This window comes from Clytia hemisphaerica, unplaced genomic scaffold (genome assembly GCF_902728285.1).
Source record: "Clytia hemisphaerica strain Z4C2 unplaced genomic scaffold, Clytia hemisphaerica genome assembly, whole genome shotgun sequence".
In the NCBI taxonomy this organism is placed as follows: domain Eukaryota; kingdom Metazoa; phylum Cnidaria; class Hydrozoa; order Leptothecata; family Clytiidae; genus Clytia; species Clytia hemisphaerica.
This window is the reverse complement of record NW_027104602.1, coordinates 370259-501738: the sequence shown is the minus strand read 5'-3', so window position 1 is coordinate 501738 and position 131480 is coordinate 370259. Positions and strand designations below refer to the sequence as shown.

Sequence of the window (131480 nt, the reverse complement as noted above, 5' to 3'; positions counted from 1 at the left end):
ATTTTTGCAAAAAAAAAACTCATGTTTATTTTTAAGAATCACTATTAATAAGCATACATCAATGTTTTTAGTCAAATTACTCAATTTTTTTATGAGATAGATGTTTTTTTTGCTCATGAGGGCTTACTTTTGAAGAATATGTGTGTTTTGACACGAAATTTTGGTTGCTTGGCGTGTTTTCTATAGAAAAACTGGCCAAATTTGATATTTTTTTATAAGCACATTATCAATTACTTAGTTATTAGCTTTTCTCGAGAGTGGCTCTTTCATTCTTTATGATTTTTTTGCACAATTTTTGCATAATTATATACCCTCGAATGTGACGGAGCCCGATTTTCGAAAAAAAATGTTTTTGGGCAAATTTGGGCCAAAAAACGGCTAAAAAAAGGTTTTTTGGAATTTGTGAAATATTGGATCAAAGTTTTTTTCAGATTTTTTGCATGGAAATAGGTAAAAGATGACTCAAGCAGATTTTTGTAAAAAAAGATTTTTTTAGCTCAAAAAACGTATGTTTATCTATAATAAGGATACATCAATGTTCTTAGCCAAATTACTCAATTTTTTGATGAGATAGATGTTTTTTTTGCTCACGAAGTCTTGAATATGAAAGAATATTTCAGGGGCATGAAATTTTGGTTTCTAAACGTTTTTTTGATAAGAAACAAACGACTAATTTTAATAGATCGTCACAATTTGTGTTCTGAATGATTGTTGAACGGTCATGCTCACGTAGACATCGGCTGCGTTTAGACCAGCCTGGCATTTGTAATTGCTTGCAGTATTCTTTTGAATTTCTATTGTTCCGTGCAATTGTTCGGTTTGTCAAATGCCTAATGATGCCAGCGTGTTGGCATTTCGTTGGCATTTGAAATGCCATTTTGAGCAAAGGAATCCCCGGGTGCTTTTTCACTACGCTAGATAGATAAGTGGTTCTCATCAACGGTCCTTTTCATAAATTTCTAAGGCTTGTAAAAAATATACAATGAAGATTCGTGCTTAACATCAGATTTTGATCGCTTCATATCAGCATTCCAGATTTAACATCGAAAATTGGTCATTAAACCTTTTGTTCTCCAAGAGAGGGGTAGACCTCTCTTGGCTTAATGACCAATTAAGCGAAAAAGGCAGCATAAATAAATTGGTTTCCATAAAAGGCTGCGTTTAGACCAGCCTGGCATTTGTAATTGCTTGCAGTATTCTTTTGAATTCTATTGTTCCGCGCAATTGTTTGGTTTGTCAAATGCCTAATGATGCCAGCGTGTTGGCATTTCGTTGGCATTTGAAATGCCATTTTGCCCCTTTTCTGGCATTTCAAATCAAACAAAGGAACCAAAACAAAGAGAAAAAATGACATTTTTGATTTTTTAAAGTATTTGCACGTTTTTTATTCAGTTCTTTCTATAGATTGTAAAATTTGCAAGATTTGCCATTGCCTAGCCCTACGGCAAAAAGTTTCAGTCTTAATGACTGCAGTTTTTGAGAAATTCCATGTTTTTCATTGTTTGATCTGTCAAAGTTGAACTTGAGGGAATCACCTTTTCAGTAATGACTCTAAAAAGACGAATCCTTAAATGCCATGACAGAAAATACAATGGAAACGCTATTAAAATCGAATCCCTCATGAGCAAATGCCAAATTACAAATGCCAGTTGGTCTAAACGCAGCCAGAGTTGAAGAGCAAACTTTCATCTGTATTGATTTGATACAAAAGACGAGGAATCTTGTCACAGAAAATGTTCAGTAGAAGGCTGTAATTCTAAATCCCTTGATATGCGAGTTGATGATTTCTAATAAAATTTTCCTCAAATTCAAAGGGTTGTAAACGCTTTGACAACTGTTTTGGGAGTCAGTAATGCTTTCCCATCAATTTTCTTTGTTTCAGCTAATCGATTTTCGCCAGACAGTCTCGTGAAAAACCACATCTTCGATATTTGTTTCAAAGACTCCATAGTGAATCACAGATTCTTAGATATGATTGGGTAGAGGAACTCTTGACTTCAAATGTATCTGCCAATAGTTTGAAATATTTGTTCAGATTCCTTGACACAATAGTAATTTTTCATTGAAAGATTGGCGAAAAATCAGGTGACACAACTGAAATTGACGATGACTTTCTTTTTGCATACGGTAAATGGTTGCTGGCGCTAGTAAAAGATTCTGTTGATGATGATTCTAGTTTTGAGTGGCTACTCAAATTCCTATACATGGATTTGACAAGTCGAATTCGGAAAGTTGGATCAATGGAAGGATTTTTAGATCTTGAAAATACTAAAATGGTCATTGAAATCGTATTTGATTATGCGAAAGGTATTTTTAGCAATACTACAATACGTTTTTTGTTTTACGTAACGATAACCGATAATGCACTTCCACGATATAGACTCGACCTCCAATACACTCCTTCTCACAGACCTACTGGGACCCCTTCTTGCTGGAAAAATTGACTAAAATATCCTCCCCGGTGGAAAATTATCTTCAAATTTTTGACCCACTGAAAATAATCAAATGAACCATGAACCAATTCTCACTGGACAATATTATGCAACTCCAATAAATTTTCTGACTTGAAAACAAAAGAATCGAAATCCTCAGCCATAAAAGATATGGGAATACCAATCCCCGTCGTGTTTCAGTCCGTTATTTCTATCTCCACTTGCTGAAAAAGTCCAATCGGGTTTGCGAAGGGGATGTTCTAATCAAACTGAAAAGATTGCGGTGGATTACAAACTTACTAATCTACCAAAATTTGACGTGTTTATAATAAATTCCACCCTTTTTAATCTTTTGACAAGAAAATCAACGCTCTAAAGAGCGGCACATCTAAAATCTAGAAAATTTGACTAGTGCCACTGCATTAGTTTAGAAAACTTCCTAACCCTACCTTTCTATGTTATTTTGTTTCCGTTTTTGAAGATGGAATGAAGAGCAAAGTATTGCAAGAAATCTTTAACTTTCTATGTAGTGGACTTGAAACGAACGTGAAAAGAAATATTCTACTTAGTGTTCATTTACCGAATATCACTGCTATGGGTACGTACGTTCACATATATTCAAAGTACTTTAAAAAAATGAAAATATCGGTCTTAGATGGTCGATCCGGTAGAATTTCTAAAGGTGCTTGACACACTTATTAAACGCCTTTTTCTTCTATTTTAACGGATAGAGGTGTTGAAAAATGAAGGGGTTCTACTTTAGGCCTACAAACTTTCGTGAGCACAAACTTTCGTGATTTTCGCGAATTTTGGCCCTTTTCGCGAAAGTAAATTTATTTAAAAATTCTAGGAAGGGCCATTCGCGAAAGTTTATGCTCGCGAAAAATGCTTGACAAAATAAAAAATCTGGAAAACTTCAAACTTTGAATAAAATGTAACATTTATGGCACTTTTTAGCCTGCTAAAAGACTAATAAGTCGAAGGACAAGCCAATCCAAGAAATATTTGTCCCTCTAAGTCATTTTTTTTTCATGTTAAAATTCTCATCTTTACGGATTCGCGAAAGTATATGTCAAATTTGCGAAAGTAAATGTCGTAAATTTCGCGATTTTTCGTCTTCGCGAAAGTTTGTACGCCTAAAGTATTCCTTTCTCTTCCCTTATGAAATTGTAAGGAAAATTCTACTTTCGAATTTTATATGTTTTGGTTTCAAAGATGGAGAGCTAACTTGTCTTCTATTGCAATATGGAGCGCTTTCGTTTTCTTCCAAACATCAGAAAAATCTTCTTAAATCGAGCTTATCACTTATCAAATCGGTACATAGTTTATTTGAAACTGAGGATACAATCAGGTAGGTATTCATTCACATTTATAAAAATATTGTGTCTGAATAGATTCTAGTCTCGTGGTCATTGAATTATAGCTTCTACGTGAAAAAAAAGAACCTTACCACTAACAACAGCAATATGAATATCATCTAAAGCTTGCGTTTAAGCAGTACGGCTGTACGGCAGAAATTAGCCGATAGTATAGCTTCATTTTTCGGATAGATAAAAAACGTTTTAGATGCAAACTCACTCTATATTATTTTCATTCTATTTTAGGAAGGAAAACGATGTCATCAAGACACGGATCGAGTCATTATCAGTGTTGTTTTACAAACCTTCGATCAACTCATCATGAATGTTATTTCGAAGGATAAAGGGCAATACCTCGAGGCACCATAACTCGCTGAAGTTAATGAGATGATGGGACGATGTCTTGGCTTCAGATGTGCACCAGAAGAATTAACCAAATGCAAATTCCATAGTATTTACTTCAGAGCCAGTGGCGGATCTAAGGGGAGCTCAAGATTTATGCCGGAGAATGTTTCTTTATTAATACTTCTTTTAAGACTTTCTGTCATAATTTTATTTTAGAATTATATCATTTCTTTAGATATATCAAGTTGCAAGAACTCCTAAACGATCTAATGAAAAAGTTCATATCCAAAGATTTGACTGTATCACTGGATAAAAAAGAAATATCATATCAATCTGACCAGGATTTGAAAGAACTTCTCAACCAACGTCATCAAATCTTCCAAGACCATATCGACAATGTACCGTGGAATGTTGAGAAACGAAAGAATCTAATTGAAAAATATAGTATAATAACTCGTTTTGGGATACGGAAAATCACCATGAGCTAGAAGTATCAACGAATGGTGAGTTAAACTTGGAAGAGAATCTAAATCAATCGTTGCTATCATGTTATACTGAATATGTGGAGATATTGAATTCGCTGGATATTGCATCAATCGTTGTGGATGATGAAACAGTCAAATGTAGCGACATCTTTTCGGACGAATTGTCATTGGTGAATCTGAAAGGACGACGCTCTATTGTGGTAAGGGGCGACCTTCAACTTTACTCTGCTTTATTGTCTGTACCAGTAACTTTAGAATTTGGTTGGACACATTTTTAGGAGAGATGTCATCCACGAAATAAAGTCACTGCGAATTCTTAGAATTTCGCAGTTGAGCCGTTCAATCCGTGTAATACAGGCTTCCCAGCTGGCACACAACGTTGTTTCAACGTCTATCTAACGTTATATGGACGTTGTGAACGTTAGAAAAACGTTGAAACAACGTTGTGTGCCAGCTGGGTTTGGTCATAGTTTTATGTTTGTTTTTTCGCCAAGAGGAGACTGGATCTAGTGGCCTGGATTTGCTACAAACTCAAGCAAAGCCACAAAATCAAGTCTTCCAAATTACACTGGGCCACTTATCAGCGCCATCCAGTCTATCAAAAAGCTATAAGTGGCCTCCGGGTTACACTTACCCTTGATCCTTCTCTTGATTGCTAAGCATCAAGTAGAGAGACATCAAGTACCATTTTTGTAATAAGTACGAAGTCTTTGGTATGACCTCGCTGAGGTTTGAACACACGACCTCGTGCACTGCATGCACTACGGTCGCTGATTGTAACGCGATAATATCAATTTGTATAAACATGCTGAATTAGTCGTCTAGGATATGTTTGACTACAGTTGAGTCGAACCTCTGAAATTTGATGTCGTTATATCTCTTTCACTCATTCATGTAACACACTTTTTTCCGACCAATAGACTATCGACAAACAGATTAACGGTATGCGGCGAAACCTATTGGACAAGAAATTCGCTCTTCAAATGCAAGAGGAGAAAATCGAAGAAGACCTGCAGACAATGGCGAGTAAACCAAAAACGAAGCAACTTTTTCAAATCAAATTACAAACCTCTTTCTTGGATTGCTCCAAATGCTGTGGAGCGAACATTATTGGATGTTATTCGCCCGCTGGTGGTGAACATTGTGAACGACCTCTTGAAATAGGTAAGTTTGTTTGATAGATTTTATAGTTACGTTCATGAATGAGCTTGTCGTCTCAGCGACGCTTTACATATATACCATTATTGTTGGTTGACACCAAATTGGGCTGAAGTATAAACGAAACACTTTTGGACTTTTCATACAAAAGGACGACATTTACGAAATCTATTCTCTTAATCAAGACTTATGCAGGGCCGGCGAATCGGTTTTAAAAGTGAGGGGGCTAAATGATTATAATGACTAAGGAGGCCGACGGGACGGAAAATTTTTGAAATTATGGTACTCTACATTGGCTTAGAAGTGATCTAAATTTAATTTTTATGAAGTTATTGGAATGAAAAAATCAAAGAAATTAAAACGACGCTCTTGAGTCGACACAAACTCTCTACCAACTTCATCTAAATAAAGTTTATCCATTAGATTTTTATGGATATGGAGCAACGAAAGATTGTTAAACCGTTTTGGCTTCATTGTTGTACGTATCCAAGTCTTTTTTCTCTCACCCTCTCTTTTTCTCTCTCACTCTTTTTTTTTGCAAAAAAGTGGGGGGGCTATAGCCCCCCCCTAGCCCCACTAGCCCCCCCGGTTTCGCCGGCCCTGTTATGTCACCAACCCTTATATTGACCAGGCGGATTTTTTGGTTGGGTAAAATCTCAGTTTTAAATAAGTTTACTTTTACACTGAAATAAATTCATTGGATCAGATTTAGGTTCATTCAGTGTTCCTTCAATTTTTTGCAGGATTTCGAAATGACAGTGGATTTATCAGTATTTTACCATAAAGATGTTGAAATAGAGAATTGTGAATTCTTATTGACCAATCAAGGATTGTTATTGTACAAAGCTTATTCTTCTGGCCATCCCTACGACACATTAGAGGTAAAGTAACACCCCTGTCTCACAGCCCCGGTGGAACTTTTTTCTCATCAGGGATAAATTCTATTGAAATCCCAATAGGGGGATAGAAATTCTATTGTTCCAGGTTAAAAAATTCAGTGGGGATGGGTTTGAAGTGCAATTTTTAAACACTGAATTTCGAATAGGGATGAAATGAAAGTCAATCTCGCAGTAGAGCTAAAGTTCCAGGGTATTTTCCCACCGGGGACGAAATTTTTGCCAAATTTTCCAGTGGGTCTGTGACACAGGGTTGTAAAGTAATATGTTTCTCCATGATGTTTAGGGGTTTTTAGGCTGGATTTCGCTTCCATTTAAATAAACGTCTTTTCCTATAAGAACAATTGGCCAAAACCTAAGCATAGATTGAGAACAATTTGGATTTCAAATATGACTAAGAAATTTTTTCAAGTCTAAGCTAACAATTTAACATAATAACATATTGTAAGAACATTTTAATCTTACAGATAAAAACGGATTTTTCTTTCAGTTTATTGCGTTTTAACAAATTTTTATTCACGTGTTCCTAAACGTCTTTTAAAATTGTTTCAAAAATGACCCTAACCTTGAAAAGAATATTCACAGAAAATTTAAATTTATTTTTTGAGTTGTGTTAATAGGGAGGGGAAGTTTGACGTGTAAAGATTGGAATTTTTCCCATGAATCTTTAATTTGTTAGAGCTGACGATGATACATGGGTATCGAAATATATTGTCATAAATAAAATAAAATGATACCACATCGATAAAATGTTTTTACCGACCAGACCTGAAAAAAATTGTGTGTGCAATTTTCCGTAACTGGAAAAAAGTTGAGAGATACATTTTGATTGTCAATTATACGACCATTGTAGTTCTCAACTTCAGTTGAGCTACAATCTGACAATGTCTGTCTGTCTGTCTGTGTGTGTGTGTGTGTGTCTGTCTGTCACAAAAACTTTAGGGCAGCCTGGAGACTTCAAAAATGCTTGGATTTGGCTGAGATTTGGCACACTTGTTCCTTGGGTGAATATCTGGGGGTATTTTTTTCATTTTTTGAAAATTTTGATTTTTGAGGCCTGGGGACGAGTTTTTCGCCAAAACAAGGCTAAAACTTTGGGGCAGCCTGGAGACTTCAAAAATGGTCATATTTAGCTGAAATTTGGCACACTTGTTCCTTGGGTAAATATCTGGGGGTGTTTTTTTCATTTTTTGAAAATTTTGATTTTTGGGGCCTGGGGACGAGTTTTTCGCCAAAACGAGGCTAAAACTTTGGGGCAGCCTGGAGACTTCAAAAATAGTCATATTTAGCTGAAATTTGGCACACTTGTTCCTTGGGTGAATATCTGGGGGTGTTTTTTTCATTTTTCAAAAATCTTGATTTTTGGGGCCTGGGGACAAGTTTTTCATCAAAACGAGGCTAAAACTTTGGGGCAGCCTGGAAACTTCAAAAATTGTCGTATTTAGCTGAAATTTGGCACACTTCTTCCTTGGGTAAATATCTGGAAGTGTTTTTTTTCATTTTTCAAAAATCTTGATTTTTGGGGCCTGGTGACGAGTTTTCCGCCAAAACGAGGCTAAAACTTTAGAGCAGAGCCTACAGGCCTCAAAAATGGTTGGATTTGGCTGAAATTTGGCACACTTGTTCCTTGGGTGAATATCTGGGGGTCTACAATTGGGCCTATGAATAATTTGAAGCCACTGAAGTTGAGCCCAGTGCGTTGCGCACGTTCGACTATTGCAATAGCCCGGGACCACTTAAAGCTTTTTTTATAGACTGGATGTCGCGATCAAGTGACCCGGTAATCTGGTAGTATATGGTAATATGCTTTTGTTTAGGCGGTTAACAGTTCGGCAGATTTTAGTTGTTTTGGAGGGTAAAAATAGGATAAAGCTATGTTTTTATTTGAGAATAAGGTATTGAAAATCTATTATTGATTCGTTTCTCATTCTTAATTATATTTTTCAACTCTAAGTAGCTTTTTTGTTAATTGGATTTTTAATATTTTCTTACAAAATGGCGACATCATCAAATGCTTCTAGTCTACTTCACTTGACTCAGCGTCATAAAAAATTATCAAAAAGCAAAGTTCAGCGAGATGAAGACTCCAGTCTATACTTGCAATAATAGTTTTTTATTGCCATTGACTTAAGTTGTGTTTACACTGCAGCCTTAATTCAATGTCATAGTTAATGATGGTTAATGACAGTTAATGATAGTTAATCTTTTTTCGGAGTTACATAAAATATACTGTCTTTACCTTACAGTAAAGACCTTATCCAACTGCGGTCATAAATCAAAAGAATACAAAGAGGACTGTAATATGTAATAGTTATCGCATGACTTCGAGTGCAATACGAGAAATATTTTATGAGTTCCGGGATTTTTCCGTAATATTTGTCTTTGGTAAATCTCGGTAAAATCTCGGAACGAGTAAAATATCGAGTTTTGCACGAGAAGTCATGTGATAACTCATTTACTGTCGACTCAAAAAATTGCCCTGATAAATTTCTTTTTGTTTTCGTTTTCAAACTACTTCCGCCTTTTTCTGCTGTAGTTTCGAATGTTTTTGTTCGGCTTCTTTCAAATATTTGGCATAGAAAAAACTCCAGGCGACCAAGATTTGAAGATATCGAAGATATCGGAAACAAGGGTATCGATTTATTAGAGAAGTACGAGAGAAAGGACTTCTTTTACCAAAACATTAAAGTACGAAGTCTCTCCTTTATGTTTACTTTATCTCTATTGTTGTTTTTTTACTTTTGTTTTTCCCTTGGTTTTAAGCAAGAAGCAGAATGCTTCAACCCCCACAATATTTTCAAGATCCATAGTGTGCAGAGGGGTCTGAACCCCCCCAATTTTTATTTCACCCCCCTTATATGTATTTTCACCCTATCTTAAAAAAATTTCGAACCCGCGCTATTTACAGCAGCAGTCCACCAGTTACTCAAAACCAAAAATATTGAAATTTTTTATCCCCCTATTTTTACTTGACCCCCTCCCCCAAATCTCAAACACCCCATTTTATTCGGAAAATCTACTATCCCTCCCATAAAGCAATTTTGGAAAAGTAAAAAAAGTAAAAAAGGGGGTTCACACTATGGCATCTTTCCAAGAGTTTCCGAAAGATTTTCTGTAAGTGCTATTTACATAATGATTTCCTGATGCATAAAATCGTTTTGTGTCTCTATTCATTACAATCAATTTAATACTCTCGTTTTTCACCTTTTTTAAAATATTTTTTTTTAAATTGACTTTAATCAAAAAGTAATACACCAAATTTTAAGTTAGGCTTTCCTCTGAATGATTCTTTGAAAAACCTCTTTTTTACTGCCTACAATATCAAATGAAAGAGGGTAAGTTACAGCCCTTTCTTGAATCGCAAGTCAGATTTGCAAATGACGCAATACATAATTATGATTATACTTTCTAATGAGCTTCAAGAGAACAAAGAGGTTTAATATAGATTAATTACAAAGAAACAAAAGCCTGCATTTCATATAAACGTACAGCCCTTTTTACAAATCTTTCATTATAATTCGTTTAAGTGTAGATCTTACAGTCAATGATGGCGCAGACAGGAGTTGCTTTCAGCTACAAGCAATGGCTCAAAAAACGTCAAATAACTACCAAATTATTCTACTTTATTGGGCTTATCCTTGGAATTGAGTATTCATTTACATTTGCAACTTTGCTTGTTTACTTAAAAGATTTCCTTCAAGTCAAAAACAATTTGAATATCTTTTATAGTTGCATTTCTGGAATATACATCCTGTCTATGATTATATCATCAGTTTTCGTTGGAAAGATATTTGACAGAACTCGGCGAACGCGTCTCATATTCAGTTTCATCTTAGCGCTGGTGACAATTGGCAATGTCCTGTATACGATACCGATTTCCCCTTATTTGTTATTATTTGGAAGATTACTGTCCGGTTTAGGGGATTGTCTTCGAGCAATCATTGTGGCTGAAGTAGCCCGCTCTTTCGCACCGGACGAAGTCGTCTCACAAATATCCGCTGTGTCTTGTACATATGTTGTGGGATTTACTCTTGGACCATGTATAAATTCTGCTTTTGTTAGAGCAGATTTTTGGTTTTTGGGTGTGCATGTAGAATACTCAAACGGAGCTAGCTTAGTGACCTGCTTTCTTTACATGATTGCCTTCTTTTTATCATTGTTTTTTGTCAGTGATTTATCGAGAGAATTTGACTTAAAAGAAGCTTTAAAAAGTTTTTCAGCAGAAGAATTGGAAGAAGCTTCGTTGGATTCAGAGCAAAAACTCATCACCAATGAACGTTTTGAATCAGATCATGAAGAGTCAACTCCTATGATCGAGAATAAGTCATCATTTAAAACCGGTAACGAAATGGAAACCATGTTTGTCTTACGAAAATTCTTCACCAACCTTGATACAATTTTGATTCTGGTGATGTCTTTTACAACCATGTTCTGTGTAGTTGTTTATGACTTATGGGTACCTCTGGCATGCATCGAACTCTTAAATTGGACAAACTTGGATATAAATCTTATTTATCTGACAAATGGAACCATAAGCTTGTTATTTCTCCTCGTAGGCATTTTCAAACCACCCAAAACTGATAAGATGATTTACTTAGGTTATGCTGCTTTTCCATCAATCATGATTATATTCGGAGCATTCTTTTTCTTTAAGTTTGACACTTGGCATATAATATGGTTGGATGCCTTTTTATGGCTTGTTACATGTCTCTGTTTAAGCATTATTATTACAGCAGAGGAACTGTTTCTGATCACCACCCTGGCTAAAATGGTACCATCTCAAGCTCAATCCATTTCAGAAGGAATACGTCTAGCATCTACGCGCCTTGGAAGCGCCCTAGGTCTATTTACCGCCACCTTCACCTTTCAACACTTGAATTATTTTTGTCCATTAGTATTTTTTATATGTATTTTATTAATTTTGCTTTTGATCATTAGAAGAAGGCAGTTTTATGAGCCTGTACCAATATTTTAATTGAAACACTTTAAGTAGGGTATTCTTACATTTGCTGTTTTTCTTGAAGGAGATATTCTAATTCTTGGCCATGGAAAGTCGCATGACCTTCGCAACCGCGCACTCACGAAAAGTCTAACATTTTGAAATGGGGAAAATAAAACAACTACAAGCTAGATTTTGCAGGCAGAACCGGCAACCGTGTGGCACGAAACATAGCGATTAGCATTAGCGATTTTCAATTGCTTTTTTATACCTTTTAATTAACAATTCTGTGAAAGCAGTGAACTGTTATCAGATAGAATAATATCTCACTTTGGCTACTTCATCATCTATTCAAATTCACTTTGTTAAAAGTGATTATTGGTCGTAAAAACAGTTTCTCAAAATTTGATGCGTGGATAGAAATCTCTTTATAAGGGTATGTTTGCACGTTATTTTTTTTCAGTTTCGAAATTTTTAGTTTTGGAAAACGATTGATATTTACAAATCTATTTTAGCTTACATACAATCTGGAATTTTAGGAGCTGAAATTTAGTGATTCCATCGATTTTAACTCCTAAAATTAAAAAATCAATTTTAGTCTATACGGAAAGAATAACTAATTCAGGTGAAAACTTGACACCCAAATTTCTTTTATTAGAAGTGCGTTTTCAAATAGTTTTCAACACTGGTGAATCTATAAAATGAGCCGATTTCAAATATGTAATTCTTATTTGCATTGAGGGGACCGAAGTGCCCGAAATTTCCAGTTAAAAATAGCCAAATTACGTGCATAATTTTTTAAGAATTCAAAAGAATCCAATCAAGCATGAGAAAATATGCAATTGAAATACGATAAGAACAAAGAGATGACATTATCATTGCACACGTGCAATTGAATTCCCATTGCAACTAAGGGACCCCTTACAGACACGCTTCATTTTGAGGAAAAAAGCATGAATTCATTATATCTGATAATAATTCTATGGTTTGAGTTTTCTGGAAACCTTATTTATTAAGCGGTGCAGTTTTTCTGATAGTGGATTGTTTTTATAAAGAAAACTTTTTCAATAGTGTTGATAGTTTCTCCCGATAGATATGCTCTCATTACATATTTTTTATTTTGCCTAGTTATGCCTTATGTGTTTCATTGTTTCAATGTTCATTGATTAGTTTTGATAACCAGGTAGGTCCATAAAAGCATCACTTGTTTTGATTATTTTCAGTTAGGACAAAAAATCAAAGTATAATTGTCCACTGGGACAATATTTTAGCCGATTTTCCCAGTGGGTCTGTGAGAAGGGGGTGTAATTATCTTTCGTATAATATCAAACATGTAGTGTTCTATGTTCTATAATCCGTATAATAATTAAATTGTATAATTTACATAATTGTAGATATTATTTTTGTAAATATTAGTTTTAGATTATTTTCAATATTATAATCGGATATTTTTGCAAGTTATTTAGCAATACGTATATCATAAAGTCTAACAACCTAAAAGTTATTCGAGTTATAGATGTGGGAGTTAACTCCACCTCAACCCTTTTTACTGTCCGTCCCCACAGACATTAATTCCAGAGAAAACTAAAAAACTGTGATAGCACACGGTGTAAAGAAAGCTCAAGATGTGACTGGTATAACAAGTTTCCAAAAAGTGTTTGTGATTGATGCTTACTTTGGTACGACTCTTTTGCTTTAGCCAATCACTGGGACTCGAAGAGTCCACAAAGGCTCTTATTCTAGTCTTCATCAAAATTCATTTCAATTGGAAAAGTCTAGAACCCCCCGGGGGGGGGGGTGGTACTTAGGCAAAAATGGATGATGGGTATGTGCGAACGGTAAGAAAAAATTTGTCGGTTTTCGGAGGTCCCGTCCACACATACCCCTCATTCGCCAACCCTAGTACCCCCTCCCGGGGTCTAGAAACAGCCACCGACAAAAAAAGTGAAAAAATTTAGCCAAAATATCGTCCCCGGTGGAGAATTATCCTCCAATTTTTGTACCCATTGGTGAAAATCATCAAACAAACCAATCCTAATCCCACTAAACTTGAAAACAAAAGAATTCAAATCCCCAACCACAAAACAATATTGGAATATCGACCCTTATCGGTGTTTCTGTCCGATATTTTCACCCCCACTACTGTAAGAAGAGGGTTTATCTTAATTCAAGAGCAGCCGGCGGAGAGATTAAAAAAAAAAATGTGTTCTCATCTTCTCATCACCACATGTGTTACGCCCTGTCAATTTTTTATACAAATGATGTGTTCTGATTTCTATAGGAAACCTTTATCGCACTTCTTGTCTCCCTAAACTTATCATTAGCGAGTTTATGTATGTTTGTTTTTCTGCGACGGAGACGGTAAGGTTCTAACTTGACTAGTTCCAGACCAGCTGAGGACGACGGTAAATCAGCACTTTTACCGTCCTCGGTTTTACGGGTCAGAATTGCAGGTTATTCCAAATCGCTTCAGATACTCTACCGTCCTCTAAAATGCAAATACATAAACTCGCTATTACTTTATGCATATGGTTTATCTAGGAAAAACAGTTTGCCAAGATAAAAAATAAACATCAATTTTCTCTTGATTATTCCCCTGGTCTCCTTAAAAGATGTGGTCTGAAGCTTTTTAAGGGCTACCTAGACAAAAAAGAACACGTTCGATGACCTTCATTATACCCCTGTCTCGTCAGAACACATCGTTATTTCTAGCTGATTAATTTTCGAAAAACTGATCAGAACAGATCAAAATTTCTAGCTGAAATATGCTCTCAGAACACATCGGAAAAAAAGATCACCTCGCCGGCTGCCCACAGGGAGGGGGTACTAGGGTTGCGAGCTGCGACTTTCGACCTTTGGACCCTTACCGGGACTAAAAAGGAGAAAACAAAAGAAAATTTTGGGAATTTTACGACCCTTGTTACTCACGGTAACAAATTTGACGGGCCGGCTGCTTTCGTTAATTTCTCGGTAGAAGGTTTTCGCAAAAGAGAACGGATCAACATTTTTTGTAAATTTCCTTAGAACAGATCCACACATCTCCAGCTGGAGTAGCCTACAGAACAGATACTATTTTGAAAGACTGAATTAGATGCTTTCTTTCCTAAATTTGATGCGCGGAGTAATCAGAATCTGTTCGGAGATGCGAAAAGCGCGGGAAATAAGGAATGAGCTGACTCAGCGAAAAAAAATAATGATAATGGTAGATGGAACTGTGTGCCCACGCGAAATTTTGTCATTTCAGTTATACAGAATTCCAGTGTGTTTGTTTTATGACGTGTTTTATGAACCAGGTTGGTTAATGATTGCCTTTCCTGTACCTTTTCAGGTATTTGTTTTCTCCAGAGCTGTCTAAGCTTTCTTTAATTCAATTTCTCTTCTATTATTTTAAACTACAGTATTTTAACTAGCAGTATTGTATAAACAGTGTGTCACAAACAGCCATATAAATAAAACTCAACATTCTCACAAAAGTTGTCTTTTTGATTTCCCAAACATTCGTCTCAAGCGTTCCCTTCCACAATAATTTATGTAATTGCAATTGCGGTTAGTCCACAGTCGGCTTCAACATATACACGTGTTTTTATTTACGTGACCGAAGTGCCTACTAAAACAATCCGGGGGTAAATAGCGAAGCAACACAGCAGATTATTCGTAAGTATCTTTTGGCATTGACAATCAAATACAATATATTATACTATATTTCCTTAATGCAAAAATCAAAAATTCATTTTTCATTCGCGAAAAATAAAAATAAAAGAATAATGAATTAGTATTACATACTAAGACGCCCCCGTCTTTTACTCTCATTTAATTTCCAATCTCGGCACGTGCAAAACGCCCGTCCGCCCAATATCCACCCAATCAGCTTAAATTCACTTTAATTGTCCTTTGACATTCAAAAAATAGTATTTAAAAGTTATGAATTTATAATGATTACAAAAAACAAAAAGTTTGATACTTCATTAGTGAAATATTCAATAAATTCCTGGTTTCAATTTTCAGTGGGCGTTCTTCTAGGGCTTCGTTTATCGCGCAAATTTTGCGTCACACAAACTTTCTCGGCCGCTCGTAATAATTATACATTGCCAAATTTGGTTATCCATTGTCAAGTCAGGATCGATGGTGACGTCACCTAAGCATAAAAAAGAAAGGATTTCGTCAGTTTTATGCATATATTAATTTGCGAGATATTCTATTCGCCGCGCGAGCGCACTTTTCGTAGACTAGTCGGAGTACTTTCTTTTACTCGCGGGATTGATGGTAACTTTTCATCTTCGTTATTTTTAAAATGAAGCACAACCGAAAAAAAACGAAACTTCAGAAAGTTGCGTATTTCCAGTGAGTAAACGACTCTGACAATTAACAAAATTGATGATGATGATTTTTTTTCGGTCAGGCCAATGTCTCGTATTGGGGGTTCTAGTCTTGAGCCCAAAGCCTACGCAGGATTGCAGCGTTTGGGTAAACGAGACAAAACTCTAAAAAAGCTGGTGTTTTGACGCGCTTCCGTGCTCTCGAAATATCGCGGTTTGAGACGCACTGATAAAAGGGGCCGTCGACAAACGACTTTCTTTTTTTTAACGGCCTGAGGCCGTTAAGGTTCAGACTCCCTCCCCCCCTACGTCTTAGCGGCCAAGAAAATTCTTCAAAAGTAAATACTTTCACTGGTCCATGGCCGCCATGTTCTTTCGATTCGTAATCCTCAAAGTTCTTCTTTTCGCACGGAAAAAACATGTCGTTTTGAGCCGTGACCTTTCAATTTTGAAACTCCAAGCCCCGCAGCAAGTCAGGGCGGGATGGGTGGAGCAAAGAGTCAACTGAGGCGGAGGGAAAAATTGCCGACTTTTGTCACGTGACCAGTCACATGTTTCTACTTTTTGGACCGATGAAACTTGTAAGTGAGACTTTCCTTTTTTTTTAAACTTTTTTAATGGCATTGCAGTGACCCCCTCCCACCCCTTACGGCCAGAAGCCGTTAAAAAAAAGGAAAATCGTTTGTCGACGGCCCCTAAGGGTTGCTGCGACACGTACGACCCTGCCGATGCACCGGACACGCAAGTTGTCCGGTGCGTATTGTCCGGTGTTAAGATCGAATACTTTTCAACATCGGACAATACGCGCACCGGACATCTAAATGTCCGGTGCGGACGCATTTGTACAAGGTCAGCGTGATCATATTTGCGCAAATAAAATGAAAATAAAATTCTCTTTTTGCTGGGATTAAGACTTAGTTACGTTAGACCGTGGAACTCATGCGACACTTTTAAATATTTTGACTTCACATGGTCAACTTGAACTAGGGTTTTCCATAAAAATTCAGTTTAACTGTCGAAAACAGTATCCCCTTCCACTGGCACTGGCCTCGGTTATTCCATTCGATTTCTATTTCGACATTTTATTTCCGAAATTTTATCTCCGTTGTTTAGAAGAAGCATGAGATTTATACCTAAAAAAAATTAAGAAAAACATTAACATTTATTGTGAAAGAGCCAAAATTTAGGCGGGGGTGTTTAGTAAACGTTACCACTTTCCCCAACCTCCCTTCTAAGGCGCTAATTTATAACACCGGACACAATGAGACGGAAACAAATTAACAACGCCGGACGCAATGTCCGGTGTTAATTGACCATATACTTGACTCACACCAGACAAACACCGGACATAATGTCCGGTGCAATCAAAGAATACTTTTCGACACCCGACATCGACACCGGACTGTCCGGTGCATCGGCAGGGTCATCGACACGTACGTTTGGTTTGGGAACGCGAAATACGAACGCGAACTACCCATGTCTAAACTTTTCAATATATCTCCAGAACTAACAGATTTTTTGAAATTCTGTAAAAAGGTCCAAGTTCCTGAATAGTTTTACTATTATGTTCTGTGAAAAAATCATAACCATCAGTAAATACTCGTTCATCTATTTAAGATTGAAGACAAAAGTTTGCGAAGAAAAATAAACCTTGAGCACAAAAAATGCTTTTTTAAATACTTTTTTCCACCGAAAAAACAAATAACTTTTATAGACTTACCTTCCCCAAACATTGAAGAAGCCTCTACTAATTAAAGTAAATGAGAATGAGATAAAGATAAGATAAAACCTTAAAATCAACCAGACTTGCCATCTTGTTTTAGAGTGAGAATTCCAGAGAATTCCATTCGGTTCCAGTTCCCCGGTCTTTTTTTCATCCAATCAGATCGCGCGATTTCACTTTCGCTTTCTCTAGTCCAATAAGACTGCGGGATTTGAGTCTCTATTAAAAAACCCGCGCCGAGTAAAATAGAAATACAGGGGGTCACACTATTGGCTACAGGAACTGAAAGCAAGCAATTAAGGCCAATATTTTTGGTTTTTCTAAAGGACAAAATGTGTAGGAAGCTTTACTGAAGGAGGGATAAGGCTGGGACTATCTATTTAAAAGATATGGACAAAAAAGGCACTTTTTTGGGTGATAATTAAGATTTTACTTAGAAACTTTAATTCTCTTACCCCCGTCTCGGCCCCCTCTGATATGAGCAAGGGAACCATATTGGCCACCCCTACTGAAAATTTCAGATAAAAAAAAACAAGGATTTAATTCCTGTAACAACTCGAAGAAAATTGGAAAAAGCTGGTTTTTGACTGTTTCTGATCCTAAAGTGCTATTTTTTGGTAAAAGCTATGCAATTTATGTTTGGATTTCTAGAAAGCTTACCCATTCATTGTCAATATATTTTTTATTTGAAAGTAATCTCTTCATAGAATAAAAAGATATAGTCAAATCTTGTAGGGTCATTTTTCAAAATTTTTTTGCCAAATTCGATTTTCGCATTTCGGGCTCAGACCCCTGGAAAAGTTCGTCAATACCCATGTATGGTTTAAAAATGGAATAGCTCATTGTATAAGGGTTGCAAAGCAATCCAGACTCCACCTCAATTCGCAAGTTGCTAGCAAAATAAGAGCCACTTTGATAAAACCCCAAAAGCAGAGACAGGGGTCTAAAGCCTTATAATACCCCAAACACACTGGCGGCATAACACCCACCGTCCCGCCGTGCAACACTCTTTCTTCCCTTCTAGTTCTTTTAATGTAAATGGTGCCTTAAAAAATCGAACGTTCGAACATTTTTATTCGAATCGAATAGTCTGTCGAAATCATCAAAAGTAAACAAAAGCAAAAATCTACAAAGATGGCTTGTTGTTGGTTCTTGGCCAGTTTTGAATTGCTTTCTTGACGAATTCGACAAATTTGATTACCTCCGTACCTCTTTATCATTGAATATCCACTTGGTTTTGCAAGGTAAGTTTAGTTCACTTAAAAGAACACTCCTCCCACCCGTGCGACCTCGGTTAGTGTAAAACGCAGGTCACAGGTCACAGGTCACGGGTCACATGTCACAGGTCACAGGTCACAGGTCAGTGTTGACAGGTCAGCTTCAAGTACTGTAAACTAAAACACAAAGAAAATGAAAGAAAATGTTTGAAAAACAGTTGTTAATATCAAAAATATAATTCCACAGGTATTTTATTGATCTAGAACTATTTTAAAGCCAAAAATCCATCCACATGCTTACCACATGCTTTCGCGTTTTATGCCGTGTATAACACAGACCTGTAATACTTGTATTATATATTAACCTATATCACACATGTAATAAAAATTATCTTTTTAATGTTATATGCATGTTACGTATGTTATATATAAAGAATACGTATTAAAAAACATTGATCTCACCTTTGGCTTTAAACGGTCCCCTAACAGGAAAATAGCTATTTCACAATCACTATGTCATTCATGTCTCATTTTATCTCATGCATCACCTTGGGTACACTCATTTCGTTTTATAAGCATACAGTAAATTTCGGCTGAAGCTCACTATGCTTAAAGTAAAGCTCAATTTTGAGCCTCGACTATGCTTAACCCTATGCTTGGTAAAAAAATTATGAAGCTGGGGTAAAAAATTTCGCGCATTTTCCCCTATCTTTAATCTTGAGAGAAATGAAGACATTCTATTGTTTTCGAATGTTGTTGTTATTATAAGTTGTGTTATTTATAAGAGATTTTACGATAGATAAGAGATTTTTACACGCTGACTTCACTGTGAAATTCGTTATAGGCGATGTAGTCCGTACCATTAACAGCATCGTCGGTGTGAAACAAGGTGATATTTTGGGACCGCTATTGTTTACCTTTTACATTACCGCAATGATTGAAACCTGGAAGTTATCCTGTGGTATACCGTTTTGCATATTTCGGAGTAAGAGTGATTTTGTAATGACCGGTCGTAGAACAACCACGAAAGGAGAAGATTTCGAGCTTCCAGACTCGGAATATGCAGACGATACGGCTTTGTTATTTGAGAGTCGAGATCATATCCAACAGGGAGCTACTTCAATAACCGTCCACTTTGATCGTTTCGGAATGGAAATTCATACCGGTGCAATAAATCCCAAGTCAGACTCCAAAACGGAGATATTGTTCTGTGCAAAACCGATATTCATGTATGACAACCCTGAAACCCTTGATAATGTCGACTTATCTGATGTAATTATTGATGAAAAGCGTTATTTGCCCATTGTTGACGAGTTTTGTTACCTTGGTAGTATAGTTACCAACGATTGTACCGATGAAAAGGATGTGGATACCCGTATTGCCAAAGCAAGTGGTGCTTTTGGAATGTTGAGAAAATGTTTGTTTGCATCATCTGATATTACCAATAAGGCCAAAGGATCAATATTTCGTTCGTTAATCTTACCAATTCTTCTTTATGGTAGTGAATGTTGGTGCATGACGGAATCTTTATTGAGAAAGATTCGTAGCTTTTACCATGGTTGTATACGTAGTATGTGCCGAGTAAATCGAAAGCACACATTTCTACATAGAATCTCAACTGATGAGCTTCTTGAACGTGTTGGGCTTGAATCTATCGAAACGTATATTTATAGACAGCAATTGAGGTGGATTGGTCACGTGAGTAGGATGGACTGGGATCGTCTTCCTCGGAAAATGCTTTCCTCATGGGTAGTATCGAAACGACCCAGGGGATGTCCTAAGATGACGTATGGTCGTTCAATTCGAAAATGTATGTCTAAATGTGGTATAAATGTTGATAATTGGTTTGTTATGGCTGGAAATCGTTTGGAATGGAATGCAATGATTAGAAATTTGTCTATATAATTTTTTTTTTTTTTTTCTAGTTAGATTACCCTTTTTTTTTTCTACTTTAGTATGTTTCATTTTTCATCTTAGTTATATACTTTTTGTGGTCACTTTAGCTTTAGGAGGTGCTGTGATCCTCACCTTTTGGTGAGGCCTATCCCCTTGCATGGGAAGGCATCTGTCTGTCTGTCTGTATTTATAAGAGATTAAGCAAAAATAAAATCACCAATTTTGTTTGTAATTCTCTTCTTCATTCTTCTGTTATTTTCTGAAGTTTTGGAAATTATGATTCTAAAAATTTCTTTGGATGAGCCTCAAGGTATGCTTAGCATATGCTTAATTTTTCTGGAAATTTGAGCTTCAGTATGCTTATAAACGTTATGCTTATAAAACGAAATGAGTGTATGATAACAAGAATTGATGAAAATAGCACCAAAGGGATTATATTTTATAAATGTTTCAATATTTTTATCCACTGCTTTGTATTTTTGATAAAATGACGTCACTATTTTCATATCTCTAAAACAGCTCTGTTGGAGTATTTATTGTTTTCAAAACCGGTTTGTGTAATTTACGATGCGCGATCCAACGATTCACGATGCACGATGCACGATCCATGCATATATTATGTTAATTATTCTAATTATGCATTTACAGGTTTTAGTAATCACATAATTTTAATTCCTTCTTTTGTATTTCTGGAAAACCAATGTAAAGTATGCGTGTATATATTTTAACCTCGACAATCAAATCAAATCACAACATAAACTTTTTTGCCCATGCTTTGAATTGAATGTCTTGTAACCTTTTTGCTTTCTTTATTTAAAAAAAAACGTTTCTCCGATTAAACCAACCAAATGCATTGGATTGAGACAGGGTTATAAACAAAAATTTACAATGTTGTGGTAAAGTAAGAAAGACGTTTTTTAATGAAGAGCGCGTGTATGAACTCACCTTTTTTGAGAAAGATCAAATGAATTAACTTGATCATCAAACAAAGAAAAAGATGAAATAAATAAAAGCACCAGTTGCAATTCAGTTTGTGAAAGGCTTTTATAAGAACATGCCAAAAGTAATAATGTAGCCAATGATTCCTTATTTACCTTATTCACTGTTCTTAAAATAATAATGAACGTACAAAAATGAGTTTGTGTTTTAATAGATTTTTCGCGCCAAAACCTATCTATGACGTCAAGGCTTTTTCTTTCATTTTAACATTTTTTTTCTCTCGCTATCAATTTTTGTTTTTTTTCTACACAGAAGATATAAGTTATTTTATGATAAATTATTTCCCCTTCTTTTTTTAATTTTTTTTCGTTATTGTTATATGATGTTTGTAGCTAGCATTATGAAAACTTATTCGTGCATAATTAGAATAATTAACATAATATATGCATGGATCGTGCATCGCGCATCGTGAATCGTTGGATCGCGCATCGTAAATTACACAAACCGTTTCAAAACCTGTCAATATATATCCACTTGCAGCGTCAGCATTCTATTTATGCATGAAAAATATTTTGATGTTAATTGGTGGACAAAACCTCATACTTTGAGATAACGTCTTTATTTACATAATTTAAGTTTCATTTGTTGTTAATATTTCGGGTTGATAATTTGTCGTTTAAGTCTTCTAAATAACATATTTTGATATTATATTTCCATTACATATAATATTTTCAGGAACTTATGTTATGAGTTGTATGTTACGAGTGCGTTACAGTTTTCCGGTCTGTAATTTGTATGACCTGTGACCCGTGACCTGTGACCTATGTTTTACACTAACCGGTGCGACCTGCAAAAAAACTTCTCATTTATTGACCTTATTTGATACTTGATAGTTATTTTTTAAAAGTCAAGGAATGATGAAGATCTTTTCTGTCGCCTTTCAAACTAATTTTTTCCATTTAACAGCAAAATAAACATTTAAAACCGAAGAACTAACTGTTTAGATGCGTGCCATTTGATCAACTTCAGATTCTAAGTCAGTGTTTCGGCATTTTTTGCAGTCCTAGCTACCAAACCGAGAAAATTTTCGTGGCTTTTAGCCAAACCCTTCAAGGTCATTTTGACAGAACCATCGGTTTGTAGATGTGATTTATATAGCAAATTTTCGCTTGGGATAGAAGTTAAAGGTACGTGCACACAATGTAGCAAAACTGCTTCGCTAATAAATTCGCTTTGCAATAAGAGACACTCTGACAGACAGGCTAGCTCTTAAAGCTCTAAAACAGCATCTGATAACATGAAAACCAGAATATGATTCTTCAATGGGAATCAAAACTATAAAGTGCACTTACAAACATCAATTTGACAGATCTAACAAAATTAATAACCGCACTGTCATCATTGACAATAAAACAAACGATTTTCTGTCAAGAGCCTTGTAAACATTCAAACAACTTCCATCAAAATGATCTATCACAGCTCAGTCTACCATTTTTAGCTCGGTCCGAGGATTGAGCCGAGAACGCTTGCAGAACGCCTGCGACTTCAATCTGTCAATCATTTTCTCAAGCGAAGAGTATGCGAAGCGATTCTAGCTTTACGATAGTGCCACGAATCATCAGTGGATAGTATTCAATTATCATTATCCCTTTATTTTCATTCTAGAACTTTTGCAAAAAAAGGAAAAATAGAAAAGTTGTATTTTTTACTGCTCTATTCACATACTGAATTTGAAAAATCTTCTATGTGGCGTTTTTTTGCAAACTTCAAAAAACTGATTTTTGTCCCGCCTTTGCAGGATTTTGGCTTAAGTGAAACTTTTTCGGCCATCCGCCAAAATAAATTCTGGCCAAAATTTCTTCCTTTAAGGTATTACTATGTGACCACTAAGCAAAGAAAAACAGTTTCAATCTTTCTATCAATTTCAGCTGATAAAAAGAGTTTCGGAATTAGAGGAGGGGTGTTGGCATTAGACCAAGTTACGGTAAGGACAGGAAACTTATGCTTATTATAATATGGCTGCTTTTTTAATTGAAAGAATTGCAATGTTTACTGAACTTCTACTTTAATGGGATTTCAGTCCCAATGGAAATTTGGAAGCGCCTAATCTGCAAAATTAAGAACTTGCGAAAATTTGAAATCTTTCTTTGATCCGTGAAAATTTTAAATTTCTAATGTAGTTTTTTCGTCTCGCAAATCAGACTACTCAAACCTCGCTTTCAAGGAAATCTCTTTGTTATTTTTCGAATTTTCGCACACTACCATATCAAAACTTTGAGAGAAGTTCTGTTTGCTACCCCGATTTTGTAAAATTTGGAATCACTTTAGAAAAATCAGATTTTTAAATCCTCATCCGCAAAATTAAGTCCCCACAAAAAATTTTAAATTTTGTGGATAGGTCCATCCGCGAAATTTAATCCCCGTGAATGTTTATCCCATGCATTAAACTAGTTTGATTGATGAACGTTTGATAAGAATTATACCAAGAATTTCATTCAAGGTTTGTTTTGATTATTTTACAGATCTGGTGTCAACTTAAAAGGAGGTGTGTCGATATTAGATGATTCTACGGTAGTGGTTCTTCGGTTTTAAATATTCATTTTGCTGTTAAATGCAAAAAATTTGGTTTGAGCAGTGCCAGAAAGGATCTTCATTATTCCTTGACTTTTAAAACCAAGTTTCAAATAAGGTCAATGAATGAGAGGTTTTTGCAAGTCGCACTAGCAGGAGGAGTGCTCTTTTAGTGAACTAAACTTACCTTGCGAAACCGGAGGTAATCAAATTTGTCGAATTTGTCAAGAAAACAAATCAAAATTGGCCAAAGAAGCAACAAGCCATCTTTGTAAATTTTAGTTTTTGTTTTTTTGTTATATTTCGATTTCAACAGACAATTCGAATGAAAATGGTCGATTGTTCGACAACTGTCGTTCAAATTTTTAAAGGCACCATTTAAATTAGAAGAACTAGAAGGAAAGAAAGAGCTTTGCTCGGGGCAGTAGGTGTTGGTTTCTCCGTCGTGGTTTGTGTGGTGTGTTTGGGGTATTATAAGGCTTATGACCCTGTCTCTTTAGGGGTATTCAGAGTGTCTCTTATTTTGCTAGCAACTTGCGAATTAAGGTGGGAGTCTGAATCGCTTCGCAACCCTTATACAATACGACTAGTTTAGGCTTATGCAAATAAATGGAAAATAGGAAATAAGTCGATTCCTCTCTTCCAATACCTTATGTGCTTTGAGGAAAACTAAAAACATTGCCAGTATAGCCCTAACTCTTGCTGCACGCAAGCACTTAAGTGAAAGTCGTGCAAAAGCAGGGCAAAAATCAGTTTTTTGAAGTTTGCAAAAAAAAAAACACCACATAGAAGATCTTTCAAATTCAGAACTTACCTAGCTGCGGCAGGTTTGAAATTTTGTTTGCTGAATCTCAATGGTGGTCAAAATAAATGTTGGGGGGGGGTGCAATGCAAATCTAAGGGGGAAAGTGTCTGCAATTTTCCTGTGTGACCTAATACTCTGCAATTTTCCTGTCACCATTGTAACAATTACACAAGAGAAGTGACACAAAGGCACGTAATCAAGTTTTTAACCTTCTTAAAGACAAAAAACAATAACAAACCAATCCGGAAACAAAACTAGATCAATAAAAATGAACAAACTACCATCTTCAACAGTGAAATTGATTTCTTCCAGTCAAGTCATCAAAAGTGTGTGGAATGTTGTTAAGGAGCTTGTGGAAAATTCACTAGATGCTGGCAGTGATTGTATTGATGTTAGATTGGTAAGTCTTTCAGTCAGTTTCAGTTCTCTTTAATGTAATTGTAGATTTTTTTATTATTTGATGTCAGTTGAAGTTATTATTTACAGAAGTTGGTTCAAGTGAACTGTCATACCATACATAAAACAGAATTTTCATTTCAGATTTGCCATTCAATTTTGCATTATACTAATAGATTTTTAACATCTTTGTTTTTTTTTTCATTTATCACTACAGAAGTAACATAAATGAAGAAAAATAAAGTCAAATAATCCAAGGCATCTGTCTTTTTCATGTTTTGTACTAATAATTGCTGGTCTCCTGAGGTGACCCTTCAAGCAAACCTAAATCCCCAAAGAAAAAAATGGCCAAATCATCCTTTTTTATCAGAATGTTGATGATGTTTTGATGTATTGATGATGAAATTGACTTTAATTTCATCCCCACTCGAAATTCAATGTTTAAAAATTGCAATTGCTATCCCAATAGGAGTTTTTATCCCCACTGAGGAAAAACGTACCATCGGGGCTGTGAAACAGGGGTGTAATGATTGTGACAATGATTATGTTTCAGGAGCAAAGTGGTTTGCAGAAAATCGAGGTCAATGACAATGGTCCTGGAATACCAAAAGAACAAATTGAACATCTTTGCAAGCCATATTTCACATCAAAGCTTTCCAGCTTCGAAGATTTAGAAACACTTCAAACATGTGGTTTTCGTGGGGAAGCTCTACATTCTATTTGTACAATTGCTAGAATTTCTGTAATAACAAAAACTGCATTGGATGATGTAGCAACATTGTTTGAATTTGATTCAAATGGTTCTGTTGTAGAATCTAAACCGACCCATCATGGGAATGGTACGACAATAATTGTTAAAGATCTGTTCAAAGATTTACCAGTAAGGAAACAAAATCTTAAATCTACCAAAGCACAAAAAGATGAAGTCAAAAGAATTGAAGATCTACTAATGGGATTTAGTTTGGCATATTCCAATCTGAGAATCACCTTAACTAACGATAAAAAAGAAATTTGGCGTAAGAATAGGACTGCTAGTCCCTCCTTTTCAATAAGGGAGATATTCAAATCGAGAGTCGCCAATGCTCTTGAGGAAATACTAATCGAGGACAGCGAATTTCAAATTCATGGTTTTGTCCCAAAGAAAGATTGCGATGTCCAAGTTGTTAGCAGATCAACAGGTGACAGAATTTTTCTGTCAGTGAACAAAAGACCTGTTGCAATCAGCTCTCTTAAAAAGGTATAAAATCATTGTATTAATCGGTCCTGGTGTACAAAAAGAGCTTAGTTTTTTTAAATAAGATAACAATTTTTTGTATCATTATAGTGAAACTCCCTTCCAACTTTTCATGAAAAGCTTTATGGGGGGATAGGAGTCTTTCTGATTAAAAAGGGGGGCTTTTTAGAGGGGATCCAATAAAGATAGGGCCGGTTAACAGAATTTTGGCAAAATCATATGTGATATTGGTTAAAGAATTTGGTATTTGTTAACAAAAATGTCAATTTTAAATAGCATTCTTTCCCTGTGGTGCCACCCAGAAACTACAGAAATTTTAACGCTTTTAGCGTATTTAAACGACTGTAAATAATGCAGGTTTGTGATATTTTAAAATTAGACGGGGGGGGGGGGGGGGTTCAAAATAAATGAGGGGAGGTGTTTTATACCCAACTGCATGATCAATTGAGCAATAACCAAATATCTCTTTTTGGTTTACATATATATTTTGGGGATCAAGCCCTCTATAAAACATAATAGAAACATAACACTAACACTGCACACCATGATCATATTTTTATTTGAAATGAAACAATAATATTTAGTTCCATAGTATGCATGGTATTCATTTTAACACATTCACTTTTCAGACTTTGAAAGAGAATTTCGTGTTGAGCAACCCTGGAGTCAATAAATATCCTTTTGCAGTATTAGAAATCACCTTGGATCCGAAACTGATTGATGTGAACTTGGAAGCTGACAAAACACGAGTTGACATTATCAACATTGTGAGTTGAAAGCTTTAAATTTCAAATTGGCCTAGTTCAAGGTTTGGTATTTTATGAGCTTAAAATAATGAAATAAGATTGAAGTTTTTTTTCATTAATTTTCTAAAACCCTCTTCCCTTTTCCCTGCTTTGCTTGAGCTGGCTTGAGAGATATATTCAAAAATGGTCATTCTTTTGTCATCAGGTTTTCTAAAACCAAGAAAATGTTTTCTTTCATTCAGGAAAAGATCACAGCTGCACTGAGTAATAAACTTCAATTGCTTTATGATACTTATAAACCTATGTAAGTCTAATAAATTTATGGTTTCAAAAACATTCACAAAAAGTTTTAGATTTTCATCATCCAATCATATCATATCATTTTTTAAATCGTTGTTATCACTACTGATGAAAATTTAGAAACCTGATAAACCTGGTTTGAAGTCACTAGTGCCAACAGAGGTTATGATACAAATAAAGATTGTTTTTCTCATCTATTTATCGATCCCTGATTGTTCTATGACTGAAGGTAGAGAGTCTATCACCTTATTTCCCTAGCCTAACACCCTGCCTGGAAATGCTTGGGATTCGTACACAGTCTATTGCAGTTCAAGTCTGTGATCGAAACCCTTCACACTACCAATCAGCAGAATGTTAGTGAGACACAGTGATAGCCATTGTTCTCTCTTATAACTATACCCTTTTCTTACCAGGAGTTCTGAAGTGAATATCGAGACAGAAAAGCCTGAGTCCCAATCATCTGGTCCCAAGCTTCCATCCGTGGATATCTTTATAAACGAGTCTCAGGATACAGAATGTCAAGTAAGGGCAATCTTAACAGACGAGGCTCCGGCTCAACAATCCTCTCTACAACCAGACTTTGTTGTGGAAAACCAGCAGAACACTACACCAAACATAACAGATGAAGTCATAAGTATTGTAAATGATCCTGTAGCCAATGAAAAATGGAGGAAAGGGAATTTCGAAATTTCACCTGTAAGACTATTTACAATTTGATTTCAACTCATCTTACAGTGTTTTTAACAATTCTTTATTTTTTAACACAGAAAAACCTCATAATTTAAGATCAGCCCTAACTGTCTTTCTGGCTGAATCTCAATAAGGGCCTCGTGTAACCTTTAAAATAGTCAGTGATGTTTAGATTACTTTTGATACCGTTTTTGTTATATAGCCGGTGACTTTACTGACTGGGCCACCTCGTACTCCAGGAGAGGGAACATCAAAGAACAACACAGCTCCTGAAAAAGTTAACACTAACTTCAAGAGCAAAGAATCTAGGAAACGTCGCTCTGTAAGTGGGTAAAGGCCACATTTTTGGTACACCTGTCCCTTTCGTTACGCTTTTGACTTCTACTCATATCTTGAAAACTAGCATTAAACTTGCAAAACTTCCAATTGATTATTGATCTGGGGTAGAAAGTGCCCTTACAATCAGAGTTTGGCCAGCAATAGGACATTCTTTCCTCTTACAGACCCTGCAGAAGTCTAAATTTCACATTTTTCTACTTTTTTCACTGTTGCTCAGGTTTTGCATTTTTCTAAAAAGCATGTTTTGCGACTCTAATCTTGTCCCTTCCGTTACGCAAATTCATTTTCAAGAAAATCTTTGTCAAATAGCTATAGTTTATGTTGAACTCTCACAAGTTACCCTTGGGATTACTCCAAATTCAATTTGCAAACCATTATCCTCTATTTTTGACATGTTTTTTCATTGACAGTCCTTCCCATTGGAAATGTGCCTTGGTTTTGTCCCTTCCGTTACGCAAACATTAAATTGAACAGCATCTCAAGTCTTCGACTTAAAAACTTTTCCTTTTGGTTGACTACTACCCTCATTAGACTTCTTACTTGCAGGTACATTTAAACTTTATATTAACAATGTGGTGGGAGTTATCTCCTTGGAAAATTTGATGTCCCTTCCGTTACGCCTTTTTTAAAAGGGAGTGTTACAGGGACTTGGATGTTCATTATAGTGTTTCTTTCTTCAAAGCCAAGATATCTGAATTTATTGCATTGTTGAAAGACCTATTGTAGACTGTTCTCACATTTGCTACACTACAATGACTTCTTTTTATCTCTTAACCCTTAGGCTCCATAGGACGCGTCCTGAAACAGACAAAATACCAAGTCCTAAAGATGGAGTCCCATCTCCCTAGGACTTTATTTAAAGGGAAAGAAACCAAATGTTTTTGAAAGAGTATATAATTACCTTTCCAATGGTACCAAAACGAGTGTCTGAATCAAAAGCTACAAGCTTTTACGCCATTTTGAAATTTCAAATTTCAAAAAAAATCATTGAAATTTTTCAAAATTTTCAAAACTACTGCGCGCTCAAAGGGTTAACCAAAAAATTTTTGATTTTTTTTGAAGACTCCAAACTGCTCAAAATACCTGAAAATGACAATTAGGAGTTATTCGAAGTTGTTTTGACCATAAAAAATCTTTCCCAGGGGTCTCATTAACCCTTAGGCTCCATAGGACGTGTTTTCGCGTCCTGAAACAGTCAAAATACCAAGTCCCAAAGCTTGGGTCCCATCTCCCTAGGACTTTATTTAAAGGGAAATAAACCCAATGCTTTTTGAAAGAGTATATAATTACCTTTCCAATGGTTGGTACCAAAACGAGTGTCTGAATTAAAAGCTACAAGCTTTTACGCCATTTTGAAGTTTCAAATTTCAAAAAAAAATCATTGAAATTTTTCAACATTTTCAAAACTACTGCGCGCTCAAAGGGTTAACCAAAAATTTTTGATTTTTTTTGAAGACTCCAAACTGCTCAAAATGCCTGAAAATGATAATTAGGAATTATTCGAAGTTGTTTTGACCATGACAAATTTTACCAGGGGTCTCATTAACCCTTAGGCTCCATAGGACGCGTTTTCGCGTCTTCTTTTTTGAATGCTCAATATAAAATTTTAAAGAAAAACTGAAATGCAAGTCACATTTTCGGTTTCTGGGGTCACCTACAATGGGTCAATGATTATCATCATAGAGGTATATACACATCCAAATAAATAGGTTTTAAGCAATTTTGAGGATGAAATTTTTTTAGCGTAACGGAAGGGACAGGTGTACCAAAAATGTGGCCTTTACCCAATGTATTTTCATCACATAATTCACCTGAATAATTCTAATAAGTCCTTCTCAGAAACTTTGAGTGGAAAAATTAGTCAACATTTTACTTGATTTTCCAGTCTCTCCGACTTTCCTGTAGTAAAGTAATCTTTTTTCAGTCTTTCCAGACAAAGATTTTAGAAAAAAATATTAAACTTATCATAATATTTCATTTTGTATTTTCATTTTAGTCTGGTACAAATGACGAGGCCTTCACTAAGCTGGAAAAGGTAATTTTTTTGTCTTTGAGGCCAGAATTTTTTCCTTAAAAATTGTCAATAAACCCTAATAGATATTACAGTATCTTCATAATGGGAGCGTGTTTATATCCAACGTTCTTCTAAAATTATTGGTGCGGTGGTTAATGGGCTTTTCCAGAAAAAACCGTATATCCCCTGTTGAAAAAGTTCATCCCTCTGTGGCTGGAAATGCTTAACCTCCTGGAATTCCAGGCAATTTCAGGTTTAAACCCCTCTGGAATTCTGAATTTTAGTAGAATTTAAAAAGCTACCCCCATGGAATTCCAGTTATTTTTGTCAGATTTTTGTATCTCCCTATGGAATTCCGCCACATATCAAACCTTACCCCCTTGGAACGGAAATGGAATATACGTTCTTTTGCTCGGAAAAACCCAATTGTATCTTTTTTTAATTATGCAGTTTTTCAAATCTCCTGAGCAACGCAAACGAAGATACAGACAACGCAAGTCGGAAACTGTTGAAGTATCAGTCAAAAAAATGAAAGAATCTTTCAATGAAAAGCCAATGATATCGTAAGAAACTAATAAGTTTTCAATTATCAGTGCTATAAACACTCCATTATTTGACCGTGCACTTCTCTTTGGTGTAGAGATTTGCAGGTTTTTGGAAAATTTAAAATCAAAGAAAATATTTCACCCTTTTGGGTTTTCTTTGTCAATCTTGTCTTTCTTTTCACTTTATCCTGTAAAAGTATTCATTGTTCATTTATGTTTATAGAAAGTCTTCTTTCAAGATCATTGGAAACATAAAAGAAACTAGTATTTGGGTTGTCCAGCACTCCAAAAAGATGTATGCTTTGGATAAACAAAGGTTTGACAGTATAATAAAACATTGTTTCATCCCTCTTCTCCTAACTCGTGACTATTGATATGAATTCTTTGAAATTATTATACCAAGCTTTAAATACCATCTACCTGTACTGTTTAATTGTCTTGTTTTATTTGCCTATTCCATTAATATAATGATAAATAGTTTATCATTCATCTTTAGATTGAGTGAATTGATGATATACAACAAGCTGATAGACAAACATCAACTCGCACCCAAACCCCTTGACAGACCAATCCGACTTGATCAACAGTGAGATATTGTTCCAATTAAAGTGAATTTCTTTTTGCCTCGTCTACTCCTCTCAGATCCTTTAAAGCAAGGCAGCTTTTTTTCATTTTTGTCATGTTCATTCTCCTTATATTGAATAAATTCTTCGGTCACTTACAAGTTCGAGAAAGACGATGTAGCTGTAATGTAAAATGACGTTTTAAGGAATAAAAGTCGATTTCATTATGTCCTTTAACCCATGCTTTAAAAGAACTGATAAATGATCACTCCACATGATATTTTTCAACGTAGTTTTTGTAGGATGCTTGGACGAACGCAGTTTGATCATCTTTGTGGATTACCTGCTGAACCGATCCAAACGTCACCCGGAAGGTTCTTATTTCCTAATATTCTCTGGAGGTGTTAGAATTTACGAGGGATTAAAGATTTCCCGTATGATTATCTCGATCTCAGTAAAAGTATTTTCATGCGAAACTCATTAATAAGTGTATTTCATACAAAACTAAGAGTTCATAGATCAGTTACAAAAATTGAAGGGGTTTTTGTGAGGTTTTTGAATGCCTTTAGTGTTTTGGAGCTGGTTATAAGCCAATTTAAGCTACAGAGATAAGACTTTGCAGTCGGTAAGTTATATCATTTCTCAAAAATTTGCAGAAAACTAGAATTTTTGTTGTTAACCTGCCTTTGAGATATTAAAAGTCAAAGTGGTGGCAATTTTTGTGGTTAACCATAAATGTGGTACACTTAAAAAGGCTAATATTATAGGAAATTTTGGGCGATTGACCTTTCCTTGTTCCACAGAAGAAGTTTGAATTTTTGAAATTGACTACAAAATTTCACAGTTTACATTTTTTACTGATAACTAAAATTTAATGGTTCACCACAAATATTGCCAATTTATCATTTTTTTTTGCATCATTCTAATTGTTATGAGGTAAGTGAGCCATATCTCAAATATCAACACCATAACCACATTTTTGACCAAGTTATTATCAAAAGTCTATTTTTGGCCTTTTTTTATCAACCCCACATTATTTTTGTAACTGATCCTGACTGATCCATACAAAACTCCTCTGGAAATGATTTTATTTTATCTTTTTAGGTTTATTCAGCACAATTCGATCAAAGGAAATGGATTCCTGATAAAAAAATCTTCTAGTAAGCTCATTCCTTTTTATTTGAAATAAAGAAGGGAGTAATATAGATTAGTTCTGGAATTATCACCAGTAGGCTTGTAAGCCACGATCATTTCTTAAGCAAAGCGCCTGAAAACTCCTAACAATTTAAACAATTCAGCGCGAAATCCTTTAAATTTAAAAGCTTCTTATAAACATGTTTATTATCATATATTTTGACATATGCTTTCAACCTGACATGCACAAATTTTTGTTTAATTCCTTTCAACAGAACAACATCTCGGTCAGAGTCTTGTCCAAGAAAACCTTACTGATCTCTACGATGATATTACTTGTAAGTAAAATTAGCAACACAATCTTATCCAACGAGTTTCTGGTAATTGCCCATTATAACCAACCCATTGAACAGTATTTGTATGGGCGATATCACCCTTAGATCTTTGTAACAAGCAAAAGACAACTTAAAAAAGTGTCGAAAAATGCGAAAGGAGAGCTTTTTTAGGGGAATTTCTTGCTTTCCAGCAAATGATTCATTGGTATGCACACATATGACAGACCAAATACCAAACTATGGTATCGAAGACTTGATCGAAATTATTAGTGAGTAAACGCAAAATTTTTCCTTTAAATTTTTCTTTAACTGGCAATTGCTTCAGACGATTGATTTACCATTACGCGGAAATTAGGCTTATAGCTTTTACCAGTTTTAATTCGCTGAGCAGGCATCACGATATTAAACTTGAAAATTCCTTCGTGAAACTGTGAGGGTGATATAGTCAACAGATGAGTTATTTTAAATGGAATATTTTGAAAGTCGTTGGTGTTAAGTTTAAAATTAAATTATATAAGTGACATGTACTTTTTTCCTTTGTTAAATTTAAATAATACTGTCACTTCTCTAATCCGAACCTCTACAGTTTGAATTCCATAGTTCGATAAACTTCATCTTCATGATCACATAATCTGGTTCTCATAATAAACATTAGTCAATCAGTCTTCTTCTTTGATCGCCTCTAACACTGTTTGAGTCGGCTTCGAGTTTGTTCTTGACGCTGAGACTGACGGTGGTGTGATTTTTCGATTCTGACTGGTCGAACATGTTCTATTCGAGCCGTAATCCCAATCTCCTGAACCACCTCTTAAGCATTTTCCAACTGTCTTTTTGACTTCTCTATGGAAAGCTACAAACAAAATTTGATCAACAATAGCATTCGATAGCGCTGAAATTTCTGCTAGCTGCGAAAAGAGTTTTCTGCCATCAGGTTGGTAGAGATCAGTCAGCGATAGAATATTATGAACGAGGAACGGTAGCCATAGCAACAAGTATGACGCAACAATCGTGACGCATGTTTTGGTTGCTTTAAGGGAATGTTTTTGCTTTTTCAATGTCTCGACATCCGATGCTTTGTACAAGCTTCGTATATTTTCTTGATGTCGCTTAGCAACTAGCAGAACGCTTGCATTTGTAAAAATCAGAACCATATATGTCACCAACAACAAAATGGTAGTTAGTGAGGTGAAAAATCGCTGGCTAATCTGGAATCGAGCGACTGATAGAATCGTGGAATCAAAGATGGCGACCAAAACCCATGAACACGTGATTACTCCTATCACGTGACTGCTACGAAGGTGCTGATAGGTCATCGGTGAGTGAATTTGGACATAGCGATCCATAGTTGCCAAAAGCATACCGAGAAACAGACCCAGTAAGAATCCATTGTTGACTATAGGTGTTATGTTACCATAAGTGTGTTGTGTGACAATAATTGTAATAGCCATCCAGAAATGAGCCACTTGCATGTTCATGAATAGCTTAGTAGAATGTCTCTTCAAGCATTTCTTATTCTTCACCAAGAAGAGAAAGAGAGATGTGATGAGAATCATAGCTATGAGAGCTTGTGTTTGGTACGCGATCGACACCACTTCGTGTTGTATGCGTAGAGATGTTTCATTGAGGCTGTTTTCTGAGCCACGTAACGGACGCGTTAGGACGAGGCTTCCCCGGATGATATCCGGCTTGGTGCGGTTTTTCGTCTCCGAAAACATTGGTCGAACAAGAGAAAACTCCATCCTCGGTTTAGTTATATTGCCATGAAATTCACTCGGCTGGTTTACTTTTAATTGCAAATGATGTAGTGGTATAATTTTCTTTGAAATCCTAATCGTCTTTCACTGACGGCTCTGGTCTATCTTTCCGTTCTCTCCCCGTTTTTTAAATGATCAACTTTACTTGCACCTGGTATCGTGACTTCCACGTCTTTTCGTTGTCTCATCTATTTTTCAACTGTTTTGTTTTTCTATTACACTTTGTTTTAACTTTTTCTCTTTCGCTCTCTTCATTTTCAATCATCATTAATCACTGTTACTTTTTACCATCATTTGCTAAGTAAATACAGAACCTTGTTTGATGACATTGCCGGTAACAATATTTTTGCAGCTGCGTTTTTCTTCGTTTTTTTTTCTCTTTTTATTTTTGGTATATATGATGCGCATGCGCTAGCTCTGATATATTCCTCATCATGTGAAAAGACTAATTAAAGCATGTCAGATCCAGTCACTTGCATTTTGATGTACACGTTTTTTTATAAGAACGTCCAAAATTTTGGAAGCTTTCGGATGTTCTTGACTTTTTGATTTTTAAGCCTAAAAGTGTTGTGAGTATTTTTGTACATTCTCCTAAAATCGGGTATTTCAGAGCTCTCAAAGCCTTAAAATATTCTTAACTTGTACTTATATTTTAGCCATCAAAGATTTCAAAGATTTTAGCTTGTTCTTATTTAAAAAACACGTATCCTAGTTAACTAAGCCCGAAAATACAAGGTTAAGATATTGCTTAAGCAGTCTAGCGTTATCGACGCTTTAAAAGTTTATAATATACGGATTTTATATTGTGAATTTCTGTACTTGGTGATATCATAGTATGAAGTCTAGCTTTTATTATTTATAGGGGGTTTATCGAAAGCAGTTAGGTTTATTTTTCTTTGAATGATATTTGTTGGGTGAGAAAGGCCTTCAATTATCTGTCTACTGCCAAAATTCAAGTGCTACACGTTTTTTTTACAAAAACAATCTATATAAGGCCCCACTATAAGAACATAAGCCTTCGATGGCTAAAATATTAAGAACAAGTTAAGAACATTTTAAAGCTTTGCAGGCTCTAAAACACCCAATTTCCTAGTAAAATGGGCAAAAATGCTCGAAAAATGGTCAAAATAAGAACATGTTAAGAACATTTTTAGGCTATGCGAAGACTTCAAAATTTTTGGATATTCTTATAAAAAAGAACGTGCATTGATAAAAGCTTGGAAAAAACCTCTGTGGGTAATCATTTCAGAGTCTTAAGTTTACATTCACTCTTCAAGTTGAGAAATCTTTTAGTACATGTCAAATGTTATTCTATGCAAGGACACTTGTACAGCCGGACTGAGTACAACGGCTATTTCTCTTTCTATTTTTAACACATCTCCGTCGGAGCGAATCCGCGAACCCCGGTCAGCGGTTGAGAATGCAAAGTTTATTAGTTTTCATAAGGTTCTTTGAGTTAGAAATCCTCATACTTGGTCTAACTCGTGGGAATTGGATTGGGTTTCATGGTCAAGCAAAAAAAAAAAAGAGTTTCAGCGAGATTTTAAGCCAAAAAGTCAAAAAAATGCAAGAATTTGACAAAAATTCACTTTTTTAAGATTTTGACCGTTTTTTGACCATTTTTGGTCAACGAGTGATCAAAGAACCTCCAAATTAGGCCCTGCTTTACTTGATTCTGTCCTCCAGCGAATTAATTTGAAGGCCAAAAACCTTGAAAAAAGGGTCCTTCGAAAAAGTTGAATTGTAAACTACGTAAGTTATTTCAAGGTGTAACAAATATTTTAAGCAACTCTTAGAAGGTTGAAGTTGAAAATGACGAAGAAAAAACGAGTAAAAAATAGCCTAAACTCGCCTAAACTTTCCCCAAAGTTCCCAAATCTTATAATGGCTATAGCAAGATGTCTAACAAGGAACGGAATACATCATACTACAGCTGCTAAAAGCAAAATCTAAACATCATTCACGAGAAAAAAAAATTTTTCTCTTTTTTAATTATTTGATTGTATAAAGGTGTGGATGGATGAAGTTGGGTATACTTGTTTGTCGTGCTCCTTGGGTGATCTAGATGTGCTTGATTAAAAAATTGACAGGGTAGAAATTTTCCTTATGGTTTTTTTTTCGTTCTCTTTTACCAGTTTTTTTAAGGGCAAACCACAAAAGAAGTTTTTGTATTGATTTACTGTATTGTATTTGAAAACATTTCAATGGTTCGTTTAAAAGGGTAATTCGATGAAAAGTAATACAATAAGATGGTGAATTTATAACGCCAGGTACAATAACGAATTATACCTTGTTAGAGAAAGGTGAAGTGATCCATTTTCAATCTAATTCTGAAGTTCGCAATCTTACAGTGCAAATTTGGGATGACTTCGGCGACACAGGGTAGTGAATCGAGAAAAAAGGGACACAATATATTGATCAGGTTAATGTAGTTAAGCTTTTGAAAATTAACAAGAAAGAAAGGTACAAAAGTACAAAATAATATAAAATTTGAGAATATTTCTAGGGATATCAACACCATTTCCAAATTAAACCTTTAATTCTGAAGGCTCTAAATCTCTTATAAAAATACTTTTAAAAACTAGAAAAAATATAACCATAAAAAAGTTATGATATACGGGTATGGTAAAAACAGAATATTAACAAACCTATGATGAAAAGGAGTTCATGATAATAAAGCCAATGGTTAATTTGTTACATTCGAACGTTTGAAACGCAGTGAAATACAATGACTTTTTGGACCTACCTCCGGGTACCCCGGTGGAGGTTCTATAAATTAACCCATGTCCGTTCGTTCGTCCGTTCGTCCGTCCGTCCATCTGTTACCAGCTTTTCTCAGGATTCACGTCACAAAATGTGACGGAGCCAGATTTTTTAGGCACATTTTTTTGGGAAAAAAGGTTTTTTGAGCCTGAACAGGGGGGGGGGGTCAGTATACTAGAAGGCGGCATGTATGTGTACTACAAGGTATTTTTCAAAACTTGACACCCACCCACCCCTGAAGTACACCATACTACATGGAAAAATCCCAAAACCACCCCATACCCCCTATTTACTACCAGGTAGTACCTGGTAAAAACCAAAACCACCCCATACCCCCCATTTACTACCGGGTACTACCTTGAAAAATCCGGAAAATAGAGAAACTTTTTTCCGAAAATCGGAAAATCGGGTAAACATTTTTCCAAAAATCGGGAAATCGGGAAAACTTTTTTTCGGAAAATCGAGAAATCGGGAAATTGGGAAAACTTTTTTCCAAAAATCGGAAAAACAGGAAAAATTTTTCTCAAAAATCCAAAATGGGTGAGAAATCAAACTTTTCAAAAATTACGTGAGACCATGTAGAAATACATGAGTCTCACACCCAATGCGTGAGAGTTGGCACCTCTAATGTACGAATGTTGAATGTTTGAATTCAAATTTTCGAATGTTTACATTGACTCGATAAACCATTCAGTGGGATCTGGTAGGATTACAATTCATTCCAAGAAGTTTGGAAGAATGATCTTGGACAAACTTGGCTTGATCAATTTATAATAGAACAACTTTACATTTCTATTTTAGTAGATAATTTTTTCTGAACCTTTTTGTTTCCACACTGTTAACCAGTGTTAACATCGATTTTGGACCCAACACCCCTATTTTGGTACACAGGTAGTAAAAATCAAAATCGATTTTGGACCCAACACCCCAATTATAGTACACATGTAGTACATGACAAATTTTTTTCTCAAACACCCACCCACCCCAGGATACACGCCACCTTCTGGTACACTGACCCCCCCCTGGCCTGAATGGTTTAAGTGATTTTCGTATTTGGGGAAATTCCTTTTTACCATTTTACATTATTCAACACACAAGCTTTATTTTTCCATTCTGAATTTTTGTACAATTATTGTCGCTTTTTCTCTTATTTTCATCTGATGTTAATCATTAGGTAGGTCCATTCAGCATGTTGCTTGTTTTGCTTGACTTTTGAGGGGAGTCTTATTCAACTAGTTTATTTTAGCTCCTTACCTCTTACAGAAAAAAAGCTATGGGGAGTCATTATTTACTATAAAAAGGGAGTTATAATTTCCTGGGAAATTTTTACTCTAGGGGAGTCTTTTTTTACTAGTTTATTATGACCGGGGGAGTAATCTTTTGCAGGTAGTTCAAATAATCCGCTACACCGGGCCATCCCGCCCCCATATAAACAGCCCCTAGTTGCTCTATTTTTTTTCTTCAAAAACCCACTCTACTTCCTTTAGGAATTGAATATCTAAAACAATAATATATCAAACAAAGAAATTACATTGTATTTAACTTATACTAAAGAAACTTCTGTGAAATAATGATTTAGAATTTTACGTCATATAAAATTGTCTTCTTTCTCTCCGGTTATGTGTATGTAAATGTTCACTTTAGGCTGCATTACTTCTTGTACGAGACTGGTCACTTGTAACCTTGATCTGACGAATTTTGGCTATCTGCTGTGTCAAGTTATCTGCAATTTTCATGAAACTTAATCCAGCTTCTGACTTTTCTTTTTTGTCAATCTTCCGGGAGTACCATGCAATTTCACCAATCGAAACGGCTAATCCAACAACTGCAAATACCATTGCCGTCTTACTGCCAGCCAACGCGGCCACTTTAGTCACGTCTACTATACCGTCGATAATTTGAGAAGCAGTCGTGATACTTTTAATTGCTTTTGCGCAAAACACGATCTCCACAATGTCGGCTGCAGCTTTTGCAGCAAAACCAAATGAGCTAGCACCGATGTCGATGTGTTGGCGCCGTTTGAGTGACTCGATCGTTGACGATATTTTCTCGATTTCTTCAGAAAGTGCTTGAACTTCTTGTGTCATGATGTCATCTTTCTTTATAAGCTCATCAGCTTCTTTGCATTTTTCTAAATTTAAAACGAGATTAAGACATTTAAGTCCTACCGGCTATAATTTGCGCCTTTGTTTTTACAAAGGTTCAGCGATGAATACACGGTTGGGAAAGTCCTTTTTCTTATATATAAGACTCAAAAGTTTAAGAATTTTTTAAGAATTATGCTGAGCCTCAAAAGTTTTGTTCAATTTTTCTTTCTTCAGTTAGGGTTTTTCAGTTCTTCGGGGTTTTTGATTAATTTCTTTTTATTTTTATTTTTTCGCTTTCAATACTTGAAGGGAGCATGAAATCAAAGTTAAAAGTGCTTTGTAAAAGTTCAACAAGTATTACTAAGAATATTTTAAGGCGAGACTGATTTCGATTTATGTAATTCTTATATAAAAAATAAACTGTGTAGAGAAGCGCACTTACTTTTGATCAACCAAGGTCCAATGATATTTGCTCCCACACCAACAGCTCCCCCAGAGAGTCCAACAGTAGCCCCGGCGATTGCAAAGCCTGCAATAACACTGGCACCAGCTGTTACTGGGGCCAAGGCTATTGACAATGCAGTAACGCCAAGACCTGCTCCAACGACGCCTGCAACTCCACCAGCAACATTTGATATGTTGACATCCATGTGTGTTTCGTCGCATTGACCAGCAATTGCCTTCACGCTTTTGACCAATTCTTCCCTTTGAGATAACCAGGAATCAACCAAGACATCCAACCTGTCTTTCTTTTCTTCAAAGTCACTGACCAAGTTTTTAAGGTCCCTCTCTGTTACGGCTGAGACTTTTGGTTCTGTGCATTCGTTTACAATCTTATGCGAAGCCATTGTAGCTATTTGTATGGCTTTTGGAATAGCTTTTATTGGTACCTCGATCATTTTTATTTAATTCTGTAAAAATAAACCAACAAGATTTTCGATCATTTGGAAGAGGGAAACAAACAATATGGATCAACTTTATAAAGTGAATACACAAAAATTCTAAGGTTTTGTTTTTTAAGTAAGAGTGACGTCGTTTAATTAAGGCCGGCGCAAATGAATCCAACATTTGATCCAACATTATTGTTGGATCAAATGTTGGGTTCATTTGCGCAAGTTATAAAATTGCAACTTTTTAAGAAAATTGTTGGAAATCATGTTGGATGAAGTTTGATCGCCGTCAAACTTTTCATCCAACATTTTTTATGAGATTGACGTCACTTTTATGTTGGTTTCAATGTCGGATACATTTGCGTAATCATGTTGGAAGAAAATGTTTGACGTTTTTGCGCAAATGACTTTTCGTCCAACATGACGTCCAACAATGAATTGGAAATGTTGGATTGAATACACAAAATTCTTTACTGAGTTAAATTTCAACCATAATATTGTCTAGTCTATCTCGATGTTTATAATATTATAAGTTTCACTTTCACGTGCGTTTATTGTGTCTGTTTGAGAATATGTAAGGTAGGGTAAAAATAAAGCACTGCCGGTAGACGACCGAAAAAAATGAAAATGACTGAGAAAACTAACAGACAATACATAATATAAAAAAATGTTTCATTTTTTCAAAAATGCAGTCAAACGAATGAACGAACGAACGGACGAACGAACATGGGTTAATTTAAAGGACCTCCACCGGGGTCCAAAAATTGACTTTAGCCCCTCCAGAAAAATTTTCCCACAACGCCACTGTCTGCCCGCATCGTTACAGGCTGGTAGCGATCATCAAATTAAGCTTTGAGAAAAAGAATTTACTAGTTTGAAGAGGTCACCAATAGCAAGCACTTCAAACCTTGGGACGAGATGGAGCTTTTACAAGTTCTTATTTGATTTGGTTGGTTGTTAGCCAGTAATAAAAATTTTTCTGAAGAACGCATCATTTTAATTACTTCAAATGACCAATTATTTTTACAGGTCTTGGTCTTGCCATTTTCTCAATTTTGGGGTAATTTATGTATTTTGTTCATAACTAATATATCCAGTATGGTATCAAATCAAGGAACAAAAAAAAATTATTAAAGCATCTTATAAAAACTCCATCTCATCTGCAAACCTTTGACGTATTGTGCTTTGACAGCTAATCTAAGGATGTTTAAAAATCGTTCGGAAAAGGTACAAAATGGTGATTTTTGTAATGACTATTCAAGAGCCTTTTGAGCAACTGAACCTTTTTTTAAGTGGCCAAAACGCGCCGGAAACGTGATAATGATATACTGCTGACCAATTGGAATCAATTAATATTTGGACTAGCATGTATGCATCCCTAAACAGTTTTTATTTTTTCACCTTGGCTATTTCTGGTTATTTCTTTCCCATGTGATTTATATTTAAACATTTCGGAACTATATAGATTAGAAAACAACCTATTATGTACAGGCTTTGTCCGCAAAGGACAGCTCTCATGATAAGCTAGAGTGAGCTTAACTTTTCGATGACGCCAACTCCAGTAAAACAAACAAGGAGCTCTTGACAAGGAAAACATCCAAATTTCAATTAGAAAAAAAGCTACTTGAAAAAACTTTGTAGTGTAGATTTTTTATGACAAAGTAGCCCTTAGTTTAGGGTTGAGAGTGTCGTATTATTCAAAAACTTGAGAGAAGTTGTCTTGTGGCCTCTATGTCATTGAAATGTCTTTAAAATATCATTCAAAACGTTTTGCGCTACTTCACAATGGTTTGAAATATGAAAATCTACTGGAAATTTCTCATCCTGGTGACGGGGTTCATGAACTGTACAAAATTTAAAGAATTCCCCCTAATAAAAGATACAATATGAATTTAAAATGAGCTAAGCTGTGCGTATATGTTTATTTACAAATGTTTTAAATTTCGGCGAAACATTTTCAAATACGACGCTCCCTGATAGACTCTTTGCTTCTCAGGCCCGGCGAAAGCAGGGTGACTGGGAGACTGGTGAGCCTCCCCAATTTTAAGAAAATGAGATTTTTTTCTCAAATTCCAAGCAGATTTTATCCCATTGCCCCTGCAGCCTCCCTGCTTTTACGGTTGTTCCGCCGGGTATGCTTCTGGTTTGAATGGTAATCACTGGATTTATTTCCAGAAGTATTCTCATTTTATATGACGCCTTTTGCAGATGATGACGGGAAAAGAGAAGAAATTTTGGCGAGAAGAAGTTTTGGCGAATCGAGCCCATTCGCCAATTTTGGTGCAATTTGGTGGAATTTATTTTGGCGATTTAATAAAATTTCTAAATTTTGCGAGAATTTATTCTGGCGAACGACCCATTTTTATTCAATATTTTAACTAAAAAAAGAGGCCCCCTCTAGTTGCTCTATCTATCTATAAACCCGCTCTACTTCCCCGAGGAATTGAATATCCAAAACAAAATATCAAACAAAGCTGAACAAAGAAATTACATTGTATTTAAGTTATACTAGAGAAACTTCTGTGAGATAATGAATTAGAATTTTACGTTATATAAAATATGTCTTTCTCTCCGGTTATATGTATGTAAATGTTCACTTTAGACTGTACTACTTCTTGTACGGGGCTGGTCATTTGTAATCTTGATCTGACGAATTTTGGCTATCTGCTGTGTCAAGTTATCTGCAATTTTCATGAAACTTAATCCAGCTTCTGACTTTTCTTTTTTGTCAATCTTCCGGGAGTACCATGCAATTTCACCAATCGAAACGGCTAATCCGAAAACCGCAAATACCATTGCCGTCTTACTGCCAGCCAACGCGGCCACTTTAGTCACGTCTACTATACCGTCGATAATTTGAGAAGCAGTCGTGATACTTTTAATTGCTTTTGCGCACATCACGATTTCCACAATGTCGGCTGCAGCTTTTGCAGCAAAACCAAATGAGCTAGCACCGATGTCGATGTGTTGGCGCTGTTTGAGTGACTCGATCGTTGACGATATTTTCTCGATTTCTTCAGAAAGTGCTTGAACTTCTTGCGTCATGATATCATCTTTCTTTATAAGTTCATCAGCTTCTTTGCATTTTTCTAAATTTAAAACGAGATTAAGACATTTAAGTCTTACCGGCTATAATTTGCGCCTTTGTTTTTACAAAGGTTCAGCGATGAATACACGATTGGGAAAGTCCTTTTTCTTATAAGACTCAAAAGTTTAAGATTTTTTTAAGAATTATGCTGAGCCTCAAAAGTTTTGTTTAATTTTTCTTTCTTCAGTTAGGGTTTTTCAGTTCTTCGGGGTTTTTGATTAGTTTTTTTTCTTTTCATTTTTTCGCTTTCAATACTTGAAAGGAGCATGAAAGTTCAACAAGTATTACTAAGAATATTTTAAGGCGAGACTCATTTCGATTTATGTAATTCTTATATAAAAAATAAACTGTGTAGAGAAGCGCACTTACTTTTGATCAACCAAGGTCCAATGATATTTGCTCCCACACCAACAGCTCCCCCAGAAAGTCCAACAGTAACCGCGGCGATTGAAAAGCCTGCAATAACACTGGCACCAGCTGTTACTGGAGCCAAGGCTATTGACACTGCAGTAACGGCAAAACTCGCCCCAACGAAGCCCACAACTCCACTAGCAACATTTGATATGTTGACATCCATGTGTGTTTCGTCGCATTGACCAGCAATTGCCTTCACGCTTTTGACCAATTCTTCCCTTTGAGATAACCAGGAATCAACCAAGACATCCAACCTGTCTTTCTTTTCTTCAAATTCACTGACCAAGTTTTTAAGGTCCCTCTCTGTTACGGCTGAGACTTTTGGTTCTGTGCATTCATTTACAATCTTATGCGAAGTAATTGTAGCTAATTGTATGGCTTTTGGAATAGCTTTTATCGGTACCTCGATCATTTTTATTTAATTCTGTAAAAATAAACCAACAAGATTTTCGATCATTTGGAAGAGGGAAACAAACAATATGGATCAACTTTATAAAGTGAATACATAAAATTCTAAGGTTTTGTTTTTAAATAAGAGTGATATCGTTTGCTTACTCATCAATTTTAATTCACAAGCTTTTTCACATTGGATTGACATGGATGTGGAGCAATATTGGTCAGAAAGAGGAAAAGAAAAACATATTTTTGCTTATAATTAGCATAATATAGGGACACTGTCCTGATATGAAATATGTGGCTGATATCAAACGGGAACGCTTATGTAAAAATAAAACCTTTAACCTGAATGTTATCTTGTCTACCTCGATGTTATAATATTACTACGTCACAGCACAGTTTGGATGTAAACCAAACTGAAACGACCGCCTTCCATCATCCATCACGCTCCCGAAAGAGCGCGCGCACATTATTAACGCCTACATGTCATCTCCAGTACATTTTAGATTATTCATTGAAAACAGATTACAATATAGTCATTTTTCATGTCTTGATTATTCAATTCCGATTAAAAGACATTCACAGGGAAAAAAAAATAGAAACACCTAAGTAATCTAGTTAAAAAAACCGAAACTAAATAAAGAAACCAAACCAAGAAAAGAAAAACTCTTCAGAAAATGTTCAACTCTTGGCGTGAAAAAGGTTTCCCAGAGATGATAGCTCAGTTGAATTTAACCGATACAAACTTGCTAGAAAAGACTATCGCTGCCTAGTCAAGACGTGTAAAACCCAATCTACTGCGGAACACTATATTAATGTAGAGAAAATCAAAAACTTCAATTCCAGATCATACTGGAAGAAAGTCCGCCTAGCTAATTCAAAATCCCAAAAACTGTACACAATTAACAATAAAACTACACCTGAAGAAATTAACAGTGAATTCAAAATTCAAAAGCCACTTTGGTAACCTACTTAGTACCCCAAGAATTAACTCAATCGATAATAGTGAATCAAACAAGAAACTCAAAGACGTTCTTCAAAATTTAACTCGATCCGGAGGTAATGACTTTGACACATCAATATCTGATGTTAAACAAGCTATTACCGAATTAAACAATTTTCTGAACTTTATCGCCTACCTTATAAACAACATCATGACAATCGACAACTTACCAGCATATCATCACACATTGTACCAGTCGTTAAGTCCCATCGTAAGCCATTTAGTGACCCCCCGGGGGGGGGGCACTGGGTTTGCGGACTGACGGTATGTGCGGGCCAAAAATTGGCTTTTAAAATTGCACCCTTACAGTGCAGCAAAAATCAGTGAAAATCATACCCTTTGAGTGCATTTTCCCCCAAATTTTCGATCCCTTTCGTGCAAAAAATGGTCAAAATTCTAGCAATTTTGGTCAAAATATCTAGATTTTTCAAGAATTTTCTGAAATTTCTACCCTTACAGTGCATCTCTAGTTTTTCCGACCCTTACAGTGCATTTCAAACATATTGGAAAAGGTACCCTTAGGACCCGCACATACCCGTCGGTCCTTTTGCCCAGCTGCCCCCCCCCCCGGGAGTGACCCAAACAACTACCGGGGAATTAGTCTCATACCAATCATCACAAAAATTATCGAGAAAGTCATCATAATCAAATGCCCAGATCTAAAGCAACATCGAAGTGCTCAATTTGGCTTCTGTTCTGATGTCTCAACGTCGCATGCTGAACTACTACTGAGAGATACAATTACAAAGTACAACAGTCAAGGCACTCCTGTCCATGTTTGCAGCATGGATGCAGAGAAAGTCTTTGACTGTTGTAATTGGCTCGTACTATTCAACAATCTCATCACAAGAGAAACAATACCGAGACTTGTTATTCGCTTTTTAATAAACTTATATCTCAGAGAAGAAACTAGTGTTAAATACAAAGGTCATTATTCTGAGAGTTTCAAATTAACACAAGGAGTCAGACATGGATCAAGCATGTCACCCTATCTCTACAATATCTACACAGAGTTCCTTATTGACACGATAAAAAAATCCAATCTTGGAGCCTTACTCACACCAGATCTAAACACCTCTATCATAGTTTTTGCGGATGACATCATACTGGTCAGTCCAACCCCCGGGGGGGGGGGGGGGCACTCATATGATCTGGCCTACGTCATGTGCCGTGCTTAAGGGTGGGGTTTTTCAACATCCCAAAATGCACTGTAAGGGTGTGTTTCTGTGAGATTGCACTGCAAGGGTCGAATTTTAAAACAAATCCAAAATAAGGGTTAAAAAGAAAGATTTTTACTTCTCGTTTATTTGAAAAAGTTTCTATTGTCTGATAATTACAGCTCTGACAAGAATAATTTTCTCAGTTTTTCTTTGAAACAGAAAATTTCCCAAGCTTCTTCTTTCACGCAGGTTTACAGCTGAGAAATATAGTGCACTATAAGGGTTGGGTAAATCAAGAGAAAATGCACTGAAAGGGTACCTTTTCAGCCATTTTGAACTGCACTGTAAGGGTACGATTTTGAAAAGCAAATTTTGCGCGGCACATACCGTCGTTTCGAAATCGAGTGCCCCCCCCCCCCCCCCGGGGTCCAACCTTGAACCATCTCCAACGAATGATTGATACAGTTGTTAAACATGGAGAATCCAAAGGAATCAAATTCAACAGTGATAAAAGAAAGACTCAGTTTATAATATCAGGAAAACAAATCATTCCTGACCCCTCCCTTATATTGAACGGGGAGGCAATCTATCCTCAGCAGAACCTATAACATCTTGGTGTTCACTGGTACATCCTATCGCATAAAATGACGCTTCACAAACATCTCCAAGACAGAATCTCTGAACTATGGGCAGTGACTTCGTCCTTGATTTCCAGTGGTAAACGTAAAATGCATCCGAACACAATCTCAACGCTATTTAAATCTCTAGTTATTCCGAAAGTTTTATATGGCTTAGAAATAGTTGATATAAATGAAACCGATCTACATCTTCTCAACAAACAATTCTGCTCCGCGTTCAAGTCTCTGTTAGGCCTGTCGAAACATGCCACTAACGAACTTCTTAAACATTACAACCTATCAGACTTCACATCGACAATAAACTACCGTAGAATTAATCTTATATTGCAGCTTATGAAGAACAAAGTCACATCAGCATACCGTGAGATTGGGTAACTTGCATCAGTGGAGGCTAACATGCATAGCCCTCAAATAAAAAACCTGACTGGTCATTAAAATACAACTACGCAGCTTCGCTCGCAGCTCAACTCTACCATTTTTGTTTTGATTTAACTTTGCCAGGTCTTTCATTTGAGGGCTATGCATGTTAGCCTCCACTGATGCAAGTTACCCAATCTCACGGTACCTATTGGAAATCCTATCCAAAGTAGAACGATCCTACTCAACTATACAAGTGTTATTCAACTCCTGCTGCTCGGCTAACCTTGACGTCATTGCTGTAATTCTTAATGAAAAAAAAAACACAAACGGACCATTAAAAATGAATTAGAACAGAATACTAGAAACAGATTCTCTTACTTGCTATCCGACTGGCATGTAATGGAAAATCGTAAAGAACTGAAAAACACCCTTAACAGACACACCATGAACAGTTGAAACATTTTATATGATTATATTACATACCTTTTAAATTTTCAAGAAGTGACAAAACAGAATGAAAGAAGCCTTGGAGGTTCTACCCACTTATCCTACCCTTGTCCCCCCCTTCCCCCTCTTACCTACAATTTCTCCAAAGCTTCTTTTAATCTCTTCTCACTTCACTTATATATATTATATCTTATATTTTATTGTTTGTTTGTTTGTTTGTTTATCTTTTTGAGATTATAGAAGAAGAATAAACTATGTACATAAGGTTTAACCATGAGTGGTTTTCGAGCTATGTACACTTCTATACGAAGAAAAAAAAATTAACTAGAAAACATTTTGACTTTATATGCACTAGCTTTCAGATAGATGTTTCTTGTGAGCTTTAGCTCATCTTTGCACTGTGACCTCCACGTTTTTCTCAACTTTTAATTCTATCCATTATCTCAAAGATACCTAGTTCGTTAGTCACATTTTCAAGATAAATCTCAAGAAATCCATTCAACATATACATAATATTTTAAATAAAAATTTTGTAAACATACGATATTTTTCAACTTTAGCCCTGATTTACTTTGAACGATGTATCCCCTTTTGTTCTCTTTCAATCCCAAGCTCAATTCTTTTTTTTTTGATCAATTTTTCCAGTGTAACCAAGCCTAACGCTAGGGTGATTCCCTTTTGTTTTTTATTTTTCTCACTTCTTTGTCCCTAGTCTAGAGACCAATCCAACCAATCTCACCTACCACAACAACCTTTTATTTTTTACTAAAAACGAAAAACGAAAAACCTGTACATAGAAAAAAAACCCTTTATATAAAGTTTATACCATTATTGGTGATAAAAGTCTTCCCTCTATCCAACTGTATATTAGTGAATTTATACAAGATAAATTGCTTTGGAAAACTTTCTGTGCTGTCTCCTATGAACCATTCTGTTCAAAATAAGCTTATATTCTTGATGATACCAACTACTATCACTTTTGTGTGCGTTTGTGTAAGTTTCAGAAAACCCTTTTTGCTCTTACGCTTTGAAACCTTTCTCTGTGGTCTTCTTTAAACGACTCTAATTATTTATAAGTTAATAATATATTCTTCTCTGAAACTAATTTAGAAAAACGAAAGTACTCAATGCGGTGGACGAACACACTAAATTCAGTTTTTGTTTACTAGTTCTTTTAACCATGCACGCTTTTCGTGCGTTTTTTAAGTTTATCAAAATAACTCAATAGATAGACGGGCATATAACATTTGGTAATTAGTTCTTACAACGTAAACAAGTAACGGCGCACAATATGAGCATATTTGTCTGTGTTATAAGCACCTACACGTTTTTTTATAAGAATACACTTTATAAGAATATCACCATCATGGAATTTGGCATTTAAACCTAAGAATGCCATTTTTAGAGCATGTTCAATTATAAATTGTCAATTACCCCCAAGTAAGGCTCACTCCTTTCACAAAAATGCCATTTTATCCTTGAGACGTATGTACTAAATGTTAAATCTAGTCTGAATTAGGATCCTAACCTAAGAATGCTGTAAGAATATTTTAGGATAATTTTCCCAAAAAAGTTAAGAATATCCATGATGGAATGGATTTACACCATTCTTATAAAAAAGCGTGTACTTTATAAGAATCAAAATAATAACTCTTGATAGAGGAGGGTATAACTTTCGGTAAATAGTTCTTACAAAGTAAACAAGGAACGGCGCACAATATGAGCATATTTGTCTGTATTATAAGCATCTACTTTGTAAGAATCAAAATAATAACTCTTGATAAACGGTGATAAACCTTTTGGTGATTAGTTCTTACAAAGTAAACAAGGAACGATGCGCAATGTGAGCATATTTTTCTGTATTATAGGCATCTACTTTGTAAGAATCAAAATAATAACTCTTAATTGACGGTGGCATACTTTTCAGTTCATACAAAGTAAGAAAGGAACGGTGCACCATTTCAGAAAACAACCTATTATGTACAGGCTTTGTCCGCAAAGGACAGCTCTCTTGCTAAGCTACAGTAGAGTGAACTTAACTTTTCGATGGCGCCGACTCCAGTGAAGTATACAAGGAGCTCTTGAAAAGGAAAACATCCAAATTCCAATTAGCAAAAAAGCTACTTGGAGTTGAATGACAACCTTTCCAGCGCGCAACACTTTTTGAAAAATGTGAAAATTTCCAACTTTGTTTTTTTTATCCAACATTGAAAAACAACTGAAAAATAAATTTATTAGTTTGAATTTCTTTGACCTTATCGTGAAAGACCTTAATGAAGAAGGTTTTGATTCCTAGAATCTTTTTTTCCCAGATTGTTATGGATGTTTTATTTTCCCTCATTTTTAGATAACATTGAAAAAGATGAGTTTTATCGTCCTCGAAAAGTTCTCGAATGGATAAAGGTATGGTTTCAATTACCATTATTTGAATCAATTCTTAAAGGGGAACTAACAAATTTGTCATTTTCATTTTTTCCCTGATTTTTGGTAATATTAAGTATAAAAATGAGAAAGAAAGTCCGATCTCTCAAATAAAAATCATGAAAAATCTCTCTTAACTTCAGTTAAAAATATGTTCAAAAAATCACCCCCTTTCTTTTTAAAAAAGATTGACTTTTCTTTGGATTATGACGTCACAGTATTCAGAAAACAGAACAAATCCAGTAATGACTACTGTATGTCAGTCGGAACCACTAATAGAATGGCACACTCCGGAAATGGTCGTGGAAGGTAAATAACTGATGCCTATTGTAAAAGAGGGTAAATAAATACCTTTCACCGGGTAGTTAAGAAATCCACCGGGTAATCGCTTCTACTTTCCCCATTCCCAATTAAAAACTTCCCTATTTGGAAACTTCTTCTCGATCGGGAAACAAAAATCTGCTTTGTTTACAAAAATTCAACTTCCCGTTCGGGAACAATGAAATGTTCTTGACCAAAACGGGAAACAGAAAAGTGAAATTTTCAATCTGGAAACAGTTTCCTTTTTGGGTTATTTTCACCTTCCCGTTCGGGAAATATTTCCCGTTAAGGCAATAGTTGCCATTTCTATGTAGTGGTTCCGACTGTATGCTTTCAGAGTTCTGTTTTAAATAAGAAATAAATACATAGAAAAGTATTCTAGAAATTTGTGGGTGATTTATCTGAATAACAATAAAAAATCCAACAAGAAACACAAAAATTTAGTCACAAACCCTCTACTGAAGGGCATGTCTTCACTGAATTTTAGCCTGAGAAGATAAGCATAAGGCTACGTCATAAAACAGCTGAAAGTGCGTCTTTTTTATTTGATAAATAATTTCATTTTAGTAGAGGGGAGCCTCTTTTTAAAAGCTCATTAAACTAATTTTAAGAGTGAAAAGAGAGTTGCAATTATGAAATTTTGAAATTTATCGTTGAAACAAACCATTTCAGGATAGAAACGAAAAAATCCAAAATCTGTTGAGCTTCCCTTTAACACTTTCCGTACTGATGATGGCATTTGGCGACATAGGAGGCACTTTCGATTTCTTACTCGATGACGGCATTTTGCGGACATTGGCCTTTTCGATTTCTTTGGCGATAATGGTATTTGCCGACATGAGCCTTTCCATTTCTCTGCCAAGTTTTTTTTGGTAAACTCTGTGGTAACTCATGTCGGCATATGCCGACATTTGGCAAATAGGTTAAATAGGTTCTTTTTTTTTTCGGGATATAGGTCCAACCTTAATTTCCTCCCGCGCCAAATAGGTTGAATCTTAAAAAAACGCACGGCAGTTAAAGTTAAGTTAACACTCACACTTTGCAGGAGGAGGCGAGGAGAATCTCCGAGAGCAATCCAACATGTTCGATTGGTGAATTCAAGGAATCGTTTCAATGGTTGCTCAATCAACACCAACAATTTCATGACGTCAATTCGATACATGGAAACCCTTTATCGTGTGCACTGAAGATTCCTAGTGACATCATGCAATGACGGTTTCAGCTAACTTTAACTGGGAGGTATCTTTTTCTCATTCAATGGATCAAAATTTTGTATATTTTTTTGATTCGACTCGACCTTGAAAATGAAAATAAGTTCTCAAATTGTTTCCACCACATAGGTCTTTAGAACGAGGTTTTGCAGTAGGCTAGAATGAAAACTGAATATGTCTGCGATACGAGAGTGTGATATTGTAAGTAGGGTATTAATACTGTTCCAAAAGCTCAGTCACTAACCATTATTCACGTGAATTAACAAAGTTTTTATCGTTAATTTACGTTTGAACTTTTCACCAAAACCATTACCGTCGTTTTGCATAAGATTTCCATTCCAAGATTCTCCTGACTTTCCTGGGATTTTCCGCCACTTTTACTGCATGGTATATTCGGCTTTAGATTGGAAAGGTTTTTTTTTAAATGTACGGAGAATCTTGTTTGTTTAGTTACAAAATTGCTTAGCTTTCTGAAGCCCATTTTTTAACTACTTGGGTCTTTTTTCGATAGACAAGTGGCAGAGGAATCTTAGTGCAGGAATGGGATTGTTATGCAAAACGACGGTAAATGACAAAACACTTGACTGTCTTCAAAAGTAAGAAACATTTCTTTTTAAATTAGATAAAAAGTTGAATTTACGGGAATAATTTTATATTAAGGAGACCAGTGTTTCAATTCGAATTAGAGTAGAAGTTCGAGTTAAAGGAGTTCGAGTCAGAGAGTTTTTTTGTCAAATCAATTAACCAAATTTCTTGATTTATCTATAGATCATTGACACAGGTGAATTATTTAATGTATTAATTATTTACATAATGATCATGGTGATGAAAAGAAGTCATCGAAACGTCAAAAAATGTAAAAATTTATATTTCTCGCCTTTTTTTTATTTCTCGTCTCCACATTTTTATTTAAAGTTATTTGGCCCAGTAAATTTGACAGGAGAGTTTGGGAATGATTGTACAGTTGACTCTCGCTAATTCGAACTCGAAACGAAATTCTTATTTTATTCGAATTACAGAAATCAAATTATAGAAAGTATTTTACTAGGTTTTTCCTATGACGGGAGCTGAGAATTAGTTCGAATTATAGAAAGATTCGAATAATAGAAGTTCGTAAGGAAAAAAATATCAGCAGTATCCTGCTACTGGAAGTTTCATGTCTTCAGGCAACTAATAGAAGTTCGAATTAGTGAAAGTCAAAACAGTTAGCCATAAAAAATCATCGAAATTCCAAAATATTGGATGATTTCATTGATCGTGTCGTAGAGTAGATGGCTTGGTGTTTTAAACCCTGTGGATTTACAAAATCTGTTTGCAATGAAATTCCAACTCCTTGGTAGAGAATTTCACAGTTACAGTTAGAAACGTACGGTTTGAAAATGTGATAAAAATACACGTTCTTTTTATAAGAACATCCAAAATCTTTGAAGCCTTCGAATGCTCTTAACTTTTTTAGTTTTGAGCCTATTATAACACGTTCTTATTTTCACCGTTTTCTAATCATTTTGTCCATTTTCCTAATAAATCGGGTGTTTTGGAGTCCGCAAAGGTTGTTCTTAACTTGTTCTTAATATTTTGGCCATCGAAACTCTAATTCTTATATAGTTTGTTCTTATGAAAAACGCCTTTAAAGTCTTTTGACTTAACAATTAAGTCCTGTCTTCCAGATACTAACGGCTCTTTTAAAGTCCAATATATTATACCTTTACATACAGTACGTAAAGACTTTAAAAGTATAATCAAATTTTGAGTATGTTAATGGTAATGCCAATATGTAGATTTTAGATAATAACTCTTGAAAGATTAGGATTAGAGATACTCTCGGGTACCTATTAGCCGGGGGGGGGGGTGGAATAAGCGGGGGTTTGGAATAAGAATGTCCTTGGTGGAAAATTTTCAAAAAATTAATTTGCGGGAGGGACGGCTATTAGGTACCCGAGAGTAGTTGGAAAGACAATTTCGTGAAGGTATATTTTAAGCTAAAGATAGTAAGATCTTGATAAGATGTAAAAAAAATCAATACCTTTTGTTTTCTAAACTTTTCAACTACATATTATAATGAAAGGTTTTGTAGGACGTATGAAAGAATTTTCATAACCATACTCTTATGCATAACTTGCATTTTGGGTTGGACATGGGGGGGGGGCACTGACCTTGACGGCCGACGGGGACGTACCGTTCAAGTTTGAAAAGGGGACCCTGCCAGATAAGAATTTTCAGAAAATTGGGACCCTGTCCGAACAAAATAACAAAAATCGCTGAAAGTAGACGAAAAATTGAAAAATCTTTCTAATTTCCACCCTGTTGTTTAAAATAACCAGAAGTCGACCCTGTCAGATTCACATCTTGAAAAGTAGTAAATTTGGGACCCAGTCAAGTCAAATCTTCAGAGCCTGAAAAAGTAACCCTGATCAGCGGCATGTCCCCGTACCCAATCTTGGCTAGGTGCCCTCCCCCGGGGGCCATGGACTGTACCAGTAGTTTTTGTGGATAATAAACTTGAATTTTATGAAGTGTGAATATCTTTGGCATAGATAATGTACTTGTACAATATTCAAGGTGCTACATACGTAAAGTCAAGTGTGAACTTATCTCAAGTAATAAACATGGCTAAAATGGTCTGCAGAGCTATAATTAAAAGCTTAATACTTTATGTACTGGTAAGCCAGCAACGGTAACTTAGTTTTCGTTTAATCTGGAAGTATAAGGAGTTGTCATAATTTTTAAATATGTTCAAAGACCAGTCAAGGTTTCCAACCCTGTACGCAATTTTATGTTTGCAGGTTCTCAATTTTGTCTGGAGTGCATAAGATCCAGAATGTATTACTCTATCCACCTGATTTCATTTTTAGTATCAACAAACCAAAAGTGATGGTCACTTCTACGATGGCTCCAGTCAATACTTCACCAACAACATCCAGTCTTTTGAATAACACAAGCTTTACAACAACCAGTCCTAATGTCTTTGTACCATTCTCACCTACCTCCATCCTACCAACAGCTACCACAACCATCAGTAATTCAAATGATGTTTCATCAACCGCTCTATCTGATGTCTTCAATAACCTCAATTTGACTCTTCTATCCATAATCTTCATTCTGGGCATCATTGGAAACGCTTTGGCAATCTACATCTTCAGTGACAATATTCGGAAACGTCCTGGTAACAAGTTCAATTACATGTTAAGAGCGCTTGCTGTGGTGGATCTCTTAACCACGGTTTTTACTCCAGGGTTGTATCTCTACTTGACCACAGTAAGATGGAAGAAATGGCATTTTGGAGAACCAGCCTGCAAAATTTTGCGTAGCTTACCATCAATTTGTATTACGCTATCGCAATTTATATTAATGTTGATCGCTTATCAGCGTTACCGCGTTGTCAGTAAACCCCTCGAACGACCAATCACGAAACGTTTGACGATCACGTGGTTCATTGTTTCCACTCTCATCTCGGTAGCGCTCACCATTCCGTGGACTTTAACCTTGGATATTTTGCAGAACGAAACAGCAGGTCTCAACACGTGTACCTCTACATCACAGAGCTCTTCCAAGGAAGGATTCATTCTAAATTTTACTTTTGACGTCATCATGCTAACAAGAGACTTATGCTCATGCGCGTATATCTTCATCTATGGACGCCTGACAATACGATCTTTGAACAAAAACAAAGATTTCTATTCCAAACATAAACGCTTAATCGAAAGAATGAAAAATATAAGAGGTTTACTGAACTCGATAATCACCGTTTATTTCATATGTGTAGTTCCTATCGATGTATTCCACGTTATCTACTTCGTTATGAGATCTTTTAACGTGTCTTTGGGACCTAATGAATATTCCTATCTGGTTGTAGTATTGACTTTCTTAAAGACTTGCCAAGCGGCGCAGAGTAGCATCAACCCAATCATATACTCAAAAAGAATTCAATCTTTCCGAAGACTGTTTTGTCCGAACCGACAACGAGCTAAAGAGGCATTAGTTAAGACTTTGATACCGATCGGACTGTTGAAAGATCCTCATATTCAAATTGATGATCGACTGAAGAATAAACGTTTTTCTATGTTTTAGTGTCTTCGAAATTCCTTAGATTGAAGTGATTAAAGAAATGTCAATGTTGGTTGGACATTTGATGAGGCTAACCGTCCTGACAGCTCTGGTGACTTTTGAAAAAACGGTTTTCTATGTTTTAGTGTCTTCGAAATTCCTTAGATTGAAGTGATTAAAGAAATGTCAATGTTGGTTGGACATTTGATGAGGCTAACCGTCCTGACAGCTCTGGTGACTTTTGAAAAAACGGTTTTCTATGTTTTAGTGTCTTCGAAATTCTTAAATTGAAGTCATTAAAGAAATGTCAATCTTGGTTGGACATTTGATGAGGCTAACCGTCCTGACAGCTCTGGTGACTTTTGAAAAAACGGTTTTCTATGTTTTAGTGTCTTCGAAATTCCTTAGATTGAAGTCATTTAAGAAATGTCAATCTTGGTTGGACATTTGATAAGGCTAACCGTCCTGACAGCTCTGGTGACTTTTGAAAAAACGGTTTTCTATGTTTTAGTGTCTTCGAAATTCCTTAGATTGAAGTCATTAAAGAAATGTCAATGTTGGTTGGACATTTGATGAGGCTAACCGTCCTGACAGCTCTGGTGACTTTTGAAAAAACGGTTTTCTATGTTTTAGTGTCTTCGAAATTCTTAAATTGAAGTCATTAAAGAAATGTCAATCTTGGTTGGACATTTGATAAGGCTAACCGTCCTGACAGCTCTGGTGACTTTTGAAAAAACGGTTTTCTATGTTTTAGTGTCTTCGAAATTCCTTAGATTGAAGTCATTAAAGAAATGTCAATGTTGGTTGGACATTTGATGAGGCTAACCGTCCTGACAGCTCTGGTGACTTTTGAAAAAACGGTTTTCTATGTTTTAGTGTCTTCGAAATTCTTAAATTGAAGTCATTAAAGAAATGTCAATCTTGGTTGGACATTTGATGAGGCTAACCGTCCTGACAGCTCTGGTGACTTTTGAAAAAACGGTTTTCTATGTTTTAGTGTCTTCGAAATTCCTTAGATTGAAGTCATTTAAGAAATGTCAATCTTGGTTGGACATTTGATAAGGCTAACCGTCCTGACAGCTCTGGTGACTTTTGAAAAAAACGTTTTTCTATGTTTTAGTGTCTTCGAAATTCCTTAGATTGAAGTCATTAAAGAAATGTCAATGTTGGTTGGACATTTGATGAGGCTAACCGTCCTGACAGCTCTGGTGACTTTTGAAAAAACGGTTTTCTATGTTTTAGTGTCTTCGAAATTCTTAATTGAAGTCATTAAAGAAATGTCAATGTTGGTTGGACATTTGATGAGGCTAACCGTCCTGACAGCTCTGGTGACTTTTGAAAAAACGGTTTTCTATGTTTTAGTGTCTTCGAAATTCTTAAATTGAAGTCATTAAAGAAATGTCAATGTTGGTTGGACATTTGATGAGGCTAACCGTCCTGACAGCTCTGGTGACTTTTGAAAAAAACGTTTTTCTATGTTTTAGTGTCTTCGAAATTCCTTAGATTGAAGTCATTAAAGAAATGTCAATGTTGGTTGGACATTTGATGAGGCTAACCGTCCTGACAGCTCTGGTGACTTTTGAAAAAAACGGTTTTCTATGTTTTAGTGTCTTCGAAATTCCTTAGATTGAAGTCATTAAAGAAATGTCAATGTTGGTTGGACATTTGATGAGGCTAACCGTCCTGACAGCTCTGGTGACTTTTGAAAAAACGGTTTTCTATGTTTTAGTGTCTTCGAAATTCCTTAGATTGAAGTCATTAAAGAAATGTCAATGTTGGTTGGACATTTGATGAGGCTAACCGTCCTGACAGCTCTGGTGACTTTTGAAAAAACGGTTTTCTATGTTTTAGTGTCTTCGAAATTCTTAAATTGAAGTCATTAAAGAAATGTCAATCTTGGTTGGACATTTGATGAGGCTAACCGTCCTGACAGCTCTGGTGACTTTTGAAAAAACGGTTTTCTATGTTTTAGTGTCTTCGAAATTCCTTAGATTGAAGTCATTAAAGAAATGTCAATGTTGGTTGGACATTTGATGAGGCTAACCGTCCTGACAGCTCTGGTGACTTTTGAAAAAACGGTTTTCTATGTTTTAGTGTCTTCGAAATTCCTTAGATTGAAGTCATTAAAGAAATGTCAATGTTGGTTGGACATTTGATGAGGCTAACCGTCCTGACAGCTCTGGTGACTTTTGAAAAAACGGTTTTCTATGTTTTAGTGTCTTCGAAATTCCTTAGATTGAAGTCATTAAAGAAATGTCAATGTTGGTTGGACATTTGATGAGGCTAGCCGTCCTGACAGCTCTGGTGACTTTTGAAAAAACGGTTTTCTATGTTTTAGTGTCTTCGAAATTCCTTAGATTGAAGTCATTAAAGAAATGTCAATGTTGGTTGGACATTTGATGAGGCTAACCGTCCTGACAGCTCTGGTGACTTTTGAAAAAACGGTTTTCTATGTTTTAGTGTCTTCGAAATTCCTTAGATTGAAGTCATTAAAGAAATGTCAATCTTGGTTGGATATTTGACAGCTCTGGTGACTTTTGAAAATCTTAATTTATCTACTCTTCTGAATTGAACCAAAGAAATGGAACCATGTATGCAACAAACATTTGTGAGACTTTTAGTGGCTTTAGGTTGGTATTATTTTCTGTAAATACTGAATATGTTTTGTAAAAAACCTGAAAAAAATGAAAAAATTCTTTAAAATTATATGCCAAAAATGTTCGAAATTTCATCTTCAAATTTAAATTAATGAAAATATTTAATAACGGTAGGATAGACAAGAAATCGAAAATAATTTTCGTTAATTTGAGAAGGACTGAGAAAACAATAAACTTTTATGTACTGTACTAGTTTATAACATAGATGCAAATTAATTTGATGAGTTTAGAATCAAATTGCTAAAATCTGAAAATATGATTGGTTGTCTCCTATATCACGTGACCGAAATATCTTTTTTTTTTTTAAATAATTAAAGTAAATTTTAATGAACAGACTTAAGCAATTTCACACCTTCATAATGAAAAAGATCAATAGCAAATTTAAAAAAGGAAGAGGAAAAGTGGAAAAGCTGAACAAATAGAACTTTTTTGTCTTGGGGAAATTTCACGGTATCGCGAAAACAGTGATTTCATTACAAATTATAAGGTACCAGTCATGATTTGGTTGTAACAAGTAAATAATATCCAATAAAAATTTTTTTTCATGAAGAAATACACATTTTTTAATTAGAACATCAAGAAATTTTGAAAGCCCCCTAATGTTCTTAACTTTTTGAGTTTTAAAAATGTCTAAAAATGTTCTTAATTTCACCATTTTGTTTGTACTTTTGCGTGATTTTTAAAGAAATTGTTCTTAACTTGTCCTTAAAATTTTGGCCATCGAAGCCTTATGTTCTTGAATAGTTTGTTCTTATAAAATAAGAACGTATAAACCCACTTTGGTAAGAACCAATCATTTTCTTCTTCTTGATTAAATGTAATACCGCGTGGTCAAAATTAACTTGTGTAACCTTAGCGATAAAAAAATCATGTATCGACAAAAATAGCAAGGACCTGCTTTTATTATTAGAAACTTTTTGTAAATATTGAAGATAAATTTAATAAGCACGATCAGCAAACTATCAGGGAGGGGGGTTCGTAGGGGTTCGAAATACCGTTTTCCCGTCCAAATCTTTCCTGAATTCCAGAATCCCGAACATTGAAAAAATTACACGGTCACACCGGCTTGTACAGGGTAAAAACGTACATAAATACCTTCACCGTCTGATTTTTAAATACCGTTTTCCCGTCTTTTTTTTCGTCAAATCCCGTAATACCGTACTAAAAAAGGGCCAATCCCGTCACACCGTAAAAGTACAAACTCCCCCTTATCAGCATACATCAAAAAGCCAAAGACAACAGCCTTTCAGGGCTTTTTATCTGGGCTGGGAAAGAGCTAGTTACACCGTCCAAAGATACCAAAGAATTTGATTTTTTTGCAATTTTTCTCGATAGTACTTTAATAACGCTTCTTTGATACATTTTTTGAGTTTTGTCGAAAAAGATTTCGCGGGTAAGACCTTTCTAAATTTCCATTGGGACTAATTTCTCGGATGACACCCAAATCCGCGAAAAACATGAAATCTAATCCCCCGGAAAATTTATCCCATTAAAGTAACTGAAGACCTTAAAGAATTTGAAGGAGATGATTTTGTCGTTTGTTGACACAGGGAACCAAAGCAAAACCCTAACACTTGAATCTGAGGCCATTTCAAATGTACTAAATCTGCTCAACGTACTTAATTATATAGAAAAAAAATTTGATATAAATTCAATTAATTTGAATTTTTTTTCATTTTTTTCTTTCAAAGGAATTCAAAGATAAGTATGTCATAAAATCAGCCAAAACTTAACCCGGAGTTGGAACCAACATTTTGGCAAAAAGAAAATTCCTTTTTAGGATCTAACACTGATCGAACGAAAATATTCTTATAGAGAATTGAACCATTATTTTCAGCAACTTTATTCAAGTAATATTGAGAACAATAGAAAATGAACTTCAAACAATGAAATAGATATGCAAATAAAAGTCTCGATGCAAAAATTTAATTCCAATTTCTAATTAAATTTTCATTTCAAGAAGGGATTTCTTTGGGTCAAGAACCCAACCCTTAAAACTCGAAACCAATCGAGAAAATTGTTAAAAAAGTTTAAATTTTTTGGTAGCTCACTTCTTAAGGACTAGAACTGGTTGGATTTTTCTCAAGTATGAAGACAATAACAGCTTTGCTGTTTTTATTAGCAGCACAGGCTAATGCCCAAACGGAGATTAACTTACGGTAAGTCAGACTTTGGTATTCATTTTTTTTAATTCAAACCTATAAGCTAGACTAGATTCTGGTCTTCTTAGAGCATCTAGCATCAAAATATCATTTTGTTATGATATTGAAAGGAGGCGCGTCATTATGCTGACAAAGCAGAATAGCAAAATAATTTCTCAAATTTCGTGCTTGCCTGACGCTGGCAGATGAGAAGTTTGTTCTTTCTTTTGTTTAAAAATGGTGTGTAAGCAAATGGTAGGAGATACGTTAAATGATGTCCTTTATAAACAAGGTCTTAATACTGTGCACGTTTTTTTCAATAAGAACATCCAAATTTTTTGAAGCCTTCGGGTGTTCTTAACATGTTCTTATTTTCCCCATTTTTTTATGAACTTTTTGTCCATTTTTCTTAGAAATTGACTTTTTTCGAGTCCGGCAAGCCTTAAATTCCTATTCCTAACTTGTTCGTAAAATTTTTGCCATCGAAGCCTTATATTCTTATATAGTTTGTTCTTATAAAAGAAAAACGTGTATTTCGGGAACGTAAAACGAATGGTTTGATGCATTTTCATACTTTTTCTTATTCTCTAAAAAATGTCGATAAACCGACAAAAAACCCGAAACCGACAAACCGCTTTTCCGTACGCCCGCCCCTTCTTTCGCCGCGTTTCCAATTTTTTTTTTTTTGTTGGTAAACAAGTAAATAATTTATCTTGCGTTGCCATAATGAATCATTGAAAAATTTGCTTTTCGACCATTTCTTTATTCTCCATTTCATCGTCAAAACCATTTCTTCATGTAGTTCTAACTCATGTGTTGCCAAGAGGATACCTTCAAGTTTTTCTTTTAAGAAACAAACCCTAACTCGAGATTTTTAACCTAGTTCTTAAAAAGAAATTTAAGCCAGTTAAATTTCATCTCGCCGCACGCGCTTCTTTTTGATAAGAATGTACTCGTTAAGTTCATATTAAGAATAACATCGAAAAACCGTACACGCTTTTTCTTTTATAAGAATAACTTCTATAAGAATATCAGGGTGAGATTTCGGGTTTAAAACAATAGGCCTATTGTTTAGAACAATAGAAAAATAAGAATACTGCTCACCCTCAACCAAAGTACACTATTCTTATAAAAAAAAAGCGTGTACATCCTGTGCCCAAGTTTAGGAGTTGCCATAAAGCCATTATGGTAATAACCGGGAGGGCACATTGCTATACTTTGTATTAAGAATAACCAATGGAATTTGGTGACAGAACCTCAGAATACACATTTTAGAGCACTTTTACCTGTAGATACCCAACTATCCACCCCATTAATGTTCAAAACCTTCACTAAAAAAGTCATATTTTTTGCTTGAGGTACCATTTCATTTTAAATTTAGGTTGACTTTCCTACAGTACCCTTAGAATACCGTTAAAAATATTTTTGGATAACTTTCCCCAAAAAGTATATCAATGTTGACCACCATTCTCATACAAATAAAAGCGTGTATCTGAAAGTACCCATATTTTATGATCCCTGCTTTTCTAACTAGAGCTAGATTATCGATTGACACCTTAAAATCTTTATCCGTGTTCTCTGCTTGCAAAACTAGTGCTCCACCACCTTCATAGAGGCCCCCATCGGACCTTCAATTCACGCAATGTTTTCAAATTCGTGCAATTTACGCATTCATCCAATTTTTTTTAATTTTCACGCATTCACGCAAGTGAAAAAGCCCATTCACGCATTCACGCAAACCGCTGGGGTGCTCCTTTATAACTACCTCTATCCTCATCTATTTCTATTTTAGGCGAGAGCAAAATATGTGCTCTGTATGGGGTTCTGGACACTATCAAACTTTTGACGGAACTACATTCAATTATCCAGGACAATGCACATACGCTTTAGCGATCGATTGTCGTCCCGGTAAAGATGATTTTGCCGTCCACATAGAAAACGGTGTCAATTGCACTGCTGGGAAAAGTTGCTCCAGAGCTGTCGTAGTCTACCTCAATGACATTCCACATCGAATCAGCTTTGATAGTACATTCACCAAAGATGGTAAAAAGGTTACGCTTCCGTACGCCGATCAAGACGTTGCGGTCTCGCGCCACGCTGGTTATACCTACTTAGATGCGTGGAACGGGAAACTGTTGGTCAAGTATGACGGAAATAATGGTGTCTACGTTCAGGTTGGAGATGAATTCCATAATGGTGCTGTTTGTGGTCTATGTGGAAACAACAATGGGCCGACAGATGACTTTTTAAAGCCTGGAGGTCAACAAGCTAAAAATCCTACTGAATACGGCAATTCTTGGGCTAAGCCGATCTTTGGCCAAACTTGCAAACAAGTGATTGGAGAAGTGGATTATTGCAACGGGACAAAAGATTTAGTTAGGCTTTTAAGCGAGACTAAATGTAAAGAGCTGAAACGATCAGAAGTCTTCACAAAATGCCGTCAAATGGTGATCATTTTTTTTCTCTCATAAATATTCATAATTAATGGGCGGGCCCCCCCCCCTAAATGGGATCTCGCTCCAAACTCCAAATTTAACCACTCCATTGCTTATTCTTTAGGTTTATATATTTATTTTGTGACATCGTTTTTTTTAAAGACGACCGCTGATATACAATCAAGGTCGTAATATTTGAGAAAAAAGGGAAATCCACCGGGAAGTTTTTGAACCACAATCGATTTGTAAGTGCTCTAAAGTAGGTTGGAAGGGTAGAGTTTTAACTCTGAGTATTAACATGAGACTTAAGATTTAGGACCTTAGGATCTGAGGATCCAAAAGTTCAAAAATAGTCCAATAAGACTCAGAATATAGCCTGGAAGTCTGCCAACCCCTCCTAAATTGAAATATTCGATTAAATTAAAAAGATAGCCAAAAATCGACTTTCTCGCCAGAACGTTAAATCTTGAAAAACGTTAAAATAACCAAAATTCTCAATATATTATGACCTTAATTGTAGCATGAAGCCTCTGTTCTCAACAAAATTTATACTTACACTTTATATCTTTATAAGAAAGAATGAGGCTCGAAAAAATAAAACGATTAAGAACAGTGCTAAGTCTGGAATAGCTGAATTTTTGTCAAAGAAATTAAGATATGATATAAAACTTAAAATGCCGGAATACTTCCCTAAAATAAAAACAGAATAAGAACTTTTTGAGGCTCAAAGTACCCATAAAATAAGAACAGTCGAGCCTCTGAACAAAAATTTACTGCTTAGAAAAAGAGTTCATATTACCAGCCACCCTTATTTTTATATCCATCATTATTATAGTTATCAGGCAGTTGCGAGTACAATACAAGAAATATTTTAAGAGTTCCGAGACTTTTTGCATAATATTTTTCGAGCCTTTAGGCGAGGAAAATATGTAAAAAAAATCGGAAAAATTTGCTGCTTAGAAAAGTTCATATTATCAGCCATCCTTATTTCTATATTGATAATTATAGTCTCCTGCTTTCCATTACCCTAGGTCAACCCAGAGCCATACTACAAAGCTTGTGTTCAAGAGGCTTGTAAATGTCAAGGTGATCATAAATGTACTTGTGGTGCTTTCGAACAATATTCAAGAGAATGTTTAAGACACGGTATCACCGCCAACTGGAGATCGGAAGACCAATGTCGTAAGTGTTTTTGAACAAAAAATGTTATTAAAGTCACCAAATGTTGAACATATAACTAACAAACACCCCTTTCTCACAGACCTGGTAGGACCCCTCCCACTGAAAAAATTGGCTGAAATAAGGTACAAGTGGAAAATTATACTCCATATTTTGTCCTAGCTGAAAATAATCAATTAAAGGAATCTTCATTTTTCCATCACCACTGAATTTTCTGACTTGAAAATATTGGAATTCAAATCCCTAGCTATAATAAACATTGGAATATCAATCCCAATCGAGTTCCTTGCTATTTGTAAACTCTCAAAAATGAGAGCTTGGATTTACATCTTGGCCTTGGTATGAGTTTCATGTACCAGCCAAAGTCTCATTGGAATCCAGTAGGGTAAAATAAGATTACCAGTATTCGCACCTTTACCGTACCTCGTCTACAGAGAGAATTAAGGCCGGTCTCCACTTTCGCGAGAAGTGAGCGAAAACTTTTTGACGTTTTTGTAAGGTCATTGCTGGTCGGTTGAAAAATGAAGCAATTCCATTGGTCGATATTGACGTAACGGATAAAAAAAGTAGAACTTCCTTCAACTTTGTTTTTGTTTTGCAAAACTTTTTTTATGACAGGCAAAAAAGGTTAAGAAAAAAACTGTCGCCCATTTTGCGCGAAAGTGAAGACCGCCGTTAATTATACATCCATCCGGTCTGAGTCTTGTGGTACAGTGACAGATATAATAAGGGGTGTACAAAACCTATGGAGGAGAGAGTTTCTTTTAGCCATACTCCTTAAAAAGAAATGAAGACTCTCCGTTATAAATTTTGAATCTCCTCAGATCTGTTATTGTTGTAACTATGCAAAACTTACAAAACTTACAAATTGTGTCTTACTTCTAGCTGTCCAATGCACTGATGGTAAAGTCTTCATGGAATGTGGACCATCATGCAGTGCAGAATGTGGACAAAAGGGTGTCATTTCCAATTGTAAGACAGGGTGTATCGATGGTTGCCATTGTCCGAAAGGAACTGTTTTGTCGAAAGGTGTTTGTATCCCGGAAACCCAATGTCCTTGTTTACATAACGGAAATTCGTATAATCATGGAGTCACTGTCAAGATGCCCGGAGGCTGCAAAAATTGGTAAGGGACATTTTTAAGCCTTTCCTTAGCTTTATTACTCATTTTATAGGATGAGGTACATTACGACGCCACGCTCATCTTTTGACTTAATACCGCCAGTAGGAACCGCCAGTAGTCAAAATTCTTCTTTCCAGCCCTAAGTTAAGGTACCTAAAAACTATTTGCGGTTTTTAAAATTTTCCTGGGAAATCCCCTTTGTGCCAGATATTATGGCCAACATTGGATCTAGGAGATCTAGGAGCGTCACGGCCCAAACACTACCACCCATAGAGGCCGTTCACTTGGGTATAGAATCTAATCGTGGTTGACATAATGAATATTTGATGTATAAAATTACTAAATTTTCATTGAGTTATTTCTTATTGAATGAAACAGAGAGAGGATTACATTTAAACGCCAAACGTTTGTGCTTTGTGTCATAGAAGACAATTTTTCCTAATTCTTAACTCGTTTTTTTTTTTCGCAGGGTATTGTTTTCGTTCAAAACATGAAGTAATCTCAGATTTTTTACTTTGGTTTCCTGTCGGTCCTAAACGTTCGATGAAACGAACATTTCTCGAAACTCTAAAGCGGGAAACATGCCTGGAAACGCTAGAACTCGGAACAGTAATGGCTGATCCTAGACCTAGATCGAAGGGTGATGCTGAACTCGTTGCCCCTTTTTCTCTCCATGATAGGTCAACTTATTCGATTTATGTAAAGTTATGATTTATCCAGTTTTGATTCTACGAATAAAATCGATCATTTTCTTCTTTCAGTACGTGCAATGGCGGTGAATGGGATTGTAATAACATGGAATGCGATGGTATGTATTTCTTTAACCGATCCATGCAATAGCACACCGCTATGCAAACGTCATAATTATTGCTTTTAACATTTAACCAAAACTCAATCCCACAACCCTTTTCATCTTGATTCGCAATGCGTGCAAGTTATTACTTTTGTATCGTCAATAAGTGTAATTGACTTGCAAAAGCAAGTAATGCAAAGGATGATGGGATTAAAACTCGGACAAACAGTAATTTTGATGTCTATTTTTAGAATCACTGAGGTATGCAATTTTCTGTTAGATTTTCAATTTGAATAAATGTATAAATGTGTGTTTCTTGTTGACGATGTGATGTATTTACCACGCTTACTATTAACAGCGCCTTACTCCCAATTTTCATTAGATTTTTTTTGGGAATATGCCATCCGACCTTCAAAGTCCTCATTTTCAATAATTGTTACTACTGCACTTGACTCTCTCTAATTCCATCTTCATGGGACTTTCTTCGAATAAGAGAAAAACTCGAAATACCAAAAGTAATCATATATCATTTTTCAGCTGAGGGGACCAATATTTTAGTTCGAATTACAGAGAGATTCGAATAATAGAGGTTCGAATTAGAGAGGGTTGACTGTATTATCACCTTAAAAAGAAATGTTTATTACTCTGACAAGAAATATATGACCAGAGCCCTTAAGATCGAATTATAGAAGGATTCGAATAATAGAGGTTCGAATTAGAGAGAGTTGACTGTACCACAAATTATATTCACTTCACCTTTTGAAATTCTATATTTTCTAGGCACCGCTAGTTTGTACGGTAACGGCCATTATAACACATTCGATGGAAAATCATTCTCTTACCGAAACACTTGTCCAAGCATCTTGGTATCACACCGTGGAAAAGCACCATTCTCTGTTATCACTGATCGCCAGAGCTGTGCATCCAAAACCTGTTACATGACTATCATAATCGTTTACAAGACCAATCAAATCAAACTCTCAACTGAATTAGGAAAATTTTTAGCCTCTGTCAATGATTTAGGTACAAAGTTACCTATCGTTTCGAACAAAGGATTTAGAGTGGAAGCTGTCTCTTCGATGATCAGAATCGAAACTACTGAAGGTCTGCGAGTAACATGGGATGGCAAATCAAGAGTTAATATTAAAATACCACCTTCATTCAAGAACCAAGTGTCTGGTTTACTCGGCAACTTTAACGGTAAAACTATTGATGATTTTACAGAAGTATCAGGTGATTTGGCACATTCAGAAATCGAATTTGGTAACTCCTGGTTATTACCGAGCAAATGCAAGCCGTTGAGTAGTACCGATTTCAGTTTAACACCTTGTGAAGCTAACCATCAAAATGCTCAAGTCGCTGAAACGAAATGTGATATTTTGAATAGTGGCCCTTTCAAGAAATGCCATGCAATGGTGGATACGGTCAAATATTTTGACAATTGTAAACAAGATGTTTGTGGTTGTGGTAATCATGGTAGTGAATGCTTTTGTGCTGTGTTATCTGCTTATGCTGCTGAATGTGCAATGGCTGGTGTGGAGATGAAGGGCTGGAGAAAGACCAGCGGATGTGGTAAATAAAAAATGTTTCTTTCTGAATCACATTTCTATTCTATTTGGTTGAGTTGCAGGAGGCTTTTAAGGCCTATTTTCGCAACTATAGACGCTTTCAATGAGCGCCCCGTCAGCACCTTGGACTAACTACCCAATTCCCCTCACATGGCATGGGTTGACCCGGGCGAAGCTTCTTTCACTTGCCAAGTGAACCGATGTGAGTGGGAATCGAACCTCAGTCGCCTGTGCAGCAACCAAGGGCAATAACCGCTATACAACAGCGCCTTTTTCACATACTAGTATTGATACGATTGTGTGGAATTGTCATTCTATGGAATCCATATTTTATGCGAGCCATCAGATAGGAAACTTGTGTTATGGATCTATAATCGCCGGCTTACCATAAATTACGTCTTTTTTAGTGGAAAAGAAACTCTTATTCATGATATGCACCACTGGAGAGTCTTCTGAGAAATTTCAAAATTTTCCACCCAATACGTCACTTAAACAAAAGAAAAAGTGACGTATTTGGTGGGAAAAAAAACCAGAAAAGTTGCATAATTTCGTAAAGTCATTGCAGTGGTGCATATCATGAATTGATTAGTAATAAGATCTTATTTCATTATATTTTGTATTATTTCAGAGGTTACCTGCCCTGTTGGTCAGTCTTATCAAGAATGTAGTTCATCATGTACACACTCATGCTCTGACGTCATCACTCCTGATGCCAAATGTAATGAAGATTGTATAGAAGGATGCGCATGCCCAAAAGGTATGGTAAAGAAAGATGATATTTCAAATGTTTGTGTTGCTAAGACGGCATGTGGTTGTCAAGTTGAAGATAAATTGATTGCAAATGGTGGACGCGTACAGAAAGGTTGCAACACATGGTATGTTTGATGTTTCCTTTATTCTTTTACTTGAGATTTTTTTATTTCCGTGTTCAACTGTTGTTATTGATAAATTAGCCCATAATTCTTCAAAAGACATAATTTTTGTTACAAGCATATTTTCATAAGAACCAGTAAGAGAGACGAAAAATGAACCCTCCGAATCATCGAGAATGGGCCCTATCCCTGGATAGATACCTACCCTAGTGTTGCAGTGGTAGAGCATCCATCTACGGTTCGCAAGGTTGTGGGTTCAACCCCCAGCCGGTTCATACCAAAGATTCTCAAAATGGTACTTGATGCCTATCTGCTTGATGCTCAGCAATTAAGAGAAGGATCAAGGGTAAGTGGAGAAATCCAGGGAGAAGGAGTGGCGCCCTCCCCTACTTTCGAGGAGATAGCTATCGAAAGAGGAGCCTTCGGCGGGTCGCCTCCGACTGTGGTCGCAGGCTTACTTACTTACTACCTACCCTAGGAGAGAATGAGAATGAGTGAGTGAAAATCGAACCATGACTTCCCCGACGGGAATCAAGGTTGATAACCACGTCACTGCTACGCCTTCTAAGAACCAGTAATATAATACAAACTTAGAGCATTTCATTTATTTTAAGCCTGCAGTGTTCTTAATTCTGACTTGCTTTAGTGGAGAGGTAACCAATCAAGAAATTACTCTATATTCTTTGATTTAGTCTTATGGTCTTATTTAGTTTGTTCTTAAATATTCGCTAGATCTGAGCCTCAGATTGCTCTTAATTTGCTCTTAGGTTTTGGGCCAATTTTCAGTCCTGCGTTCTTATAAAATTATTTTTATACAAAAAGTGTGTATCTAGATTAAAGGTTTTATTTTTATGCTTTTACATAAGTGTTTCCGTTTCATATCAGACACATATTTCATATTAAGACAGTGTCTCGCTATTGTTATATTATGCTAATATAAGCAAAAAAATATTTTTCTTTTCCTCTTTCTGACCAATCTTGCTCCACGTCCGTGTCAATCCAATGTGAAAAAGCTTGTGAATTAAAATTGATGAGTAAGCAAAGTATATCACGCTTATTTAAAAACAAAACATTTAAGGCGTGTTGCTGCTGGTCAATCAAGAAGGTGTGTTGCAAATCATTATTTTTTAAAGATTGGTGCATTTACTATTATTATTCTTTTAGTGTATGCAGAGAAGGAAGTCTGGTCTGTACAACATTGAAGTGCAGTAAGTAAAACAACGTCTTTTAGAAACTTTTAGAAACTGTTCTTATACTAACCAAGGGTTTAAGAACTCGACCGAACAATAAGGGGATGGATTGACTTTTTGTGTCGATTGAGACGATTGGTTAGATAAGTGACGGGTGTTTCCGAGTTGAAGTTCGAAAATCTTTAACCCATTGAGAGACTAAATTTTAAAAACTTTTCCCCATTTTGACGAAAATTTCTGACTCTGTGAGCGAGTTGATTTTTGATATTTGGTCGTAATTCTTGGACTTTTTCAGAGACTCAATTGCTGTTTTATGGTTTTTGTACCCCTGTGAGAGACACTTGAGGGTGTAAAAAAGGGACTCTTATAGCTCGCAGATACCCGACACCAAATTCCTACGTACGCCCCTTGGGACCAAGGTATTGCTTCGCAGTCAATGTTTTGACTAATCTTTGAACTTGTTTCACTACATTTCCAAAAAAATCCTTGTAATGTATGTATTTTAACTACCTTTAGAGAGCGATATCGTGAAATGCAAACCTGACATGGTTTATACCACGTGCTTACCAACTTGTCCGAACACGTGCGCAACCAAACAACTTGGACAGACTTGTCTGGCTGACAAACAAAAATGTGTTTCAGGTTTGTGCTCTTCTTCAATTTCTATACATATATCTCGATGTAAACGATGGAAACTTGTATAAATCAATTTTAAAAGATTTTTTCAATAGATCTTATCGGAGTTTTTGATTATTCTAAAAAAGCTACGCATTGTGGGATTGTTTCGAGTGTATTACAATAGAAATCTCTTAGGAATTCCTCGAGAGAATTCTATTGTAATACACTCGGAACAATCCCAAAATGCATCGGTTTTTTAGAAAAATCAAAAACTCCGATAAGGTCAATTAGCAGCTGATGATTGTCGTGTAAAGACATGAAACTCAGAGTACTGAAGAAAATGCATAAGTTATTTTTTTCTTGATAATATAAAATGCTCCCTCGGTTGAGCACTCTTATAAACATTTATGCTGATCAACTTGAAATACATTATATCTCTCTAATTATGTAAAGAAATATCACAAAAGAAACTAAAAACAACAAAAAACGTCTTTTTGTGACGTCAAAAAGTGATGTCACACCCCCGGATTTTAATGCCTTAACAAAAACAAGGGGGTTCAAGTCATGGTCAAATCTGTAATTGTGTTCAATGAATGACGTGACACGAACTAGTTAAACTTGTTCCCAATCCCTATCTATCTATGCTGATTTTGGTGCAATTGATAAGTTTGTTGTTTTTTGATTTGTTGTTGGAACAGGTTAGAGTGTGGAGCCAAATAAAAGAAAAATAGGAAATATAGGTGAACAAGCCAAATGTGACGATTTTATAAATTAATTGATAAATCAGGGGGGGGGGTCGGTACTAAAATCTCAAACATCATGACATTTAGTGACGTGGTGGTACTGCAAAAAAGCTCAAAAATAATTTTAGTACCATGTGTACTAAAATACCAAAAAGGGTGGTCCCTTAAAGAAATTTTTGAAAAATCTTAGTATTTTGTTCTAAAATCAGCCAAAATTGAGCATTTTTTTAACAATTTTGGAATTTTCGAAAAAATCTTCAGAAATCTTTCAGAATTTTTCCAATTTTTTAAATATTTTTTAAAAATATTTTTATGTACAGTTCAGCACAGTTTAGTAATAAAATCATATTATTTTGCAGATTGATGCACTAAATTCGACTAGGTTTGTAACAATGACCCCATTTTGGTAAATTTAAAGCCGTAAAAGGGCAAAAAATGGGTGGTATCTATGTTAAATTGCTCAAAATAATTTTAGTACATGTGTACTAAAATAACATTTTCGAAAAATAGGTGGGGGTATGTCAAAAATTAGTGAAAATCCTTTTAGTACTCATGTATGTCTTACATTTTAGTACTGACCCCCCCCCTGGATAAATTGTTGATAAACATTAGTTATTACTTGTTCTTTTTTTGATATTTTTTCCCAAGGATGTACTTGTCCTGACGGTACAATTGAGCATGATGGGAAATGTATCACTCCAGAACAATGCCCATGTTTTCATGATGGAAAAACTTACGAAGAAAATAGTAAAATGTCCCGTGGATGCAATGACTGGTACGTATTTACATTTTATTGATGCTCTCGATGTTAACCATTCGAGCATTTTCCTTATTTTTAATAGGGGAAACATCTTGGGGGGCCCTCCCCCTTAAAATCTCAAGATTTACAAGTTCTATGATCTTGAAATTTTGACCAGTGGTAGATATGGATAATGCAAAATTTTGCTTCGGCCACCTGTCCGGTTGGTATTGGAAAGAGTGGCTCCAACCCCTACCTTCGGGTAGATAGCTATCGAAAGAGCCTTTGTGTCGTTAGATACCAATGAGTTTTCTTATTATTTTTACAGTATTTGCAAAAGTGGTAAATGGAAATGCACCGAAGATAATTGTCCAGGTAATCTATATTTTTCATCGTAAACAAACGTAGAGCAACATGTAATTCAAGAAGTCTTGTATTACACGTTTTTTTATAAGAACAAACTATATGAGAACTGAGGCTTCGATGGCCAAAAACACCCAAAATGGATAAAAATGCTCAAAAAGTTAAGAATACCGAAGGCTTCAAAAAAATTTAGATGTTCTTATAAAAAAACGTGTATTAATATGGTTGTACTGAAAAAATTGTGTTCTAAGATATTAGTTAATATTATGAATTACATTAAGTGCATTACATTAAAAGTGTGCACTCTTCTTTGCTAATAAGTGCAAATCACACTTAAGGGAATTACTTTTAATTGGTCTGACGTCATTTCAACATGGTAGCAAAGAAGAGTGCACACTTAAAGCGAATGGATTTCAGTTAACCTGATAACAGCTGTTCATAATTTTCTTACGCGCACGGTAAACTGGAAAATTCTACAACAAGAATCTTGTTGTGCGCCGGGAAAGTTAAAAATTGATACGGCGCCCTATTCATAAACGTAATCACGCAACTTTGTTGTCGTTCCTAGTCCTTTTAGACGAACTTGGTCCTTACGATTTCGAGATTGCATATTCATCAGAATGTTATGTTTTCACACATCCCTTTAGAGCTTCAGCGTGGTGTGCAGAAAGCATTCACAATCTGATCTCAGGATAACTTCAGTTAGTTCTACTCTTAAAATTTGAAACTTTCATTTTTTTCATTTCTTAGGAGTGTGTTCTGTATTTGGTGATCCTCATTACAAGACATTCGATGGCAAGATCTTCGATTACCAGGGCCGCTGTAAACACACTATGGTATCAGACACATGTGCTGGACAGCCTTCGAAATACAAGAAAGAGCAAATCCACGTTGAAGTCAATACTCAAGCATGCGGCTCACAAGAGGTGACATGCGCAAAAGAGATCACAGCCATTATCCACGGATCAACTTTCATCCTCAAGAAAGGTGATAAAAAGGCAGTCATTAAACCAGCGTTGGAGGATAAACCAACTTTCAAAGTCTACGATTATGCTGGCTCTTACGTTCATATTGTTACGGATCATGGTATCTCCCTTATGTGGGATAACGGCACTAGACTGTATATCACTGTTCAGCCTGCATTAGCTGGTAAACTTTGTGGTCTTTGTGGCAATTATGATGGAAGTGAGGCTAATGATTTCGTCACCATTCAAGGAGACACGACAGCTAGTGCAACTATTTTTGGTGATTCTTGGGCTGACGACGATTCTTGTCCAAAAGCAAAGGAGATTGAAGATACATGCAAGGCTCGCCCTCACAGGTATAATCGACTTAAGTTTGAGCTAAGAGTGATTTCATACTTTTAACCTTCACTTTGTCCTTCTACTGGCAATGACCAGGTAAAAATTGATATATCAATCGATCAGCTCCCAAATAATTTATACTTGTAGGGTTGGTAAAAGTCATCAGCTCATTGGATGACTTTCAGAGTGCGTTTTTCAGGCTTTCCAAAGTGCACTCTAAGGGCATATAAAGTAAGAAAAACGAGGTATTCGAGCAAAAGTCTGGAAAATCTGACCAATTTTTCGCCTTGTACAGAAATTTTCAAGAAAATGCACCGTGAGGGTCGATTTTCCGCCCAGATTTAATAATTTTTTCTCGCTGTACTGTAAGGGTTCGATTTTAAAGGCCTAACATTCGTTTTAAAAGCTGAGTGTCCCCTCTGGAAAAAACTCTGCTGTTGTTTAAAGGGATTCCGGTACCAAAAAACGAAACTTTGTCAGGGCATAGCTATCATGAAAAGCATTTGGAAAATTCAAGTCAAAGATGTTAATCAGTGATTCTATCCCAACCAAGATATTGGCATCCAAAGTTCCAAATTCAAGACATCTACACTCTGTGGAAGCCATATAAAAATGAGAAAATTTGAATTTGTAAAACTTCTGTTCATACCAGCTAGTCATCAAACTAAAATAATTGAGAGCAGGCTAGAAGGATACATGTAGTTGAACTAAATAATTTTGGTATGATTGACCACTAGGCACATGACATTTAGAGTATTTGTATACCATAAAAATTCATTTAATTTAAACAAGTAGGCTTCAATGTAAGTGGATATCTGAAAACAATGAAGAAGTTATTAAGATTTAAGGAAAATTAGATGTTATTTTCAACCTTTTTTAAAATGGACATTTTAGGTTTTTGAACATAACTTTTGAACCAATGAAGTAAAATTTAAAAGTAATACACCAAATTTTAAGTTAGGCTTTCCTCTGAATGATTCCGAAACAATCTTTGAAAAATTTTTCTGCTACTGCCTACAATATCAAATCAAAGAGGGTAACTTATTTGTGGCACACCCGGTATAGGTCTACTTTTTTCAAACATTGATTATTCTTTACTTTCAAACATAGATTGGATCCTTCGAAGAAAGAATGTTCGATTATTAAATCAGACGTTTTCAAGCAATGTCACCATGCTGTAGATCCAAGTATTTATTACGATAGATGTGTCTTTGATGTTTGTGGATGTGACCAACTTGGAGATTGTGATTGCATATGTGACGCTGTCGGTGCTTACCAGAAGGCTTGCCAGGATGAAGGGATTTATATTGGTTGGAGAAAAGGACATTCTATTTGCGGTGTGTATGATATACCTAAGTGTTCAAAGCTCATCCGTCTTTCCTTCTAGGCAGGCTTGAAAATATTATATCTCAAATTGTAGTAAAGATTCGAAAATCTTTAATGATTTGTTTTCGTCTGAAGCCAAAAATTTCACTCAAGCACATATTTGACGTTGATAGCCTAGTAATCTAGCAATTTCAGACAATCTTTTGATTATTTTCACAGGGTCCATGATCAGGTATCTCACATAGAGAAAGAGTCTACTTCGCATCTATCGTTTCATTTTCAAAACAAAGTTAAAACGCATGCGTATATTTATATTTTATAAACTGTTAGTCGTTATTATACGCAAAACACAAAGAGGAATGAATACGTAGGGGGGGGGTGGCAGAGTCACTTTCGGTCGGGGTTGTTGATGGTGAAATTTGTTTCGCTTTTAATGTTGCAAAGTAGGAAATTTCCCCCCCTCATCTATGAACTGAACGAAACACAAGAAAGAGCGGACCCAGCTGGCACACAACGTTATTTCAATGCTTATCTAACGTTCAAAACGTCCATATAACGTTAGATGAACGTTGAAACAACGTTGTGTGTCAGCTGGGATCCGGGAACCACTTATTTATGATTCCTAAGACCACTTGTCATTAATGTCATTAATAATCGGTTGGAAATTCGGACAGGAAGCAGAAAATTATCATATGACACTCTTCATTTATATTCTACTTATGTTATAGAGAAGGAGATGTGTTGTCCTACCAACATGACATATCAAATCAAAGGTCAAGCGTGTCCACCTACCTGTCAATACCCCAAAGGTGATCCAAACTGTCCAACAAAATTCGTTGAAGGTTGCCAGTGTCCTGTCGGGATGGTACAGAAAGTTGATCGTCCCAATGGCAACGTGTTTTGTGTTCCGCCGTCCGAATGCGTTTATTGTGAGATGAACGGACACCGGTATATTGATGGTGAACGAGTTCCGCATAAACCGGGAACAGCGGAAGGTGACGAAACAGAGATTACCAATCCTGATTGCCAAGAATGGTATGGAATCTTTTAGAAATAATCTTTTGTTAAATCTCAACCTCGTTCCCTGTGTATTTATCAGCTTTTTTATTACTTACAGATATTCTCTGGCGTCTATCAGTAACGTAAATAAAGCCTGGAATACACGGGGACGAGGTTGGTTAAGTCTAATTTAAAACATCAGCCGTTGTAAGCGAACACAGGGTCTTCCAGGGTTCAGATACCCCCAAAAAACTTAGGTACCCCAAATCAATTAGGTACCCCCAAAATTTTCAGAATTCTAATTTAGCCCCCCCCCCCAACTTCGAGTTACCCCCTTGGTCAGCGATAATATATATTCTTCTCCTTGTGAGACTGGCATGTTCTCCTTCACTGTGATTTAAAGTATAGTGTACAAGAAGTCAATTCAAAATTGGAAAGTTGGGCTAGTCAAGGAAAATACTTCATACAAAAACAACAGCCCCGCCCCCACTAATAAAAATGCAGGTACCCGTAAACATATCAGGTACCCCCTGAATTTAAGAATACTTCCATCTACATGGCTTTTTAACACTTTTTTTTCAGGTACCTCCAAATTTCTGGGGGGTGGACCCTATGAGCGGAGGAGGATTTACATTTAAATTTATCGGGTGGATTAAATTTAAAAGATCTTAAATAATTCTTTATTACCAATTAGAATAGCTACAAGAATAATTCTTTTGCTTCAGTGTGGTTCAAAATTTTCATGGACGCAGGTAATATTACACAGTATCTCTATCTACATACATCTTCAATATTCCAGTTGATCAATCAACACGATTTTTGTTTTTATTTTATTATAGTGTTTGTAACAAAGGGAAAGTTGTATGCAAGGAGATCCCAGGATGCACTTGTAAGTAACCCAGACACAATTTAACAATTTAATTTATACTTCCTTTATTCGCAAAATTTCTTGAGAACATTCTTTTCTCATCAATTTATATTCTGTTTTTAAGCTACAACAGTTGCTCCTTCTACGACAACAATTACAACAATTTCCTCAACAACTCAACCACAATCAACAACAGAATCACCAACAACAGAATCTTCAACAACTCCATCACAATCAACAACAGAATCTTCAACAACTCCATCACAATCAACAACAGAAGCTTCAACAACGAAATCACAAACGACAAAAGCTTCAACAACGAAATCACAAACAACAGCAAAATCTTCAACAACTCAACCACAAACAACAGAAGAAGCTTCAACAACTCCATCAAAAACAGAATCTTCAACAACTCCATCACAATCAACAACAGAAGCCTCAACAACGAAATCACAAACAACAACAGAAGCTTCAACAACGAAATCACAAACAACAAAAGCTTCAACAACGAAATCACAAACAACAGAATCTTCAACAACGAAATCACAAACAACAGCAAAATCTTCAACAACTCAACCACAAACAACAGAAGAAGCTTCAACAACTCCATCAAAAACAGAATCTTCAACAACTCCATCACAATCAACAACAGAAGCCTCAACAACGAAATCACAAACGACAGAGAATTGGTCAACAACACCATCACAAACAACAGAATCTTCAACAACGAAATCACAATCGACAACAGAAGCTTCAACAACTCCATCGCAAACAACAACAGAAGCTCCAATTACTCAACCACAATCAACAACCGAAGCCTCGACAACTTCATCAAAATCAACAACAGAATCATCTACAACTTCAAAGGCAACGGAAGTTTCAACGAAACCAAAAGAAACTGGAACAACTGTCATAGCAACTCGTAAGTTTCATCTATTCACTTGTAGTATTTCGTTGAGCCAGCGTAATTTTTACAATTAATGAGAATATAAATTTCAATTGAAATGTAAAAATTTCTGAGCTTACTCTTTGGGGATTTATGATCATAAATTCTTCGAACGCAACATTTTTTTTATTGATTTAGTCTTTACAATATAATTCTCTCTCCAACAGAATCAACAGAAGGATTAACAACACGAGAACCATTCACTCCTGAAACCACAAGTACCAGAGGTAATTGCAGTTATCTTAGTTCTGTTTCTTTAAGAAAAGCCACAGTAGCATGAAGGTAGAGTATCCAGCTGCGGTTTCAGATTTTTCGCTATATTTTCCAAGCCTTTAGGCGAGGAAAATATAGAAAACTCTGAAGGAGAAATATATATCCTATATTGTACGAGTAAAAGTGTAATAACTGGTTTGTATCGTCAACTTGTAAAATTTTTTTAGTCAATCAGATTGCTCATATTTTTCATGTAGATGAGTTAATATTGTTCTTTTTTCATTTCCAGGTACATTCCCAACATTCCCAACATTCCCACCAAGTAAGTTATCTCAAGTTAAATCCGACATTTCTTTTGTAAAACCAGTAATCGATTACAAGTTACCAAGTTTTATTATATCATAACAAAAGTGCTGTAATATGATAAATTTACCGTAATGAACCCTCGATTTTAGTGACAACAAAAAGTTCAACTACTAAATCCTCGACAACATCATCGCGATCAACAACAGAGGCTTTGACAACGCCATCACAATCAACAGAATCTCAAACAACAGAAGCTTCGACAACGCCATCACAAACAACAGAATCTCAAACAACGGAACAATCAACAACTGTTTCACCAACAACTGTTTCACCAACAACAGCACCAATCTGTGATTGTAAGAATCCCTTACCTGTGGGTGTTTCAAACGAAATGATCCCTGATTCCCAAATGAAAACTAACTCCATTAGAAGTCCAGAGCCAGGGCCAGCTAACACTGGACCAGCACAGGCTCGTTTGAACAACCGACAATCTATTCATGGTTCAGGAGCCTGGGAACCTAAAGACAAAGAAGCTCATCTTGATATCATATTTAACAAAATGGAAGATGTTCGTGAAATCAGAACTCAAGGCTCACCAAGGGACGAACGATTTGCTCGACGTTATTTCGTCTTTTATTCCTTGGATGGCGAAAGTTTTGAAAATGAACCTCTTCAATCGGTATGGTACCTTTTAATTAGTTGTTTGTTTCTGATTTTAATTCAAATCTAAACAATTTTTGACAAAAATGAAAGATCATCTAAGAATCAAAGCTTAGGCAATCTTAAAATTTGTCTAATATATCACTATCTGTAACCCTAATCAGGCTGATGGTTCGTATATCTTCGAAGGAAATACTGACAACAATGGAATCAAAGTCAACAAACTGAACATCAAAGCCAAAGCCATTCGTATTGTACCAGCTAATGATGAATCTATTGGTGAACCTCAAGTTGCAATGAGAGTTGAATTATATGTTTGTCTACCATGTTCGACAACACCAGCACCTCCAGTGACTACAACACAATCTACAACAGTTAGAAAATGTACGAAGCCTGGTCTTTTGTCTATTTTGTCTATGACAAAGATTTAGAGTTACCTCAATATAAGTTGACAAAAAAGTCGAGTAACTCCCTGAAGTTTTGTGCTCATGATCTCCCAGCTATTTCAAATAACTATTAAAATACTATTTCCTTCTTTCAGCAACGAACATTTACACTGAACCACCGCAGTCCACTGAACCACAAGTTAAAGGTGATTAATTTGAATTTCGCGCTTATTTTCAAAAGAAATTTCTCGCCATGAATAACTTTTGCCATAAAGTAATCCCGGTCTGTTCGCTAAAAAACCGTCAATACAAGTTCCAATCAAGGAAACTGGCCGGGACTGTCCAGGAGCTACAATCGCCAGGGGCAATTGTCCAGTGAAAATTGTTCTGGAATAGAATTTTAAAGGTAGTTCGGTTATTCTATACAAACCTTTGAAATGTTTGAAATTTCAGAAACCACAACAGAAGCTTCAACAACAAAATCATCAACTACAGAAGCCTCGACAACTCAATCACAGTCGACAACAGAGGCTGCAACAACTCCATCTCGAACAACAGAAGCTTCAACAACTCAATCAGAGTCGACAACAGAGGCTGCAACAACGAAATCGCAAACAACAACAGAAGCTTCAACAACTCGATCACAATCAACAACAGAGGCTTCGACAACGAAATCACAAACAACAGAATCCTCAACAACTCGATCACAAACAATAACAGAGGCTTCAACGACAGCAGCCTCGACAACAAAGTTTCAAACAACAGAATCTTCAACAACAAAATCCTCGACAACAAAATCACAATCAACTACAGAGGCCTCTACAACGCCATCAAAATCAACAGAATCTCAAACAACAGAATCTCAAGCAACGCCATCACAAACAACAGAATCTCAAACAACGGAACAATCAACAACTGTTTCACCAACAACAGCACCAATTTGTGATTGTAAAACCCCCTTACCTGTTGGTGTTTCAGATCGAAGGATTTCTGATTCCCAAATGAAATCCAATTCTGTCAGAGTTACTAGCCCAGGACCATTCAACACTGGTCCAGCTCAGGCTCGTTTGAACAACAAAGTAACCTCGTCTGGATCAGGAGCCTGGGAACCAAAAGACAAAGAAGCTCATCTTGATATCCTTTTCAACAAAATGGAAGATGTTCGTGAAATCAGAACACAGGGTTCACCAAGAGTCAATCGATTCGCCAAGCGATATTTCGTCTTTTACTCCCTTGATGGCGAAAAATTTGAAAATGAACCTCTTAAATCGGTATGTAGTATTTTTTCAGTTTCTCCGAGAGGCGTAGATATGACGTCAGGTTGTTACAGTGTTACACGAAGTTAATGATCATGACCTGACTTCGCTGAAAACTGTCTAAAGCTCTTATTAGATTACCGGATCTAGTATGAAGTCTCGGTATTACAAAGATCTGAATATAACATCAAGCACTTTACGCAGACCAGGCCAAAAGCAGGCTAAGACAAAAACAACTAAACAGCTTTTAGGTAATTTTTTTGTATAACAGTTATTTCATATTCAACTCCTGGATCGGAATAATCAAAGTTGAGAATATGATCAATAATTTTTCTAATATCCTAGGCTGACGGATCATACGTCTTCGAAGGCAATACTAACAACAATGGAATCAAAGTCAACAAACTGAACATCAAAGCCAAAGCTATTCGTATTGTACCAGCTAATGATGAATCTATTGGTGAACCTCAAGTTGCAATGAGAGTTGAATTATATGTTTGTCCACCTTGTTCTACAACACCAGCTCCTCCAGTGACTACAACACAATCTACAACAGTTAGAAAATGTAAGATGCCTCGTTTCTGTGTATTTGTCTATAACAAAATGTAGCAAGGTACCTTGATCCAAAGAAGTATCCCCTAACCTTTTACGCTCTGTTCCCCTAGTGACTTCAAATAACTTTCAAAAATATATTTTTTTCTTTCAGCAACGAACATTTACACTGAACCTCCGCAATCCACTGAACCACAAGTTAAAGGTAGATTATTTTTGTATTTTGTGATTATTTTCAAAAGAAATATCTAGCCATAAAAAAATTAAGTTAAGTTGATAAGAGTTGAGCTCAAATCTACGGAACTCTCTAAGGGGATTCTCCAGGAATTGCAATTGCCCTGGGACAATTGTCCCAGAATCGATAATTTTAAAGGAGATATGAATATTATATATAAACCTTTTAAACATTCGAAATTTTAGAAACTACAACAGAAGCTTCAACGACAAAATCATCAACAACAGAAGCCTCAACAACTCCATCGCAATCAACAGAATCCTCAACAACTCAATCGCAAACAACAGAATCCTCAACAAAATCCTCAACAACTCAATCGCAAACAACTCCATCGCAATCAACAGAATCCTCAACAACTCAATCACAAACAACACCATCACAATCTTCAACAACTGCATCACAATCGACAACAGAATCTCCAACAACTTTATCGCGAACAACAGAGGCTTCAACAACTCAATCACAATCGACAACGAAAGCTTCAACAACTGAATCCTCAACTGCTACAACGCAGACCACGACAACCAGATTCTGTAAGAAATATTTTATAATTTGCAAAAATTTATCCTCGCGCTCATCAAACCTTTAGTAGCACCAGAAGGTGCTTGAGTTGAATGAAAGTAAAAGTGCTATTTGCGAGTGCAATTCCCAGATATCTTCTTATATTAAACACTAAAATTCCAGATTTCTTCTTATATTAAACACTAGATAAGGCATGCTTTCCAAGCTTCGACATAATGAAGCAAAATAATGCGCCATCTTTACTAAAAGTACACCACGGTATAAACCCTGGGCTTTTACTGTTGATATATTTTGACACTGGAATAACTTCAAAAACTTTTGACTCTTGCAAGCAAAATTGTGACGTCACTTTATACAAGATGGCGCATACTTCTACTTCAACTAAATATTAAATTAAAACGTTACAATATATAAATTGCTTAAAATACGTAGAGCTAGGAAATTCAAAGTTAAATAAAAAAAAATTGAAATCACGACACAAACAAAACTGAAAACTGAATCGAAAGCTGTCGAACTAGCACAACCTAGCGGGTCATGCCAAACTCAAAAGCATAAACAAAAGCAATGGCAAATACGGTGAAAAAATTAAGTACTAAAATCTATGAAAAGCTAACATTTCAAAATATTGTTATTCAATACTATTTCATACTATACTACTACTTCAACTAGGGACGGGTTAGCTTCATCCAGTGTTTTATTTACGATATCTGTGGTGCAATAAGACTGCATCTCTAGACACTTGTCATTATTCGGCGCTGGTTATTGACGTTTCAAGTTAATCGCTTTCCATGTGTTATTTTATTCTTTTGGAAATAACTCATCGACCCCCTTTCTTTTAGCAACAAACATATACACTGAACCGACACTGTCAACTGAACCACAAGTTAAAGGTATGTCTTATTAACATTGTTCGAAATGTTTGTGTTTCATCAAATAATCTTCAACTTTTTCGATGCTTTATCAGGCCATATCGGCAATTCTTTACTCGTTTTTATGGTTAGGGGTATAATAGTACTTTTGCGGGCAGAAACTTTCGCGTTTTTCGTGATTTTGAACCTTTTTCGCGAAAGTTTCTGCCAGGTAAAAAATTAAAAACGCGAAAGTTTCCTTTCCTACTCAGTTTTGCACTGTTTGCTAAAAGGTAAATTTTAAACGAAAATTCTATCTGTGAAATTTCGATTAAAACCATAATTCGCGAAACTTAAATTCGCTAAATTTCGCGACTTTTTGACTTCGCCTGCGAAACTTTCTGCCCTTAAAGTAATAACTTGTGGTTGCGTCTCCCGAAAGATGTTACTCTACGGATCCTAAGGGTTGACCCTCTGTATAAATTGATATTTCCAAGAAGAAAATTTTGATATTTTTTCTATTTTCCTTTGTAGAGTACTGTGTGTATTTCAATGGTAAAGAAAATATCACTTTATCGGTGAGAAGATTTCTTTAATACTTGATTTGATTTGATATCAGATGTTTTGTTTTTTTTCGGGATTAAAGGAAATTCATATGTGGAAAGGTTTCTATTAAAACCTTCGAAGCAGAGGAGTGTTCGTTACAAATTACATAAAACATAAAGGTTCGGCTGATAGAGGTTAAAAAGAAGAATTAGAAATTGAAACAGTTTAAATAATTATTTCTAAATTACACGCTTTTTTTATAAGAATGGTGTAAATCTATTTCATTATGGACATTCTTAACTTTTTTGGGAAAATCATCCTAAAATATTCTTACAGCATTCTTAGGTTAGGATCCTAACTCAGATTAGATTTAACATTTAGTACATACGGCTCAAGCATAAAATGGCATTTTTGTGAAAGGAGTGAGCCTCACTTAAGGGATAATCGACAATTTCTAATTGAAAATGTTCTAAAAATGGCATTCTTAGCTTGAGTAGCAAAATTCCATGATGATGATATTCTTAGCATTATTCCTAATTTTTTAGCCATTTCCATCATGGACATTCTTATAAAGTGTATTCTTATAAAAAGAGCGTGTCTTTCAATTCCCAAATAACACCTTCCTCGAATCTTCAATTTTATTACACTGAAAAGTTCATCTTTTTTTTTCCGGCCATTTGTCTTAGAAAATTAATCCATGCGAAGAATTTAAAACATAATGTCTTGGTCAAAACTACTACGTAAAAGAGTCCCAAAAAACTTAGTCCACTCGAAAATTGTAGATTCTCAATTCGCATTTCAGCAATTCGATTTCGATGGGGATTAAATTTGGCGGTTTTAGTGGTTCTATATGCGTCTCCGCCGCCAAATGCAAATACGGACCGCCAATATTTTAGCAAATAGGTCAACCGCCTAATCAAAGCGTACATTTATACAAATTTATTTTCCGACAACAATAGGTCGGTGAAACAGTCGAAGTCGACGAATGTAATCAAAAGATATGTGTTGTTGATGACGTCACTGGCAAACCTGAAATCGAACTTATACAACATGAATGTGATGATGAAAACTGTAATACTGGCTGTGTAAGTGTTTTCCTACTTCCAAAGCCCGGGGAGGGGGGTACTAGGGTTGCGAGCTGACGGGGGTGCCGCCCGACTTTCGACCCTCGGACCCTTACCGGGACTAAAAAGGAGAAAACAAAGGAAAATTTTGTGAATTTTACGACCCTTACCGGGACAAATTTGACCAATTTTGACCATATTTTCATTTTTCTGGGGGTAAAAAGTTTAAATTTTCCTATTTCTCCTAACCTTAGTGGGAATGAAATTTGATTTTCTGATTTTTCCGACCCTTAGCTTTGGAAATCCAATTAAGGCACCCTTAAGGGCGACACATACCGTATCCTCCATTTGCCTAAGTACCCCCCCCCCGGGTTCCAAAGGCACTGCTTAGTGCATTGGATACAATTTTCAAAAAAACAACACAATTTCATCATTTCAAGCACTATAAGGCAAATTATATGTTTTTTTCTCTTTTAAAAATGCCTGAAAATGTAGTGAATAGTAATCTTAACTACTGTCCAGGAGGTCTTTGTATAATTCTCACTCAGTACTGGTCAGCTTGGCAAATGATTGTTCCTTCACCTGGGCCATTGACAATTTTCAAAAAAAACACAATTTCATCATTTTTGTTACCAAAACTTCAAGCACTATAAAGGCAAATTCTATGTTTTTTTCTCTTCTAAAAAATGCCTTATAATGCAGTGGCTAGTAATCTTTACTACTGTCCAGGAGGTCTTGATATAATTCTCACTCAGTACTGTGGTTAGCTTGGCAAATGATTGTACTTTCGCCTGGGCCAACCCATTTGAAATCTCTGTAAAGAGATTCCAGTCATCGCGTCTACGATCAAAGATTTGATTGACAGAAAATACCCAGCTTTAACGCTTGTTTTAACGTTTCTCTAATGTTCACAACGTCCGTATAACATTAGATAAACGTTAAAACAACGTTGTATTTAGGTAATCTGGTAATCTGGCAAGAAGGCAAACATCTCTAAAATTGTTAATTTAGGAAAAATGTTCGGGTGGGAAAGCTTTAGTGAGCGTACGTTATCATCGCTAATTTTTTTTCGCGCTATCACAAATAAAACAGTAGGTTTTTACTTCCAGATATCTGTCTGGATTTATTTTTTGTGAGAAAAAAATTGGCGATGAACTTATTTTTTCCAGTGGACACGCAGCCTTTTGTAGTAAATTTTGTTTCATCGAAATTTTCATTTTGTAGGAAGTGCCATTGAATAAACGACAAGTCCTGGTTCCCATCCCTGGAAAGTGTTGTCGAAAATGCGGTAAGAAAAATAGATAAGTTGTTCTTATGAAATGAAAAGCATTTGAAAAAAAAAACTATATAATCCTGAAGTTCATTTGCCTTAATTGTATGCATGCTGAGTCTTGGTAATATTCCATGCTCTAGTTTCGTTCTAAAATCTTCTCAAATCTCTTCAACAGACTACCATATATGTTGTGTTTATATTGTCACCTTTTCATGAATTACGTCACGAGTAACACTTACCTCGTTTTCAAAATATTGCTATGATAATTGATTCCCAGAGAAATTCATAAGAAGGTGACTCTATTTATAAAAGTAGCACTTGAAAACTCAAGGGATCACCTTGGTTATGGTTTCAAAACGAGGCGGTGGTTGCACTCAAAATAATTTATGAGAAGGCCTATTTGTTTCGCGAGTCTTGTTAAAAAGGTGACATTTCTAGTGAGCCTTTTTCACTTTCGTCATAGTTTCATCTGACACTGCTTGCTCACAACCTGGTTTCTTAACATGCGGTGGCAAGGACGCTAAATGTATCCCGAAAGATTGGTTCTGTGACGGGAGAAAAGATTGTCCCAACAATCGTGACGAAGAATGCTGTCGTAAGTAGTCTGCCCTTATATGGATTAGTTGTCATATTTCAAAGGATTACTAATCAACGAAACATTCCACAATTTCCTTTTCCACCTACCTACCTTGTGCCACTTGCGAATCCTTGTTAGTCTTAAGTACAAGATATAAGATTTAGATGGATTTTTGGACCTACCTCCGGGTACCCCGGTGGAGGTTCTATAAATTAACCCATGTCCGTTCGTCCGTCCGTCCGTCTGTCTGTTACTAGCTTTTCTCAGGATTGGTTCATTAGTTTTTTCTCATTTTTTGCATAATGATGCAAAATGGCAACGCCCAGAACGTGACGGAGCCCGATTTTTGAGAAAAAAATTATTTGGGCAAATTTGGGCCAAAAACTACCTAAAAATAGGGTTTTTTGGACTTTGTGCAAAATCCTGTCATTACTTTTTTCTATTTTTTGTACAAAGATGGAGAGCAAGATTCTCTAAAAAGAATGGCTGAAGTGGTTTTTCCGGAAAATTCTTATTCGCCTTAAAAAACGGATTTTCGTATTTTGGGGAAATGACCTTTAAAAAAATAAAATATAGAGTTTTCTCATGTTATCGTTATTTTTTTCTGATTTTTTGCACATGATACAATGGCAATGCCAAAATTTACGGAGCCAGATTTGAAGGAAAATTTTTTTGGGCAAATTTGGCCAAAAACAGCTTAAAAAGGTTTTTTGGGCCTGATGGTTAAGTATTTTTCGTATTTGGGGATTCCTTTTTACCATTTTACATTATTCAACACACAAGCTTTATTTTCCATTCTGAATTTTTGTACAATTATTGTCACTTTTTTCTTATTTTCATCTGATGTTAATCATTAGGTAGGTCCATTCAGCATGTTGCTTGTTTCTTTTTTCTTTTTGGACTATTACTATAACCTGTTATGAATTTTGCCCTTATGTATTACAATGAAGTGAATACAGTCGCTTCATGGTTGTCTTCTGACCAGATCACAAACCGTTGGAAACCAACGGATCCGGCGAGACTCGAACTCACAACCATGCCATTCGCGGGCATTTGCTCTACCATTGAGCTACGGGGCCCATGTGGGACCCGATACTCAATTTGCGCTCAGTAGAGTTGGAGTGAAATTCTTGTTATGAACTGACAGAGACATTGAATTGGGAGAAATCCTAACGGTTCCAACGGTCGTCAAAGACAACATGAGAGCGACTTATTCACTTCACTGTCCTGTAACTTTAGCCTAAAAAGTGGCCGAACTACCCATGTTAAAACTAGTCTTCGCTCTTAAGTTTTCGTTTTCATTTTAAGCTGCAACAACAACAGCCCCTCCTACACAACAGGGCCAACAACAACAACAACAAACTTCACACACCACACTTCCACCCACAAACAGCGACACGACCACAGCCTACATGTCAACCCCAAAATACCACACAAAAGTGCTCCCGTCTGTGAAGAAAAGTGTAATTTCTTAGGGAAATGCGATACTGTCTTCACTGCAGGAACTAATTCTTTTTGTAGACCAGGTTGCACATGCCCAAATGGGACTGTGTGGTCAGGAAAGACGTGTGTCCAACCATTGGCATGCCCATGTAAAGACGACCAAGGAACTATCCATGATGTAAGATGATTTTTTTCTCTCTCTCTGGATGACTGGTCAATTTTGATTTGTTGTTTGTCTCTCAAAATGTTTTATGTATACACGTTTTTTTAAGAAACACATTTTTAAGAAACATGAGGCTGAGAATGTCTAAAAACTAAGAAACATCTAAGAAACATGCTGAGGCTGAGAATGAGAAAATAACATTTTTTAATTCGTTTTTTTAAGAACCTTCCAATCAAAACAAATCTTTTTTTTTCTTTGCATGAAAATACGCTGATTATGTCAAAAAGTTTAGAAACATGTAAGAAACATTTAAGGCTCAAAAGGCCGATTTCTTAAGAAATATTGAGACTGCTTGGTAAAACTAGTTTCTTAAAAAAAAAACGTGTATTCATATTCCAAAATGCATTTCGATGGCTTTTTGCTTGTGTGCTTTCTCTTGAGCAGCAGGAATCACAGCCTTATAAATGGTATCTAGACGAATGTGAGCTTAGACAATGCTGGAAAAGAGTTTATTTTTCACTTTCACAAACTTCGAGCTTATGGGACATCACGAAACCCTCAATGCTCTAATGCAATTCATACATTGCACACTGCAATGACTTCACGAAATTATGCAACTCTTCTTTTTTCTTCGTTTTTGTTCCACCCAATACGTCACTAATCTATTGTTTAAGTGACGTATTGAATGAAAAATTTACAAAAGTTCTCAGAAGACTCTCATGTGGTGCATATCATGAATAGTAGAAACACAGTTGGAAATAATTTTATTTTTGATGGGCAATTTCTATTCATTGACTTTATCATAATCTTCTTTTAGCCTGACTCCATTTGGACAGATCCGAACAACAAGTGTTCTGAATGCCGATGTTTGAACAACAGAATTCAATGCAAACCGAAACAATGTCCAATTCTGCCGTGTCCTGTGAGTATGACGATTTCATGATAGAGTTGATGCTCTCTAATTCAACGTTCTACTATTCAATGCGTTCCATTATTTTGATAAAATCCAATTTCCTAATGAAAATCGAGTTAGAGAGCGTCGATTTTACCTCTTTTTCAATTTCATCTGCTCGAGCTTTAGCAAAACGATATTTTTTTCTTTCTAACTTTGAGTTTCCTGGTTACTTTAATGTGCATTTTAATGTAATGGCTGTGTCGAGCAGTGGTTTTAATAGTACTATTAGAAAATTGGTGTCAACGTTACATGCGATTGAGTAGATTTTATGAGCAGGGGTGTCCAGGGGCTTATTCATCCAAATAGATTTTATTCAAATGAAAGTTATCCTGAGAAAATAAGCGAGAAGTCAGCTTTTTTGACCAATTTCAAATATTTTTGTCACTTTATCTGATAATAGTCATATTCTAACCAACCCTAAATGTGTTTATAGACTGCGGAACAAAGATTGTACGATGGGGATTGTTGTACATCTTGCGAAGGTTAGTCACATGGTAGAAAGAATAAAGTGAAGATTGAGGCGGGTGAACCACTGACCTTTATATATCCCTGGACCAAGCTATATCCGCCATCTTTGATCGAAGTTTTTTTTGAATTGGTACCCGTAAAGAAGATATTGCAGTATTAAAAGTTAACGTCTAACGGCGCTACATCATCAAAAGTTTTCGAGGAAAAGTAGATCTAGCGCTCTCGATGCATTTACACCGCTATTGAGTAGTGCCGCCATTAGGGTACCACTTTTCAAAAAACTCCGATCAAAGATTTTGCTTTTACGAATATTGCTCACCAATATATTGTGTAGTCTAAGTAGCCCTTTAAGGGTACGTTTGCCAGACTTCCAAAAGTGTAAGGGTGTAAAAAGTAAGAAAAATCAAAAATTTTCGAAATCTGATTATTTTTGCCTTTAAGATATTTCCTTGGGCTAATAATTTAATGGTAAAAAGAATAACCAGAAGCGTCATGTTTTTTATTTAAAAACTGTATATTCGACCTACACAACAAGAGGTCATCTTCAGAGTGTAAAAATCTATCAACAAGAAAAAATTTTTAAAAACATTTTAAGAACAAATCTATAATTGGCTAATAAAATTACAATAAAAACAGTTTTGAAAAAAGACAAAACGAAAAGCTAAAAACAGTTAAAAATAAATACCTAGAGACTATTATGTATGAGTTGTAAAATCGTAATAATGGCATAAAATGAGACTGAAGATGTATATGACAGGTTAATAAAAAGACTACGTCGTGAACAGTTGTATTGTTTTAAATAGATTTTGTATGTTTAGTGTTGGTTTTTGTTCTATAATGAGAAATGATTCAGTAATTTCTCTTGTGTCATTTCTTTTAAATCCTTTTGCAATTAACTCAACATCGTCTATTGTGATTGGTTTATGACCGGACAGCATAGAATGTTTGAAAACAGTGGAGTTTTTATCTCTTCCACTGTGATCTAGAACACGTTCAAACACCCTTCTCTCTGCTTCGCCGATGTAGGTTTCTGTACAATTTTCGTCGGGACAGTTGATCTTGTAGACTACGTTGTTTTCGTGTTCTTTCTTTGTTTTATCTTTGACGTTGAACATTGAAGATAACCTTTGACTTTTAAATATCATTTGAGTTTTGATTTGATCATTTACTATTACCGATTTTAATGTTTTATTCAAGGATCTTACCAAGGTTTCTCCTTTCTTCCCTTGGTACGGTAAATAAAGTTTCTTAGTTTTCTCTGGGTCAATGGTATCATCATTAGCTGGTGGTTCCGCTGGTTAAAATCGGTAATAGTAAATGATCAAATCAAAACTCAAATGATATTTAAAAGTCAAAGGTTATCTTCAATGTTCAACGTCAAAGATAAAACAAAGAAAGAACACGAAAACAACGTAGTCTACAAGATCAACTGTCCCGACGAAAATTGTACAGAAACCTACATCGGCGAAACAGAGAGAAGGGTGTTTGAACGTGTTCTAGATCACAGCGGAAGAGATAAAAACTCCACTGTTTTCAAACATTCTATGCTGTCCGGTCATAAACCAATCACAATAGACGATGTTGAGTTAATTGCAAAAGGATTTAAAAGAAATGACACAAAAGAAATTACTGAATCATTTCTCATTATAGAACAAAAACCGACACTAAATATACAAAATCTATTTAAAACAATACAACTGTTCACGACGTAGTCTTTTTATTAACCTGTCATATACATCTTCAGTCTCATTTTATGCCATTATTACGATTTTACAACTCATACATAATAGTCTCTAGGTATTTATTTTTAACTGTTTTTAGCTTTTCGTTTTGTCTTTTTTCAAAACTGTTTTTATTGTAATTTTATTAGCCAATTATAGATTTGTTCTTAAAATGTTTTTAAAAATTTTTTCTTGTTGATAGATTTTTACACTCTGAAGATGACCTCTTGTTGTGTAGGTCGAATATACAGTTTTTAAATAAAAAACATGACGCTTCTGGTTATTCTTTTTGCCTTTAAGTGGACAAAGATTTCCAAGAAAATACAACGTATGGCTCAATTTTTGTCTAAAGTTGCTAAATTTTCTTTTCATGGTCAAATTCAGAGCCTCAAATCTTTGTCTGCTTATACGGTAGTTTTTCAGATCGAGTGTTCCCCTGAATTTTACACATTTTATGATTTTATGCTTTTATGATAGCTCTTTTCTAGTTAAAATCTTATCATTATTTTTCAGAGATCACCACAGCACCACCTAGTATTACAACGACCAAAGGTAAATCATTTCTTAATGATTTAATTGATATGACATACCGGGTGTGTCACAAAAAAAAGTTTCTCTCTTTAAAGTGAATTCTTTTGAGTTCTAAAAATTTTGAAAGAACTAATCTTTTTCCATTGGAACGAAGACAGATAAACTTGAATTTTGATGGGTTTATTATATTTGGTTCATTGGGTCAAAAGTTATGCTCAATTCAATTGAAGAAAAAAGTTACTATCACGAAGTTGAAAATCGACGACCTATCAAATTTAACAGAAGCATAATTAAATGACACATCAGTATTTTTTTCTTTCAATCATTGAAAATTATAACATAATGACCTTTCATAATGACCTTTTGTTATATAAAAAAAAGTTGAATTTCAATAAAAGGAAGAAAATTCGTCGTATTTGGTAAAATTCATCAAATATGGGTTTACATGACTTTATCCAGTCTAGAAGCAAAAGTCTGAGGAAAAGTTCGATAGAAAAAAAATTAAAACGACTATGATAACGTTTTAAAACTCTTTGGAGGCTTCAGTTTCAAAATCTATTTTTCATTACTAAAAATGCCCTCAATCATGAGAAGACTATTGCGATGGGACGAGATGGAGTTTTTATGGATTGCCAATTTTAAATAAAAAATTGATAGGTCGATTTTCAACGTTTTTAAGCACTTTCGAAAGTAACTTTTTTATTCAATAGAGCATAACTTTAAATCTAATATCCTGAATTTAATAAATGACCCAACAAAATTCAAGTTTATCTTTCTTCTTTTCAATGAAAAAGGAATGGTTGTTTTAAAATTTTTAGACTGAGAGAAACTTTTTTGTGGTGCACCCGGTACATTATCTAGACATCAAGCATATCCTCAGTAAATCCTTTACTAGAAAAAGGTCCTTGTTTTTTTTTTGCAGTATTGTAATCGGTTTTACTGTGAAGGTTTTCTTATGAGAGCTAATATATTTAAGTATATTCAAGCTAAGTATATTTTCGAAACTTTCAATTATTTGATTTTAAGAAAGTACAACAGAAGCTTCAACAACTCAATCACAAACAACAGAAGCTTCAACAACAGAATCACAAACAACAACAGAAGAAGCTTTGACAACTCCATCACAATCAACAGAATCGCAAACAACTCAACCGCAAACAACAGCAGAATCTTCAACAACTCCATCACAATCAACAGAATCTCCAACAACTCCATCACAAACAACAGAATCTCCAACAACTCAATCGCAAACAACAGCAGAATCTTCAACAACTCCATCACAATCAACAGAATCTCCAACAACTCCATCACAAACAACAGAATCTCCAACAACTCCATCACAAACAACAAAAGCCTCGACAACTCAATCACAATCAACAATAGAAGCTTCAACAACAGAATCTCAAACAACGGAACAATCAACAACTGTTTCACCAACAAAAGCACCAATCTGTGATTGTAAGAATCCCTTACCTGTTGGTGTTTCAAACAAAATGATCCCTGATTCCCAAATGAAAACTAACTCCATTAGAAGTCCAGAGCCAGGGCCAGCTAACACTGGACCAGCACAGGCTCGTTTGAACAACCGACAATCGTTTAAAGGATCAGGAGCCTGGGAACCTAAAGACAAAGAAGCTCATCTTGATATCATTTTTAACAAAATGGAAGATGTTCGTGAAATCAGAACTCAAGGCTCACCAAGGGACGAACGATTTGCTCGACGTTATTTCGTCTTTTATTCCTTGGATGGCGAAAACTTTGAAAATGAACCTCTTCAATCGGTATGGCACCTTCTAATTAGCTATTTGTTTCTGATTTTAATTCATATCTAAACAATTTTTGACAAAAATGAAAGACCATCTAAGAATCAAAGCTTAGGCAATCTTAAAATTTGTCTAATATATCATTATCTGTAACCCTAATTAGGATGATGGATACTACATATTTGAAGGCAATAACGACAACAATGGAATCAAAGTCAACAAACTGAACATCAAAGCCAAAGCCATTCGTATTGTACCAGCTAATGATGAATCTATTGGTGAACCTAAAGTTGCAATGAGAGTTGAATTATATGTTTGTCCACCATGTTCTACAACACCAGCACCTCCAGTGACTACAACACAATCTACAACAACAGTTAGAAAATGTACGAAGCCTGGTCTTTTGTCTATTTTGTCTGTGACAAAAATTTAGAGTTACGTAAACAAAAAAGTCTAGTATCTCCCTGAAGTTTTGTGCTCTGATCTCTTAGCTATTTTAAATGACTATTAAAATACTATTTCGTTCTTTCAGCAACGAACATTTACACTGAACCAACACAATCCACTGAACCACAAGTTAAAGGTAGATTAATTTGAATTTTGCGCTTATTTTCAAATGAAATTTCCAGCCATGAATAGTTTTTGCCGTAATGGTCTGTTCGCAAAAAACTGTCAAGACAAGTTCCAATCAAGGAAACTGGCCGGGACTGTCCAGGAGCAGCAATCGCCAAGGGGCAATTGTCCAGTTCAGGGAAATTGTTCTGGATTCGAATTTTAAAGAAAGTTCGGTTATTCTATACAAACCTTTGCTATGTTTGAAATTTTAGAAACCACAACAGAAGCTTCAACAACAAAATCATCAACAACAGAAGCTTCAACAACAAAATCATCAACAACAGAAGCTTCAACAACAAAATCATTAACAACAGAAGCTTCAACGACAAAATCACAATCAACAGAAGCCTCGACAACTCAATCACAGTCGACAACAGAGGCTGCAACAACTCAATCACAATCAACAACAGAGGCTGCAACAACGAAATCGCAAACAACAAAAGAAGCTTCAACAACAGAGGCTTCAACAACAGAGGCTTCAACAACGAAATCACGATCAACAACAGAGGCTGCAACAACGAAATCACAAACAACAGAATCCTCAACAACTCGATCACAAACAACAACAGAGGCTGCCACAACTCAATCACAATCCACAACTGAATCTTCAACAACTAAATCACAAACAACAACAGAAGCCTCAACAACAGAAGCTTCAACAACAAAATCTCAAACAATGGAACAATCAACAACTGTTTCACCAACAACAGCACCAATCTGTGATTGTAAGAATCCCTTACCTGTGGGTGTTTCAAACAAAATGATCCCTGATTCCCAAATGAAAACTAACTCCATTAGAAGTCCAGAGCCAGGGACAGCTAACACTGGACCAGCACAGGCTCGTTTGAACAACCGACAATCGTTTAAAGGATCAGGAGCCTGGGAACCTAAAGACAAAGAAGCTCATCTTGATATCATTTTAACAAAATGAAGATGTTCGTGAATCAAACTCAAGGCTCACCCAAGGGATGAACGATGCTCGACGTTATTTCGTCTTTATTCGTTGGATGGCGAAAAGCTTTGAAATGAACCTCTTCAATCGGATGGTACCTTCCAATTAGCCTATTGTTTCTTATTTTATCATATCTAAACAATTTTTGGCAAAAAAATGAAGAGCATCTAAGAATCAAAGCTTGGCAAATCTTAAAATTTGTCTAATATATCATTATCTGTAACCCTAATTAGGATGATGGATACTACATATTTGAAGGCAATAACGACAACAATGGAATCAAAGTTAACAAATTGAACATCAAAGCCAAAGCCATTCGTATTGTACCAGCTAATGATGAATCTATTGGTGAACCAAAGTGCAATGAGAGTTGAATATATGTTGTCACCATGTTCGAACAACACCAGCAACCTCCAGGCTACAACACAATCTACAACAACAGTTAGAAAATGTACGAAGCCTGGTCTTTTGTCTATTTTGTCTATGACAAAAATTTAGAGTTACTAAACAAAAAAGTCTAGTATCTCCCTGAAGTTTTGTGCTCTGATCTCTTAGCTATTTCAAATAACTATTAAAATACTATTTCCTTCTTTCAGCAACGAACATTTACACTGAACCAACACAATCCACTGAACCACAAGTTAAAGGTATATTAATTTGAATTTTGCGCTTATTTTCAAATGAAATTTCCAGCCATGAATAGTTTTTGCCATAATGGTATGTTCGCAAAAAGCTGTCAAGACAAGTTCCAATCAAGGAAACTGGCCGGGACTGTCCAGGAGCTACAATCGCCAGGGGAAATTGTCCAGTATATTGCCCTAGAATTGAATTTTGAAGGAAGTTCGGTTATTCTATACAAACCTTTGTTTGAAATATTTGAAATTTCAGAAACCACAACAGAAGCTGTAACAACAAAATCATCATCAACAGAAGCCTCGACCACTCAATCACAAACGACAACAGAGGCTGCAACAACTCCATCTCGAACAACAGAAGCTTCAACAACTCAATCACAATCAACAACAGAGGCTGCAACAACGAAATCGCAATCGACAACAGAGGCTTCAACAACGAAATCTTCAACAACAGAAGCCTCGACAACAAAATCATCAACTACAGAAGCCTCGACCACTCAATCACAAACGACAACAGAGGCTGCAACAACTCCATCTCGAACAACAGAAGCTTCAACAACTCAATCACAATCAACAACAGAGGCTGCAACAACGAAATCGCAATCGACAACAGAGGCTGCAACAACGAAATCTTCAACAACAGAATCACAAACAACTCAATCACAATCAACAACAGAGGCTTCAACAACTCCATCAAAAACAACAACAGAGTCTGCAACAACTAAATCGCAATCGACAACAGAATCCCAAACAACAAAATCTTCAACAACTCAATCCCAAACAACTCCATCGCAATCAACAACAGAGGCTGCAACAACACCATCACACTCAACCACAGGAGCTGCATCAACAACAAAGCATTCTACAAGCAAACCCTGCGATTGCAAGAATCCATTACCAGTTGGTGTTTCAAACGGTTTAATTCCAGATGACCATTTAGTATCTAACTCAGTCAGAATCAACACTCCTGGACGAGATTACACTGGTCCTTCCCAAGCACGTCTGAACAACATTGCATCACCTTCAGGAGCAGGGGCTTGGGAACCTAAAGAGGAGGAAGGATACTTGGAGATTTATTTCAACAAAGTCGAAAATGTTGCCGAGATTCGAACTCAAGGATCACCAATTTCTCGAAAGTTTGCTCGTCGTTATTTCTTGCAGATATCAATGGATGGAAAAACATTCGATGCTAGCCCAATTGAAATGGTAAGATTTTCCCTTCGAATTAAAGCTTTAATATGAGTTTATGTACCGGGTGTTTCAAAAAAAAAGTGTACAAGTTTGAATTACGATTGTGGGAAAACGAAAAATATTATAAATCTAAACTTTTCACCATCAGAAAGAGGAAAAATCAACTTAAATTTTGAGCTATCATCGTAATTTAAATTTGTTTCACGTGTTCAAAAAGTTATGAAGAAAATTCGAAAAATTCTCTTTCGAAAAAGTGTCATTTTTGAGAAAACTGTGTGGGTCATATCATTTTTGTACAAGAAAAGAGCGTGTTTTTGATGCGATGCGACACAGCCAGTTTAAAGTTTGAATTGTTTTAATTAAGACTTTTCCATTTTAACGATTTTTTTTATTCTTTTGATAATCAAAACATTCAAAAGGCCTTCGAATCTTTAGGTGCTTTTTTTCAGAATTTTTTCGAATTTTCTTTATAACTTTTGAATGCGTTAAGCAATTATTAGGTATGATAGCCCAAATTTTAGTTTCCTCCTTCGAATAAGTTTGAATTTATAACATCTTTGGTTTCCTCACAACCTCACTTCAAACTTGTACACTTTTTGTTGAAATACCCCATATTTGTAATTTTCTCAATTATCTTATCCTTTGATAAGTCCTTATCTATATAGATTCTTAACGTTGCCATCAACAATAGACTTCTTTTCGAAATTGTATTGTTTGTTAAAAAAGATTACACAAACAATGTGTAATAACAGTCACATACCTTATCGGGGAAAACTTCGTCGGGGAAAATTTTCGTCGGGGAAAAATATTCGTCACTTGGCCAAAATTTCGTCACTTTTCCCCGACGAAGTTTTCCCCGATAAGGTATTCTCACCAGATTGTTTTATATATTTTTCATGTTTTCTTATCTAGGATGATGGGCAATATATCTTTGAAGGGAATGTCGATAACAATAGCGTGAAAATCAATAAAATGAACTTTAAAGCCAGAGCTATTCGTATCATTCCTGCAAACGATCCATCTATCGGTGATCCACAAGTAGCTATGCGAGTTGAAATTTATGTCTGTCCGCCGTGCTTCACAACAGCAGCTCCTCCAGTGACAACGCCATCTTCAACAACAGAAGCTTCAACAACTCAATCGCAAACAACAGAATCTCAAACAACAGAATCCTCGACAACGGAATCTTCAACAACAAAATCACAATCAACAACGGAAGCTTCAACAACAGAATCACAAACAACAGCAGAACCTTCAACGACGGAACCTTCAACAACCAAGTCTCCGACAACAGTAGCCTCGACAACCCCATCACGAACAACAGAAGCCTCGACAACTCAATCGAAAACAACCGAAGCCTCGACCACTCAATCACAAACGACAACAGAATCTTCAACAACTGCATCGCAAACAACAGAGGCTTCAACAACTCCATCACAATCAACAGAATCTCAATCAACGCCATCACAATCAACAGAATCTCAAACAACGGAACAATCAACAACTGTTTCACCAACAACATCACCAATTTGTAATTGTAAAAATCCCTTACCTGTGGGTGTTTCAGATGGAAGGATTCCTGATTCCCAAATGAAATCCAATTCTGTCAGAGTTACTAGCCCAGGACCATTCAACACTGGTCCAGCTCAGGCTCGTTTGAACAACAAATTAACCTCGTCTGGATCAGGAGCCTGGGAACCAAAAGACAAAGAAGCTCATCTTGATATCATTTTCAACAAAATGGAAGATGTTCAAGAAATCAGAACACAGGGTTCACCAAGAGTCAATCGATTCGCCAAGCGATATTTCGTCTTTTACTCCCTTGATGGCGAAAAATTTGAAAATGAACCTCTTAAATCGGTACGTAATATTTTTTTCAGTTTCAACTGAGGATGAATTCCATCCATTCTTTCATTAATTTCAGCTATGCACTTGAAATGCGAAAATAGCTCATCGCTCCATAGATATGTAAAGCCCGAAGGGCTAGATGTCAAACTTTTGCTGAAAAGTGTGCCGTGGTTAGGTAGGAAATCCTACCTAGGTCACGTGATAATACAATAGAATTTCAGCGTTTGACCAATTAGAAGATTCGCGGGTTTTCGAAAACTATAGCAACAATATTTTTTTTCCGATTTTGAACATTTTTTGCCTGCCAGGCTTAAAGCACGACATCTAGCCCTTCGGGCTTTGTAAATCTATGCTCATCTCTCCATCCCTAATAATCTTCATCTTTACCACACTTATGGGGGAGGGAAAATAATGTTGCGACGGGTACTACACGTATAAATGCCTCTGTAGATAGTTGTGCAGTAAGATGGCTATACTTTCTCAATTCCAACAATCAAATCCTTCCTTTCGCATTTTAGTGATTTTTCCGATAGCTCTTCTTCTGTATACAAATGGAAAAACCCCACGGCTATAGGACTAGCCAATTGAAGTTGAAATTGAATTTTTTAACATGATCAGTGTGGTTAAAGGAAATTTTTACCGGGAATGAGAAAGCTTAGCCAACTTACTGTAAGTTTAGTAATTGTCCTGTTACGTAGGTTAATAACTTTAATGTTTTTTTACTCAGGCTGATGGTTCGTATATCTTCGAAGGAAATACCGACAACAATGGAATCAAAGTCAACAAACTGAATATCAAAGCCAAAGCCATTCGTATTGTACCAGCTAATGATGAATCTATTGGTGAACCTAAAGTTGCAATGAGAGTTGAATTATATGTTTGTCCACCATGTTTGACAACACCAGCTCCTCCAGTGACTACACCACAATCTACAACAGTTAGAAAATGTACGAAGTCTGGTCTTTTGTTTATATGTCTTTTAGAAAATTTAGCTTTACATCGGTCCAAGGTCACATTCGAGTATCACCCTAACCTTTTACGCTCCGCATTTCTAGCGACTTAAAATAATGATCAAAATACATTTTTTTCAGCAACGAACATTTACACTGAACCAACGCAATCCACTGAGCCGCAAGTTAAAGGTATATTATTTTGAAATTTGTGCTTATTTTCAAAGGAAATTTCTCGCCATGAATATATAATTTTTGCCATAAAGTTATTCCGGTGTGTTCGATAAAAAACCTTCAAGACAAGCTCCAATCATAAAAATTGGCCGGGACTGTCTAGTAGCTCAATCGCCATGGGAAATTTTCCAGTTAAAATTGTCCTAGAATCGAATTTTAAAGGAAATTCGGTCATTCTATACAAACCTTTGAAATTTCAGAAACCACAACAGAAGCTTCAACAACAAAATCATCAACAACAGAAGCTTCAACAACAGAAGCTTCAACAACTCCATCACAATCAACAGAAGCTTCAACAACTCCATCACAATCAACAGAAGCTTCAACAACTAAATTACAATCAACAACAGAAGCTTCAACAACTAAATCTTCGACAACTCCATTGCAAACAACAGAAGCCTCAACAACTCAATCGCAAGCAACGACAGAAGCTCCAATTACTCAACCACAATCAACAACAGAATCACCAACAACAAAATATTCAACAACAAAATATTCAACAACTCAATCACAAACAACAGAAGCCTCGACAACTCAATCGAAATCAACAACAGAATCTTCAACAACTCCATCACAAACAACAGAGGCTTCAACAACCCAATTACAATCAACAACAGAAGCTTCAACAACTCCTTCGCAAACAACAGAATCTCAATCAACGCCACCACAATCAACAGAATCTCAAACAACGCCATCACAATCAACAGAATCGCAAACAACGCCATCACAATCAACAGAATCGCAAACAACAGAAGCCTCGACCACTCAATCACAAACAACAACAGAATCTCAAACGACGCCATCACAATCAACAGAATCTCAAACAACGCCATCACAAACAACAGAATCTCAAACAACGGAACAATCAACAACTGTTTCACCAACAACAGCACCAATTTGCGATTGTAAAAACCCCTTATCTGTGGGTGTTTCAGATCGAAGGATTCCTGATTCCCAAATGAAATCCAATTCTGTCAGAGTTACTAGCCCAGGACCATTCAACACTGGTCCAGCTCAGGCTCGTTTGAACAACAAATTAACCTCGTCTGGATCAGGAGCTTGGGAACCAAAAGACAAAGAAGCTCATCTTGATATCATTTTCAACAAAATGGAAGATGTTCAAGAAATCAGAACACAGGGTTCACCAAGAGTTAATCGATTCGCCAAGCGATATTTCGTCTTTTACTCCCTTGATGGTGAAAAATTTGAAAATGAACCTCTTAAATCGGTACGTAATATTTTTTCAGCTTAGGATGAATCCTATAGAATCCACTGACCTTTATATATCCCTCGAACAAGCTATATCCGCCATCTTCGATCGGAGTTTTTTTTGAATTGGTACCCGTAAAGAAGCCATTGCATTGTTAAAAATTAACGTCTAACGTTGCTACATCAGCAAAGATTTTCGAGGGAAAGTAGATCTAGCGCTCTCGATGCATTTAAACCGCTATTGAGTAGTGCCACCATTAGGTTGCCACTTTTCAAAAAACACCGATCAATTATTTTGCTTGGACGGGATTGAGAAACTTGGTCCAGGGTATATAAAGGTCAGTGTTGGAATCCCATCTATTATTTCATTAATTTCAGCTATGCACTTGAAATCCGAAAATAACTCATCTCTTCATCCCTAATAATCTTCATCTTTATAGCCCTGCAATACAACTGTCAATCATTTTTAAAAAAACTGATTGGATGATTAATGTCACGTGGCCGGTCAATATTTCTCCATAGTGACCAGTTATGAAATTGACATCATTAAAATGTCAATTACTTTTATAACTTTATTTTTGCAGGGCTATAAATGGATTATTAACCTCGGAAGCCTGTCTCTCTTGCAAAATATCGACCTCGTTCGCTCGTATGTGACCTCGCGTCGCTCGTTCCAATACGTCGCAAACTCGGTCGATATTTTGCCAGAGAGACCGGCTTTTCGGTTAATAATCCATAATTACCACACTTACGGATGAGGGAAAATAATATTTTTTTAAGTCGGCGACGGGTACTACACGTATAAATGCCTCTGTAGATATTGCACACTTCGAAAAACTCTCCTTTAAAACCAATAAAATTTGTTTGAGTTTTTGATAATTATATCTTCTAAGATGAATGAAACAAGACGAATTTTAGTGGCGAAAATAATAACACCTAAGAAACAGCTGCTTTTTTTGTGAATTTTTATTTTGGTGGGGGCAATTGTTTGAGGTGGTTGTCTGAAGTGTAGGTTCGATTCTCCGGAATCAAGACGTAGTTGTACGGTAAGATGGCTATACCTTCTCATTCCAACAATCAAATCCTTCCTTGCGCATTTTGGTGATTTTTCCGATGTCTTTTATGGGCATAGTTCTTGTTCTGTATATAAATGGAAAAACCCCACGGCTATAGGACTAGCAAATTGAAGTTGAAATTGGATTTTTTAACATGATCAGTGTGGTAAAAGGAAATTTTTACCGGGGATGAGAAAGCTTTGCCATCTTACTGTAAGTTTAGTAATTGTCCTGTTACGTAGGTTAATAAATTGAATGGTTTTTTACTCAGGCTGATGGTTCGTATATCTTCGAAGGAAATACTGACAACAATGGAATCAAAGTCAACAAACTGAACATCAAAGCCAAAGCTATTCGTATTGTACCAGCTAATGATGAATCTATTGGTGAACCTCAAGTTGCAATGAGAGTTGAATTATATGTTTGTCCACCATGTTTGACAACACCAGCTCCTCCAGTGACTACACCACAATCTACAACAGTTAGAAAATGTACGAAGCCTGTTCTTTTGTTTATATGTCTATAAGAAAATTTAGCTTTACTTCGGTCCAAGGTCTCATTCGAGTATCACCCTAGCCTTTTACGCTCTGCATTTCTAGCGACTTAAAATAATGATCAAAAATATATTTTTTTCTTTCAGCAACGAACATTTACACTGAACCAACGCAATCCACTGAACCGCAAGTTAAAGGTAGATTATTTTGAAATTTGCGCTCATTTTCAAAATAAATTTCTAGCCATGAATAATTTTTGCCATAGATAATCCCGGTCTGTTCGCCAAAAACCGTCAAGACAAGTTCCAATCAAGGAAACTGGCCGGGACTGTCCAGGAGCTACAATCGCCAGTGGCAATTGTCCAGTGAAAATTGTCCTAGAATCGAATAGAATAGAATCGAATTTTAAAGGTTATTTTATACAAGCTTTTTAAATGTTTGAAATTTCAGAAACCACAACAGAAGCTTCAACAACAAAATCATCAACAACAGAAGCTTCAACAACAGAATCTTCGACAACACCATCACAAACAACAGAGGCTTCAACAACCCAATTACAATCAACAACAGAATCTTCAACAACTCCATCGCAATCAACAACAGAATCCCAAACAACTCCTTCGCAAACAACAGAAGCTTCAACAACTCAATCTTCGACCCAACCACCAACAACTCAACCTTGTGATTGTAAGAACCCCTTACCAGTCGGAGTCTCAAATTACGGAATACCTGATTCACAAATGAAATCTAACTCTATCCGGGTCGATACAGAAGGACCAGATTATACCGGACCTGAACAAGCCCGTTTGAATAACCAACAATCCCAAACAGGAGCTGGAGCTTGGGAGCCTAAAGACGAGGGAGCGTACCTTGAAGTCCGATTTAATAAGGTTGAAAAGATTCAATCAATTAGTACCCAAGGTTCACCCAAAGCTGGTAACCGAAAATACACACGTCGATACTTCTTGTTTGCTTCACTTGATGGTAAAAACTTTGCTCCAAACCCAATTAAAACGGTAAGCGTTTATCCACTTACATGTTTTTTTTTATAAGCATAACGCTTATAAGCGTATGAAGGCTCAGATTTGCAGAATTCCTACGCATAACATAAGCATATATGTCAGCCTGGAATATTTTTAAGTTGTCATTTCTTATCTGTTTAAAAAAATTTGGTATAGATCAAGTAAAAAAAGACATTCATTCAATTTAGCTACATTCCACTGCTCCCAAAATCTGAACAAATTTTTACAAAATTACTGAAGTTTCACTAAAAACTTGGCTCGGGGTGAACCATAAGCATGATTCATAAGCATATAATAAGTATAAGCTATGTCTGGATGCTTTGAGAACTTAAGCATACACGAGTCTGACCAAAGGGCATACACTTGCTTATAAAAAAAAACATGTATCGGTACACTAAAAAAATTTGAGAACGGGATAACAACAGAAGGTCAGTTCGGCAAACTGCATAGTCAGGCAGCAATGATGCGGTTTTTCAAGATTTTTATTCATGAAATCCACTTAAAGTGTTTAAAAATCAGACCAGTCTTGGTAATAAATTTTTTCATACTAATATCTTTTAGGTGGATGGCGCGTTTATGTTTGATGGCAATAAGGATACTAATTCGATCAAGACAAACAAGTTGGATATTGTGGCTAAAGCTATCAGAATCACGCCAGTCAATGATGTAGCTGGTGGTGATCCCGAAGTTGCATTGAGAGTTGAATTTTATGTTTGTCCACCCTGCTTCACCACACCATTACCACCAGTGACCACACCACTATCAACTACAACTCAATCACAATCAACAACAGAATCCTCGACAACTCCATCTCAGACAACAGAATCTCCAACAACTCCATCTCAAACAACAGAAGCTTCAACAACTCAATCTCAAACAACAAAAGCTTCAACAACTCAATCTCAAACAACAGAAGCTTCAACAACTCAATCACAATCGACAACAGAAGCTTCAACAACTCCATCGCAAACAACAACAGAATCTCCAATTACTCAACCACAATCAACAACCGAAGCCTCGACAACTTCATCAAAATTAACAACAGAATCATCTACAACTTCAAAGGCAACGGAAGTTTCAACGAAACCAAAAGAAACTGGAACAACTGTCATAGCAACACGTAAGTTTCATCTATTCACTTCTATAATTTCGTTGAGCCAGGTAATTTTTACAATTAATGATATAAATTTCAATTGAAATGTAAAAATTTCTGAGCTTTACTCTTTGAGGATTTATAATCATAAATCAGGGTATCTACGGGGCCTTGAAAACCTTGAAATTGGACTAAGCAACCCTGAAAACCTTGAAAGTGAATGTAGTTTGAAAGAATTCCTTGAAAACCTTGAAAATGCATAATTGTGACAGTATATAGTTGTCTTGTTTTGGCTTGGGTCCTTACTGAAGTTTCGGTCTATGCTAAAGCTCTAAAAAATTTCATTTCATTGTTTTCAGACCAAAAATTGGAGATAACCTTACATGCACCTTGTCAACACGGTCATATCCTACTATTTAAGTCAATTTTAGTTCTGAAAAACCTTGAAAATACCCAATATATGGTCCAAAAAACCTTGAAAAAACACTAAAATTTTGCCAAAACAACCTTGAAAACCTTGAAAATGGTGACAAAAATTTCGTAGACACCCTGTAAATTCTTTAGGCGCAACATTTTTTTATTGATTTAGTCTTTACAATATTACTCTCTCTCCAACAGAATCAACAGAAGAGTCAACAACACGAGAACCATTCACTCCTGAAACCACAAGTACCAGAGGTAATTGCAGTTATCTTAGTTCTGTTTCTTTAAGAAATTAATTTACATTTTATCAATAGGTAGTTGTCCTGACCCGCCATGTTGTCCATTTTCATTCTCTTGAGAAACTTACGAATACGAAAAGCCTTGATTTCGAAACCTTCCTGTTTTGGCTAATTAATGATGTTGCGTTGGGTAATTAGCATTTTAGTGTTATGTGTTGTGCGTATCGTCATGTGTATTGTATCGTGCGTCTTTTGTCTATTTTTAATTAGTTTTTTACTGTATAGGTTTTTTCCATCGCCTTTTTTTTTGCACTTCACTTGAGAAACTTGTTGAGATGAGACGTGTCAGAGAAAATCGTTCTCGAATTTATTAACACAGAAATGTTTTGAGTTTCGTTCGAACTTTGAGATATTCTTTGGGATTTTTGCATATCGTGCATTTGTTTTGGCATTCAATCGTGAATATATGTGACGAAATTTGTAAGTATAGTTTTGTATTGTACATTTGTATATTTTTGATCTATCGAGATTTATCGAGATTTATCTTAGCTTAAGCTTTCGAGTTTGTATATAGTTCTAAATTAGTTTGTGTTTTTCCTTTTCTAGCTTAAAATATATGTGTCAACCGCATTTATTTCAAAGACTTCGTCTTCGCCAAAACAAACTTTTAAGAAATTTCGCTTATCGTATCCTACCGTGATTTATCGAATCCTTAGTCGTGATTTATCGAATCCTTAGTCGTGATTTACCGAATCCTTAGTCGTGATTTATCGAATCCTCAGTCGTAATTTACCGAATCCTACGTAGACACGTGATTTATCGAATCCTAGTCGTGGTCCAAGTATGGATCTCTCGTTTAACCGTCAACAACAGCTCTCGTTCATCAACAAGTATCTCAGTCGATTAGATCATCTTATAAGTGTCCAGGCTACACGTGAAGAAATCCTTAAGACCGGAAGACAGTTGAGTGACACATTTAGAAAGTTTGCAGCCCAGGAGGAGCTCTTGATTGAGGCAGGGGCTACTGATGGCAAGTTACTTGAAGAATATCAAGAAAGGGTTGAAAATAGACTAGATGGAATGGCCACACATATTACTCAAAGGAATTGGGCCAACAAACGAGAAACTTTATCATTACCAGATCTACCAGACACCCAATTTGTACTTCCAGTCGCACTTTCAGCCCCACCATCCTTGAGTCGCTTCGTAACAGCCCCGTCTTTCATCGACACAATTGATCCAAGTCCTGAATTCCACCAGACACCTCCGATTCCATCACACCTAGAAACACCTCTACTGCCTCAAGAGACATCTGCCAAACCTTTTTCTACTGCTTCACAACTTGAAACGAAACCACGCCCATCTCAGCTTTTCCCTCAATATGAAACCTTATTTCGAGACATCCCTCTGGCATCATCACAACATAGCAGCCAAAGTTCAGTCAGTTCATCAGGAAAGACTTCGTCAACAAAGTCAGACAAGCTGAGAGATGTTACCATGAAGAAGGCCAGTGAGATCGCCAAACTAAAACATCAGTTTTTAGAAGACAAATTTAAACTCGATCTTCAAATAATCAAGTCGAACGCCAAACTCGAGAGAGACCAGATAGAGAACGAAGAGGAGGATAGGAAGTCAGTCATTTCTCACCACTTTCCCATCAACCACAATCAATCAAAGGAACTTCACACTCGTTATGCTTCATCTCGTGCATCTTCAGTTTCATCCTTTCGCCACTTACTCTTACCCAAGAAACGCTCTCCTGAAACCAAGATTCATCACACAGCCACTGCCAAAAGTTGTCATCAGAAGCAACCAGACAGTCAGCCATTGGAACAACCATCCATCAAAGCTACAAATAGTCAGCCATTGTCTCATCAACAACCATCGACACAGTTAAAGGCAAGTCACAGACAGGTCGAGCCTTGTGATGCATTTATTGATGAATTGATTGAATATAAAGAGACTGAGATTCCAGTAGACAATACGTTGGCATCTAGGGTGATCCAAGTAGAGTGCGAGTCAAGACACCTGCCACCTATTGAGTTGAAACGATTTGATGGTAGTTCGTTGCAATGGCCAGAATTCATACAGAATTTCAAGTCCAGGATTCATTTGAAAAGTAGTTTTAATGACACTATTAGAATGGAAAGACTACTTAGTGTACTGGACGGACCAGCAAGATCTTCTATTGAATCGATCGGAACCAATTCTATCTTCTACGCGACAGCACTGAAGGCCTTAAAACGTGATTATGGCAACCCTTACGTCATCGCTCATCTCAAGCTGAAAGAAATGTTTGACAGACCTCAAATCACCATAACCGACCATGAAGGATTGAGAAACTTCTACCAACAGTTGAAGACAGCAATGGCATGGTTCGAATCCATTGGCAACAGTAGCTACAACAATCCAGAAACCGTCGCCAAAGCAGTATCTATCATTCCAATACAACACAAGTTCCGATTCTTTAATAGATATGGTAACGATCAACCCAAATTGACTGACCTCTACGTATTTGTCAACTGGCTCGAATGTATCGTCAAAGAGTTGTTCAATCCCATTGCCATGATCATCAGTGATGAAAAAACGTCGAAGTCACCGAAAGACAAAGAAAGTAGAAACCCAAAATTTCGAAACAATTTCGTCGGTAGGCAATTCAAATGCTGGCTGTGCTCCAAAGACCACAAAATATCAAAATGTCCAAAGATCCTCAATGCATCTACAGACGATCGACAGAAAATCGTGAGAGAAAAAGGACTTTGTTTCAACTGTCTCTCTAACAATCATCTCATTAAAGAGTGTCCATCCAAATTTACATGTACCAAGGACGGATGTGGTAAAAAACATCACACTTTGCTTCACAGAGATACAGCCACTACCACTGATACTCCTGGATCAGCAAAAAGTATGCAATGTTCTACTACCAACCAGACCTTCCTTCAAATTGTCCCTGTCGTATTATCAAATGGTAAATACAGCATCAAAACCAATGCAGTCCTCGACTCTGGATCTGATAGTACCTTGATTCGTGCTGATACCGCCGAGGCTCTACACCTATCCGGTAAGAAAGAAACTCTTCGAATGTCGAACGTATTATCAAAGGAGACAAGTCTGCAATCAAAGAGAGTCTGCTTCAATCTTGAATCACACGACAACAAAACCAAAGAGAAACTCGACAACGTTTGGGTAATTGAGAACCTTGACGTACCAGTAAATAGGTACGACATCAATAAAGTGAAAACAGAATTTCAACACCTGAAAGACATTACATTTCCAACACCTCATGATTCAGACGTCACAATCCTCATTGGCGCTGACTTATCATATCTTCTCGTGCAAGAACAATCAGTCACTGGTACAAGAAATCAACCATCGGCAGTCAAGACAAAGCTCGGCTGGATGTTGTTCGGTGGAAAAGCTTTCACTTCGCTAATCGTCACCAGCAATTTTTTGAAGAGATCGAAAGACGAGATTTCCGACAAAATCGAACGTTTTTGGCAGATGGAATCTTACGGTACTCTACCAGACTGGCACAAGAGCAATCTTGCACCTATCGACCAGCGAGCCCTCGAGAAGCTGGAACAGACATCCAAAATCATCGACAATCGTATGGAAGTTGATCTACTTTGGAAAGAAGACCATCCAAAATGCCTTTCAATAGAGATTACGCAATGCAGAGACTCAACTCGTTAGAAAAAAGGCTTGCCAAGGACACAACACTTGCTCGTATGTACGACACTGCTATTCGAGAATTCATCGATCTTGGTCATGCTCGTATTCTAACCGATTCTGAAGTCAAATCTCGATCTGACGTTACCAATTACATACCACATCATGGAGTGACACATCCCAACAAACCTGGAAAAGTTCGTGTCGTATTCGATGCTGCTGCAAAATTCAAAGGGACATCTCTGAATGACAAACTTCTTGCTGGACCAGACCTGCTGAACAGCTTAGTGGCCGTGCTGCATCGTTTTCGAGCTGGTCGCTTTGCAGCATCAGCAGATATTGAGAAAATGTTCAACCAAGTCAAGGTATCACCGAAAGACAGTGACACCTTGAGATTCCTCTATCGCTTTGATCCTGGTGGGGAGGTTAAAGATTGTATATTGTTGTTTCACGTGTTCGGAAAGAAAGATTCACCCTGTATCGCAAATTTCGCTCTCAGGTCGTGTGCTGAGGAGACAGACATCGAAAGCATCCGTGATGAAATCCTCCGTAATTTCTACGTTGACGATTACCTTGGTTCGTTCTACACCATTGAACAACTCATCTCAGAAGCCACACAACTCAACTGTGTTTTATCAACACGTGGTTTCAACCTTACGAAATGGTCATCAAACGAGATTGAACTGATAAGACATCTGCCAGCCGAAAAGATATCTCCTAAAATTATCGACATCAACAAGCAAGTTCCTCGACAGAAAACACTTGGTCTCCTCTGGGATCCGAATCAAGACTCATTTATCTTCACCGTGAACCTGATTGATTGTGAGCCAACAAAGAGACGAATCCTCTCCCAAATTGGAACCATCTTCGATCCACTTGGATTTCTCACACCAGTCGTCCTAGAATCAAAGCTTATCATCCAACAGCTTTGGAAACGTAAATTCGATTGGGATGAGCCATTACCACTCGACTTGAAAAAGAGATGGTTTGACTGGAAAGCCAAGATCAAACAGCTTGATGGTGTTACAGTGCCAAGATGGTGTGGTTATCAGCCAGAAGTTCATAACGCACCAGAATTACATGTATTCGTTGACGGTTCTGATGACGCTTATGGTGCAGTAGCCTACTTACGTTTCGTAACTCCAGAGTCAGTTCAGTGTTCATTGGTTATGTCGAAATCAAGACTTGCTCCACTCAAAAAGACCAAAACGGAATCAACTACTACGCCAGCATTGGAGTTACAAGGTGCAGTTATTGGAAGTCGCATGAAAACAACCATTCTGAAAGAAACCAAGTTCGAGATCGTATCAACAACATTCTGGGCAGACTCTGAATGCACTCTTAAATGCATCAAGAACGAATCAACAACCTTCTCCAAGTACGTGATGAACAGATTGGATGAAGTTAGAACCAACAGCGACCTTAAAGATTGGCAGTTCATCTCTGGAGACGACAATCCAGCAGATGACTGCACGAGGTACGTATCACCATTTAAACTTACCTCTGCTGGACATCGCTGGTTCAATGGACCTCCAATTCTTCATGAAAAAGGAGACATTAGAGCCAACGATGTTCTGGCCCTTCTGTCTTCTACTGTTTCAGCTACGTCGAATGACATCATCACAAACAAGATGACAACAACCAATGAAGTCACAACCAACGACAAGACGAACGAAAGAAGCAACATTATCAAGTGGGATCACTATTCATCTTGGTCGAAGCTCAAACGTCAGGTCGCATGGCTGTTGAAGATCAAACGCAATTTTCGAAAATCAAAGACGCAACCAATCAATTGGAAGATTCTTACATCAAACGAATTAGAAGAAGCTGAGAAGGTCATCATCCAAATCGCACAAAGAGAATCATTCACAGACGAAACGACTGCTATGAAGAGCAAAAAACTTCTTCAACTCAAACCGTTCGTAGATGATGATGGCATCCTTCGTGTTGGTGGTCGTATCAAGCATGCAAAAGTCGACTACACTCGTAAACATCAAATCGTCATCTGCAGCAAACATCCCATCGCGAGAATCCTTACACTGCATTTCCACGAATCAAACTTCCACTGTGGACGTGAAGCAACACTTGCAATCCTTCGAAATCAATTTTGGTTGATATCAGGCAAAAACTTTGTAAGAACTATAATTAGAAACTGCAGTGCGTGTAAGATCATCCGAGCGACGACAAAATTCCCAATGATGAGCGATATTCCAAAAGAACGTCTGGCAACGAACGAACATCCATTTACGTATTGTGGTGTCGACTACTTTGGCCCGATGATCATCAAACTCAATCGCTACGCTACACGTTCGAACGCAGCAACCGCCAAGCGATGGGTATCCCTAATGACATGCCTGACGACAAGGGCTGTCCACCTTGAGCTTGTACACGATCTAACCACTGATTGCTTCCTCCTAGCTTTTCGACGTTTCATAGCTAGAAGAGGCAAACCAAAGAAGATGATCAGCGATAATGGTACGAATTTCGTTGGAGCGATCAACGTTTTGAATGATCACAAGCTTTTGAATTCCCTCTCGAATTGGTCGATCGAATGGAAATTATTACCACCTGCTTCTCCATGGATGGGAGGCATATACGAATCCATGGTTAAAATTGCCAAAAAGTGTTTGAAAACGGTTATTACTGAGAAATTGTTTGACGAAGAATGCTTAAGAACATTCCTTGTGGAGGTCGAATCTTTCATGAACAGTCGCCCACTCACCTCAACAACTGATGACCCAGATGATATTGACGTCATCACACCAAGTCATTTTTTAACCGGTCAGGTATCCGTTCCTGAAGAGATTGTACCGGAATATGAGTTAAGAGTTAGAAAAAAGTGGCGAAAAGTGCAGGCTGCAACCTCGAAATTTTGGCAGCTTTGGTTGAGTAATTATCTACCTCAACTTACGAAACGTCTCAAGTGGTTCGAAAACACCCGCACGTTACGCGTAAATGACGTCGTTGTTTATATTGATAATACGGTCGAGAGACAGAAATGGCCGATTGGAAGAATAATGAAAACATTTCCAGGAAACGATGGTATCGTGAGAAAAGTAATTTTAAAAACAAAAAACGGCGTCCACACACGCCCGGCGGCTAAATGTTACTTATTGGAAGGTGCCGATTAAGAATGGTCCCAAATTCTGCCGGGGAGTGTTTTGGCTAATTAATGATGTTGCGTTGGGTAATTAGCATTTTAGTGTTATGTGTTGTGCGTATCGTCATGTGTATTGTATCGTGCGTCTTTTGTCTATTTTTAATTAGTTTTTTACTGTATAGGTTTTTTCCATCGCCTTTTTTTGCACTTCACTTGAGAAACTTGTTGAGATGAGACGTGTCAGAGAAAATCGTTCTCGAATTTATTAACACAGAAATGTTTTGAGTTTCGTTCGAACTTTGAGATATTCTTTGGGATTTTTGCATATCGTGCATTTGTTTTGGCATTCAATCGTGAATATATGTGACGAAATTTGTAAGTATAGTTTTGTATTGTACATTTGTATATTTTTGATCTATCGAGATTTATCGAGATTTATCTTAGCTTAAGCTTTCGAGTTTGTATATAGTTCTAAATTAGTTTGTGTTTTTCCTTTTCTAGCTTAAAATATATGTGTCAACCGCATTTATTTCAAAGACTTCGTCTTCGCCAAAACACTTCCAGAACCATTTTATTTTAACTAGAAAATGATAAATAAAATGTTCACCAAATCTGATTTAATTAAAAAATATGGCATGTTTTTGAATAAGTAATTACCTAAAATCTACACTGGTGTGACGCATTACACAAAATGCTACGGCAAAACTTCGACCTCCTTTTCTATTTAGATACTTCTTGTAAGAGATCGTGTTTCTTTAAGTGATAGTTTTCGCAGTACCAAGTACAATGTGGGGTATATTTTTTAAGCTCAGATTTTCGCTATATGTTCCGAGCGTTTAGGCGAGTTTGTCCGTCACCAGCTTTTCTCGAAATTGGCTTGTTAGTTTTTTCTTATTTTTTGCTCAAAAATGCATATTAATAATGCCCAAAACATGGCCGAGTCCGATTTTCGAGAAAAAATATTTTCCGGTATGAAATGCTGGAAATATGCCGTTTTTCCTGATTTTCATTGGACTTTTTCCTGATATTTCATTGTTTTTTCACGCAAAAACATTATTGATAACAATGCGACCATCAAGCATGATTCATATGTTAATAAATCTGATTTTTATAGCTGGGACTTTCTAAAAATTGCCGGAACAGCCGACAATCGCCAGAAAAACAAAGTTTTTCTTGAATTTTTCAAAACATGACTGAGTCCGATTTTTGAGAAGACCATCATTCAATTGCCAATAAAACTGATTTTTGCAACCTTCTATTTCTCTCTCCCCTCCCATCAACAATCAATGATAGAATTTCTTGTATTTGCACGCGTTTAGCCAATCAGATTGTTCATATTTTTCATGTAGATGAGTTAATATTGTTCTTTTTTCATTTCCAGGTACATTCCCAACATTCCCAACTTTCCCACCAAGTAAGTTAAATCTGACATTTCTTTTTCTACATAATTCTTACATATAAAGTGAATGCCACGTTGCTTTTCTAATAGGATGAATCATAGCTGGAGTTAAATAAGGTCAATCAATCTATCTTGCTTTGCTTTAGAAACAACAACTCAACAATCAACAACAGAAGCTGTAACAACAAAATCACAATCAACAGCCGAAGCTTCAACAACTCCTTCGCAATCAACAGAATCTCCAACAACTCAATCGCAAACAACAGCAGAAGCTTCAACAACACAAGCCTCGACAACTCAATCAAAATCAACAACAGAAGCTTCAACAACGAAATTGCAATCGACAACAGAGGCCTCAACAACTCAATCAAAATCAACAACAGAAGCTTCAACAACGAAATCGCAATCAACAACAGAAGCTTCAACAACGAAATCGCAATCGACAACAGAAGCCTCAACAACTCAATCGAAATCAACAATAGAACTTTCAACAACAGAATCTCAAACAACGGAACAATCAACAACTGTTTCGCCAACAACTGCACCAATCTGTGATTGTAAGAATCTCTTACCTGTGGGTGTTTCAAACAAAAGGATTCCTGATTCTCAAATGAAAACTAACTCCATTAGAAGTCCAGAACCAGGGCCAACTAACACTGGACCAGCACAAGGACGTTTGAACAACGTTCAATCTATTCATGGTTCAGGAGCTTGGGAACCAAAAGACAAAGAAGCTCATCTTGATATCATTTTCAACAAAATGGAAGATGTTAGAGAAATCAGAACACAAGGATCACCTAGAGACGAACGGTTCGCTCGACGTTATTTCGTCTTTTACTCCTTGGATGGCGAAAACTTTGAATTAGAACCTCTTCAATCGGTATAGTTGTTTATCTTTGTTATTCTTGTCTATATGTTTATCTATATATTAATAGCCGTAGTCTGTATGTCTGTTTGTTTGTTTTTTGTGTGTCACTTTCGTTTTCACAAGCAATATTTTGTTCTCGATAAGTTTGTTTTGATTGACAGATCGAATAGAGCCTGGTTTAGACTTTATTCAGCCTTTGTTTTGAAATTTAAGGCCCATCTACATTTAGCAATTTTAATTTCTGCCCAGGCCGTCTGACCCTGTTTTTCTCTTGTTTTAAATGTTTTCGAATGTATTTAACGATCGTATTTATTAATGAAATTCGAATTCTTTTCAAAACAAAACAAATTCCTTTTATAGAAAAGAACATTTCAAATGTAAATCAAAACATAAAAATCAAAAAGTTTATCGACAACAACAAAGCCTTTAAAGGGCGATAAAAAGCAAGAGAAAAATTAGTCCACCTCTTTCTTCATATAAAAACATTAAGAACATTCATACTGTTAAAAACTGTGTACGTCATTTTAGGGCCATTTTACATTTAAATCCGAAAAGTTATGACAAGAGTTAAAAAGGTTAAAAACAAAGAGTTGCATTAAGGCTTGAGGACACGAGAAGTTTTTTCGCGTTGGTGCAATGCAACATGCTCCATCCCACCAACCTGAAACGCTTTCTCGTGTCTTTACCCTACTTATCTTTGAATAATATTTGTGCTTCTCTAACTTTTGTCCCAGGGACAAAATCAGCGTGTCTTTTGGGTATTTCCCTCACTTTTTGTCCCATGAAACAAAAAAAGAAACCATGAGACACGCACTTTTTTCTTGTGTTGGTGGGATGGAGCATGTTGCATTGCACCAAAGTGAAGAGAACTTCTCGTGTCCCCAAGCCTTTATTCTTTGTGACTTCCCTGCTTTTTCCTGAAGAATTGTCATTTCCACATTTCACTCCTCTTTACCATGACATACAATTATTTCAAATTATCGAGAATTGGACGGCGAAGCGAGCGAAGCGAGAAAAAGATCTCCGGGGGAGGGCTGGAGTCAAACTTTGAAGAGATTTTTTTTCATTTGGTCGTTTTCTTTTAGCCAGCTTCAACATCCAAAGGACTTTAAGTGCGTTCAGCTACAGCTTAACCGGCGTGCGACGCCGGGTACCGGCTAGTTACTTTTTATTTTCTTTACCACATCCTATTAGCGAGTTTATGTATTCGAGATAAATCGAGGGGGACGGTATAAACCAAAGTTGACATGGGGTGGAAATCACCGTCCACTTTGCTCGACGACGGTAAAAACACCAAAATCCCGTCGTCTGTTTAGGTGAGCAAAGGTGATATAGAGCCGTATATCAACTATCGACTTTGTTTTGTATCGATTTCACTTACCGTCGCCCTCGATACCCTCCGATACATAAACCTGGTATTATAAGAGTACAGGGAGGTATGTTAGTTATTGAATCTTGGAGGGGTGGTGACACTGCTCACACGAAGAAGCACTCGGGAGGACAATTCTTCTCTCACGATTGTTCGAGTAATATCCCAGATACGCCATAGCTCTGGTATTTTCGAGCACATGGTCAACGATGTCTGGTATGATTCCCGTATTCTTGTCTTTCACTACTTGAATATTAATCACAGAATAACTTTTCCTCAGAAAAAAGTTAATATGTTTGCTTCTCTTTAGCCTGAAGGATCATACATATTTGAAGGCAATAACGACAACAATGGAATCAAAGTTAACAAACTGAATATCAAAGCCAAAGCTATTCGTATTGTACCAGCTAATGATGAATCTATTGGTGAACCTCAAGTTGCAATGAGAGTTGAATTATATGTTTGTCCACCTTGTTCGACAACACCAGCTCCTCCAGTCACTACAACACAATCTACAACAACAGTTAGAATATGTAAGAAGCCTTGTGTTTGTTAATTTTTCTATGACCAAATTTAGCTTTACTTTGATTCGAGGCGCGAAAAAAAGTAGAGTATCTCCCAGACATTTTAGGCTGTTTTCCTAGCAACTTTAGATTACTCTGAAACTCTTATTTCTTTCTTTCAGCAACGAACATTTACACTGAACCACCGCTTACTACCGAACCACAAGTTAAAGGTAGATTATTTTGAATTTTGTGCATATTTTCAAATAAAGAAATCTCTATATTTTTGTGAGGAGCCGTCAAATTAAGTTCCAATCCAGGAAATTGTCGCGTTCTATCCAGGAAGTGCAATCGCCCGGGAGGCAATGTTTTAGAATCAATATTTTCAAAAAAAGATTGGTTATTTTATACAAGCCTTTGCTATGTTTGAAACTTTAGAAACTACTACAGAACAATCAACAACAGAATCTTCGACAACAGAATCACAAACAACAGAATCTTCAACAACAGAATCACCAACAACAAAATCTTCAACAACTCAATCGCAAACAACACCAGAGGCTTCAACAATTCCATCACAATCAACAACAGAAGCTTCGACAACAGAGGCTGCAACAACTCAATCACAAACTACACCAGAAACCTCAACAACGCAATCAACGATACCGACAACAGTGACTACCCCAATCGTCACAACTTCACCTCGTAAGTTACCTTTTTAACGCCGTCAATTCAGACTTACACAATTTTTCGTTTTCTTTAAAAATCCTAAGTCCGTCAAAAACCAGTTTACATAAATCAATGTGGCATAAAAAACTTTAAGATATAAAAGGAGTATATCGTATTAAAACAATTTTTCTTTTATTGTTTTGTAAGAAAGTTTTAGTCTTGAATCACTTTCGAACGCTTATGGCCTGCCATCTCAGTCGGTAGAGTATTCGCCTTACCTTTCAAGGGTTGTGGGCTCGATCCCCGGTCACTGCCAACTCAGCGAAAAAGCAGCTTAGATCGGTAATCTGACCTAGGCGGTAAGTTAGTGGAAACTGAGAATATGTGCGGCGCTCTACCTCAGCATTCAACCTCCCAGGTCTAGCGCAAATAAAGAAGGGAATGGACTCCCTCACTCCGGTTTCGTTGACAGCCACCAGATGATGCTTACTTAGAATTAAATAAACCATAAATGGACTGTTCCATTTAAAATCCATACAGAAGGGGGGGGGGGCTGGACGAACGTTTTCAAGCAAAAAAAGTAATTCTTGAAAATGTGTGGATACCTCCTGGAAAATGGCAAAATTGGCAAAAAAAACCCTTAGAAAAAATTTTTTCATACCTTAAAGTGAGGTGGTGAACTAAAATCAGTCATTTTCCCCTTGGAAGTCTTAGAATGATTTTTAACCCCTGGAACAAATAAAATCCTTTTCCTTAGAATGAATACTATAAAATAGAATGGCCCAATGCAGTGCGAATATTCTGTAAATAACGCTTCTTTTTCAAACACTTTTCAGAATGTCCTTCGATGCAAGTATACAGTACCAACTGTACCAGTGAATATCATTGTGATTCGAGAGAAATGTGTCAACCAGTGCAATACGCAGGATGCTGTTGTCCTAATGGCGGTTACAAGATCGGTGATATGTGTGTTCCACAAAAAAATGAATGTCCATGTGTCAATAATGGTATTGTCAAGGTTGGTCTATTATTTTGTTAATGAAAGTTATGTTTTGTAAAAAGGAAACCTTTTTTTACGCTGAATATCTTAAGAACAATAGTTATACTTGTGAATTTCGTAATTGATGAGAACAGCCAGAATTGTGACAAAATTTACTTAATCTTCTCAGAAGAAATTGTTTTAACAACTTTTAATATGCTCTCAATGCTATGCTTTTCTTTACACAGGCGCCAGGTGAAACATGGAAACCAAATGATCATGAATTCTGTCGTTGCAACGGTGATACCCAAGAATGTGTACCAACATGTCCAGAATCTTTGAAATGTAAACCAGTAAGTAGAAACAAAAGAAAAATATGAGATTTGATTTGTGTATCTCCACTGTAAAACACCGCGCTCAGGTGGTCGGTAATAGTAATTTTTATAACAGTTTTCACAATGTATTTATTGAATGCCCCTACCCCTGATTGTTAATTTTTCGATTTTTTCCAACCCCAGACTTTATTAGGACCCCCTGTTTATAAAGTTTAGGTATATTTAGCTGTCGAAATTCCAAACCCCAGTTTATTAGGCATCTGAGAGTACAAATGTCCTTGACCTGTCTAGGTTCTAATTTTCTTTTTTGTTGCGTCTTTTAGTACGAGAAGAAGATCTTCACGGGTCCATCAGAAGATGGAGAGTGCTGCAAATGTGTACCAAGTTGTCAGTGTAAGTAAATTCTTAACTAGTCTTCCGCAGCCGAAAGCTTGATACTATACAAGGAACGGATTTTCTTTTTGCTTAGTTTTTGAGAATTGTATTTAAATTTATCTGCGGTAACTGAATACACGTTTTTTTATAAGAACATCCAAATTTTTTGAAGCCTTCGGATGTTCTTAACTTTTTGAGCTTTAGGCCTAAAAATGTTCTCGATATGTTCTTATTTTGACCATTTTGTGAATATTTTCATCGATTTTTTTTCCTAAGAAATAGGGTGTTTTTGAGTCTACAAAGTCTCAAAATGTTCTTAACTTGTTCCTAACATTTTGGCCAGCGAAGCCTTATGTTCTTATATAGTTTGTTCTTATAAAAAAGCGTATATCGTGTCGATTCTGCATCACTTAGTTCTATCTGCTCTCTTTTATTTTCAGATTGTAAGATTGGCTCTCACAAATACGTTCCTGTAAGCCAATTTTCCACTTTCTTCAATAATTACATTTTCAAAATATTCAATCGGAGAAATTAGTCATAACCAGATCTTTTATATGTATTTGATTTTGGAACCTAAAACTTTCTTAAATGCCTATGTTATATAATCTGAAGATCGATTACCAAGGAAGTACCTAAAGCCACTAGATTTTAACAGTTTCCTTCAATTAAAGCTTTCAAACTGTACACCAGTCGACGCAAAATTTCACGTAGATTTCAAAAATTCAATAAAAGTTTCTATATCAAAAGTTATGGCCCTTTTTTGAAGCACTATAGGTTTTGTTGATCCCTCAGTCACGGGTATACTCGTAGCCGCCAGCGAATATGATAAACGTATGCCATCTTATTGTAGATTGGAGAGAAGTGGAGTATCAGCCGTGATGAGAATTCGTGTGTCGAGGGACAATGTTTGTTGGATGAGGATGGTGAATGCGCCATTTTGGAAAAAGATCAAATTATCTGTGAAAAACCATGTCCAAAGGTTTGATAGTTTATAACCACGTTGAACCACATTTTTTTATAGAAATTGTCACTTTAACGTATTGTAATTGATGGAGATATCCTTCGAAAATTTTTCTAATCTTCAGAAATTTAGTCTGAATCGCAGACCTCTACAAAACCGCAGGTAGTATAAGGAGCATAAATCCGGTAGTGGATGCCAGCAGACTAATTCACGGTGATCTTTCTGTGGAACTTTTAAAAAATCGGGATAATTTCGGCTAGTTTTCCCTGAATCCCCAAAATTAGTGTCCATATGGAGATGAAGTTTTGCACACAAAGTTACCTCATAACAAGTCAAAAGTAGAAGAAAGAAGTTTTTGATACATCCCCCAGATCATAGGTACCAGGACACTTTTGTTTTCGAGAGATCCCTCTATCCCTTCCTCATCCCGGGTGGCCTCTCTCTAAATCGAAATCAAGATAATTTCCGGATTGGAAAAAGCTAGATAGAAACTTTAAATTTTGAGAAAATGTGTTCTATGCTTTTCAAAGGATAAAAGAAAAAGGGAGTAATTATTCTCAAAACCAAAAATTTTGAATCCTATTAATCTGGTTACAGATGGCCGTGCGTACAGAAAAGTTTGACCGATTCCTACGGTAAAGCTCTCTGACCCCAACTGTCACGATTTGCAATTCATCAGAAAGGAAGTTTTATTTTTCCGACTTTCTTTTAGGATATGAAACGAAGCACAAATGGAACTTGTTGTGATTGTGGTAAGATTATTTACCTATACAAAAACATCTGTTTGCGGTACACTCAATCATGAATTTATTATATACACTGGATAAACAACAAGCTAAGTTTTCATTGAGTTCTTATGCTCTAGCTTAGTCTGAATTGCAGACCTCTACAAAACCCCAGGTAGTATAGGTCTGCTTAATGGTCTACCAACCGCTTTCCGGTTTCAGGTTTTTTTAATTCGATGTATTTTACAGAATCTTGGCGAGTTAATAAATGAGATTATTAATCATTTTTCAAAATCAGAGAATTCCAAGCCGCCATGACAGTTGTCCTTTGCAGACATAGCTCGATCTACGGTTGTTTCCTTAAACAATGGAAAGACAATACTTCGCTCTCCACCGTTTCATGCGTTGTTCATCCAGTGTATATAATAAATTCATGATTCAATTCAAACTCGAACGTCTAATTTGTTCTAATTATAGAGAGTATTTTTAGAGGGTTTCCTCATACTGGGAACTGAGAATTGGTTCCAACTTAAGGGAAGAAATTTTCGCGGAATTTAATTTTGCGGTTGAGAGGAATTTTTGTTATATGGCTTTTTTTGCCCCCAAACCACCAATTCTATAGGTGATTTTTTAAATCATGACAATATTCTTGTTTCGCGGAATTTAATTTCACGGATTTGTCAAAAAAAACCGAAATTAAATTCCGCGAACCGAAAATTTCTCCCCTTAAGGTATAGAAAGATTCGAATAATGTAATTTCGAAGTAGCGAGAGTCGATTGTATACTAATTTATTAATCAATACCGAAATCTATTTGTAGCAAGGTCTGTTAGCACATAAAAACGTACGAACACTTCAGATAGTGATAAAAGCACACAATTTGGCACAGATGACACTTTAGAGGGGGTTTAAAACTTTTTTTCTCGTTCTAAAATATATCCCATATTGTACTCTTGTACCGTGTGATAGCTGTTACTAAATAACATAATCTGATAATATTCCATTCCTGAATATCACTCTCACCGCTATTTGATTCGAGCTCTATCAAAAGTAACAGACTTTTTTGTGTCCGCTGCACACTATTTCGAGACAGCCTAAGTGATAATTTTCACCATTCTCAAAAGAAATTGGCATAAAAATAAAATTCGATCAAGCTCATTTTTAGAGTTTCATTGATTGTTTTATCTCAGAACCAACAACGCAAGTGTCGACAACTCCTTCGACAACAGAAGCTTCAACAACAATAGAATCCTCGACAACAAAATCACAATCAACAACAGAATCCTCAACAACTCAATCACAATCAACCACAGAGGCTGCAACAACTCCATCACAAACAACAGAATCCTCAACAACTCCATCGCAAACAACAGGATCCTCAACAACTCAATCGCAAACAACAACAAAATTATCAACAACTCAATCACAAACAACAACAAAATCATCAACAACTCAATCACAAACAACAACAGAATCACCAACAACAAAATCTTCAACAACTCGATCCCAAACAACAGAATCCTCAACAACTCAATCACAATCAACAACAGAATCACCAACAACAAAATCTTCAACAACTCAATCCCAAACAACAGAGGCTGCAACAACTCCATTGCAAACAACAGAATCCTCAACAACTCAATCGCAAACAACAGAAGCTTCTACAACAAAATCCTCTACAGTTGAATCTAAATCAACAACTGAATCTTCGACAACAGAATCCCCTACAACTCCATCCCAAACAACAAAATCTTTGACAACATCTTCACAAACAACAGAATCACAAACAACTGAATCCTCGACAACGAAATCTTCAACAATGTTACCGACAACACCAACTTGTGATTGTAAGAATCTATTGCCAGTTGGAGTCTCCGATGGACGAATCCCAGATTCTCAAATGAAATCCAATTCTGTCAGAGTTACTAGCCCAGGACCATTCAACACTGGTCCAGCTCAGGCTCGTTTGAACAACAAATTAACCTCGTCTGGATCAGGAGCCTGGGAACCAAAAGACAAAGAAGCTCATCTTGATATCATTTTCAACAAAATGGAAGATGTTAGAGAAATCAGAACACAAGGATCACCTAGAATTAATCGATTCGCTAAACGTTTCTTTGTTTTCTATTCCCTTGATGGTGAAAACTTCGAGCAAGAGCCATTGCCATCGGTATGTATAAATTGAACATCATTTGATTTTTGTTTTCAAATTTAAGAAGCAACAATCGAAGGAGACGGGGAATTGGATGAAGAAACTGCAGCCCCAAAGAAACTAATCTAATTCAATACCATTTAGGTATCCAGTGAATCTCGTTATCCGCTGTAAATATGCAATAGATAATTATAGACCTATCGTATCGGGGTAAAGTGCTGACAGCCTCGTTCAAATTTTATGGTTCTAAGATTAAAAGAAGCTTTTAAAGCAATACTGATGCTTTCAAGTTGAATTTATTTCTCATCAACTAGCCTGATGGCTCACCTATCTTCGAAGGAAATACTGACAACAATGGAATCAAAGTTAACAAACTGAACATCAAAGCCAAAGCCATTCGTATTGTGCCAGCTAATGATGAATCTATTGGTGAACCTAAAGTTGCAATGAGAGTTGAATTTTATGTTTGTCCACCATGCTTCACCACACCATTACCACCAGTGACCACGCCACAATCTACGACAACAGTAGGAAAATGTATGAAGCCTCCTTTTTTGTTTATAACAAAGATTTTTCACGTAGCTCCCTGCTTTTTATTTTTTCTTTCCCTAGTGACTTTAAAATACCTCGGTATTAAAAATGTAATTTTTTTTTTCAGCAACGAACATTTACACTGAACCACCACAATCCACTGAACCGCAAGTTGGAGGTAAATAATTGTTGCGCTAATTTTCAAAAGAAATTCATAACCTTGAAAAATTCTGTATTTTCGTCAAAAACCTTCAAGTTAAGTTCCAATTAAGGAAACTGTCGGCCACTGGGCAGGAAGTGCAATCGCTCGAGAGAAATTGACCCCCGGGAGCAATTGTCCTAGAATGGATATTTTCAAAGGAAATTTGGTTATTTTAAATCTTTCAAACTTTAGAAACTACAACAAAGGCTTCAACAACTCAGTCACAATCAACAAAAGAATCCTCGACAACTCCATCGCAATCAACAAAAGCCTCAACAACTCAATCGCAAACAACAGCAGAAGCCTCAACAACTCAATCACAAACAACAGAAGCTTCAACAACAGAAGATTTAACAACAAAATCCTCAACAACAAAATCCTCAACAACTCAGTCGCAATCAACAACAGAAGCTTCAACAACTCCATCACAAACAACAGAAGCTTCAACAACTCAATCCCAAACAACAGAAGCTTCAACAACTAAATCGCAAACAACAGAAGCCTCAACAACTCAATCACAAACAACAGCAGAATTCTCAACAACAGAGGCCTCGACAACTAAATCAAAAACAACAAAATCCTCAACAACTTCTTCGCAAACAACAAAATCACAAACAACTGAATCCTCGACAACAAAATCTTCAACAATGTCACCGACAACACCAACTTGTGATTGTAAAAATCTATTGCCAGTTGGAGTCTCCGATGGACGAATTCCAGATTCTCAAATGAAATCTAATTCGATCAAAGTCAGCAATCCTGGACAAGTCTACACTGGACCGGCAGAGGCTCGTTTGAACAACAAATTAACCTCGTCTGGATCAGGAGCCTGGGAACCAAAAGACAAAGAAGCTCATCTTGATATCATTTTCAACAAAATGGAAGATGTTAGAGAAATCAGAACACAAGGATCGCCTAGACATAATCGATTCGCTACACGTTACTTTGTTTTCTATTCTCTTAATGGTGTAAACTTCGAGCAAGAGCCATTGATATCGGTATATCTTTTAATCTTCCTTCTGTTAAAAAGTACTATCGAATTAGAGGATCCTAAAGCATTAGTTTTTTTTATCGTACAAAAGTCATTGGTTATCTCTCAATCATTGTTTATTTCGAATTTGCCACCAATGTAAATTTAAATGGTAATTTGAATTAAACTTTTTTGAATTTGAAATTTTAATGCATCTTCATATTTGTCCTTCGCAAGCTATATTTTTGCTCAACATTCCTTAGGCTGATGGATCACCTGTCTTCGAAGGAAATACTAACAACAATGGAATCAAAGTCAACAAACTGAACATCAAAGCTAAAGCCATTCGTATTGTACCAGGTAATGATGAATCTATTGGTGAACCTCTAGTTGCAATGAGGGTTGAATTTTATGTTTGTCCACCATGTTCGACAACACCAGCTCCTCCAGTGACTACACGACAATCTTCAACAACTCAATCGCAAACGACAGAAGAATCTTCAACAACTCCATCTCAAACGACAACAGAATCTTCAACAACTCAATCGCAAACAACATCAGAAGGCTCAACAACTCCATCAAAAACAACAACAGAATCACAATCAACAACAGAATCTCCTACCGAAGGTATAAAACCTTGAAAGTGTCCACTCATACTCATTATTAAGTCTGTCTCAATATAATTTGTATCGGAAGCATTGAGTGGCACTAACTCCGTTTCGAAAAATTTTCAACAAAACTAAATACAATTTAGTTCTCTTATGAATCTATCAAACCAAAAGAGGCTTTTTGAATCAATCCGCTATCAAAAGTTATACTTGCCTCTGCTGCATATTGAGAAAAATGTGTTCTATTGGTTTTCTAGTTAGTCAAAAGGCTCTTTCAATTTATTCTCACAGTTCTGCGATTGTGTTTGAACTAACAAAAGGAAACAGATTATCTCAAACATATTCTCCAACTTTTTATCAGCAGGATCAACAACACCCAAACCTAAAGAATGCACGGTTAAAGAAACAAAAATCAAAATCAAACACCAAGAATGTATTTCGAAGGAAGAAATCACGGTTGCATCATGCTCTGGATCATGTCAATCCTCTGCTACCTTCAGTGCGGAGCCACCCTTCTTTAGTCAAGACTGTACTTGTTGTAAACCTACGGAATTCATTGACGTGCAGGTCCCAATGACTTGTATGCGAACACGTCCAACATCAATGATCATAAAGAAAATCGCTAAATGCATCTGCTCAAGATGTGACAGTGAAGCTGTTATTCCGACTCAACACCCGACCCAGGGAGATGCCATCAACCCGGATGATATCTCCAACGAGCCAGTTGTCAGTAAAGCACGCAGGAAGCGAAGCATTACTGAAAGACTCTACGATATGGTCTTTGGTCAATAAATCGTTTATGAACTGAAAAAAAAATTGAAATATTTTATCTTATTTAGAACATTTTTAAGTGGGGCTTTGGGGTGTTAGCAGTTTTAATTTTTCTCAACTTATTCGTTGTTTTATTTTTTTCTGTTATCTTTTCTCAGAATAAAAGAATAATTTTATTTTCTCTTGGAATACTAAAAAATCGTTTCTAATTTTTTGAATCAGGTTTTTGCGACTGTGTATCTTATTTTCAGGTTTTCCGAGCTAGTTTTGCGATCTTGAAAATTTTCTGGATATACATAGTAAAGGGAACTTATTTTGGCGAGCAACAAAATCTTGACCGTTTTGGCAAATGGTCAACCTATTTTAATTTTGGCGAATGACAGGCTAAATCTGTCCTACTTTGCCTTATTTTGAGCAAGTTGATGAATCTTAGGAGTTATTTTGGGCCAATATGCAGAAAAAAATTATTTTTGCGAATTTCGTCTAAAATCGCCAAAATTAGTTTTCGCCAAAATAAGTCCCCGTAATGTACTTAAATTTAGGTAGAGAAGACTGTATTTTAGAATCATTGAGGTCAACATATTCGAAATTAGCATTTTACCGTAAGTGAAAATTTTAAAGAATGGAACATAACAATTATATGATGAACTGTGTGGAATTGTATCGCTACAAACAAAAACTACCAAAATTGTTTTCTAGGGCATTGAAAGAGTGTCATTAACTTTAGTAGTGTCAACCTTTCTCCATAATGTTTTAGTTTTCTTTGATCTCATTCCAGTTTCAACCAGAACATCATCCAATCGCTCCTCAAGATCATCCATATTTTTCTCCAGGAACTCATTCTGTTTACAAAGCTTTTGAATATCCACTTCTGTCTCCTTAACACAATCTTGCAATCGTTTATACATTGATATAGGGACAAAAAACTTTTTCCGATACTCAACAAGTGCTTGTAAACCTGTCACTTTTCGTTCAATTTTCGTTTGCAATGTCTCAACCTTAATCTCATTTTTCCGAATCTCATCATTTTGCTCCATCTCAGCTCTGGCAATATCCTCTGGACTCATTGAATGTTCGATCTGAATTGATTTCTGCTCTTCAAGCAGGATTCTTAACCTTTCATTTCTGCTGAAAGCATCTTGTATTTCAATTTCCAGATTCTCGATTTCACGTTCCTTAACTTTGACCATGTCTTCTTCAGAGGTCAGTGATTTTGAGCTACAAGCTCCAGGCAGCGATGTATTTGAACGTTGCAAGAAGTTGTAGCCTTCAGTTTTAGCTGATCTTCCGCTGTCAAGCTGTAAATCCAGTAGAGCATTCACGTAATTGTCGTAAGCTTGTTTAATTGTTTGTAATGCTTTTCCATGGGTCTTTGAAGATTCGATGATTTCCTCCCACTTGTCACTGCTTCGTTGGAGATTGAAAAAGCTTAATTCAGACATGGGTCCTTTTATCTCTAATATTTGTCGAAAATGATTTGAGAAAAGAAGACAAGAACACTACTAAATCAAGACAGTGCTAAATAGTAGGGGACCAATCCTTAGGATCCGTGACATCTTTTATGCGACGCAACCGCATGTAGTTAATTCGAAAGTAGGAAGAAATACGGCCACTTAAAGTTCAAAATTCTGTCAGACTCCGTACGGTTTAGACAAAATTTGACGTCAATCGTACTCTATCTGACAGAATTTCAAACTTTAGATGGCCGTATTTCTTCGTGTGTTCGAGTATGAGTATACTTTTTTGCTCAGAATTTCATGCTCTTTCCGATGGTCCCATTTATTTATTTCAAATTCGACTTTTAAAAAACGTCAATTTTTTACCCATTTTTTACCCTTACAGTTTTGTCTTTAAACGTCAGTCTTTTAGTCATAAAAACTTTTGCCGGGCCTAATTCGCGGGCCCCCTTTCAAAAAAGTCTTAAAAACCTTCCTACTTTCGAACTAACCACATGCGGTTGCGTCGCATAAAAGATGTCACGGATCCTAAGGATTGGTCCCCTGCTAAAATGAGAGTATAGTTTTAGTTTTACGAAGCCCATGTAAAAGAGAGTCACTGATGGGGGAAGGGGTATCCAAACTTCTTTTGAAATCACATTGTTCTAAAAGTATCGTCGAGCTGTAAAACAGGGGCCTAAAGCAAAAATGAATTTTTTTTCCCAAAGCAGACAAGTACTTTAGATGTACAAACTTTTGAGAGTATAAACTTTCGCGAGGTCGAAAAATCGCCATCTTTACGATATTTACTATCGCGACGAGGAAAAAAATAATTGCCCTGTTAAGAATTTTCAAAGACATTTACTTTCACGAAATCGCGAAAGTTTGTACGCCTTAAAAGTATTTTATTTCATTTTTTTGATATCCCTCCCTATTGTTATATTGTGCTGATATAAGCAAAAAATGTTTTTCTTTTCCTCTTTCTGATCTTGCTCCACATCCGTGTCAATTCAATGTGAAAAAGCTTGTAAATTAAAAATAACGAAAGAAAATGATATCACTCTTATTTAAAAACCAAACCTGCCTTTAAACGTTAATCTCAAATTATAAAATCGATGCTTCTTGGATTGTGTCCTTTTAAAAATGTAAACAGATGCTAATACATTGCAATTCGAATGCAAATGCTTTAATTTCCCGCGCATTTTCCTTTCTTTCTCTTCTAAAATCTTTTGTCGATTTTTAGGGGAGTTATATAAAAGGTACTACTAGAGATTAAGGTGGGAGTCACATGAAGGATTGAGAAAATTGAAATTTTACATTTTTCATCATATCTTTTGAAGCAGAAAAGATTTCTATATGAAACTTTCCAGAAATGTAATATAACTATAGAGAATGTGAAAAATTAAAAAAAAATTCTAAAAATAGCCAAGACGGGGGTAATATCAGCCAGGGGGTAATGCACTATCAAAATACTATGGCAGCCTTTTAGAAAAATCTATGAAAGCTATTCCAAAAATTTTTTTTGGAGATTGCTAGTATTTGGATAAGCTGTGGAATGAATGGAAATTTTTTTCAAAATTTCATTCCAGGGGGTCTGGAACCTAAAAAATGGAAAATTTAAGTTTTTTCAAGTTTTGAAATTGAAAAGTGATTTTTTCAAAAGTCCAGAAAAATCTACTCCATTCATTCCATAGCAAACCATAAACGGAGCAACTCCTGAAAATTTCATGATCATAGCTCTTTCCAATCCTGAAAAAACGTTGCCAAGGTGTGAGAAAACCCCCTGAAACCTATTTTGAGAAAATAGTCCGTAAAGTCAGAAGTGAGAAATATATCTCTATTTCTCTGTAATAAATCAACCGTTTTACAAAATTCTTTCCGTGTTTGACTAAAATGGAATAAAGAACTACTTTATATACTTTAGAAAGGGCTCTGAAATACCAAAATAGTCCAGAAATTCCAAATTATCACTTTCACGTGATGCGCGCCAATCCTTAAAATTTTGCGCCAAACTCCACGTCAACATCGATTTAAGTCAATTTTAATGTGTTTTCACAACAAAAACCACATTTTCAATGTAATAGATCATCCTAGTATATTTTCCTCACTGCTTCTGTCAGTTATAAGTTAATTTAAAGTTTATCTGTAGTAATACAAGAATCCACTTGGACGTTGGACATCACGCCGTGCACAATTTCGAGTCCACAATTTCTCCTCGTGAATGTAACTGTAAATAATCCGGAGGGTGTCCCAGACCTTCAATAATTCATCACACACAATTGTTAAACCAGCCTCCAGGCTTTCAATATCTTTAACACTTGGATCTTTGAATAGATACATCATTAAATATGCCTTCGGTCCATTAAAGTTTGTTCTTCAAAGTTTTTCGGTGTTCATCAGAAACGTTGAGTTTGGGAATCAAGTCTTTGGTTTCACCTAGCTCAAGCTTCCTTAGTTAAGAAGAATGACATTAAAGAGCTAAAAATGTCATCAGTCAGTCCAACATTTCCAAATTAAAACAGCTTTCATAGTCAAAAACACTGCTGACAGCCTACAAATTTGTGTGTTTTTTAAAAATATTTTACTTTTTTGGTTACCATCTTTAATTACGTCATATTAGGAAATCCCGCGGAAAAAAGGCGGTATTGACTTAGACGCCCAAAAAGAGCGTAAAAAGATCTTTCGTTTGGTATGCCATGATCCTATGTTTAGATCAGCGATAAAGAAATTGGGTCCTAGCAACAGGTATGATTTTTCGTTGCTAAGGAAAATACTTCAGATCAGGGTCTAGAAAAAACCTTATATCTCAGGAAATATAAATGCTACGACCTTAAAATTTTCAAGGTGTGTTCAGAAAGGGTATAGGGTCATGAAACGCGCAAAATCTCGAAATCGATAATTTTTTCACCAAATCTCAAAGCTTCATGTGACTCCCACCTTAATGTAAAATGCTTTTAAATTTCTTAGCTAAAGAAAGCAAATTTTGGTTTTTCTCAATTAAGTTCTATTGATATTCTTGTCCTCGGTATTGCTTCATATTGAAAAGTTTCGCGTAAAAGACTAAAAAACTAGCACTTGATGTATGTAATGAACCCCCGTCGCCAATTTGGAATGTTTTCTTTTCCATGTGAAAACATTCGAATTTGGCATTCGAAAATCGGAATTTCCGAGCGGGAAAATATAAAAAAATATAAACAAAACAAAAATAGAGTTTCACTCTGCTTCACTTGCTAACAGGCTAATGCTGCGCGAACTGATGTAAAACTGAACAGATGCAAATTTATATAATATTTTCCATTTTATTTAGAACTACACATATATAAATTAATAAGCAATTTTGGTTGACAAATGTCCAATGAGAGCTATGTATGTCAGAAAACAATAAACAAATGGGGAAAGAACAAAGAAATATATGGCGATTCAAATCCTTCAGACCTCAACGACAATGCTTCAAAAACAAATCAGAACAAATACACAAATACAATAAATGGCGGTGAGTTTTTTTTCAGTTTTTGATTTTTTTGTTTTTACACTGTTGCTTAAAGGGATTATCAAATGATTTTTGATATTTGGCTTAGAGATACCTCTTATGGTCCGGACAGAAAGACACCTCTCTAAATCTTTTGACCCAATTTTTTTCTAAAGCTGAGATATTTGACTTTGAAATCTCTAAAAACGAGTCTTTACACAGTCTTTACATTGAATTTCTATTGTTTTCAAGTAAAAATTTGAAAATTCAAAGTTGAATATCTCAGCTTTGGAAAATGATTGGGTCAAAAACTTTGGAGGTGTTTCTTAGAGGACCATAAAGTGCCCCCCCCCCCCCATAAAAGGTATCTCTAAGCCAAATATTAAAAATCATCTGATAGTCCCTTTAAATTAGATGGACTGAAAAGCAAAGAAGAATAGTTATAAAAAAGGCTATGAAGTTGTCAGAGAAAAGTAAGAATCGGAAAATCTATAACCCTGGTAGATTATTCTCATACCCATGTGTTACAGACCCACTGGGACCCAAGCCCCACTGGAAAGTCTGGGAAAGATTTCGTCCCCGGTGGGAAAAAAACCTGTAATTTCAGTCCCACTGGGAAATTGACTTTGATTTCGTCCCCATTCGAAATTCCATGTTTAAAAATTGCACTCCAAAACCATTCCCACTGGGAACTGGATTTTTTAACTTTGA

The 131480-nt window shown here is 36.1% G+C and overlaps 9 protein-coding genes and 1 long non-coding RNA gene across 11 annotated transcripts; 7 read left to right on the top strand and 3 right to left on the bottom strand.

Moving 5' to 3' along the window:
- The first annotated feature begins 10204 nt into the window (after window positions 1–10204).
- Window positions 10205–20774, top strand: LOC136824207 (uncharacterized). The gene is made up of 2 exons (XM_067080385.1): window positions 10205–11515; window positions 19714–20774. The coding sequence occupies exons 1-2, from the start codon at window positions 10219–10221 to the stop codon at window positions 20772–20774; spliced, it is 2358 nt and encodes a 785-aa protein (XP_066936486.1). The 5' UTR covers window positions 10205–10218.
- A 4525-nt stretch (window positions 20775–25299) lies between these two features.
- LOC136824220 (PMS1 protein homolog 1-like) lies at window positions 25300–55270 on the top strand. 2 transcript variants are annotated; one of them, XM_067080397.1, is made up of 17 exons: window positions 25300–25480; window positions 26030–26713; window positions 27340–27477; window positions 27699–27760; window positions 28170–28452; window positions 28649–28768; window positions 30782–30820; window positions 31250–31362; window positions 31568–31660; window positions 31841–31930; window positions 32210–32281; window positions 33012–33067; window positions 33317–33379; window positions 33568–33645; window positions 50724–50779; window positions 52164–52357; window positions 55182–55270. In XM_067080397.1, the coding sequence occupies exons 1-16, from the start codon at window positions 25349–25351 to the stop codon at window positions 52329–52331; spliced, it is 2247 nt and encodes a 748-aa protein (XP_066936498.1). In that variant the 5' UTR covers window positions 25300–25348; the 3' UTR covers window positions 52332–52357; window positions 55182–55270. The 2 variants fall into 2 exon arrangements, with proteins under 2 accessions (XP_066936498.1, XP_066936497.1); XM_067080396.1 differs by having other exon boundaries at window positions 32201–32281.
- LOC136824173 (uncharacterized) lies at window positions 39376–40887 on the bottom strand. Its single transcript, XM_067080348.1, has 2 exons — window positions 40423–40887; window positions 39376–40024 (listed from the first exon to the last, which is right to left on the bottom strand). The coding sequence occupies exons 1-2, from the start codon at window positions 40877–40879 to the stop codon at window positions 39534–39536; spliced, it is 948 nt and encodes a 315-aa protein (XP_066936449.1). The 5' UTR covers window positions 40880–40887; the 3' UTR covers window positions 39376–39533.
- On the bottom strand, window positions 43346–44798 carry LOC136824182 (uncharacterized). The gene is made up of 2 exons (XM_067080358.1): window positions 44328–44798; window positions 43346–43959 (listed from the first exon to the last, which is right to left on the bottom strand). The coding sequence occupies exons 1-2, from the start codon at window positions 44782–44784 to the stop codon at window positions 43469–43471; spliced, it is 948 nt and encodes a 315-aa protein (XP_066936459.1). The 5' UTR covers window positions 44785–44798; the 3' UTR covers window positions 43346–43468.
- On the top strand, window positions 55216–56397 carry LOC136824206 (neuropeptide receptor 22-like). The gene has a single exon (XM_067080383.1). The coding sequence runs from the start codon at window positions 55216–55218 to the stop codon at window positions 56395–56397; it is 1182 nt and encodes a 393-aa protein (XP_066936484.1).
- Window positions 56398–60982: 4585 nt separating this feature from the next.
- On the top strand, window positions 60983–95265 carry LOC136824205 (mucin-2-like). The gene is made up of 39 exons (XM_067080382.1): window positions 60983–61189; window positions 62964–63618; window positions 64638–64788; window positions 65671–65911; window positions 66670–66716; window positions 67482–68273; window positions 68898–69144; window positions 70306–70349; window positions 70848–70973; window positions 72341–72467; window positions 72760–72806; window positions 73545–74115; window positions 75209–75435; window positions 76153–76459; window positions 77263–77312; window positions 77416–78213; window positions 78405–78464; window positions 78740–78772; window positions 78906–79435; window positions 79581–79800; window positions 79958–80008; window positions 80256–81073; window positions 81404–81623; window positions 81765–81815; window positions 82031–82378; window positions 83207–83257; window positions 83750–83793; window positions 84721–84846; window positions 86050–86113; window positions 86562–86693; window positions 87984–88074; window positions 88116–88296; window positions 89099–89203; window positions 89670–89718; window positions 91939–91977; window positions 92983–93737; window positions 93883–94105; window positions 94252–94302; window positions 94547–95265. Exons 1-39 carry the CDS (start codon window positions 61119–61121, stop codon window positions 95263–95265), a joined length of 9462 nt encoding a protein of 3153 aa, XP_066936483.1. The 5' UTR covers window positions 60983–61118.
- A 439-nt stretch (window positions 95266–95704) lies between these two features.
- On the top strand, window positions 95705–96205 carry LOC136824218 (uncharacterized). Its single transcript, XR_010849101.1, has 3 exons — window positions 95705–95737; window positions 95883–95933; window positions 96175–96205. It is a non-coding gene; the product is annotated as an uncharacterized lncRNA (long non-coding RNA).
- A 154-nt stretch (window positions 96206–96359) lies between these two features.
- Window positions 96360–126051, top strand: LOC136824204 (mucin-2-like; the record flags this gene model as incomplete). The annotated part of the gene is made up of 27 exons (XM_067080381.1): window positions 96360–97127; window positions 98025–98972; window positions 99688–99907; window positions 100052–100102; window positions 100345–101372; window positions 102680–102899; window positions 103049–103099; window positions 103353–103918; window positions 104486–105044; window positions 105636–105695; window positions 113830–113862; window positions 113994–114727; window positions 116395–116617; window positions 116770–116820; window positions 117026–117292; window positions 118093–118274; window positions 118484–118588; window positions 118894–118963; window positions 119386–119417; window positions 119796–119924; window positions 120619–120658; window positions 121821–122800; window positions 123097–123319; window positions 123441–123491; window positions 123708–124513; window positions 124749–125112; window positions 125458–126051. Coding segments are annotated over 27 exons (9189 nt in total), but the record flags the coding sequence as incomplete, so codon positions are not given.
- LOC136824166 (uncharacterized) lies at window positions 106050–109372 on the top strand. Its single transcript, XM_067080339.1, has 2 exons — window positions 106050–106159; window positions 106286–109372. The coding sequence occupies exon 2, from the start codon at window positions 106523–106525 to the stop codon at window positions 109370–109372; it is 2850 nt and encodes a 949-aa protein (XP_066936440.1). The 5' UTR covers window positions 106050–106159; window positions 106286–106522.
- Window positions 126052–126456: 405 nt separating the features above from the next.
- On the bottom strand, window positions 126457–127319 carry LOC136824216 (chromosome partition protein Smc-like). Its single transcript, XM_067080393.1, has one exon. It carries the CDS (start codon window positions 127304–127306, stop codon window positions 126560–126562), a length of 747 nt encoding a protein of 248 aa, XP_066936494.1. The 5' UTR covers window positions 127307–127319; the 3' UTR covers window positions 126457–126559.
- Between the last annotated feature and the right edge of the window lie 4161 nt (window positions 127320–131480).

Excerpts from the sequence above, each read along its gene's own strand:
- LOC136824206 (XM_067080383.1), top strand. The coding sequence starts at position 55,216 with ATGGCTCCAGTCAATACTTCACCAACAACATCCAGTCTTTTGAATAAC.
- LOC136824166 (XM_067080339.1), top strand. The coding sequence starts at position 106,523 with ATGGATCTCTCGTTTAACCGTCAACAACAGCTCTCGTTCATCAACAAG.
- LOC136824173 (XM_067080348.1), bottom strand. The coding sequence starts at position 40,879 with ATGATCGAGGTACCAATAAAAGCTATTCCAAAAGCCATACAAATAGCT. Across the intron at positions 40,025-40,422 it reads TGGACCTTGGTTGATCAAAA|AAAAATGCAAAGAAGCTGAT; the intron begins GTAAGTGCGCTT and ends TTTTAAATTTAG.
- LOC136824182 (XM_067080358.1), bottom strand. The coding sequence starts at position 44,784 with ATGATCGAGGTACCGATAAAAGCTATTCCAAAAGCCATACAATTAGCT. Across the intron at positions 43,960-44,327 it reads TGGACCTTGGTTGATCAAAA|AAAAATGCAAAGAAGCTGAT; the intron begins GTAAGTGCGCTT and ends TTTTAAATTTAG.
- LOC136824207 (XM_067080385.1), top strand. The coding sequence starts at position 10,219 with ATGATGGCGCAGACAGGAGTTGCTTTCAGCTACAAGCAATGGCTCAAA. Across the intron at positions 11,516-19,713 it reads GCGCCTTGGAAGCGCCCTAG|GCGATGTAGTCCGTACCATT; the intron begins GTCTATTTACCG and ends AATTCGTTATAG.
- LOC136824220 (XM_067080396.1), top strand. The coding sequence starts at position 25,349 with ATGAACAAACTACCATCTTCAACAGTGAAATTGATTTCTTCCAGTCAA. Across the intron at positions 25,481-26,029 it reads ATTGTATTGATGTTAGATTG|GAGCAAAGTGGTTTGCAGAA; the intron begins GTAAGTCTTTCA and ends ATTATGTTTCAG. Across the intron at positions 27,761-28,169 it reads TATGATACTTATAAACCTAT|GAGTTCTGAAGTGAATATCG; the intron begins GTAAGTCTAATA and ends TTTTCTTACCAG.
- LOC136824205 (XM_067080382.1), top strand. The coding sequence starts at position 61,119 with ATGAAGACAATAACAGCTTTGCTGTTTTTATTAGCAGCACAGGCTAAT. Across the intron at positions 72,807-73,544 it reads CACCGAAGATAATTGTCCAG|GAGTGTGTTCTGTATTTGGT; the intron begins GTAATCTATATT and ends TTCATTTCTTAG. Across the intron at positions 81,074-81,403 it reads AAAATGAACCTCTTAAATCG|GCTGACGGATCATACGTCTT; the intron begins GTATGTAGTATT and ends CTAATATCCTAG.
- LOC136824216 (XM_067080393.1), bottom strand. The coding sequence starts at position 127,306 with ATGTCTGAATTAAGCTTTTTCAATCTCCAACGAAGCAGTGACAAGTGG.